Raw genomic sequence first — 124,203 nt, forward strand, 5'->3', positions numbered from 1 at the left:
GTAGGTTTTATGTAACGTTACAGTGTCACTGGGCCTAGTAAGCACAAAAGGCAGCCGGGTTTCCTGTTGCGGAGATTAGTTCAGAGATATATGGAGGAGACAGTTTATAAGATGGCTTTGTAGGTCAATGTTAATACTTTAAGCTGGGGAAATGGTTGCTAAGGAAGAGATTTGCAGAGGGGAGAAGCGGAGGAATAGCAAGGCGAGAGATGGATTAGTTGTGCAGCAGAGTTATGGACGGACTGGAGAGGTGCAAGATTGTTAGCTGGTAGGGCACAGAGAAGGACATTGCAGTAGTCAAGAAGAGAGAGGATGAGGGCATGCACTAACATTTTTGTAGAATAATGGTTGAGGAAAGTATGGATTCTGGAAATATTTTTGAATTGGAAGTGGCAGGAGCTGACAAGAGCTTTGATGTGTGGTTTGAAGGACAGGGCAGAGTCGAGGGTAAGGCCGGGGTCACACTAACCTGCGCAAAATACGGTCCGTAGTTAACAGGCGTAATACGGATGAATGACCTCTAAATAGTGGTCCGTAGGTCATCCGTAAGCAAGGTGCGGTCGCGTATTTTGCGCATGTGAGCATCCGTATGTAATCCGTATGGCATCCGTATGCAATCCGTATGGCGAGATTTTCTCGCAGCCTTGCAAAATGGACATTTAACGGTTTTGAGGCCTGCTAACAATTTAAATCATTAGCCTCCACCCTATTTATTGGCTCAGGAACAGGTGGCTGCCTCCATTCTGTCCATTTGTCACCTTGCCTTCACTAGGTGTGTTGGTGTTGTATGTGCAACATGGCAGAGGGTCTGAGTTTCAATACAACTGAGCAGGTTCTCTTCAACTGACTTTTGTCACGGCGCTTTGGGCAACCATACCCAGTGATAGTGGATCCACGGAGGACGAGACGCATGTGGGTACATCCACTTTTGAGGCAATGACTCACAAGAGGTCATTTTCACCGCCTCTATTCTTCTCTGCGGGAGCATCCACTGAAATTTTACCAATACTGTCGCATGAGCATTTCCACATTTGATCGACTCTTGGAGACAGTGCGCCCTGGGATAACCTTTCAGGACACAAGGATGTGCAAAGCTATATCTGCAGAGGAGCGACTTCTACTCACAATACTGTATGTACTACACAACCACATTCTCTATGTTCATAATGTGTGGGCTAAAGTATGTTTTTTTGCCTTCTTGGACTAAGTTTAATGCCCTCATCTTACTCAAAATATGGTTCCACTTACACACCAGAATGTTAGCTCTAATATGTACTGCATATCACTTAGTCATTGTGCAACCAAATATGTGTGTGTTATTCTATCTCAATTCCTACCAAGTTTGGTCGGCATGTAACTGATGTTTTTGGACTTTATGCATTCTAAAATTATTAATTTCTGTTGTTCTACAGCTTCCTGTCCACTGGCCTGTCTTATGCCGCCCTCCACCATGAGTTTCTCATTGGAAGATCAACCATTTCAGGCATAGTGAGGTCTACATGTACAGAAATCTGGACAAGACTCCATCAAGTGGTCATGCCCGAGCCCAGGATGGAAGACTGGTTGAGGATATCAAGGGACTTTGAGGAGGACTGCCAGTTTCCTAATTGTATTGGGGCCCTGGATGGCAAACATATCCGGGTGCGTAAGCCGCCGAACTCTGGCTTCCAATTCTTCAATTATAAACAATACTTTTCTGTTGTATTATTGGCTCTGGTTGACCCTCAATACAAGTTTATAATTGTTGACATTGGGGTCTATGGAAGGACGGGAGACTCTAGAGTCTTCAATACTTCCATAATGGCTCGGCGGCTACGCACCAACCAGTTGGATCTACCACCACCACGCCAGCTACCAGGCTCCACTGAAGAATCAGTCTCTTATGTCCTTGTGGCAGATGAGGCGTTTCAGTTATCGCACAATGTCATGAGGCCATATCCCCGGCGCAACCTTGACCACAGGCGCAGAATTTTTAACTTGCGCCTATCACGTGCTAGGCGACTGGTGGAGTGTTCCTTTGGCATTCTTTGTGCCAAATGGCGGGTACTCCAGTCTGCCATTCAGTTGAGTGAACAGAATGTTAATGAAGTTGTGAAAGCCTGTGTGGTTCTTCATAACTTCACCAGGACACATGATTGTTCCTCCTCTGCTGGTGTTGTGCGTAGGCCAGACAATGTGCGCAGGGTGAGACCACCTATGAACCCTCAACATAGACCGCTCTCTGGCCTCAAAATGCATGATATTTTCACTAATTACTTTATCTCACCTGAGGGGGCAACTTCTGGGCAAGACCATGCTGTGTCTATGTTATAATTTGTTTCTTTAAGTGTGTCTAAATATATATTACTCAACCCCTTATGATTCTATGACTGTTTCATTGCATTGGTTAGTGTATGTTAGTATATTGACAGGGTTTTTGAGAAATCACACAGAGACGTTAACTGTAGTAGACAAATTTTTAGTTTTGCCTTTTTGCTTTTTTTTTATCTTAAAGGCAAACATAATATTGCCATATGAAAATGTTGGCAATGGGCAAAATTACCCTTTTTGCATTATTAAACTTTTTTGAAAAGTAACATTATATAACATAACCCAAAAAAACATTAGGCACTAACAACATTGCTGCATGAGAATATTTAAATACAAAGGAAAAAAATAGGTGATCTCCATAAACAAAATTAATGCTAAAAGATAACACTCACATTTCTTCAGAATGTTTTCCAATCATATAAATATTCCACCATGACAGGCAAGGCTACCTCACATCTTTCACACAGATATTACCTGTCTGTAGAACAGAGAATATTTAACCATGCTATACTGGAAAGGATGAAAAAACAAAAATCACTTGTTAAGACATAGAGAGAGCGTGATATTCTGAAGGCTGGTCGCCTTGATTTGTTACTATAGATTGCTAGCAAAAAAGGTGACTACTTCACTAAGGCCAGCACACCTTTCCTAGGCATTAGCAATTGAGTAGTGTATTTTAATCCTTTGACTTTACAGTATAGCGCGTTTAAATATTCTCTTTTGTACAGACATGTAATATCTGTCTGAAAGGCGTGAGGTATCCTTGCCTGTCATGATGGATTCTTAATATGATTGGAAAACATTGTTCAAAAATTTGAATGTTAAATTTTTAAACAAAGTTTGGAGAGGGAGACCACCTGTTTTTTCCTTTGTATTTGGAGCACCAGTGAAACCGCACTGGACATCTACGGCCATCAGACTTATAAATCCTCATAGGTTGGGGAAGGGGAACGTGGAAGAGCAGCCTGTGGGTGCTGCTGGACACTGTGGCCAACATCGCCCTGTGTGGGGCCATACTGTTGCCCATGAGGTGGGAATTGTCCTGCCTCCTGGGAATGTTGGGGGTACTGGCCAGAGTAATGATGGGGAGGGGCATCTTGTTGGCTGTGGTAGGCACGTGGCTCATACCCACCAAGATAGCCATATCATCCCCAACCAGGTTGGGACCAGCCTCCAACACTGGGTGGGTACAAGTGGCCATATTGGTGGGGTTGGCTAGAGGCTGACATTTGTGGCTGCTGAATAGAAGGTTGGGTAGTGGGAGGAAGGGGGTGAGGTGTAGGCCCACGTATTTGAGGATCCTCAGATCCTGCTTGAGCTTGCATTTGTGGGGGGTGCCTAAGGCGCATGAGATTTCGTGGTGAAAGCTGCCACCTCTCAATGTATTCAAATAGTTCGTAGGGCGTATTGGGGTATGTGCAGGCATCAAGCAGGATCTGAAAGCATCCTCTAATACGGAGTCTGAGCTCACGGGAAAGGGCACGGACATAATTGGCCAGGTTGCGAGAGTATGCCTCCTCCCCATCATCAGTGTTAACTCTGGCTAAATAATTCAGGACCCCAGTGTCCACATTAGTGCGGGTATCAGGGGCAGGTATTTGCCGTCTTCGGCTTCTTCCTCACCGGGATGTGGCAGCAGGCTGAGGGGAGCCCCGGATGTGGCCAGTTGGGCTGCTGCTGATATTGCCCTGATCCTCTGCTGGTGCTGATGCAGCAGCAGCACCAGATGATCCTGGTGGTGGGCATTGGGGCGCAGGCAATTGCACATCCTGACTTGAGTCTTCACCCCTGCTCCTAGTAGGGGGAGAAGATGGGCCAGCCACCTCTTCCCCTGCAGAACCAGGATCAATGATGGGCTCTGTATCCGAGCAAGCGCCTCTGTCCGTAAGGTTGGACTGAGTTCTGTGAAGAAATAGAACAGAGCCAAAAATAAATACCTATTTTTGGCCCTGTAAAGTATCTGTGTAATGTGGTGTGAGGTATCTACTTACGGTCTCAGATCCAGAATTGGGGCGAGGAAGGAGAGGCAGTCGTAATAGATATATTTTCTTTTAACGTAGCCAGCATCCCCACTCCTGGACCGCTGCTGGCGTTCCCGGCGGTATTGGTCCCGGATGCTTCGCCAGCGTCTCATCACATCTTCCACTGCAATGTGACAGGAAATATTGTCAAAATCACATATTTGATAGGTCACGTTTGCTACCAGTAGTCTAGGCATGGGGCCTTCTGGGGTGTGCTTTCTACCCATGGTGGCATATCTAATTGGGCAGATACACAGGGTCTCTTTAGTTGATGTATCAAATAGCTACACTTAATAATTGGTTTGTCTAGGAGGATGAGGAGCTTGTGGCCTAAACCCAAATTATGGCTGTGTGAATCCACGTGTAACATCCAAATCTAACGGCCTCATGAGGAAAAAAGTACAAGCACAGGAAGGAGGGTGCTGATTCTATATTCCTTTTTTGTTGTGCGCTAAGGTTACTCATGTTTTGGCTTGTACTTACGAATTTTATGCTGCTCCTCATGTGGCCGATCACCAAAGTCATGGTACATCTGGCGACAGATGCGCCTCCATGACGCCTCCTTTCTTGCCCGGTTGGAATAATGGGCATCACGTTGGTCCCAGATTTCGGGACGCTCCTGCACCAGGACTATTAACATTTCCACATTAATGTAAGTGGACGCCATGATGCTGCTGTACTCCGTGGAGGCGTACTTCCTGGATGTCTGGAGCGCTTTTTGTGCTCATTTGCATGTCTAGGCTTCCTGATGATGGATTGGCCCATTTCCTGTCACCAGCCAAAAGACCTGCGTATTGCTCGCAGGTCACACGTCTGGTCCGTGTGTAATCCGCATTTTTTGCGCACCCATAGACTTGCATTGGCGTACTACGGCCGTAGTACGCTGACAATCGCAGCATGCAGCGATTGGCACGGACCATAGAATACGGATGAGAAATATACGGCTGGTGCGAGGGACCCCATAGAGAATCATTGGTCCGTGTCTAATGTGTGCTTTTTGCGCCTCTCACTCGGCCGTATTCCTCGCCAGTGTGACCCCGGCCTTACTTTGAGGCAGGGAATTTGCGTGATATTATTTATTGTGATAGATAGATCAGGTAGGGGAGTTAGGTAAAATGGAGAAAAGAAGATGAGTTCAGTTTTGTCCACATTGAGCTTTAGGAAGCGTTATCAGAAGGAGGAGGATATGGATGATACATACTCAGGGATTTTGAATAGCAGAGAGTTGAGATCTGGGCCTGAGTATCATCATCATATAGATCAGAGGTCTCAAACTTGGCTGTCTATATATGGGCCGCATGTAAGAAAAAATGTGAATTTGAAGGGCCACATTCTTTGCTGGACAAGATGACATTGTTAGCAATACCATAATATTTTTTCTATACACCTTTTGATTATTTTTGGCTTGTTTTTTATTTTATTCCTTTAAATGTCATTCATCATATAGGGTTATGGAACAGTTTCATAGCTTGGGTTATTACGAGTGTAGCAATAGCATATGTGCAATTTTTTTGCTTACTTTAGTTTATACATAGAACAGCATTTTTAGTGACATTTTTTTCATACTTTTTTTATTTACATTTTGACAGTTTTTATTTACATTTTGTGTCCCCTGATTGGCCTCATACAGTAATTTCATCTTAGAATTAGCACCATAAAGTAATTCTGACAAACATCTTATTACTATAAGAAGCCCATTCCCATCTTGGTCCCCATCTTATAATAATGTCCCCATCTTATAGTAATGTGCCTATCCTGGTCACCATCTTGTAGTAATGTTCCCATCCTGGTCAGCATCTTATAGTAATGTCCACATCCTGGTCCCCATCTAATAATAATATCTCCATCTTACAGTAATATCCCTATCTAATAATATTGTCGCTATCTTATAGTAATGTGCCCATCCTGGTCAGCATTTTGTAGTAATGTCCACATCCTGGTCCCCATTTTTCAATGTTGTCCCATCCAGGTCTCCATTTATTTTGTAGTAATGGTTAGCATCTTACACTAATCTTTTGGTAATGTACCCATTCTGGTCTGCATACACATTAAAAAAATTCTCCTCACCTGACCTCTGCTCCCTCAGGAACAGTGCCCTCTTCTCCTCCGTAACCTCCATAACCTGGGTTTACGCATGGCAGTGACGTCACACACTGCTCATGCCGCCATGCTGATGACAGCTGATGGTCTTTGATTGGCCAGTGGCTCGCATTCAGATTGTGACCCATAGAGCAGGTGTTGGTGCCTAGATATATTTGAGTTGAGTTTGCGTCCAAGGACATATATTCAACTGAGAAGAATTGCTGACCTCTGCAGCCTCTGTGACCGTGCTGGGATCATCACGGGAGCTCAGGTGTCTGTGGTGCATGTGTATAAGACCCCTGGTATGGATGGTACTGGAAGCCAGGGGACTTCATAGATTGAGAAGTGTAAGGTTCCCAGAACAGAGCCTTGAGGAACACCAACAGAGAGAGGGAAGAATGAGGACGTAGTGTGGGAATGGCAGGTTCTAAATGTGTGGTTGTAGACAAATGAGTAGATCCTGGGAGAGGGCGAGGTCTTTGATGCCAAGGCAAGTGAGGATTTGTAGTAGGAGAGAATGGTCGAGTGGGTCAATGGCAGAGGACAGATCTAGAAGGAATTGTCTATTAGCTTTGGCAGTAAGTTGTTAGCAATTTTGGTCAGGAAAGCTTTGTTGAAGTAATGGGGACAGAAGCCGGAATTTAGGTTGTCAAAGAGTGAGTTAGATGAGAGATGGGAAGAAAGTGCAGCATGGACATGCTATTTAAGGAGTTTGGAGGTGAACGGGAGCAACGATATGGGGCGATAGCTGGACATAGAGATCTGGTCAAGGGATGGCTTCTTTAGGATAAGTGTGATAGTGGCATGTGTAAAAGCAGAAGGGAAGGTACCAGAGGTTAGCAATAGGTTGATAAGTGATAAGGGATGGGATAAGGGATGGGATAAGTGTGGTGGTGAGATTGCAGAAGAGGTGGGATGGAATACACAAGTTGTGAGGTGCAATTTGGAGATGAGTTAACTTTTGTTCGGTGATGGTGGGGAGGAAGGTTATAGGGGAGAAGCAATGGACTTTTCTATATACGGGTTGTAGTGGTTGGGCATAGAGTTGAGCGACTTTGGTCGGATAGGGTTTCATGAAACAAAATTTGTTTCAGATGAAACTGGTCCGACTAGGGCAAAAAACGGCGAAGTTTCATCCGAAACCCAACCCCAATGCAAGTCAATGGGAAATAAAAGTCGGCATTGAGCGGATGACATTCATCCACTCAATGCTGACTTTTATTCCTCATTGACTTGCGTTGGGGTCGGGTTTCGGACGAAACTCCGACTTTTTTTGCCCTAGTCGGACCAGTTTCGTCTGAAACAAATTTTGTTTCATGAAACCCGATGCGACCAAAGTCGCTCAACTCTAGATCATGGGCAGTAAAGACTGGGCTTAGGGTCTCATGCAAAAGAGGTTTCCTTGTCACTGATAGGTTCACACACTCTTATCAAAATGTGGGCAAAACCCCACACATGTATGTGATTAGTAATTATAGTTAGAAGGTAATTTAAAACGCACATTTTCGATGTTTTTAGAGTATAGTTGTATTGTCATAGTGTTTGTATTGGAGCCATTGTGCATTTGCACTTATGTATTATTATATTACAATATTTTGCTTGTTTGCTAATAGAAGGAAATGACGCAACATCAGAGTTTATAACTGTGTAATCTATCAATAGTTACTCCCTTCTCTGAAATCATCTAAAAATAAGACTTTAAATTTGTATTTAACGCCAGTAGGGTGAGGAGCAAACTGTTAATGGTAACTTGTAGGTGTTGAGTCGAAAGAACAATGTACAGTCAGCTTGCTCCTGCTTATGTCATATACAGTTGAAACCAGGTGAGTTCTTCATACAGGTTTTTCCTGCGTCATCTATTTCCTTGTTCTACATGAGAAAATGTGTCGGCACTTAGTATAGCTGCAGGAAATCACCTTCATCTGTCAATGTTGATCTACGTTGTAAGCAGGATCCATATGATTGTGTAATAAAATAAATTATAAAATATGCTGTGTAATAAATTTCTATCAGTACCAACAACAAACATGAAGTATACCTGCAGCACCAAAAGTGTATCGATTTTCTTCTAATCCAAGGTTCCATTTGGTAGGACAACATAGGATGACGGCACCTGCATGAAGCAGGCTCTGTCTACACCTCATACAAACATATTGCTGGCGTGGTGGCCATCATTAGCGTAAATGATAAAGGTGAGCAATTCTGCCTTTTCATCTACCTTCCACTCCATACCTACTCACTGCTAAACTCAGGTGACGCACCTTTTTCTTTTTACCACCTACTTGTTGGGGGAACATCCCCAGCTGTTCAGCTCAAATTTGAACTTGGCAACATACCTGGTATATTTAGCTTTGTTTTACTGAATATGTACAGTTTAATAGTGTTGTCTGCATTATTTTGATATTGTTTATACCACCTGTCCATGTGTCCAGCCAGGAAGAGATATATATATATTATATAGTAGGGATTGTACTCGCTCAGGTGCAACGGGTGGCAATCAGGAGGCATGTTCCTTATAAAGTTCATGGGGTTTTACTGCTTCACAAACCCACAAAACTGAACCAATAAATAGCCTTTAGCTCAGGCAAAACAAAGTACAAGTGTCCAGTACTTCAGGCTCGGTCCTGGAGCCTCAACACACACAGGAGGCTTATCCCTCCCCACATACAGCCCTGTGTTAAGCAGTAGCCCACATTATATAGGTATAAGCACACCCAGGAACCCATCACCTGACTAGTCACGTGACTGTGACATCACCGCTGGTCTTGAAACACATATAGAGGTACGGTGACGTCCCTTAGTGCTTACATGCACTAAAGACAACACTCCAGGCTACATTACAGAGCCAAGCCATCTCTGTGACACATATCTCTCATCGACTAAACTACATAGACCAATATGTTACCAAATACAAATTTGACCTGAATAGCTGGGGATGACCCCCAACAGGGAGATGTGATAATGAAAAACATGCTATATATGGCCATAGGAGTGACTAGGAGTGAGTAGGGTTGGAATGGAAAGTATATGAAAAAGCAGAACTGCTTATGTTTCTCCGCTGTGCTAATGCTACACGTTTCGTCAGTGAACCAGTGTCTCTCTCAGGCTTTGACGCAGTGACAAGCAAGAGGTCTTTATATACAGGGTAAAACAGGGAAATTCCATCATACATGTGTGTCAAACATCACAACACCAAAAAGGAACCTCTGGTTGCATTTGAACTCAGTCGAGGGGCTCAAGAGAGTCCTGGATGTCTTCCTGAAGCGTAACAATATTGTATCTTACAGTTAGATTTCTTAGAAGGACGTAGACCTGGGGATTTATTCTGACAGAACTGCAGAACCACATACAAGACTTCTCCTGTGCTTCCCCCATACTCTGGAATTCTCTACCCCAACACATCAGACTCTTGCCTACCATGGAAACCTTCAAAAAGAACCTGAAGACCCACCTCTTCCAACAAGCCTATAACCTGCGGTGATCCTCAGTCTACTGAACTGCCGCACGACCAGCTCTACCCTCTCCTAGTGTATCCCCACCCATCCCCTGTAGACTGAGCCCTTGCAGGCAGGGTCCTCTCTCCTTCTGAACTTGTGTGTGTCTTGTTTTGCTCATGTTTATTGTACTTTTCTATATTTGCCCCTTTTCACATGAGATAAATGGCTCTATAAAAATGTATAATAATAATATAGGCTGAACTGGATGGACAGATTCCTTTTTTCGGCCTTGCTATCTATGTCACTATGTTAGATTGATTTTCAACACTACATAAAAATGTTTAAAATGCTTGACTGCAGAAAAACAGAATCAAAAACCTAATGAGGCTGGACTGAGCGCCACACAAAAAAAAGGAAGGTATGGAATGGCTAATGGATACACAATAATTATGGATAAATAATTGGAATGTTTATGTTATAGAAATGTACAGAGAAATGAAATAAATAATAAAGCACATATGCTACATAAAACATAAAGGAGCAATAGTCACAATAAACAACTGAATCATAAAAGAAGTAAACTGTACGGTAGTATTATTACCTCTGTTATGATGCCAGTATATCTGTCACAGTAGGTGCTAAAACTGAAAAAAAAGGATCAACCATACGAAAAATATGTGGCGAAATATGGACAAACTTGAGATTTAAAATGAAAAGACTTAAAAGTAATTTTATCTCAGATTCAATAGCATTTAAACCACCTGAATATACACTTTCCTTTCCAGTAGGATTTTCATTAGTTTACAGTAGCTAGCTTGTCGTGGGTTTTACACAGGAATGTGCTCAACCAGGTTACCCAACGCGGCATCGATGTTACCACTACGTTTAATGTAAAGATGACATTTGTTGTAAGAATTCATTTTGCATTTGTGTCTTTGACCATTCATGTGGAGGTGAAATGTTTGGCTGGTATGGCAATCCTATTAGAGGCCGCAAATTGCAGTTGTTACATAATCACAAAATCTGAACTACAAGACAGACCCTGGTGGATCCCAAAGGTTTCACCCGAGCTATAGTAGATATTTCTGGTATTATAATTAATAATTCTACATGTGCAGCATTTTTTCACATCCCATTTGTAAACCCTCCTGTATATCTAGTGGAGATCATTCACAATCAGCATAGTGTCTAGATCACGTGAAGTCATTATTTCCCTCTACTCCTCTTTGGTCAGACCTCATCTGGAATATTGTGTCCAGTTTTGGGCGCCACATTTTAAAAAAGACGTCAACAAACTGGAGCAAATTCAGAGAAGAGCGACCAGAATGGTGACCGGTCTGCAAACCCTGTCCTATTTAAAACCACACTTTCCGTGCTGGTCAGTATATAGACTTCCTATTAGTTCTGAGCTATCAATTTAATTGCATTTTCACTGTCCCTTTGTGGGTTATTGTTCCAAATAGTGTTGTTTTTTAATAACAATAAGTTGGTCTACTAGAAAACGTCTCCTCCAGGTGCGACAATATTTCAATTTTATTATATACAAACACTTCAATCAACACCCACCGAGTGATGTAGGACTAACCGATCTACTGACTAAATATTAGCGCTCACACTAATTGCCAGTCCGATAATAGTTGCTGTGTTCTCACATCAATAGTTAATAAATCCCATTATACTGTATGGTGTGGAGTTAACTGATCTAATTGCCTCCACTACCTAAATTTCTTTTTATACGGCGACTGTAAGATAGCCCTCAGAACTATTATTGATTATTGATTTATTCTAATATCTCTTTGCGTATATGAACTAACTACAGACAACTGCCTTTAAAATCTGTAACCAGCTGCCTCCCCAACATGTTTCACCATAAGGCCGGGGTCACACTAGCGATTAAAACGGTCGAATGCAATGCGATAAAAAATCGCATTGCATTCGAACCCATGTTATTCTATGGGGAAGCTCACATCATGCGATTTTTTATCGCATCCGATCCTCGGACCGAGACAATCGCAGCATGCTGCGATTGTCACCGATTTTCGGATCGGATTCCCCAATGCAAGTCTATGGATGCGATAAAAAAACACATGGAAAACGCACCAAACGTGTGACTTGCGATTAAATCGCACAACTTCTCCAGGTCTACAGGATAGGGCATCAGGCATTGGCATTGGATGTCAATTTGATGCTTAGATGCGATTAAAATTGGTTCCTTGCCGGAAAATGGGATGACAGACGGATATCTGGCCAAGAATTCTTTGTGCGATTTCGTACCGTTAAAATGGGACCAATTTTTTAATGGTTGTGTGTGACTCCAGCCTTACTGGCGTCTTCAGGGGAATGAGGCTGCTAAGGTCTTATCTGTCTGCGGTTGCTACTCAGTGCACCTGGAAGTAGCGAGCAGCTTCAGTGAAGAGGGGGGACAAGGCGTTCTGACGTGCTGTTTGCTCACTTTCATGTCCTCCTCATTGAATCTGCAGCAAAAAGCAGGCGGCAACGAGGCGTCAGAACGCGCCTGCAGTCATCCTGTGCACGCATTCACACTGACATTGCAAAGTTATTTTATACAGCGCTTACTCTTAGCAAAGGACTTCTGTCAATCATAACAAGGGAATGACTTTAATATGCAAATAGGAGGGTGTAACGGTGCACCAAGGCATCGGTCGAGCCAAGGGTGCACAGAAGCCCTCACTTGCATATAAAAAATAAAATATTAAATAGGTTGTTCAGTCAAAACAGATAAGTCTGCCTACTTGCATTTTAATGCTGACTGTATGCATCTGGCTTGTCTCAATGCACTTCTATTGAGAGAAGCCAAGCATGTCTAGTATGCATGTGATTGCCCGCTCGTCCTGGGAATCCTGGTGAATCCTGGCAGCATACACAACGCACGCTGTCACAATTCAGCAGAATTCAGTCACATAGAGTAACTGAGTGCAGAATTTGGTATCAAACTTGGACAAACACTTTAATGCCTCTGCTTCCCCCCATTTATGGCCCCCATTGTGTCTCCACAGTACTCTACTACTATTTTAAAAAAAAAAACAGTCTCTCACCTGTCCCCTGTTCCATGGGTCTATCCAATCATATGTTTGAAATATGTTTGAGTCCCCGTGCCTGCATGTCTCGTAGCTGTGCCACAACACATGCAGGGATTGCCCAACAAACAGGCAATCCCTGCATGTGTTACGGCGGTGGAATAGTCGCGAGACATGCAGGCGCGGGGACTCGAACATATTATTTGAGCACGCGGAAGACACACGGTTAGCACCCAAGCATGCTCAGGTAACACCTTATCCAAGCACGTTCACTCACCTCTACACATTATACGTGACACATAAAGATTGCACATAATTAGTGATGAGCGAGTATACTTGTTGCTCGGGTTTTCCCCCGAGAATTTTGGCGTGCTCGGAGATTTAGTTTCTGTCTCCCCAGCTGCATGATTTGCGGCTGCTGGACAGGCTGAATACAAGTGGGGATTCCCTAACAAACAGGCATTCCTCACATGTATTCAGACTGTCCAACAGCCACAAATCTTGCAGCTGAGGCGATGAAAACTAAATCTCTGCGCACACCAAAATACTCGGAGGACACGAGTTGCTTGCTTGGAGAACACATGAGTTGCTTGCTCGGCGGACACATGCGTATACTTGCTCATCACTACACATAATGCACTAAAAATAACACACGCTACATATTATGTACAGCACAATATACTCACCTATGTAGAAGCCTTTTTTCTTCCTGGGCCTCCAAGAGGGCACTGGTTGCTTGCCATCAGATTCTCCAACCAAAGCAATGCAGGTGCCCCTCTCCCTGGTGCACATGGCAGAGCACAGAGGGAGGGTACGTCGCCCCCTGTGGTCTGCCTGTTGAAGCAGCATATGAAGTTGATATGAGGTCTCCCTACGACGCCTCCTCTGCTCTTCAGTTCCTCCAACTCACACAAAGTGCAATATCTTTGTTGACATCATGGTCACGTGATAATGATGTCACCAAAGACCCTGAAGTCCCGCAGAGTGCAAAAGCTGTGGTGAAATCATGACTGACATGTAACCAAATGTCCTGAAGCAGTCTCCACATTGCAAGCTTCATTGATAATGCTATTATCAGTGTACCTTCTGCTGTGGACGCAGGGGGCGCTGAGGGAGTGGTGGAACCGGGCAATTGTCCAGTGTAACCCCCTAACACTGGCCCTGGATATCACTGCTAGTTTTGGATGCTGCCACTTATGGAAACAACCTCCGATAGTATAAAAAACACACCAGTGTTTGTTAAAGAGGTTTCTTGTACAATTTACCAAAATCACAAGATTTTCTTAAAACTAAAACCTCCAGCTGAAACTGTCAAAACATGCTTGGAGTTGAAGTTTTAACTTTTTACAAAATATCCATTGATGGAGGGCCAGAAAGATTTATTTCCATACTCCTGAATAGAGTTAGGTCCAGACATATTTGGACAGTCACCGAATCATTGTGATTTGAGCTCTGCATCTCACTATTTTTGGTTTAAAATGAAACAACTGAGGTTGAATTAAATGGGTTAAAGATAGTGAAAAAAACCCTTTAAGGCTTTATTTTAAATTTGCATCAGAGTCAACATACACAAATCTGTCACAAGAACGTGAAATGTCATAAATCTCTGATTGATGTTGTTGGCAACTACTTTGGGACCTGTATTTATCCCCGGTATTAGGGTTTCCACCTGGAACGACAGGCTTCAGCCTCTACATCAGGTGCAGAACTAATGGAAAGGTAGCCACATTTGTGACTCTCAGAGAAGCGAAAGGGGACTACTGCAAACATGCGCAGTCACCATTCTCCATTTTGAGTAGATAGAGCAGGTTATAGAGGTGGGACGTGTATCTGTTAGACATGTGTAATACATTTAATAAATATGCCATCGTTTTCTAAGATGGGAAAACCCCTTTAATGGCTTATCCTTAGTGTAGCTGTCCTGTACTGTAGCATAACCTCACTTACCCTAACATGGTTACAACCTTACCTAGTTCAACAATAAAGAGAAAACAGAGCTGACTGATTTATAAATGAAGAAATAGAGATTGCTGCCTTAAAGGGATTATCCAGGACTTTGCTTATTTTTCAATATGGAGCTAAGATTTTACAGCCTGGTAGTTGCTAACTACCTGCCTGTTCTATGCAGCGCTGATCCCTGCCAGCTCAGAACGGCCATGGACTGCTCCTGCTGGCGATTCTGCAGCTTCTGGAGACATCACGTTGACAGAGCAGCTTCTTTTCTGTTCTGTTGACGAGATGTAAGGAGGTTGCGGAGAACCTCATTACTTCCCCTCTCTCCTAGGTGCTGATCCTGTGCACTTTATGCGGTACCCGGATGGTGTACCTGTGGTACTAGCAGGTACGCAGGATGCAGTGTCGAGACGCGAGACGGTTTTGTGTTTTTGGTAACAACTTTTATAGGTTTATAGATAACTATCCGCAGGGATAGTCTAAGCAACCGAACAAAATAACAGGAATTGTCCTCGCAGGGACTCAATACAAGCCAACACGGAAATCTAAGAACACGACTAAAGGTACTGTCACACTTAGCGATGCACCAGCGATCCTGACCAGTGATATGACGCTGTCAGGATCGCTGGTGCATCGCTAAGTGGTCGCTAGTGAGCTGCCACACAGGCAGATCTCACCAGCGACATAGCAGGGGTCGGGGGTCACTACTTACCTGTCAGACCAGGCGATCCTGACGTCCTCCCGCTCACGTCCACGCATCGCTCGTCTCCACAGCAGGAAGCCCCAGCAGGAAGCTGACGACGAGAAACGGTCCCGGATGTTCTTGCGCGATCAGTGATAACCTGCGGGGGAGCGGTCAGAGGTAAGTATCAGACATAGCGATATCGCTAGCAATATCGCTATAACATCACAAAAGCCAGTGACGTTATAGCAATATTGCTAGCGATATCGCTTAGTGTGACAGGCCCTTAAGTCCGGCAAAGCCGGTCACTATAGGGCCGCGGTATGGCCGACGATGAGTCCTTAACTATATAGTGTCACTTAACCGGCTCGACGTCCCTCGGCGTCCCAGACGATGGTTCTTCGGCGTAGCAGCCGCTGAAGATCTGTCGTAGTCTTCGAGCATTCCAACGCTCCAGTGAAGCAGGGCACAACAGGCCCTGGAGGTGTCCTTGGACAGATGGGCCGCAGCCCCCGGATAGGGGCAAACAGCGGCAATGCGGGGTGGCGGCTGGCAGGCCACCTGCGCAGCCAGCAGCTGCAACGGAGGACCCGCAGCGAGCAACGACCCTTGCCGTGGACGGCACAGAACTAGCCACGGCCACGGGTAGAAGCGAGGCGGCTGCGGGCGGCGGGAGACAGGCCGCAGCCGTGGGCTGAAGTGAGGCGGCAGCGGCCGCTGGTGTCCGCGGGAAGGCTGCAGCCACGGGCAGGAGCGAGGCGGCAACGGCCACGAGTGACCGCGGGCAGGCCGCAGCCGCTGGCTGGAGGAAGGCGGCAGCGGCTGCTGGTGACCGCGGGGCAGCGGTTCTCGGACGGTCATCTCGCCGCCATCCCACTGATGTCCAGGGGGAGTATCTCTCCTGTCTCTGGCCTCCTTCCTGGCTCCGGTGAGTCGCTCTTGCTCTCAGTCGCTCCCACGGTCTCCTGCTCATTCTGTTCCGTTCTGCTGACTCACTGTGACTCCCATTCCCCACCCCTTTTATACTGGCTCCTCCCCCAGCCCATCTGTCAGTCTTAACGGTCCATCCCTGAACTCTGTCCCCCGGAAACAGTTTCCCCCGGAACCTAGGTGACGGTCCACTTGGTTCCGACCGGGACACTCGGCGGGGACCCTCTCTCCCACATACCTGTGTATTTATGTTTTACTCTGATGTATTGCATTGTATTATTGTGTGAAGTTCCCTTTAAGTTGTAGCTTAGGGACAGCAAGGAGTTAAGATGTGGGTTGGACTAGCAGCCAGAAAAGGTGGCAGGAAGCTCCTGCTTCCAGTCAGTGCCCCAGGCAGGCTTGCCCAGGGCAGCCGCTCAGAATCGACCGGGAACTTGCCGGACCCCTGCAGGGGACAGAGACTACTGCCCCGGATCCACAGGCAGTGAAGTGGGCACAGGACTGTGTGGTGCCCCGCCGAGGACAATAAGCGTCCAGAAATTGGTCTGGGGACTGTCACTGTTGCTGCCACCATTGCTGCTGCTGATATGGTGGAGAAGAGTAATAGGGAAAGAGCAGAAAGTTTTATCAGATTTGCTGCAACTACTTTTTCTACCTTTTTTTACCTCGTTCATACTAAAATAAATAGTTTCCCTGTTAGATTATAACTGTGTCCTTGGATCCTGATTGCCCATGCTGCAGTGACTGGGGAGAAGAGGTAAATCATCTGGGGTTGCATCTGTCCTGTTTGTGCTTCATGTGCAAGGGGCCGGTGTGTTTGTGAACTGTTGCTTTAAGTAGACTCGCCCACAACTACCACCCTGTGCCACCTTGTTACAGAGGCATGCCGAGAGCTGGCTGTCAATCAGTATGATGCTAAGATGTCAGCAGGGACACCCCATCAACAAAGCAGCCTGGAAGAAGGAGAACTGCTCTGTTGATGTCAGGTCAAATGAAGCAGCAGAATTGCCATCAGGAGTTGTCTATGACCGCTAACATGGTGCAGCATTCGACAGGCAGGTAGTTAGCATATGGAAAAATAAGCAAAGTCCTAGTTTAACCCCTTTAAAGTTAGTACAACTTTTACAACTTTTTAACTTAAGCTAACCATTACCATGTAAAAAATAATGTCATCATTGTTGTGTCATCAAATAACTGCACGACAAGTAATTATCCTAACTCAACCGTATATTTCTGAGCTATGTAAATAACAGTGATAACAATACAAATTCTGCAATGTTAAAGTAGCAGTGTAGTGATTTTTTTTATTCTCATTTCCTTATTCATGTACTGTAATACCGGCACCTCTTCACCCACCCGTCACCTAGCCCACTTCACTGCTACTTAAGGTTATATTCCCGTGATGAACTTTTGAAGAGTTTTTGAACCTAGTAAGCAAATTAGGTTTGTGAGGGATGACACCGGAGAAATCACACATATCCCACCGCTGCCACCAATATGTGAAGGAGTGCACCTCTCAGTCCCACCTAACGTCACAAATACGTCGAGGGGTACGTTCTCCTCACTTTCACCAATGTGATGTTCTGCTCCCACCTGGGGATACGTAATGTCAGCTCGGCTCAGTTTAATACAGACATCCCCTGTCCACATGGGCCCAGGAAGGCACGAGGAGTAAGAGATGGTGGTCCATGCAGTCGCTGGCGTGGCACAGTATTCTCTCACAACCCTGACAGGTTAAGAGACCCCATGCACTAGAACCAGTGAAACAGAGCTTTATCAGCCCAGTAAGACTGCCACGAGTTCCTTGGTAGATATAATCTCGGTCCGTTAACAGGATTATATCGGGCCAGAAACCAGCTTCGGTAACATATGACGTTAAATCGAAAACATGGATATGTGTATTCGCGGATAGAGATAAAAGAGCAGCCAAAGGTTAAATTAGATAATTAATCGCTTTAAGGACACACTAGACAAAACACTATGTGCAGAATGGATACAGTCTCAGGTAAAAGTTTGGGCACCCCTGGTCAAAATTACTGTTAATGTGAACAGTTAAGCAAGTTGAAGATGAAATGATCTCCAAAAGGCCTAAAGATAAAGATGACACATTTCCATTGTATTTTAGGTATATCTGGCAAAAATTAAGAGACCACCACATCAAAACCCTGTCATGGCCAGCCCAATCTCCAGACCTGAACCCTACTGAAAACCTCTGGAATGTAATCAAGAGGATGATGGATAGTCACAAGCCATTAAACAAAGAAGAACTGCTTTAATTTGTGCGCCAGGAACAGTGTGAAAGACTGGTGGAAAGCATGTCAAGACGCATGAAAGCTGTGATTAAAAATTATGGTTATTCCACAAAATATTGATTTCTGAACTCTTCCTGAGTTAAAACATTAGTATTGTTGTTTCTAAATGATGTGATCGCACAACAGACGAGAGAGAAATAGAGTCCCCCGATCCCCCCAACGATACCTCTGGTGTCCCTGCAACCCCCCCGTGAAGACCCCTGGGCCGCCAGCTTCTTCTTCCAGGAGAAAATGGCGGGTGTATGCACAGTGCACCCGCCGAGATCTGCCGGCCGGCACCCAGCAACAGTAGGAAATTTTTCCTATTGGTTCATTTTGATCACTGTGATAGACCCTATCTCAGTGATCAAAATAAAAAAAAATAGTAAATCAAACCCCACTTTATCACCACCTTATTTAGGTAAAAATAATAAAATAAAAAAATGTATTTATTTCCATTTTTCCATTAGGGTTTGAGTTGGGTTAAAGTTAGGGTTGGGGCTAGGGTTAGGGTTGGGATTATGGTTAGAGTGGGATTAGGGATAGGGTTGTTTGGTTTGGATAAAGTTAGATTTGTGGTTATGGTTAGGGTTATGGTTAGGATTGGTATTAGGGGTATGTTGGGGTTAGGGTTGTGGTTAGGATTATGGTTTGGATTACGGTTAGGGGTGTGTTAAGGTTAGGTTTGTGGTTAGGGTTATGGATAGGGTTGGGATTAGGGTTAGGGGTGTGTTGGGGTTAGGGTTGTGGTTAGGGTTATGGTTAGGGCTGGGATTAGGCTTAGGGGTATGTTGGGTTTAGGGTTGGAATTAGAATGGGGGGTTCCACTGTTTAGGTACATCATAGTTCTCCAAGCACGACATGGCGCCCCCATTGATTCCAGACAATTTTGCGTTCAAAAAGTCAAATGATGCTCCCTTCCTTCTGAGCCCTGACATGCTCCCAAACAGTGGCTTTTCCCTACACATGGTGTTTCTGTGTACTCAGGAGAAATTCCGCAACAAATTTTGTGGTCCATTTTCTCCTGATAACCTTGTGAAAATAAAAAAAATTGGTTCCAAAGTAATTTTTTTGTGAAAAAAGTAAAATGTTCATTTTTTTCTTCCACATTGCTTTATTTCTCGAGAAGCACCTGAAGGGTTAATAAACTTCTTGAATGTGGTTTTGCACACCTTGAGGGGTGCAGTTTTTAGAATGGTGTCACTTTTGGGCATTTTTTGTTTTATTGACCCCCCAAACTCACTTCAAATGTGATGTGGTCCCTAAAAAAATGGTTTTGTAAATTTTGTTGGAAAAATGAGAAGTCGATGGTCAACTTTTAATTGTGTTGATGTAAAGCTGACATGTGGGAAATGTTATTTATTAACTATTTTGTGTGACATATCTCTGATTTAAGTGTACAAAAATTAAAAGTTTGAAAATTGCTAAATTTTCAAAATATTTGGCCAAATTTCAGTATTATTCATAAATAAGCGTAAGTCATGTCGAAGAAATTTTACCACTAACATGAAGTACAAAATGTCATGAAAAAAACATTCTCAGAATCAGTGGGATACGTTGAAGCGTTCCAGAGCTATAAAGGGACAGTGGTCAGAATTGTAAAAATTGGCTTGGTCATTAAGTACCAAATTGGATCTGTCACTAAGGGGTTAATATGCAAATTATTTTATGCATGCAAATCCTGGACAGGAATGTCAACTCTGAGCTGGTGGGTCTCTCTATTTACATCATGTAAGCTAGTGACATCTAGTGGTGAAGTTGTGCATTTACCAGTTGTATAGTGAATAACGCTGCAAGGGAACACTGAATCTCTATTCTCACAAAGTAAGATTTCTTATGCCTGGTTATCAGATTGTTATTAAGTGACGCTTTATTTGTCGATAATTAGCTAATCATAGCCATGCCTTTACAGGTTCTGGATAAGAAGTTTTAATATTATGGCAGCTCTTCTGACTCATGTTTATTACCAATTCCTGAAATAACTTTCTTTTTTATTTCCGTCTCATGAGCTAATAATATTGAGAGATACTGTAGGATTTTCCCAGACGTAATATAGCAGAAGAGTTCTGCCCCTTCCACACCTTCCACTGTCCTATAGGGTAATCCCTCTGACATGATAAAGATTAGTAGACAGTGACACTATATAAGTTTTGACTTTATTGCTTTTTTACACTCTGTGAAAAGATAATCCAACAGTCAGGTAAGAAAATGTCTCCCCCACACTAACTGACTTGCTTTTCTCACATTTCTTTCCTTTGACTTGACCCTATCAATGTTGTGTATTTGGCGTCTTGTACTTTTTTTCACATACCTGTTAACTGACCTGTTTTGACTGTTGACTTATTTTTGTGACAGGTTCCCACTGTCCCATCCCTTACAGGTTCACCCAATTATTTATTTTTTATTTTATTTTTTATCGAAATTCCTAGGTTAAAAAATATATACAAAAATGCCTAAAAGCTATAAAATGATTTATTTTTTTTAGAAAACCCCAACATCATCATCTTTTGATATTTTCCCACTGTCCTTTACGTTTCACCCATTTTTTTTTTACTTTATTTTATTTTTACCAAAATGCAGTTTGCCATAGGTAAAGTAAAAAAAAAAAAAAAGACGTAAAAAAAAATTCCACTTGAAATTTATAGTGTATTTTACAAAGTAAAACCGTGGAGCAAAAATACATGGAAGTTTTAATTTTTTTTTCTAGCAAACCATATCATAACTTTGTGACATTTTCCCACCTTCCCATCCTGTATGGTTTCACCGATTTTATATCAAATCACAACTTGCAATAGATATGGGATTTTTTTTCCCCAAAAACAATTTCCTATAGTCTGCTCCATAAGATATGAAAACACACAAAAAAAGAAAAAAACAAATTGTAAAAAAAAAATACATATTAAATTCATGATGTTTTAAGCAATAAAAAAATACAGAAAAAGCTTTAAAATAGTTTTTAGGAAATTAGTAATTCAAGGCTATTATTACACAAAGAGATGAAAAATGTTTACCTTATTCCTGTTGTGGCCTCCAGTGTCCTACATAGTGGCCACCAAGGTCCTGCACAGCTACACAATCTCCATGATTTGCGGCTGCTAGGGTCATACATCACCATAATTGTCATGTCACTGCTGAATACCAAGCACCAGATAAAGGACACGGTTGGGGGATGCAGTTGTGGTAAGCGACACGGTCTATATAAGACAAGGTTCACATGTCGCTTATTTGGTGCAGATTTTAATTTCAGGTTTGTAAATTGAAAGAAGCAGCATTTCTGTATCTAAAACCCAGACAAAAATGACAGTAATTGTTTTTTATGTTTTGTGCGTCAAGGCAACAACATCTGACAAATCCAGCTATGCTGTATGTTTGTCATCCTTACATACCTATGACGTATGGCCATTGTTTTTATGTCTGGTGCACTTCTACAGCAGAAGCGGAGCATCGCAGAGCTACCTGTTCCTCACTGTTAAGAGTCTGGACAAAGGGACGTGAATATTTTCATATTTGTCTTTCTGAGGGCTGGAATAAGGAAAAGTCCCACTTTTAAAAGAACACAGCCTTATATTAAACAGGTAGGACATAGTTGTAGGCGCTAAGTCAATTAGGACTAATGTCGTCATATAATACCTCTCTGTACCTTATAAAGGACAGTTCTTGTTTAATTTACACAACTAGGGAAACATGGGGAACAAGAATGTGTAATATTGTATCAGAGCTCTGATTTCTGCACTTCAAGGGCATAATCAGACGGCCGTATAAATCAGACCAAGATCAGAACGCAATGCATGGACTGACTGGCGTCTCTCTCTCCTGACCTGAGCGTGAAAGCGTCACATATATCTATGGAGCTGTCACACTTAGGCACAGGCTTGAACTGGCCCACTGGCGGATAGGAGAATCCTCCGGTGGGCCCCTGTGCAGGAACGGGCCACCACCCTCTTATATGAGCAGTACTTGGCACTATACAGTATACTTGAATCACTATGTACAGATACAGGCAGATTCTTAGTAATTTAATAATCTACCCATTTGATTGCTATGTAAATGTGTGATTGAGGATAATGTCAGATTTGCATGAAGCTGAAAAGTGGAGTTGGTTACTGGTGAGTCCTTGGCACCCCAATCTGACTACTCGGGTGAACCACCGGCCAGTCAGAGCACTGCGGTCCGACTTATGCGACTGTCTGACTGCGCCCTAATTGTAACAAGCCCTGTATTTGTGTGTTCATCTCCATGTCCAGGACAAATACTTCTCCACTGGAGGTAAACAATAAGGCTACGTGAAGGTTTTTTCAAGGAGTTTTATGAGTCAATCCACTCCAAAATCCTCCTTCATAAAAATGTTTGAAAACTCTCTTTTCATTTTTAAGGAGAATCCTGTTCATATGAGTTTTGTTTATTGGATTTTCTCCTGTAAAAGTTCTGAAAAAAAAACTTGGACGCGTCTCGCATCTTAATGCCTGGCACTGCCGCCGGCACTTGGGAGTGGAGCGTGCGGCTGCATAGAAATACATGGAGCTGCACGCTCCGCTCCCGAGTGCCGCTGGGAGATTTGTCCTCAGTTGCTAATCCAAAAACTTCCCAAAAAACCTCAGATTTTTGGCACTTTTTTATTTTTTAATCTTATTTAAGCAGAAATGCCTTAATAATTGACACATTGCTTCTTTTTAGGGCGCAGTCAGACGACGGTATAAATCGGACCGAGTTTGTACTGTAGTGCACGGACTGGCCGGAAGGTCTCCCGGCCTGAGCGTGGCAAAATCATATATTTTTTGCAGCCATCAAGCTCAGGTTGGGGGGCCACCAACCAGTCTGTGCATTGCGGTCCAGACTTGGTCCTGTTTATACGGCCGTCTAACGGTGTCCTACATGTGGAAAAAATGTAAGTAGAAAAAAACAACACCATGTGCACTATAGGCATGGTTTCCCATTGGAATAAATATGAAACTTTTTCAAGGAGTATTTGAAGAGTTTTTTTCATGTGGATTTTGGAACAAAAGTATCTCCAAAGTCCACATAAAAAAAGCTTAATGCTATTTTCGAAGTGAAAACTTGCCAAATCCTCCTTCAAATCTTAAAACTCCTCAAAAACTTTGATTTTTCTGCTCAGTTTCTGCTCAGAAAACTCAGCAAAAACACTCCATGTGTGCATAGGTTGTTACTGCACAACAGCAAGGAGAGCGCTTGAAAACGGCGAAGACCTGAAAAATGAAAACGAACCATTCACCAAGACATTGATTTGGAAATATTTATTTTGTAATCGGTTTCCTTTCTTTCCAAGAATAAAGGAAATATGCAAAGGAGAACAGATCCCTCTGACGCCGGTGACATCTGACTAAATTGCAATGGTTGAAAGTAATGAAGTTTCAATATTGCAATAGTAGTCACCACTATGTCTTCTGGGTGTAGCCTACACATGTGAACCTAGACGTTACTATGCAAATATCTTGTGGCTTCATATACTTTGTGGGCAAATTTATATCTAGCAGAAAAAAATATCAGTCATAATTATTTGATATTTGTCCTTAGAAATATAAATACCCGATGTGTTAGGGTATGTTCCCACGATGAGCTTTTGGAGGGTTTTTGATGTTGCAGATTTTCTGCACCAATTAAAAAGGTTGTCCACTACTTTTACATTGATGACCTATCCAATGCTTGATCGACCGGAGTCCACACCCCCGCCGATCAGCTGTTATTGGTGTTGGTGGCAGCTGTCTGGAAATGCTCACTTCCAGAGCTGGCAGTGTTCTGGAAGTAGTCGCCGCAGGGTACTACACATCCGACTCCTATTGACTTGAATAGGAGGCGGATGTGCAGTACCCAGCCGCAACCACTCTCAGTAGATGGAGCAACTCGGCAAATGAACACTTCTGACTGGTGGCTGCCACCGCCGACAACGATAACAGCTGATCAGCGGGGGTGCCGGGTGTTGGACCCCGACTGATCAGACAATGATTACCTATCATAAGGATAGCTCATTAATGAAAAAGTAATGGATAACCTCTTTAATTAAAATAGGTAAAACACACCAAAAACTCATTGTGGGAACATGGGGCTTATGATGACATCCACAGATGCAGCAGAGACGAGTTTGATATTTTTAAAATGTACTTTGATAGAAAAATGTTTTATCTTTTTTGTCTATTGGGAAAAATGTAAGTCATATCAGGAACAATGTGGTTTTTTGGTAGAACTACAAGTTCCAGCAAATTATGGTAATTTATACTTAATACCCTAGGACCTGAACTTCTACTAGGTCTCTCCCAATCCAATTGTGTGTCAAATAACCAGAATTACCATCCTATTCTTTTTGTATTCACAATTTACCCTAGATAACCTATTTTCATAGCTAACAGACAAAAAAATAAAAAAGTTACACGTAGGAAACCCTGGAACTGATAGTGATCTTTTTAGTAGAATATGCTTTTTACAACAGCCTCATTAGCCTTGAAGGTCGTGTATTTAGAGTGCAGAGGATGTCACCCTGTATTACTGTGAGAAAAAAAAATATTTCCTGAACTAATAGCAGCAACTTTTTTTTTTCCTTCTGAAACTTGGTCCTATTTGTTTATCCAGAAGACCAGCCCTCTAGGGAGATTTTTTTTTTTTTTGCACCTTCTGTTAAGATCTGTCTTATCGCTGAGACTTGAACAATGATGTGCCCATGGAAGAAGCTGAATCTAATATCTGGAAACTTCAAGAAAAAAAAGCAATGTGATGTAATAGATCTGAACAACAACCTGACCAAGAATGAGAAACATCCCAGGTAAGAAGAACGTCCCTGACGTAGCTATTTATTCAGTTTTATCCAGTTTTATTGAAGTTAACAGTTTAATTGTTTCCATTTCTTCTATATACAGTAATGAACTTTAATATTTTAGAATGAAAATTTACATGGAGAATTTAGCATTTTTAGCAACATTTATTATTTTCATTATCAATGGCTTTTAGAGGCTGCCATAATGTTAACTGAGCATATAATAAAAGAAAAAAATACAAGAGAAATATTAGTAGATGTATGATGACATACAGCAGAGCTAAATTTGGTATTTGGTACAATTTAATACAAAATATTAATTATTAATAATACCTTATAATAATTTTTGTTCTTTTTCGGTTTGCTTATTTAACTTAATAGACGTACATTATTGTAATGATTTGTTATATGTGGATTGATAATATTTACTGCTGTCACATACATTATATTAGCTGGTGAGTAGAGTTGAGCGACTTTGGTCGGATCGGGTTTCGTGAAACCCGAATGAAACAAAATTTGAGTCGGATAAAAGTCGGCATTGAGCGGATGACATTCATCCACTCAATGCCGAATTTTATTCCCCATTGACTTGCATTGGAGTCGGGTTTCGGACGAATCTCCAACTTTTTTTGCCCTAATCGGACCAGTTTCATTCAACTCAAATTTTGTTTCATTCGGGTTTCACGAAACCCGATCCGACCAAAGTCGCTCAACTCTACTGGTGAGACCTATGATGTATCAAGTGCAATAAATATTTAATTATTATAACCCAAGTTCATGTAGGTTGTAATGGCACTGGTACACTTAAAGAGACACTTAGATATGTCACTATGTTTGATCGTTAGGCTTCAAAGCGTCCTAATCTTCATGTTTGTAGATGTAGGATGAGATACAAGTTATTGTAACATATCAACATTATTGTGATTTATGTAAGGACTACAATATCCCCATGGGGAATTTTAGGGTGTGTGCACACGTTGCGGATTCTGCTGAGGATCCGCAGCGGATTTGCCTCTGCGGATCCGCTGCAGATCCGCAAGCAAGGTAGAGTACAATGTTAATCTATGGGTTTTAAAAACCGCAGTGCACATGCTGCAGATTTTTCCGTGTGGATTTGCTGCGGTTTTAAATCCGCAGCATGTTAATTCTTTCTGCGGATTCCGCAGCGGTTTTACACCTGCTCCATTGTACAGGTGTCAAAACGCAGGGGAAAACCGCAGGCAAAACGCAGGTCATTTTACCTGCGGATTTACCTGGAAATCCGGGCGGAAAAATCCGCAGCACAATCCGCACCGTGTGCACACACCCTTAATGTCCCAATGGGGAATACAATCAGTGAAAGATATCCAATGTGGTTGTGTTGGTAGGAAAAAGGCTGCATGTTTTTTGCATACTGTTTTTATGTATTTTCCCCCGTTCATTTGAATGGGTGAAGAATGCTGCAAAAACACAGAATTGAATGAAATAAATAGGTATAATAATGTGGAGGCCGGGTAATCAATGATTAAGCGACCATAAAAAATGATCAATAATATATATTGTATATCATGATCCACATATTAAGACTAACCAATAGGGAAAACTGCACATTTAATAGAAACTACCCAAGGAAAAAGCAGTCAAACTTCCATAAAATACAAATTTTATTAGATGATATTAAAAATAATTGTAAGGACATACAGTGCATGGTTGGGGAAAACAGAAAATATGACAACATCATGGTCAAAGGACCAGCCAAACTGCAAGCATAGCACCAGGAAATAGAATATGTAGGATGTGAGCAAATAACCGGTAGTTAGTTAGGGAAAGGTGGCAACCATTATTATGGCAAGGAGTGTACAAAGACATCACCATGTAGCCAGAGGCTACTGCCCTTTTAAATAAAAGGATTCCCTGCACGTGGAGTGCGCACAACATACATAACTGATGCTATATAAAGCATCAGAGATAGAAGCAAATAGCTATATACATATACCTGGAAGCAGTGGTGGCAGTGAGGTCAATCAAGTCCCCGACGCGCGTTTCGGAGCCAAAGGACTCCTTCCTCAGAATTGACATGCTGCCGATGTGAAAAAAAAACAACAAAAACACTTTGATGGTTCAAATCCGCAAGGAAAAAACAATCTGCATGTGCATGAGATTCCAGAAACCTCATTCATTTTGCTGGTACTGTAACATGTTGAGTTATTTCCGCTGCAAATATTCAGCCCTAATGCCGCAACTCATAGGTGAGACCCCCTCAGTTGATGTGCCCCCCCAGTTATAATATATTCTATTCTGTCCTCAAAGATTGTTTTTAACTTTCATTGATTGGAATCTGAAATTCATGAGTGAAAAACAGAGGTGTCTACTTGTGAAACTGCACCGAAGGGTGGTACAGGAAATCTGATGGGAACCCTCCTTAGAAATGTTCTCAAATAGAAACTGATGTCAGATAAAGTGGTGTTTATAGATGAATCGCTTAGAATTCATGATATCTTTAGATAACAACAGACAAGACAACGTAGCACTGAACATACCGTTACTTTGTAGCAAGCAGCGTGCCTCTGTGTACATGTTCTGCATGTGACATCCATGATTTAGGGAAATAGTGATGATTATAGCAATCAATTATGATAGAAAGCAGTTTCTCGATTCTGCAGTGGCTTTATTTCAGTTTAATAAGACATTTTCCCAGTTATTTAGCTATTTTTTTCCAACTCTAGACTAGAGTTTCTTAGGTCTTCAGCATTAGAGACAATGTAACCACTTTAGTATTCCTGAACCTAACAACAGTAACATTTTTATTTATAGAGCTATAGGCAAGATTTTTGCAACATTTCTTTCAGGATCAATACTGCTTCATTTTCTTTATTATTTTTTTATATACTGATTTTTTTTCCATTTTTATTTTAATTAGTAGACTTATTACTGTATTCTGTTGTAGTCAGTTTTTCAGAAAACATTCAGGTCTCGATACATCAAAGTGTTTATACCAGTAATCTGATGTAAAAAAAAAACTTCTACATCAAAGTGTTTATACCAGTAATCTGATGTAAAAAAAAAACTTCACGAGAAGCAACATTTTTGCCTAATATGGAGTTGAGCAACATTTTTTTGTTATTGCAAATTTGGTGTTTTCATGCTGATTTCAAACATCTCAGCCAAAATGGGCAGAGCTAGGGTGCACTTGGACAGGGCGTCGATATGCCTGCCTGTCAAATTCACCAAAAGAGTCGGCGTTCCATACTGCAAAAATGCTTCTCCAAGACTGGAGTAACATTTCTGGTAAGGTGCTCAGAGACCCACAGCACTGAGAGGAAGCACCAAATCCCTTAAGTGGCATGCACCTCCTAATGAATTCAGCACATTGTATTCCTGCATGCCTATAATGAACACCGGCGTATGAAACACCTATCTTTATGAATTAGGGCCAAAGGTCGGGGTCACACTTGTGAGAGCAATATGAGAAACTCACGCAAGTCTCTTGCCTCAATACCCGCCACTGCCACCGGTGGTTCGGACTGGAGCGCTCAGCTGCATAGAAAGACATGCAGCCGTACACTCCGATCTCGAGTGCCGGCAGCAGTGCCGGGAATTGAGGCGAGAGACTCGTGCGAGTTTCTCGCATTGCACTCACAAGTGTGATCCCGGCCTAAGACTTTTTATTTGTATTTGTGATACTCTTCAGCATTGGGATCTTCTGCCTGGTTTCGTTTTAAGTTGTCCACATTTAACAAAGTAAAACTAAATATTCCTTACTGAGCACAGTGAAGACAGATGGGGTGAAGGTCTACTACATCTGAGTGTCCACCTCCTGTAGGCACATACTCCCGATAATGATGCACGTCAGAGCACACGTTCACTCTGCCATCACCATTAAAGTCTATGGTCCTGTCGGCGCATACATTCAGATCCTGTTTTGTGGAGGGCTTGGACGTAAACTCCGATGGGGGAAGAGACCGCATGTGAAAGTACCCTTACCTCAAATGGCACGGCTAGCAAGCCTAAACCCATAATGTATATATATGTGATGGTACAGGATTGGAGGACTTGGGCCACCCTCCGTATACATTTAGTGTTAGTATTTCTTAAATGATTTCAGGATATTGTGTCTCTTGCCAGTCTTCTGCATCAACATACAGTGGAGGAGAGAGAGAGAAAAAAATGGAAGTATAACAAAGGATATCAAAGTATTATAAGGAATTTGCATACAACAGCAAAATTCAAAATAAAAACTATCGATAATGTACGGTGTCTTTATAATTCATGATATAGGATAAAAAAGAGACCCACAAACTGCAGCGGCAACTAACACTAAGGCCGGGGTCACACTTGCGAGAAACTTGCACGAGTCTCACGTCTCAATACCCGGCAGTGCCGCCGACACTCGGACCAGAGTGTGCGGCTGCAAGTATTTCTAGGCAGCTGAGCGCTCCGGTCCAAGTTCCGGGTATTGAGACGCGAGACTCGTGCGAGTTTCTCGCAAGTGTGACCGCAGCCTTAGGCCGGGGTCACACTGGCGAGGAATACGGGAGAGTGAGAGGCGCAAAAAGCACGCATTAGACACGGACCAATGATTCTCTATGGGGTCCCTCGCACCAGCCGTATATTTCTCATCCGTATTCTACGCTCCGTGCCACTCGCAGCATGCTGCGATTGTCAGCGTACTACGGCCGTAATACGCCAATGCAAGTCTATGGGTGCGCAAAAAATACGGATTACACACGGACCACACATGTGACTTGCGAGAAATACGCACCCGGTGTCTTTTAGCAAAGCCGGCAATTCAGTGCGCTGTACAGTAAACTCACACTGACAGTTTTAATAAAGAAATGAAAGAATAGATATATACACATAGAATACATATATATATATATGCATTCTATGTGTGTATATCTATTCTTTCTTTTCTTTATTAAAACTGTCATAGGGCTCCATTATATGTCCATTTTGCAAGCCTGCGAGAAAATCTCACCATACGGATGCCATACGGATTACATACGGATGCTGACATGCGCAAAATACGCGACCACACCTTGCTTACGGATGACATACGGAGCACTGTTTAGGGGTCTGTCATCCGTATTACGCATGTAAAATACTGACTGTATTTTGCGCAGGTTAGTGTGACCCCGGCCTAAGCGTTATTACATGATCAGTTTATTCGACCTGTCACATCCCATTAAGAAGAGAAATGTTGTGTCTAGAACTTAGTTACAACAAAGGGAAAGCAAATATCATATATAAAATCCCCCAAGCTAAAATAAAATAATTTGAATAAAAGACAGAAACATGAATGTGTCTAAATCTTAAATGATTACTGCTCATTACTAACCACCCCGGGGTCCTATTATTTTTTTTAGCTCATTGAAACAAGAGGATGTCAAATCCAATGGCACAAAAAGTGATATGGCCGAAATTAAAGCAGGGTTAGAGGTAAGTGATAAATGATCACCCAGTTTCATCTGCAATAATTAATGTAGCTGGCGCCACTGATGTATCCTATAAAACAGTATAAAATAATTAAGAAAGAACAAATTTGTGTTTGCAATTTGATTATTATAATCATAAAATTATATAGCTTAAATCAGGGTTCATTATAAATATACTCTATACAGGACGATAGCAGCACACTACACAAAGATAAGGCTCGGTATGCAGCTCTCTGATCACTTCATGGTGACCTGCAGAGGAGGAGAGAGGAGGCGGTAATCCATCGCTTCCTGGTGACTGTAATAATCTATGGTGTTTCTATTGACTCCCATTAATTTTAGTTGCCATAAACCCACACTCTGTTCCAACGCTGCCAGTGTTGGAAAAGTAGGGTAGATGGATTGGTAATATATGAAAAATCATTCAGCCTGCTTTTAAAAAACAAAAATAATGTATACCTTTGTATAGATTATTTCAAATATTTTTTTAAATGGTGGACAGTCCTTGTAAACCGGTCATTTTTATTATATAATTGGCAGCAGATCCGGCAAATTTAATTGAAAAGACCTCTCTGCTTCTATTCCAGGCGTAATAATGCCCTGAGAACTGGCACAGATCCAGAGTAATATGACACGACACAGCTCTCATTTCACAGCACTGTTTGTTCTGCTTTCCTCCCCCCCTACACACTGACAGTGCTGTGAAATGAGAGCTGAAGCATGTCACATAAACCGCTCTTTATCTGTGCCAGCTGTCAGGGCAGTATACCCTGATACCTGAGATAGTTAAAGAGCGGTGTTTGCTGTTAGGAATGGCAGAACACACTAAATAAAAATGATAAAGTGCGTTCGCTGCTCGGGGTCCACCGTGCAGTAGGTGATATAACCACTGCTAAATGGTGGCAGGAGCAATATGGCGGTAATGCGCACAGGGTTAAACATCACACAGGGTTAAACATCACCCAGGTGCACAGAGCAATCTCTGTTAAGTCACAGAGGTGCCAAATAAACACAAATACAAAGACTGAGCCTGTTGAGGTCACAGTACTCAGTATAAATACACACACGGTATCAGGTCACAGGAGTAGCCCAAGATGGCGGCACTACGTCCATCTAGACCTACCGTGTGTGCGGCGTCGCAGCTGCAGACGCTAAGGAAGGCTGCTACTGCAGCGCGGCGTGGACACTGCCGCTAAACGACAAAGCTATGACGCAAGCGCAATGTCGGACGCTAGCAGCTGTGGATGTTGCAGCAGAGGAGCGCTGGCGCTGATTCTAAACTCAGTCCCTAACCACATAAGTAATATCAGAGGGAAGGGGTTTTATAATGAGTCATTCACCAGAATCATACATCCGTCCTCATACATACAGCAGCAAGTAAGTCTATACTAGCGCATGGCGGAACAGCCATGCGCGCCTTTTATAGCAGCCGGGACCTTCCGCAAGCTTCCAGATCTTTAAGATGGACCAATGAGATCTGGGGCGGGACCTGAGCACATGACTCACGATCTCCAATGGGAGATCGTCCCATGAGCATGCTCAGTAGGAGGACAGAAGGACTTAGCCTCAGGAGAGATTTGCTGCAAGGCAATCTCCTCTGCAATCTCCTCTGCAGTAGATAAATAGCAGGAGACTGCAGAATGTGAGGGTCTGGATCCCTGCAGAGTAAACGCAGAAATCGACGCCTAACAGTTTGCAATGACACATAGTTCAGCTCTCTTCCCCCTGATTATAATCACAGTAGATAAAAGCTTTGAGATCTGTGTGACCTGAGGAGAAAGGAGAGCTGCATGTCATACATGTCTTAGCAACTCACATAGTGAAGGCCTGTCCTGGACTTAAAGCATAACAGTCATTCTAATTTTGATTTAATAAATCAATAGTACACATGAAAATAAGCAACTTTGTAATATATCTTATCAGAAAAAATTTGCTTCTCTACCAAAATTGTTCAATTATTTTCAAAAATCTTAATTCTGAGGTAAAATCTTTATTCAGTGAAGACAGACGTTCCCATTACTGAGATAGGAGATGATGGTTGCTATGGATACAGTTCTATGTAGATGGCAGGAGGGAGGAGCTAGAGGCAGAGCTCCTCCTTCTCCTTCTATCTAGATAGAATCTTATCCATAGCAACTGTCATTTCCTATCTCAGCAAATTTTTCTGATAAGCTTTATTACACGTGTACTATTGATTTATAAAATAAAAGTAAAGTTAAAACGATGATTACACTTTAATTGGGTAAGTTCTTTTTCTCCCCTGCATGATGTCTCCTGCTTATGATTGGTCAATGCCACTCAGGGGTAAAAGAACATGCCCTCAGAGAGAAATCTCTACTAACACCCATTGGTTGAATGGGAAATTAGCATATAAACTTTACAAGCTAAAGGGCCCGTTACACATAACGATATCGCTAGCAATATCGCTGTAACGTCACTGGTTTTGTGACGTAGCAGCCATATTGCTAGTGATATCGCTACATGTGACACTTACCTCTGACCGGCTCCCCACTTGTTATCGCTGATCGCGCGAGAACATCCTGGATCATTTCTCGTCGGGCGCTTCCTGCTGGGCTTCCTGTGGCGCCGACGAGCGACGCGTGGACGCGGGCGGGAGGACGTCAGGATCGCCGCGTCTGACAGGTAAGTAGCGACCCCCGATCGCTGCTATGTCGCTGGTGAGATCTGCCTGTGTGGCAGCTCACTAGCGACCACTTAGCGATGCACCAGCGATCCATATCGTTGTCGGGATCGCTGGTGCATCGCTTAGTGTAACGGTATCCTAAAATCTCCACCACAGAGATAAGAAACTGAAAAAAAACCCAAACAAACAAAAAACAGCCCAATATTTTATTCAGCTTTGCAGCCACTATTCCACTATTTAACATGCTCATACTGGTGAAAGGCCCTTTTTAAACAATAGGTCATTTTCTGATAATAGATTCCATTTATGGGAATATAGGCTGCTATCACCGTTTTTGTCGTCACTGTAACTCGGCCCTGATTTTATCACTCAAAAAAAACAGCTTAGCAAGTTACATATCATCATGAGCATAAAATGAATATCTTTATATTCCCAGCACATATTATTTTGAGACCTAGCCCTCCCTAAGATCAAACTACATCCTGATCCGCCCTCATTCCACTCTTATCCGTTTGACCACCTGAAAATTCAAATAGTGCTAATCTTACTCTTCAAAGGCTATGTTCCTGCCCTGATTTGCAAATTGTGAAAGTATCACAGCAGGGGAGGATATTCATCTTTTATCTACCATTTTTCTCATAACTATATATATATATTTTTTTTCATTTTAGAAGAGTGCTCCGGAATATCATGGACATCCATGCAAAAAAATGGTTTGTCCCAAATATTTAAAACTAAGAAACTATGAGAATGGAAAGATTTTACAAGACACATTACATCTCAATGCAAAACAGGTATGCTGTATTGTACCAAACCATCATTCTAATCCATCACAGATATTAATTTCGGCAATATTATTAAATGCAGCAAATTGTTTGGTTGACCCGGCTTACGCAAATCAATACAAGAAGAATTGTATAGGAACCTTTGGGATTACTATTTCAGTGCCACCATGGACATTACTGAACAATACATGTAGTAATATATGGCTGTGATCAGGTACTCGTTTAAGCGACTGTCCATTCTGGCTTGGAGATCCTGAGAAGAGGACTCATTAAGGCTCAGTTCACATGTCCAGTAGTGATCAGTGGATCCAGCAGAAATACGTTGGCAAAAAAGTTGTGCAGACACAATTGTTTAGTCCGTTTTTAAATGACTCTGAGGGATCCGTTTTTTTTAACATTGAAGTCTATGGAAAACAGATCAATTAATTAGCTGTTTTTCTTTCATTTGTAACAAATTTGTTTTTTGTTTATACTGGATCAAGTAAGTTGCACACAGGCCCTGGAGCTTAACTGGGCCCCAAAATGTGCCTATGGCCCGTTTGAGAAGCAGAATACTATTAAATACCCATGCTAGTTAGGGGCCCAGTTGAAGATTTTGCATTGGGGCTTACAGGCTTCCACTGTATATGACCATAGACCACTGGATGTGAACCACTAAACAGCACTGAAAAAATAGTCCAATTTCTCCTGCATGAAATACAGAACGTGCATCCACGTCAGTGGTCAGTGAACTGAAAAAGCTACGCCTGCAAAAATGCAGAGAGCCAAAAACAAAAAAAATTTAAAAAAAGCTTAGTCATTAGAGAGAACCTGTCAGGAGGACTTAGCACTATAAAGTGATGGAATCCAATCAATTGTTGAATAATCATCCTCTAAAGTTTGGTTGTAATGATGTCTTCTGTGCATTAGGGCGGGCCTAGGGGGTAGGGTCTTTTCTGCTCCTCCGCCCCGCCACCAGCTTCCTTTGATAATTTTACAAGTCACTGATTGTTCAGTGACCTGTCTCCTTTTTTTACTAAATATTTGAGGTGGGCAGCGCATGTGCAGTGTTATTCTATGGATGGCCTTCAGGTCTTCAATAAAATGACAATGGAGACGGCGCATGCGCAGATTGCAATTTTGACTTAATGAAGAAGTCATTGAACTGAAATCTTGATCTGTGTGCATGTGCCGCTGCTGGCTCCATTTGATTAAAGATCGGCTGTAGAATTACATTGCGCACGTGCCACCCACCCCAATGATGGCGGCTGCGTTGAATTATGCAAAGGAGGCAGCTCACTGAATAATCAATGACCTGAAAGAAAAAGAGGAACATGACGGAGGGGCAGAGAAGCAGAAGACCCTTTCACCTATGCCCTCCCGATGCACAGAAGATATCATTAGAACAAAAATTTAGAGGATATTTATTCAACAACAACTGATTGGATTCCTTCACTGCAGGTATCACGTTAATAGGCATCACAGCGCTATTATGGAAATGGTTTTACTTTATAGTGATAAATCTTACAGTCAGGTTCCCTTTAAGACCCTTTTCAGGCATGGTTATAATAGGTTTATTTACCCTTTTATCTCCTACGGTGCTAAAATGATGATAATTGAATAAAACACAATTTTCTTTGCAGAACCTCACCTGCCAGTCTACTATTTGTCATGGATCTGTAATGAATCCTAATTGCTACACGAGAGGTCCAAGGGATAAGCCAATACCACAGGATGTTCTTCTACCTCAAGCCGTAGAGTTCATTAATCAATATTACAAGTCTTTCAAAGAGTAAGTTATTCGTATAGGTGATTTAGCTCCAGAAAAAGTTAGTACAGAGTTGTCTCTTCAAGCTCTAGGGCCCCAAAAGCAAAATGTGTAACATTGCCCCCCAATGTGCCATGTGCCAGTATTCTTGAGGCCCCATCACGCACCAGTTCCTGAGTGCCGCTGCTGCCTCGTCTATCTCTTCTGACAAGTGATATTCCTGGAAACTTCAGCACATAATATTTAGAACAGACTAAAACTGCTGAGAATAAATTGGGAGTCTATCACCACAATCAGTAATTAGGGTGTCTAGCTCTATTTCATTTTTTTAACTTGAATGTAGAAATCTTTAAATCCATTATTATCTTTAATTAATTTCAGGCCGCAAATCGAAAACTACCTTAATAGACTGGAAACTATTACCAAAGAAATTGAACTTACAGGAACCTACCAGCTAACGTATGAGGAGTTGGTATTTGCAGCTAAACAGGCGTGGAGAAATGCCCCCCGATGCATAGGGCGGATTCAGTGGAATAATTTGCAGGTAAATTCAGCTTCAGTACTCTTTCAGCTGCTGGTGTCCGAAGCCAGTCTCCTGGCTTACTTTTCTAGCAAGGGTCATCATCAGAAGACTACTGCAGCCAATCGGTGGACACTGATTGGCTGCAGCAGTAAAGTTCTGTCTAAGTCCAGAGAATGAGTCTTGTAGCTCTTTCCTCCAGCTCGAACAACATATTATCAGTACAGTCAACCAGTCACTTCACCTTCTATCAAAAGGTGAAGCCAGGCGAGCTGAAGTGGAAACTGGCAGCAGTGATAGCTAGTTGAGTATGTTTTTTTATTTTAACACTGCTAAAGTTACCAACCCATTTATGAAAAAGCGTGTTATTTGACATGTGCCATTTTGAAGCAGAGGCACATGTAGAATGGTACATGTAAAAGCACCTTATTAAGGCCATGTTCACACATTCAGTATTTGGTCAGTATCCAGGAGTGGGTGATAAATGCAGAAGTGGTGATGTGTTTCTATTATAATTTTCCTCTGATTTTTCCACTCCTGATTTTGGCTTACAAATACTGATGTAAAATACAGACCAAATACTGAAGGTGTGAATGTGGCCTAAGGCTGTGTGCACACGCTGCGGATTAGGTGCGGATTCATCCGCGCGGATTTTGTAAAATCCGCAGGTGAAACCGCAGGTCAAAATACCTGCGGTTTTACCTGCGGATTGCTCTGCGGTTTTGCCCTGCGGTTTTTCATCTCCTCAATGGAGGAGATGGCAAACCGCAGGAGAATCCGCAGAAAGAATTGACATGTCAATTCTTTCTGCGGATTGAAAACCGCAGATAATCCGCGCGGAAAATTCCGCACCATCTGCATTGCAGTTTTTGATTCCCATAGGGAATCATGGTACTGTACACCGCAGTAGAAACTGCTGCAGGTCCGCAGCGGCCAAAACCGCTGCGGAACCGCAGCAAAATCCGCAGCGTGTGCACACAGCCTAAGGAACAGAACATTATTATTATTATTATTATTATTATTATTATTATTTATTTATGTAGCACCCTTGATTCCATGGTGCTGTACATGAGAAGGGGTTACATACAAATTACAGATATCACTTACAGTAAACAAACTAACAATCACAGACTGATACAAAGGGGAGAGGACCCTGCCCTTGCGGGCTTACATTCTTCAGGACGGTGGGAAAGGAGACAGTAGGTCGGAGGGTTGCAGCAGCTCCTGCATTGGTTGAGGTGGTAGCTCCAGTAGTGTTGAAGAGGCAGTGGGGTCATTGCAAGCTGTAAGCTTTCCTGAAGAGGTGGGTTTTCAGGTTCTGTCTGAAGGATCCGAATGTGGTTGATAGTCGGACGTGTTGGGGCAAAGAATTCCAGAGGTTGGGGGATATACGAGAGAAGTCTTGGAGGCAGTTGGTTGAGGAGTGAATAAGTTTGGAGGAGAGAAGGATGTCTTGGGAGGACCGGAGATTACATGAGGGGAGATATTGGGAGATTAGTTCAGAGACATATGGAGGAGAAAGGTTATAGATGGTCTTGTAGGTCAGTATTAGTAATTTGAACTGGATACGCTGAGGGAATAAGAGCCAGTGAAGAGATTTGCAGAGGGTAGAAGTGGGGGAGTAGCGAGGAGAGAGATGAATTAGTCGGGCAGCAGAGTTAAGGATGGACTGGAGAGGTGCGAGGGTGTTAGCAGGGAGGCCACAGAAAAGGATGTTGCAGTACTCTAGGCGGGAGATGACGAGGGAATGCTCAAGCATTTTAGCCAATTGAGGGTTGAGAAAAGGACAGATTCTAAAAATATTTTTGAGCTGGAGGCGACAGGAGGTGGAAAGAGCTTGGATATGTGGTTTGAAGTACAGGGCAGAGTCAAGGGTTGCTCCGAGGCAGCGGACTTCCAGTACGGGGGAAAGCATGATGTCGTTAATTGTGATAGATAGGTCAGGTAAGGAAGATCTATGAAATGGAGAAAAGATGAGTTCAGATTTGTCCACATTGAGTTTGAGGAAGCGAGAGGAGAAGAAGGAGGATATGGCTGATGGACACTCCGAGATTCTGGAGAGCAGAGAGGTAGATCTGAGTGTCATCAGTATAAAGGTGGTACTGGAATCCATGAGACTTTATGAGTTGTCCCGGGCCAAGTTTATAGATTGAGAAGAGTAGGGGTCATAGAACAGAGCCTTGGGGGACTCCAACAGAGAGAGGGTAGGATGAGGAGGTAGTGTGGGAGACACTGAATGTGCAGTTGGAAAGGTATGAGGAGATCCAGGATAGGGTGAGGTCTTTGATACCAAAGGAGGAGAGGATCTGTAGTAGGAGGCAGTGGTTAACTGTGTCGACAGCAGAGGACAGGTCTAAAAGCAGGAGTATAGAGTATTGTCCATTAGCTTTGGCTGTAAGTAGGTCGTTATTAATTTTGGTCAGGGCCGTCTCATAGGAGTGATGGGCGTGGAAACCAGATTGTAGATTGTCAAAGAGCAAGTTAGAACATCACCAGTTTTCTCGATAATATCATAAAAATGCATTTATTGAAAAGCAGCATCAGTTATAGGATAGACACTTTTTTTTTTCTTTTTCCTACATCTGCATATCTGCATACATTTGTAAATGTATCAGAGCCACACTTATTAAAGTACCCACGATTGGTTAATGACGCGCCCCAGAGGCCGTGGGATACTCGGTACCGAGACTATTAACTTCAATGGGAAATGTCACAGTGGCAGTGACCCGGTCCGTGGCCTCAGGCTGTCGTGTAAAAGGGGTAGAATTGGATGGGGATAAAATTTATGTAGTGATTCGTGACGCCAGTTGGAGTGTTCGACTGTAATATAGCCAGGACTGCAGATGATCTTTGGGGGAGTAGATGGTGATGGCAGTGCAGATGTAAAACCCTCTCCAACCAGGGCAGACCCCCAGAGATTGTGATGCAAGTAGAAGGCATGGAGTAATAAGGCAGGAGACAAGAAAAGTCACTTTATCATTTACTGAAGTTCAGGTGCATTTGTGGCGCCCCTGAGGCTCAGTCGCCACAGAGGTACTGCACCTCCTCCTGAGGTGTGGTGCCCCATCATCAAGGTAAGGTGGAGTCTCCTGGCCACGCTCGAACACCTGCACCCCACACCACAAAGTAGTGTAGCAAAGCACCTTCGGCGGCTCCCTGCTTGGAGTGTAGCAAAGTACCCATTGGAGGCTCCCTGCTTGGAACACGAAATGTGCTGGGAAGTGGGTGGAGTTAGTTTACATTACAAGAAGCTGGAAGAGTTTAGGATTATAGATCATTTGGTTAGGGAGTTGGAGAGAAGAAGATCCCCGGAGAGAGGATAGATGGATGGTAGTGCTGCAGCAGATCCCAGTGACCTGGGTCTGCTGGCACAGGAAGGTAAGAGTGAGAGCAACATAGACTGAAAGCCTGATTCTCCATAGAAAGCAAGATTAGTACGGAACGTGAGGAGTAAGAGAACAGAGGACGTGGGTTAGAAGAGAACCCTTCCAAGAAGTTCTAAGCGCAAGGCCGGGGCCCGGTCCCCGAGGTTGTATGGATACTAATGGTCCTGCAACAGACACCGGAGGAATAGAAGTAGTGACCACTTTATTCCCACACAAGACTTGGGGGCACAACAGCAACTGGATAGTGAGCCGGGACTTAGTAGCAAGGGGTCCCCGAAGCAGGCTACAGCTGTCTGTCGTACAAGTAGAGTTCATAAGAACATCGGACAGGAGGAACTCCAGTGTAACTCAGTACTAGGAGTACTTCATTTAAAGGTGCTATAAGAGGAGATGTTCAGAAAGGCACATGTTGGCGGAGTGTTGGACAGGAGTATTCCATCCGGCCTGGAGGTTGATTGAGTCCCTGACCCGGAGGACACGGCACGGAGGCAGGCACCTGTTTGTACAACAGACTGTGAGTAAAGCTTTGGAACTACATGCCCTGGTGTCCTCCACTCATTCCTGCGCCAACCCTCCCCGCACTGCTACATCCCTTGCGCCTGACACTACACCATCCGAGTGTCACTTCACCTACACTGCCCTGGGACTACAGCCCTGCCTGTGGAGGGCTATAACATCCTTGCTGCACCACACCATCTGTCCCAGAGAATCTGTGTGCAGCGTTGGCTTACATCTCCATTGCCAAACACCACAGGTGGCGTCACGAATCACTTATAAACTTTCATCACCATACACACACTGTGACAACCCCTTTTACAATGGGTGCCCAGGGCCACGGGCCGGGTCCCTGCTTTTGTGACATCTATTATTATTATTATTATTATTTATTGTTATAGGGCCATTTATTCCATGGCGCTTTACATGTAAGGAGGGGTATACATAGTAAAAGCAAGAACAATAAGGTTAAACAATACAAGTCATAACTGGTACAGGAGGAGAGAGGACCCTGCCCGCGAAGGCTCACAATCTACAAGGGATGGGTGAGAATACAGTAGGCGAGGGTAGAGCTGGTCATGCAGCGGTTTGGTCGATCGGTGGTTACTGCAGGTTATAGGCTTGTCGGAAGAGGTGGGTCTTCAGGCTCTTTTTGAAGGTTTCGATGGTAGGTGATCTCCCATTGAAGCTCATCGGGCCCGGTACTGAGTAACCCCCCCACAGCCCTGGGTGGGCGACCCACATTTCAAAGGATATATTACAACTCTCACCAGGTTCCAGTCAGCTCTGCAGAATGGGAGTTATCTTTCCCTGCTGTGACTCAGTGTAACATCCTGCTATTCTAATCCCTCCTGGGACCAAGGCTTCCTGGAGTTTAGAACTTCCCAGTATTGCCTCTACTCACTGTGAATTTCTCCTTTGGCAACTTGCAGCATGAATCCTTTGTGAAGCAGCTCAAGTTTCCACTTGCACTATCCTTCACTGTTCCTAGGTTCTTGAAGTATTTCTGAGGGAAAACACTTTTCTGCTGGTCGTATTATCCCACGCAGTCTCTCAGCTTACCACCCTGCTCTGAAATCATGGATGGTCTAGGGGTTGGTCCCTGATGCTTCTTAGCTCTCACTCCTGGATCGAGCACATGTCTATACATGACCTCCAAGACATCCTTCCTCCTTCTTGTTCACTGAAACAACAGCTCCGCCTTTCCCCCTCTCAGTTAGGGCATGTCTGCAAAGCTCTCAGCTTCAGACAAGTGAGGGAGTGAGGCAAATTGTGTGTGAGTTGTGTGGTCTCTAGCAGAGAAAGCATAACTCTCGTTGCTCACAAAACACATACAAAACAGTACATATTTACCCCTTTTGTGGCGATAAAGACGCAGGGCGCCACATTAGCACTTTGCATTTTTGCTGCCTTTATAATAACACATATTTCTGGGATTTCAGGTGATGATCTCAAAACGATGAAATCTCACTGTTTTTTTAGGCATTAGCATGTTAAGCTCAACAAATCACACATTCCATATTTCTATTAAAGGTGTTTGATGCTCGACAGTGCAAGACAGCTCAAGATATGTTCCAGCTCATCTGTCGCCATATAAAGTATGCCTCAAATGGTGGCAACCTTAGGTAAGGTTTATGGAAAGGATTTTCTTTTTTTTAATTCTAAATGTTATATACAACTTTATTCTACATCTGTAATGAGAGGTGCAATATTTGTATATGTGTCGAGTACTTGGTAAATATGAACTTACATTTCTGTGTATCTACTGCAAAAATAAGAAATTGACCTATTAAAATATCCTAAAACTATCATTAAAGCACCATTCAAGTGTTTTTTTAAATTTCAGCACTGGAGTGTTGCCACTAATCTTAGTTCCCTGACCCTAGTTTTATACTTACCAGCGGCCATCTTCAGCTCTTCCCGTCACCGCTCCGGTCCCGCACCCCCATCTTGTTACTGTAACTTAAGATTGACCGGAAGTCAGAGGTAAGATCATAATCTCAATGTTAGTCTATGAGATCCTCGTTCTGGCTTCGCTCTGCCTCTTATAGACTTACATTGAGTAGTGACTTCCAGCATGGTAGCAACCACTGGAGTGATCCAACAGGCCACAACCTGCAGAAGATGACTGGATTGGCGGCAATAGAAGGTGAAGATATTGGCTGGTAAGTGTAAGACCAGGGTCAGGGACACTAGATTAGAAGCTTCATTCCAGCGCTACAATAAAAACAGAGGAGTGACGCTTCAAACAAACTGCAAAGATGACACAATTCTCAAAACTTTTATAAATAAGAACTTTTTCAAAGACTTGTAGTTAAAACTATTATCTTTATCCAGTGACTAGGCTAAATTCATACGAACGTGTGAAAAATTGTCCAATCTTCATTAAAAACAAAAAAATGTATTTGATTTTTCATCTTTATTGTCATTTGTATACATTTCGTATAACATCTGCTTTTTATACATCAGTAGTTATTAAAATTTTACAAGAACAAATACAGTTTACAATGTCAAAAAATTGCAGTGTATCTGTAAAAATTGGATGCTATTTGGATGAATAGTATGGATCCGATTTTTTTGTACATCCATTCCTTTGAATAGGTGAGCCTCATCTAAAATACCAAAAAAATAAGTGCATGCTGCCATTTTTGTCACTTAAGAATTCAGTCCGTGAAAAAGTGGTCATCTGAACAGCCCTATTTAATAACATTGGTCCGAGTGCTGTCGGGCCGAAGATACGGCCATGTAAGCAAAACCTAAAAAGTCGTTTGATATCCAGTTATCTTCAATTATCTGTGGTCGTTGTTCTTCATTTATATTTAAACCTGAATTTAAACTTCGCTGGGTGAAGTTGAACCCTCAAAATGCAATGGACTGTGATGTGATATGTAGTGCTTCCTACATCACCCAGTGGCCCATGCCTTCTGAGAGTCAACTGGAAACCATCATGCTTCTTGGACTTTGATGTGAGGAGATAATGATTTCATGAGAAAGTTTCCAAGCACTGATGATGATTACACTTTTTTTTGGTGAAATTCAAAGGAATAGCTAATTTATTTTCCTTTGAAATCCCACATTTTCTTCTTTCAGATCTGCGATTACTGTATTTCCTCAACGTACTGATGGGAAACATGATTTTCGAGTTTGGAATAGTCAGCTAATAAAATATGCAGGGTATGAATTGGAAGATGGAGCCATACTTGGAGATCCTGGCAGTATAGAGTTTACAGAGGTATGTGATTCCAAGGGACTGTGAAAATGTGAGATACATGACCATTCATCATAGTCATCCTCCACATCATAGAATTGTACAAGTAGATTTATGACATTGGTTACAGCCTTATTCAATCTCACAAAGACAAGGAAAAGCTAGTTCTACCTTTAGCTTCCTGATCCAACCTGGGACATTCATACTGAGTATCTGAGATGGGGAGAATTTGCTTGAAGTAATAAGAATGGAAGGGCTCTGTAGATGGCAACAATGGGATTAGGTGCCCTTATAGGATGATTTCCTTTCTATTTATCTAGTGGGAGGGTTGATCCCACCCGATCTCACCCTGAACTCCAGTCCTTTTCTAGAGGAGCCACACTTAGGCACTAGTGGTAAGCTTTGCAAGAATAGGTAGACAACAGAACACATGTGGGTCACCATAGGATCAGTAAGGGGTGCTCACCCACTGAAATTTGAGACTTACTGTACTTGTCCTCTTGTTCCCAAGGTTTGGGGAATAGGTGGAGGCCCTTTGTAGTGGGTTTATGTTAGGTTTACATGTTAGGTTCTTTGTTTTGTAAACTGTGTCACTGATTTTATGCACTTGAATGAAGAAAAACATAATTTCTGGGTTTTAGAAAATAAAAATTGTTAATGGATTACATAAAACGTTTTAGTTGGATTTTTGTCCAGGTTTATTAAAGTTGTCTAAGATTACAAAAAAGGGTCTGATATTTTTGCGATAGGCCGTGTCAGGTATTTCAACTGAGGCTCATAAACTTTTATGGCAGACAAATGTGGCATTATTTCAGGAAATACCTTCTTGAACAACCTCATGCTCTGTAAACAAGGATTAAACTTGATCCTATCTAATGTGCCTCCCGACTCTCCCAAAACAAATGATGTGGAGGGAGTGAAGAACTGATCTGTTTAAATTTAGATGCCCACTCTATTTATTTTTCTGAGAGATAAACTGCTGCCCGCGGCTTCTGTTCCTCGCTCCACAGGAAACCCATGAACACTTGGTTGATTTGATCGTTCATCTGTATGGAGGAGTCAGGAGAGATTGTTTTAGGCCAAAATACCATTAGGTATATGGCTCCTTTACAATCGAAGAGATAGATTTTCAGATAACTGCATTTAGTGTTTCTGAGCCAATTATATAAAAATTCGATAATTGGATTGAATCATAGAATCATAGAATCGTAGAGTTGGAAGGGACCTCCTGGGCCATCTGGTCCAACCCCCTGCTCAAAGCAGGATTCGCTAAATCATCCCAGTCAGATGTCTGTCCAGCCTCTGTTTGAAGACTTCCATTGAAGGAGAACTCACCACTTCTCGTGGCAGCCTGTTCCACTCATTGATCACTCTAACTGTCAAAAAGTTTTTTCTAATATCTAATCTGTGTCTCCTCCCATTCAGTTTCATCCCATTGCTTCTAGTCTTTCCTTGTGCAAATGAGAATAAAGTTGATCCTTCTACAATGTGACAGCCCTTTAGATATTTGTAGACAGCTATTAAGTCTCCTCTCAGTCTTCTCTTTTGCAAACTAAACATTCCCAAATCCTGCAACCTTTCCTCATAAGACAGGGTTTGCAGACCAGTCACCATTCTGGTCGCTCTTTTCTGAACTTGCTCCAGTTTGTTGATGTCTTTTTTAAAATGTGGTGCCCAAAACTGGACACAATATTCCAGATGAGGTCTGACCAAAGAGGAGTAGAGGGAAACAATGACTTCACGTGATCTAGACTGTATGCTTCTGTTAATACATCCTAGAATTGCATTTGTCTTTTTTGCTGCTGCATCACACTGTTGACTCATATTCAGTCTGTGATCTATTAGTATACCCAAGTCTTTTTCACATGTGCTGTCACTTAGCCCTATTCCTCCCATTCTATATATGTTTTTTCCATTTTTATTGCCCAGATGTAGTACTTTGCATTTCTCCCTGTTAAAAACCATTCTGTTAGTTGCTGCCCACTTCTCCAGTTTATTTAAATCTTTTTGAATCCTCCTTTGATAGTATTAGCTATCCCTCCTAGCTTTGTGTCATCAGCAAATTTAATCAGTTTACCCTCAATTCCTTCATCTAAATCGTTGATAAAGATGTTGAACAATACAGGGCCCAGGACAGAGCCCTGTGGTACCCCACTTGAGACATTCTTCCAACTGGATGTGCAGCCATTTACGACCACTCTTTGGGTCCGATCACTAAGCCAGTTATGAATCCACCTAACAGTTGCCTTGTCCATTCCATACTTAATCATTTTTTCAATAAGGATTGTATGAGAGACTTTGTCAAATGCTTTGCTGAAGTCAAGATATACTATATCTACAGCATTTCCTTGATCCACCCAATCAGTGATACCGTCATAGAAGGAAATTAAGTTAGTCTGACATGACTTATTAGTTACAAACCCATGCTGACTCTGTTTAATCACTTCATTCTTATCCAGGTATTGACATACATGTTGTTTAATAATTTGTTCAAAGATCTTTCCTGGTATAGAAGTCAGACTCACCGGCCTATAGTTACCTGGGTCCACCTTCTTCCCCTTTTTGAAGATAGGAACAACATTTGCTCTTCTCCAGTCTTCTGGCACTTCTCCTGTTCTCCAAGAATTTTCAAAGATTATAGAGAGGGGTTCAAAAATTTCTTCTGCTATCTCCTTCAGTACTCTGGGGTGTAATTCATCTGGACCTGGAGACTTGAATTCATTTAGGCTAGCTAAGTGTTTCCTCACTATCTTTCTGTTTATAGATATCCTGGATTCTTCTATTCCCTTAATAGGACAGTGAATAACAGTTGATGTTACATTTCCTTTCTGAGAGAAAACAGATGCAAAATAGGAATTTAAAAGTTCAGCCTTCTCAACATCCTGTCTTACCAATTCATCATTTTCATCCTGTAAAAATCCTATAGCATCTTTGACTTTTCTTTTACTTTTGACATATCCCCAAAATCCTTTATTATTGCTTTTGACATCTCTTGCAAGCCTCAATTCATTTTCAGCTTTAGCTAATCTGATTTGTGCCCTGCAGGTTCTGCAGACAGCATTATATTCTTCTTTAGATATGCCTCCCTCTTTCCATTTTATAAACATTTTTTTCTTCCTTTTTAGCATGTGCTTAAGTTCTGTGTTCATCCATCCTGGTTTCCTTAACTGCTTCCTATTCTTCCCTCTTTTCGGAATTGTTAACAACTGTGCTTTGAGAATTTCATTTTTCAAGATTTCCCATCCTTCCTGGACATTTTTGTCTTTAAGGATATCCAGCCATTGGATCCCTCCAATTCTCTTTCTGAATCCCTTAAAATCTGCCTTTCTGAAATCTAACCTTGACGTCTGAGTCTTCACAGGTCTTCCGCCTCTAGTTATCCAAAATTCTAAAATAGCATGGTCGCTACCTCCTAGGGTCCCAGCCACTTTTACCTCCTCAACCATTTCCTTCCTGTTTATAAGGATTAGATCCAAGGTAGCAGTTCCCCTTGTTTTCTCCCTTACCTTTTGGAAGATAAAGTTGTCAGCAAGAGAGGATAAGAATTTCCTTGACCTGTTAGTTTTGCCTGAGAGAGATTCCCAACAAATGTCTGGATAGTTGAAATCTCCCATGACAACTATGTCATATTTTTTTGGAGAACTTGGCCATTTGATGCATAAAGAGTTCATCCATAGCTTCAGCTTGCACAGGCGGCCTGTAGTAAATGCCTACAATGGTGTCCTTTCCATTGTTCTGTCCTTGTATTCTTACCCAAACAGTTTCCACAGAACTCCCAGTCTCTGAAGCTTCAATCTCTGTGCAGATATATGCGTTTCTAACATACAATGCGACACCCCCTCCTCGTTTATCAAGTCTGTTTCTTGCAAATAAGTTGTATCCTTCTAGTCTTGTATTCCAATCATGTGTATTGTCCCACCAAGTTTCAGTGATTCCAATGACATCATATTTCTTTTCCTGTGTTAGTAGTTCCAATTCTCCTTGTTTGTTGCCCATGCTTTGTGCATTAGTATAGAAACATTTGAGCGTAAAGAAGTTGTCCAGGACTAATATATTTGATGATAGCACGGTGGCTCAGTGGTTAGCCTTGCATCGCTGGGGTCCTGGGTTCAAATCTCTCCAAAAACAACATCTGCAAGGAGTTTGCATGTTCTCCCCGTTCCAAAGACATACTGATAGGGAACTTAGGGTACCGTTACACCTAGCGATGCACCAGCGATCCCGACCAGCGATATGACGCGGTCAGGATCGCTGGTGCATTGCTAGGTGGTCGCTAGTGAGCTGCCACACAGGCAGATCTCAGTAGCGACATCGCTGGGGTCGGGGGGTCGCTACTTACCTGGCAGACGCGGCGATCCTGACGTCCTCCCACCCGGCTGCACGCCTCGCTCGTCGGCGCCACAGGAAGCGCAGCAGGAAGCTGCCGATGAGAAATGATCCAGGAGCTTCTCACGCGATCAGCGATAACAAAATCGGTGACTTTACAGCGATATTGCTAGCGATATCGCAGTGTGTAACGGGGGCTTTAGATTGTGAACCCCATCGGGGACAGCGATAATAATGTCTGTAAAGTGCTGTGGAACTAATGGCGCTATATAAGTGAGTAAAAATAAATAAATCTATCATTCAAGTGAATAGGAGATAAAAGGCAGTATTTGGCAGCAGCCATTAAATAGTGTAAAGAGCTGCATGGTTGTGCCCCTTACATTGCTTACAAAGGCCGCTGCTGGTTGAGATATCAGCTCATATATTGAGGTACTGGGTGTTGGATTTATACTACTTTTAAGGAAATACTGAAGGCTGATAAAGAATCTTTAACATTTTGTAATGAAAGATATACTATTTTTCTAGTTATGTATACAGCTTGGATGGAAGGCAAAATATGAGCGGTTTGAGGTTCTTCCTCTGGTCCTGCAAGCAAATGGTGAGGACCCAGAATTATTTGAGCTGCCAAAAGATCTAGTATCTGAAGTCGTAATGGAACACCCAAAGTAAGAAAATCAGATCATTTCAAAAATACTTACAATTTTCTGAACTTTTGTATTTGGATATGTACTGTATCTATCAATATATATACATTGAATGAATGTAAAGATGGATGGCTAGGATGGGTTTGTTTTTTTAAAAAAAGTCTTTATAGAGGCAAATCCTCATATATCAAGTTTTATAAACTTCTGCTAGCTTATGTTGGAAGATGGATTTGAAGGTCTCCACGTTTTGCTCTACATAAAGATGTCTATCAGCGATTCTAGCAGCACCCACTGTTTAGGCCCCTGATCTAAAGATTAAGCCTCCTACAACTGGTTAAAGAGAGACTGTCAGCCCAAAATGACTGTTCAAACCAAGCACCGGAGATCGATGCATCCTAGGCATGGTCAAACAGTTCAGGACACCTTCTCACCTACTGCACTTGTTATCCATCTACTTCCTTTCTTCTCAGGCTCCTAAAAAGCCAGAACTGTGAAACAAGGAAAAAAGGGGACGAAAATTAGAACTGAACAGTTTGGCCATGCCAAGTGGTTGGTTTGGACAGTCATTTTGTGCTAGCAGATTCCCTTTAATTTTGCGCTTTGTTGCTCTGTGTAACATGTATTGGATATAAAAAATAGAGCAATGTAGTAGTATTCTTCAGCTGACTAATAGTTTGTCTTGTTTGTACAGATTCGAATGGTTTAAGGACCTTAACCTGCGGTGGTACATATTACCTGCAGTTTCTAGCATGCTGCTTGAGGCTGGAGGCATTGAATTTACAGCATGCCCCTTTAATGGTTGGTACATGGGGACAGAAATTGGTGTTCGAGACTTCTGTGATGTTCAGCGGTACAACGTGCTGGAGGTAATGGACTCACACAATGGTTAGCTGTGCTGAGGTTAAGGGTTAACGGCTTCATTATTAGGATTAGAAAATACTGTAAGTGAAACCTTAGCAGCGAGTGCAGCGATGACGGAGCACAGGCATGGGAAAGTAGTGCCACAGGAACTGACACGTAGCCCACCCATTTCTCGTGTGCTCTAAAACCCATTCTAAAAGGAATAGGCGACTGTCATTTTCATCTGAATTAGGAGCCACAAAAAAAACCCAGGGCAGATTCTTGTCATTACTTATTTTAATCGGCCTGATTAATTCTGCAGAAGGCACGCAGACTGCCAAATAACACAGAAATTACGGAAATACTACAAATGTCAAATACAAATCAATAGGAATACTAAACTAAAAGTATTCAAAAAGAAAATAATATAATATATCACTATTAACCACTTCATGACATGGCAATTTTCTATAGCTTTTTATCCTCCCCTTCATCCAAGAGTAATAACTTTTTATTTTCCCATCAATATAGCCGCATGAGGGCTTGCTTTATGCGGGAAGAGTTGTACTTTTGTATGACACCATTCGTTTTACCACATATTGTACTGGAAAACAAGGGGGAAAAAACAAGTGCGTTGAAATTGCAAAAAAAGTGCATTTTTGCAATTTTTTTTATTTTTATTTACCACGTTCACTATATGGTAAAACTAACCTGACAATGTGATTCCTCAGGTCAGTACGAGTACAAAGATACCAACATGTATAGTTTTATTTTTATTTAATTGGTGAAAAATAATTTGGAAATTTGTAAAAAAAAAAAAAAAAAAAAGTATTTTTTTTTCACCATTTTCCGTGACCAGTAACGTTTTCATTTTTCGGGATATGTATCTGTGTCAGAGCTTATTTTTTGCACCCTGAGCTGTCCTTTTTACTGATACCATTCTGGGGTACATATGATGTTTTGATTACCATACCTCTTATTGCATTTTATTGCTATAATATTTCTAAAACTGTAATTTTGTGTTTTTAAAAACTTTTTTCCACGTTTTACTATATTTAATAGTCTCCTTATGTGACTTGAAGTTGCGATCATCTGATCGCTAGTGCTATGCATAGCAGGGCTTCAGCAGTGGTTTTTAAATGGAAAATCACACCCTCCTATGAACGCCAGCTACTGGCTGACTTTCACAAAAGAATCGTCCTGACAGGCACAACAGTTATCATCCGAACCCTGTCCGTCATGACAACGCATTTTCACCCCGCAATCGGGCTAAGTGCCGGAATTGGCGCATCTTAGAGTTGTGCCATTTCTGGGGTTGCTGGGGGAAGATTTTTGTAGCCAGGGGGGCCAATAACCATTGTCCCTTCCTAGGCTATGAATATCTGCCCCCAGTCACTGGCCTTCCCTCCCTGGCGCAGAAATTGTGCACGAGCCCATACCATTTTTTTCCCTCAAAAAAATCATTTATTAATTACATACATGTCCCATAATTTGCACACACTATACTAATTATATTGGTCACTGACATCTATACATCTAACTATTCTGCATGTGTACTGTATGTAAACCATGTCTTCTATCCTGTTGGCTCCTGCATTGATTTTACAGAAGCCAACAAATTAATTACTGGCTATTCTTCTATGTATCTCTCTATGAAATATTAATACATAGGTATATATATATGAATACATATGGGATAAATCGAATTGCCATAAACATGTTCCTATTCCAAGGATACTCTCAATATATGATGTGAAACATGAAAAGAACAGAGTTTTTTTTTATATCCTATTTACAAAATAGTCAAAGCAAGTCCAAATGACTATATTTCAAGACTACTTTCTAGATGCATATAAATTGTCTTTATTACAAATTGACATACATGTGAATACATATACAAAATCAGTGATTAAAAAGTATACACAAGAACAGACGGGCAGCGTATAACCTATAAGCACCGGAGGGTTTCACACATGAGACAAAACATATCCCTAAAATCATTACCTAGTAAAGTGCATAGTGCCAGTATTGGTAGCCAGTATGTCATACAGAACTGAAGTCTCATGAAACGATTTTTGGGAAATGTGGGGGTGAAGTAAAGGGTTAAATGCCCATATTATATAAGGTATCTAGCATGTACAGGGTATGGCAACCAGAACATAAGTAACCAGTCACCTGGACAATAATGGCGATAGTAGCTATAGTAAAGAGCCAAAAAACCCAGCAATCAAAGAACTCCCCATAGCCTTACCCATATTCAGACCGGGTAAGAGATGGAAGACCGCAGGGAACGGGGAGCGGTGAAGCAGCAGGTAAGAGACAGGAGCCGACTGGGGGGAGGGGGAGCAGCAGAGCTGCGGGTCACAGAGCCAGCCCCGGCTTCCAGCACACATACTCACCTGCCTGCGCGCCCTCGGTGAGTCGGTGACACTGCATCTCGTTCCGGGCGCTGGGGCCAGCAGCTCTTCCAGCTGAGCAGTCACGTGGCCCCGCTCATTAAGGTAATGAATATGCACTGCTCTCCACTCCCAGAGGTGTGGAGCGCATATTCATTACCTTAATGAGCGGTACCATGTGACCCCTCAGCTGGAAGAGAGCTGCTGGAAGTCAGAACAAGATGCAGTGCCACCGAGGAAGCGCAGGCAGTTAAATAGGATGTTTGTTTTTTTTAACAGGAATCATACATATGGATAACGGGATAAGGAGCCATGCATACCAGGAGAGGAAGGACTGGAGAGCTATACATACAGGATAGGGACTGGAGAGCTATACATACAGGATAGGGACTGGAGAGCCATGCATACAGGATAGTTACTGGAGAGCCATGCATACAGGATAGGGATCGGGGGTTCCATGCATACAGGATAGGGACCAAGGAGGCCATGCATACAGGATAGGGACCGGGGGAGCCATGCATACAGGATAGGGACCGGGGAGTCATGCATACAGGATAGGGACTGGAGAGCCATGAATACAGGATAGGGACTAGAGAGCCATGCATACCAGGAGAGAGACTGGGGAGCCATACATCCATACATACAATGACAGTGACTGGGGACAAGGGAGCCATACATACAACCACAGGGGACAATGCATACCCGGATTATACTCGAGTCAATAAGCTGACCCAGTTTTTCATGGCAAAAGTAGGTGCCTCGGCTTATTCTTGAGTCAGCTTATATTCGAGTATATACGGTATATACACCTATTCTATGTGTAAATATATATATTCTATCTGTTCTATTCTAACCTGTCAGTGTGATTGTACACTAGCCGCATATGAATTGCCAGCTTTTCAAAGGACACCGGTGAGTAAAAATCAGACAGCACTCACATGGTGCGAGTGCTGTGCGATTTTTTTTTTTTTCTCACACCCATTGACTTGCATTGGTGAGTCTCGTCTGAGATACGCAGCATGCTGCGATTTTTTTTCTCAGTCCGATTTCAGCTGAGAAAAAAATCACAGATGAGATGTCACCCAGTGAAAAACATTGGACCGAGTGCAATCTGTTTTTTTATCAGATTGCACTCGTCAGTATTTCTCGCAAGTGAGTACAAGTCCTTAATAACATTTTTGTTTCTTATCGGAAAAATGTATCAGATTTCTTATTAGAATCTGTGATTGTTTCATACATTTCCATGCACATGCTGCAGAAATAATCCCATCTATGGAACCATTACATGTTGTTTTGATCTTATATTTGTATCTCTATATGAGTACAATATCTAATGTGTCACAATGTGAATTTTCAGGAAGTGGGAAAGAGGATGGGCCTAGAAACTCACAAGCTGGCTTCACTGTGGAAAGACCATGCCATTGTCGAAATTAATGTAGCCGTCCTATACAGCTTCCAGGTAAGTGCTACCATAATGGAAAATGTCAAATCAATGTATATATTGTAGGGAAATCCTATATTTTCCCATGAAATGAAACTTAATTGTCATTTTATGGTGTATACTTAAGGCCCTTTTACATTTAGCGATCCGACCAGCGATCCGACCCGGTCAGGATCGCTGGTGCATCGCTAAATGATCGCTAGTGAGCTTTCACACAGAAAGATCTCACAGCGATGCAGCAGCGACGCAGCGGACGATACTTACCTTTCACACACAGCGATCCAGACGTCCTCCCGCCCGCGTCCAGCGTCGCTCGTCATCACAGCAGGAAGCCCCAGCAGGAAGCGCCCGACGAGAAATGGAGCCGCCCGATCTCGCGCGATCAGTCGGAGGTAAGTATTACACATAGCGATATCGCTAGCAATATCGCTATAACGTCACAAAATCGGTGATATTTTAGTGATATTGCTAGCAATATCGCTATGTGTAAAACCCCCTTTAGGGTTTATGTAACATGACGAATAAACTTTGACCCTTTTAGCCTACAGCAACCAGTGAGAATTCAAGCTGCATGTCATTAATTGGACAAGAAAAATTACATATGAATAATAATATGCTCAAATGGGCAGAAAAGCAGTGCCCATAAAGAAAACAATCTGATTCAAGCTTTTATTTCTCACAAAAGTCTTTGGAAATAACAGTTACAACCCGATTTGGAATTCCAATACCAATTTGCCATCTCGTGTTAGTGTGAGCCCACTTTTCCCAAAAGCCATCTTTAGATCTCATGGGCACTGGGTTACCACAAATATTCCTTTGTCTTTTCAATGTATTCTTCTGAGTTTTGAAGAAACCACAAAGAGGATCTTGGCAAAATGACACAAGATTAGCTCAGAACCTGTTTGATTCAAACTCTGCCAAGTTGAGTTGAATCAAGAAAAAGATAAAAAATTAGACATTTCACCACTGTATGTGATTTATCAGCGAGGTAGAAACAAACTAGATGTTCAGAAGCCAACATAAGACTCACATTATTTCAGCGTATCTGTGTCCAAGTCTAGCTGATTCAGTCATTAATTCTGATTAAACTAATTGACTTGCCTAGAAAATGTTTGTAATGTTTGTCTAAATTTTCAAATGCATATGCCACAAAATTCAGGGAGGAGTTGTAATCCAGCTAATATCCAAATTAATAGAACATATATCCTAATATTCTAATGTGCACTCTTTATGTTTAGAAACATAGTCTACAAAGAATTGAATAACTGTTAATGATAAAGGACATATTCTTGAAATTGATCTGTATGGCGTAAGAGTGCTGGTGCGCTACCCGATGAAGAAAAGTGAGCAGACTGCAAATAGTTAATAACCTTTACTAGCAGTCACCTGATGAAGGTTTCTTCTGGACCCAAAAACTATTTAAGTGAATTGAGTACTTCTAATAAAGGTAATTAATTATTCACACTGTACTCGGGTAGCGCACCAACACTGCGCAGCTGTACAATCACTTTCATCCCGCTCAGTCCATGAATGGGTACACTTTTAGTACTCTCTCTCCGTTCTTCAGTTGAAATGGGTTCATCACGCAAACCACCATTCTTCTACCATCAGAGCACCGTCACAACCTCTTCTCCTAAATTCTTGATATTATCAAGCAGATGCTAACTTCTAGTATAACATTTCTATATTCAGAAACACAATGTGACTATCATGGACCATCATTCTGCATCTGAGTCTTTCATGAAGCATATGGACAATGAATACCGGTTGAGGGGAGGATGTCCAGCAGATTGGGTTTGGCTTGTTCCCCCAATGTCAGGAAGCATCACTAAGGTGTTTCACCAAGAAATGCTTAATTACATTCTGAGTCCTTTCTACTTCTATCAGGTAGGAGAAAAGTCTACAAAAGACATGATATCGTAGTTGTACTTGAAGCCACTGATTCTGTTCCATCCACAGGCATAGGTGTCATCTCATTGCTATAAAATATTTCACTGGGTCCCGAGGGTGGCAAGGTGTCTCAGTGGTTAGCATGCAGCCTTGCAGTGCTGGGGTCAAATCCCATCCAGGACAACATCTGCAAGGAGTTTGTATGTTCTCCCCGTGTTTGCATGGGTTTCCCCTGGGTTCTACGGTTTCCTCTCACATTCCAAAGACATACTGATAGGGAACTTAGATTGTGAGCTCCAATGGGGACAGAGATGATAGTGTATGTAAAGCACTGTGGAATTAATGGCGCTATAAGTGAGTAAAATAAATACCTAATTCCTAATGTTATCATATACCTGTGTATAAAATAAATTCATTATAATGTGACTTAATTGTAATATTATTCTACAATGTTTCTAAAGGAATATTTCAGCCAGAAGAAATTATCACCAACGTGTTTGACTGTTTTAGCGAGGGCCATACACCTTGAATGGTGTAATATGGCACACACTTGACCACTATTCTATTCCAATCCTCTAGTGCCCATTTCTGGTGACATTCAGGCATTGAAGTGGTCAGACTCTCCCACAGTTTAGTATTTTTAAACTAAATACTGTAGGTATAAAATATGTTAGGCTGAAACACCATTTTAACAATAATTTTTTGTCTAGAGTAATTTTATACATTGCACCCCAATAAGCAGTCTTCTGGCCCCTCTGAAGAAGGTAATTTTGCATCTGCTTCAGCTCATATACCTAGGTCATTGACTGAACTCTGCAAAGGAATACATGGATTTCGTCCGCGCTGCCCAAATGATGAAATTCCAGAAGGTTAATAAAGTTTGACAGTGTCACGTATTCCATTGCAGAGTTCTGTTTCAGATAGTCGGTGACTGACTTGTGGGTCTGCGGTAGCCCTTATCTATACATGCTTTGAATACCTACTACCAGGTGAGCCGTTTTTTGTCAAACCGCTTTCTTTATTTGTGGGATAAGACCCTATATTGCACTTGTGTCTCCCTCTTTCCTCACAATATGTCATTGACTGACATGCTATTAAAGAGGTTGCTTGGTTTAGAAACCCAATTTTCAGGTTCTCTATCAGGGAATTTTAAGTTAGTAGAGAGATTAACGAGACACTTACATAAAGCTGAGAATGACTACCAAGAGGGTCTCTTGCTCTGGATGACCCAGCACCTTCATGTGTCAGGCTTTATGTGACACAGCTAATGGATTTTCATGGGATTCCAAAATGCTTAATTTCCTGAGCGTTGGCATTGACCAGTGTGGACAACCCCTTGGATCTTCATACACATACCGCCATTTATCACTCCTTAAATAAAACTATTTTTGGAATTATTACAAGACAGTTAAACCTCATTTACATGAATATAAAAATGAAAGAAATGTTTAGTTTCCCTAACTAACTGGTTCTTTTGATAATATATAAACATTTTGTTACATAATTTTCAATTTTTGTATTTCCCATTGTGATAAAGATGAACAAGTGCACACATGCCATAAAGTCACACCGGCATCACTGGGCAGTGTGTCCCTGCTTGATCCATAGTTTGGACCAGCGGCATCGCTCTGCTTTTTCTGGAGCTGCACTAAGCAACTTTGCCTCTGCAGTTTCGGAGGAGTACAAGGACACTGTAGTTGGCTGGATTGGTAGCTACCAGTACTCTCCAGAGATCCAACCCGCTTCAGGGCAGTGTTTACAAGCTCTATTGGAAAGCACGCATGAGCCAGACACTGTTCGACTTGTTTAGATACACAGCAGCGGTGGTCTGTAACCTAGGATACGAGTCATAACCAATAAAATATGAGTCCATCCACGAGACCAGAGGGCAATTTTATTAACAAGAAATTAGCAAAGTTGCTTGTTTTTACAAGAACTTTGTAATTTATCCAATTGTAGATGATGGTACTAACCCGTTATTACTCAATTTAAACTTCAGAATGTTAATTGTTCACCATGATAGTGCATTTTGGTGGATGGCCTCTTTTAATAGCATGCTTGAATTTTTTTTTTATACCCACCTTTTTCTAAAATTCAAATGTTTCTAGATTTTATATTTATGTGAGTACTGAAGCACTGAGACTTTTGTGTGTCTTCAGACCAATTTAGAAAATGTCATTTTTGGCCTGGTGAGCCAATCTTCCAAAAACATTACTTACTTTGGGTTCCATGACAATCCTTAAGTTTATGATGCATAAATATGATACCTAAATCCATGTCTATCTTCTCTAGGTAACTCCATGTACTTGGATAAATGTTTACAAAGCTATGTCATTTTTGTTTATTTCAGATCGATGCTTGGAAAACTCACAAGTGGCAAAACGAGAGGAGTAAACCAAAGAAGAAAGAGTTCAAACTCAGTGTTATCTCCAAGTAAGAAGATTGTCAAGTTAGATATCTGAATGGGAACCAAGTCTTTCCACTTGTAGTAACATAAAACGGTTCTGATCACATTCATCCTTTCTGACAAGTCAATGGGTTTTAAGGGAGTTTTCAACATTGTAAAATGGAGTAAGCAGGCTGCCGAAATCAGATAACTCTCAGAACTAGAGTTGAGCGATACCGTCCGATACTTCAAAGTATCGTATCGGATGGTATCGGCCGATCTTTAAAAAAAGTATCGGTATCGCCGATTCCGATACCGGAAGTCCCATTCAAGTCTATGGGACTTCCGGTATCGGAATAAGAAAAACCCTTTCCTGCCCTTGTACAGCCTCTCTGGGGTCTGTACGGGCCTTTCGGGGGGCTGTGCCGGCCTGCCAGGGGGTCTGTGCAGGCTCCGGTGGTCTGTGCCGGCCTGCCGGTGGTCTGTGCCGGCCTGCCGGGGGGCTGTGCAGGCTCCGGGGGGCTGTGCCGGCCTGCCGGGGGGCTGTGCCGGCCTGCCGGGGGGCTGTGCCGGCCTGCCGGTGGTCTGTGCAGGCTCCGGGGGTCTGTGCAGGCATCGTCCGATGGGACTACAAGTCCCATCGGGCGATGCCTGCTACCATGACAGTGATTGACACATTAGCCAATGATGGGACAGTAGTAGTCCCATCATCCGGCTAATGTGTTAAATGTAAAAAAAAAAAAAAAAATTACATGCTACATACATACAACATGCATACTACATACATGCTACATTCATACTACATACTACATACATGCTACATTCATACTACATAAATACTACATGCAACATACATACTACATATATACTACATGCATGCTACATACATACTGCATGCTACATACATACCACATATATACTACATACATACTACATGCATGCTACATGCATGCTACATGCTACATACATAACACATATATACTACATGCATGCTACATACATACTACATGCTACATACTACATGCATGCTACATACATACTACATGCTACATACTACATATATACTACATGCATGCTACATACATACTACATGCTACATACATACTACATATATACTACATGCATGCTACATACATACTACATGCTACATACTACATGCATGCTACATACATACTACATGCTACATACTACATATATACTACATGCATGCTACATACATACTACATGCTACATACTACATGCATGCTACATACATACTACATGCTACATACTACATATATACTACATGCATGCTACATACATACTACATGCTACATACATACTACATATATACTACATGCATGCTACATACATACTACATGCTACATACATACTACATATATACTACATGCATGCTACATACTACATGCTACATACATACTACATATATACTACATTCATACTACATACTACATATATACTACATACATACTACATACATACTACATGCATGCTACATACATACTACATGCATGCTACATACATACTACATGCATGCTACATACATACCACATACATACTACATGCTACATACATACCACATATATACTACATACATACAATACATTCATACAATACATACATAGACATACAGTACATATAACATAGAGTAACATACTTACCAATACTTGTCACATTGTTCCCCGAAGCCATTGTCTTTTCCGGGATAAATATTAACATAACAAACCACAAAAATACTCACCCACGATCCGAAGCAGTCCACGAGTGTGTCCCACGACGATCTTGGGTAGAGAACTGCAGCATCAGATGATGCTGCCGTTCTCTACGGGCTGCAGGAATCCAATGACGGAAGGTAGGTATCCTTCCGCACTGTATTCCTCCGCCACTTAAAAAAAAAAAAGTCCCTAGTCTCACTTTATGCCATTGCTGTGTGGGAAATTCCCACACAGCAATGGCATAAAGTGAGACTAGGGACTTTTTTTTTTTAAGTGGCGGAGGAATACAGTGCGGAAGGATACCTACCTTCCGTCATTGGATTCCTGCAGCCCGTAGAGAACGGCAGCATCATCTGATGCTGCAGTTCTCTACCCAAGATCGTCGTGGGACACACTCGTGGACTGCTTCGGATCGTGGGTGAGTATTTTTGTGGTTTGTTATGTTAATATTTATCCCGGAAAAGACAATGGCTTCGGGGAACAATGTGACAAGTATTGGTAAGTATGTTACTCTATGTTATATGTACTGTATGTCTATGTATGTATTGTATGAATGTATTGTATGTATGTAGTATATATGTGGTATGTATGTAGCATGTAGTATGTATGTGGTATGTATGTAGCATGCATGTAGTATGTATGTAGCATGCATGTAGTATGTATGTGGTATGTATGTAGCATGCATGTAGTATGTATGTAGCATGCATGTAGTATGTATGTAGCATGCATGTAGTATGTATGTAGTATATATGTAGTATGTATGTAGCATGCATGTAGTATGTATGTAGTATGTATGTAGCATGCAGTATGTATGTAGCATGTATGTAGTATGTATGTAGTATATATGTAGTATGTATGTAGCATGCATGTAGTATGTATGTAGTATGTATGTAGCATGCAGTATGTATGTAGCATGTATGTAGTATGTATGTAGTATATATGTAGTATGTATGTAGCATGTAGTATGTATGTAGCATGCATGTAGTATATATGTAGTATGTATGTAGCATGCATGTAGTATGTATGTAGTATATATGTAGTATGTATGTAGCATGCATGTAGTATGTATGTAGTATGTATGTAGCATGCAGTATGTATGTAGCATGTATGTAGTATGTATGTAGTATATATGTAGTATGTATGTAGCATGCATGTAGTATGTATGTAGTATGTATGTAGCATGCAGTATGTATGTAGCATGTATGTAGTATGTATGTAGTATATATGTAGTATGTATGTAGCATGTAGTATGTATGTAGTATGTATGTAGCATGCAGTATGTATGTAGCATGTATGTAGTATGTATGTAGTATATATGTAGTATGTATGTAGCATGCATGTAGTATGTATGTAGTATGCATGTAGTATGTATGTAGTATTTTTTTTTTTTTTTTTTTTTTTTAACATTTAACACATTAGCCGGATGATGGGACTACTACAGTCCCATCATTGGCTAATGTGTCAATCACTGTCATGGTAGCAGGCATCGCCCGATGGGACTTGTAGTCCCATCGGACGATGCTTGCACAGACCCCCGGACATCAGCACAGCCCCCCGGCAGGCCGGCACAGCCCCCCGGCAGGCCGGTACAGACCCCCACAGGGTGCACAGACCACCGGCAGGCCGGCACAGCCCCCCGGCAGGCCGGCAGAGACCCCGGGCAGTCCACACAGCCCCCCGGCAGGCCGGCACAGCCCCCCGGCAGGCCGGCAGAGACCCCCGGAAGGCCCGAAATGACGGCGCATCATGATGCGCACACACCGCGCATCATGATGACGTCAGGCCGTCAATCAACTGAACTTCCGATTCCGATGCCGAATTCCGATATTGAAAAAATATCGGAAGTCGGTATCGGAATTCCGATACAGCAAGTATCGGCCGATACCCGATACTTGCGGTATCGGAATGCTCAACACTACTCAGAACCCATTTAGTTGGCGGACATGTATTGTAGAAGAAAACAGCGCTGGCCTCGTAGGAAACCATGTGCTAATCCTGTTACAGAAATAGATGATGTGTTGATCTGAGATGTTTTGCTGGTTGTATACATTACATGCTTAATGCACATTATGTCCTTTTTCAGGGCAGTGCTTTTTGCTTCAATACTTATGCGGAAATCTATGAAGGCCAGGACAAAAGCAACGATCCTCTTTGCCACTGAAACTGGAAAGTCTGAGACATTTGCTAAAAAACTACAAACGCTATTTAGTTATGCATTTAACACTAAGGTAAGAAAAAGTGTATTATCGTAAAACACTTAAAGGTATGCAAAGTTCTATTTTCTTTTTTTCTATAAATCAACAGTTCAAATAAAGATAGGAAATTTTGTCATATAAAGTGCCTTTTTAGAGAAAATGCCTCTTTCCCCACTTATCAGGCCTAATTTTCTCCTGCACTAATTATTTACTCTCCAAAAATGCTCAAACGTCTACAAATCAGAATGCAGTGAGGGATCAAATTACACCCCTCACCCATTGCCTAGTAAACTCTACAGAGAAGGGAAACTGGAGGGAAACAAAAGTAGAAAGACACAAGCTGAAACTGTAACTTGTATTTTTCATTTTTAACTTCACACAAAGCCTTAGCAGTTTCAGCTTGTGTCTTTCTACTTTTGTTTCCCTTCAGTTTCTCCCTTCTCTATATAGTTTACAAGGCAATGGGTGAGGGGTGTAATTTGATCCCTCACTGCATTCTGATTTGTAGATGATTTGAGCATTTTGGTGAGATGGTCTAAAATAGTGTTTTTACTTATGTACACATGATGGCTTTTTGTGAAAAGTCACCTGAAAATACAGTTACACAGTGCAAATACAGATCCTGTGATATTTAAATGACCTGTGCTGCAAGTTTTTATCATGCCGTTCTTGTGTTCTCAACTTGGGAATAAAAAGTTGCAACCATTACGGCTAGCTTAGGAAATGTAAAGATTATAATCAACTGATTTTATTATTTTATGTTCTGTCTTCTGTGACTTTTTCTCACGTTCTTTGATTTTTCTTGAAGTATCTTTCTATTTTTTCATTTTTTTCCATAATGATCCACATTGAACTTTAACTGCAACCTCACTTTTGAGTACGGATGAGTCCCTAGTGTTTGGAGAAAGCAAAAAACTAATTTAAAAGTTCTTAGCTGGGATCCTACTTAGAATTATAGAATAATAGAGTTGAACGGGACCTCCTAGGTCATCTAGTCCAACCCCGCTCATTGCAGGATTTACTTCATTTGTCAGAATGGCTCTCACTGTGAAAAGTCCAGTTCACCCATATAATACGGGGTCAATCATTTTTTTTAACAGCTAGTATGTAATATTACTTTTATGGCAATGTGCGACTGATTCTGATTATATTAGTTGTTACCTGGGGTTTTCGATCTATTGTGATCGACCCAAACGCTGGGTCAATTTCAGAGTCACAGCAAGCTGGGTTGATGAGCTGAGTGTTTCAATAACCACTAAAGAATGTTTTAGTGATGTATTCCCCATAAGGTAAAAGACTGTATATTGTGCTTTTACGATTCGTGCACTTTGAGGTCCAAGGTTACATTGCCTCATGGGCTGTGGAAAGTGCCACTAAATTCTGCCATGAATTTTTTTTTCAGTAGAGACTCGGAAGAGCTTGTTGCTGTAGTTAGTGTGTACATTCTGGCTTTGGAGTGCTGCAAAATATTGCTTTCAGAAGTAAGGAGAGTGAATAAAAGTGGGGTTTGCCACCAAAGGGCACAGTGTGAGTGGACCGTGTGCTGTGTTTGGAGAAACTGCCAATGGCCTATATGTTAGACATTGGATCGTCTACCATGCAAATGTCAGTAGGCTGAAGTAGGAGAGGATTTTCCCTCACCGAGAGGAAGAGAAACAGTGGGTTGGAGGTCGGAACAAGATTCTTATGGAAATTCAGCGCAGGGGGAATTCCTGGAACTCTGTATAGGTCCAGAGAATTAAGGTGCCAGCTATTGGTACAACAAGCATGGTGGGCTGAGAGGATCTTCATCCCTTGGGGAGGTGAGCTCCAAGAGAGAGGTTTTTTGTTTGCTGCAAGTAATGTCAGTCATCAATGGACCGAGGAAATATTAGTTGTAGGAGGCATTGCTGCTTAGTTCATAGGGCCATATGCATGGAGAGTGACCCTCCTACTGTAAAGTCTGTAGAAGTAATAGTCATAGATTAACAAGTTTATTTGTGCTAAGTCAATGGGAAAATAATTCCAACCTGCGGTGTCTGTGAAGTAGCATTAACCAGTCCGGGATGGATGTGGGGCCGTGTGTAAGACTGTGAAAATGATTACTAACAGTAGATTTGTTTTATCAATATGTTCCTCAAGTGTTTCTTTGGAAGCGAACCCTCGACCACCTCTTATCCTTATGCTCAGATCAGAGCATTTTTGTAATGAAATGATTTACATTATAGGTTTTCTGTATGGAAGATTACAACCTTGATAACTTGGATAAAGAATCTCTTCTCTTGGTGGTAACAAGTACGTTCGGAAATGGTGACTGCCCCAGCAATGGAGAGGTGGGTCTAATAAATCTAATTTCATCTTGTCCAATTTTCCATAATTCCATGATTTTTCCATCTTGGTGTTGGAGTTTCCATGCTGAGAAGTGTATATTTAATATGTTTTAATTTTACAGAAATTCAAGAAATCAATTTTCAACTTGGAGAAACTGAAAAACAAATTGAGGTATGAAAGTATATAATAATACAGTACAGAGTAAGCTCCTGGACTCTATAGTGATGTACTACATGCGGAAAGATATTAGCAGTATTTGGTACAGCTAGGGGGAATATATCAGGACATTTTCCAGATTTTTGTCTTTAAAAAGTTGCAAAAAATGATGCATGCCTTATTAGCGCAGAAAATAGTGCCACTCTTTACACTATTAAAAAGTAGGTGTGATATGTGTGTAGTTAGTGATCCAAATAAAGTTTAAAGATAGTCTTTCAGCACAGGATGAATGTTTAAATAGGCGCATGATGCACCCTTGACACGGCCAATTATATGCACCGTTCCACCTACTTGTTTCCCATCTATCGCTGCTCTTCTCTGGATCTATAAAGCCAGAGCTGTGAATCAAAGAAGAAAGGGGGTGGTGGGAATGGAGAGAGAAAACAAGAAGGTTGACAGCTGCAATGTTTGGCCACACCAAGGGAGCACCGAGCACCTATCCATGGTTTAAACAGTCATTCTGTGCTGACACTCTTTTTAAGGCCACATTCACACGATCAGTATTTGGTCAGTATTTTACATCAGTATTTGTAAGCCTAAACTAGGAATGGATGAAAAATGTGGAAGTGGCGATGTTTTTCTATTATACTTTTCTTCTGATTGTTCCACCCTTGATTTTGGCTTGCAAATACTGATGCAACCACTGATCAAATACTGAACGTGTGAATGTGGCCTAAGCCAGATTTATATATGAAACGTTTTAAAAAGTCTCATAAAAAGTGGCAAACTCACTCCAAGTCATTGTTGGGTAGATTAAAAAGTGGAATGTCATCTCTAGGAAGAATTGTTTTAACTAAAGATTCATCAATTTTATCCACAATCGTGCATCACTGGTGAATTTCCATGAAAGATATTTTATATCACCGTTTGATGGCTCTAGGCACAATAAGACGCCATAGGACAAGCACAATGTGCCCAGTATATGAGCTAACAAATGTGACACCTGCCATCTTCCGTTTGAAAGTGCCTTATTTTCAGATCTAACTTACGGTAACCTGTGCAGGCATTACAGCAGTGGAACAGGCCGTGTGGATGATATCGTAGAAATCTTCCACGTCAATTACTATTAGAGATGGGGTAATTGTGGACACAGAGGAAGCGTTGGGCACGGCCATCAGACAACTCTTCGCCCATTAACATACAATGCTGTGCAACTATAAAAGCATTTTCAGAGATATTTGTTAAACTGGGATCATATCAAGAGTTTGGAGGAAAGCTTTTTTAGGATATGTTCACACTAAGTTTTTTCAGAAGTTCTTGGAGCCAACATTTTCCAAAATCATCTTCAAAAAGTCTTGGAAAACTCTTCCAAAGCGCTTCTATGACAAATCTATACTTCTGCTAATATTAGGGTTTTTTTTAGTATTTTTGTTCTAGAAGATGTTTTAAAAATCAGCATGAAGGGGCAAAGAAAGTGCATGTCATTTCTTTGATGGAGATCCTGAAAGAAACCTTTCCAAAGTTGGCACTGTCTAATCAATAGGCTGCAAAGACTGCGTCAGGAAAAAAAATCCTGCCAAAGCTCTTCAAAACCATTCTAAGAAAAAAAAAAACTTTTCCAGAACCAACCCCCAAAACGGAGAGTTTCCTGAAGTTGTTTCTACTTCAAAACTCATGGTTTTTGAACTTTGAAAGAAACTGGGTGTGAACATACCCAAAGACGGACAAAAAGTTGTGGACATGGAGAGAGAGAAAGCGAATATATAGGGTATATATTTTTTATTTTACAGGTACGCTGTTTTTGGACTTGGCTCCAGCATGTATCCACAATTTTGTGCATTTGCCCATACCTTAGATGATAGACTGGCAGACCTTGGTGCCTCCCAAATTAGCCTTACGGGTGAAGGAGATGAACTTAGTGGGCAAGAGGAGGCCTTCTTGTCATGGGCTGTCCACACATTTAAGGTATGCATAGCTGTTAAAAGGTTCCGTCCGTATTTTTCGGATTATAAGACGCTCCGGATTATAAGATGCACCCCAAATTTTGAGGAGAAAAATAGGAATTTTTTTTTTAAATAAAATGGTGTTGCTTCTTATAACCCATGCATCTTATTGCTTACCAGGGGTGGTGGCTGCGGTGAAGCGGGGTCCCAGGGCTGCTGCTGGAGGAGGCAGGTGTGGGGTGATGTTGCAGGCTGCGATGAGGGGGTGTTCCGATGTGTGTCAGGCCGCTGCAGGTGTCTGGTGCTGTTAAGGTGTCTGGTGCTACTGCCCAGTGCTGCTGCCGGGTGTCTCCGCTGCTGCCCGACGATGCTGCGGGTGCCTGGTGGTGCTATGAAGATGTCTGGCAGTGTTGCCTGCTGCTGTGGTTGTTTCCAGTGCCCAGCGGTGCTATGGGGGTGTCCGGTGCTGCCGAGGCTCTGCCGACATTTTGTGAGAGGCCAGAGTCCCAGCAGTTCCATGGTTTCCTGTGCGGTGGACTCCGGTAAAATGGCCGACGGGAGCGGCATTGTGCAGATGGAGATCTCGGCACCAAGATCTCGAGAGATGAGATTTCAGAGCTGAAATCTCATCGCTCAAGATCTTGGTCCCAAGATCTGCACATGCGCCGCCCCTGGCCATTTTCCCGGAGTCCACCACACAGGAAACCATGGAACTGCCAGGGCTCTGGCCTTTCACAAAATGTCGGCAGAGCCCCTGCCGGGCACCCGCAACACTGCCATACGCCCCCTCATCCCAGCCTGTGGCCTGCAGCAACGGTACCAGTAAGGTATATACTGTACGCATTATAAGATGCACCCCCATTTTCCCCCCAAATTTGGTGGAAAAAAGTGAGTCTTATAATCCGTAAAATACAGTAAGTCTCCAACGTTTATGTATTCATGTATTTATTGTGTAAGTACATTTATGCACTGGAAAAAAGTTATAATTATAGTTATAATCAGCGTCGGACTGGCCCACCGGAGAACCGGAGGATTCTCCGGTGGGCCCTGGCATCTGGTGGGCCCTGGCACCTGCTGGCATACAGGGCCAGCAGTTGCCTAGGGCCCCCGCTGCTCCAGGGGCCCCCAGCCAGTGGTGTGTCGCACACCATGCAGCTGCTATGGGGGCCCCTGCCAGCGGAGCAGCAGCGGGTGTCAGGAGGCAGGAGCCCCTGTCCCCGCTGCTAAAGAGAAATGAATATTCACTGCGAAGCAGTGAATATCATTTCAGGTCTCCACCCCCAGAGGCCCCGCCCCCAGCCCAGTAAGCTGCTCTGCATCAGGGCCGGCGCCGCCCTCAGTCCTCTCTGCTCCTGGCTCACAGCCAGTGCGCGATGACGTCACTACATCGCGCACCCGCTGTGTGTCTGGCAGAGGGGGCAGCTCCTGACACTGAAGCCGGGATCAGCGTGGGAGCGAGGAGGAGAGGTGAGTATTGTGTTTTGTTTTGTTTTGTTTTTTATATCTCTCGCTCTCTCTATCTGTCTCTCTCTCTATCTATCTATCTCTATATCTCTATATATCTCTCTCTATCTCTCTTATATCTATCTATCTATCTATCTTTCTATCTCTATCTATTATCTATATCTATCTATCTCTATATCTATCTCTATCTATTATCTATATCTATCTATTTCTATATCTATATCTATCTCTATCTATCTCTCTATCTTTATATCTATCTTTCTATCTCTACATCTATCTCTATATCTATCTATCTCTATATCTTTCTATATATATCTCTATATCTATCTATTATGTCTATCTATCTATCTCTATATCTATTTACTCTATCTCTATATCTATTATCTCTATATTTATTATCTATCTAGCTACCATCTATATCTATCTATCTTTATCTATATATATCTCTATCTAATATCTATATCTATCTATCTCTATACCTATCTATCTATTTATCTATCCGTTATCTATCTCTATATCTTTTCTCTGTATCTATCTATCTCTATATCTATATCTCTCGCTATCTATCGCTCTATCTCTATATCTATATCTATCTCTATATCTATCTTTATATCTATATCTATATATCTATCTCTATCTATCTCTATATCTATTTCTCTCTATATCTATCTCTATATCTCTATAGCTATCTATCTATATATCTCTATCTATCTCTATATCTATCTCTCTGTATATCTATCGCTCTATCTCTATATCTATCTTTCTATCTCTATATCTATATATCTATCTTTCTCTATCTATTTATCTCTATATCTTTTCTCTGTATCTATCTCTCTCTATATCTATCTATCTCTATATATATCTATTATCGCTATATCTATTTCTCTATATATCTCTCTATATCTATCTATCTCTATATCTATCTCTCTGTATATCTATCTATCTTTCTATCTCTATATCTATCTATATTTATCTATCTATTTATCTCAATCTATTATCTATATCTATCTCTATCTATCTATCGCGCTATCTCTATATCTATCTTTATATCTCTACATCTATCTCTATATCTATCTTTCTATCTATCTCTATATCTATCTATATCTATATCTATCTATTATGTCTATCTAGCTATCTCTATTATCTATATCTACCTATCTCTATATCTTTCTATCTTACTCTATCTCTATATCTATCTGTTATCTCTATATTTATTATCTATCTTTATCTATCTATTTCTATCTATTATCTATATCTATATCTATCTCTCTATCTATTTATCGATCTCTTTATCTATCTCTCTCCATATCTATCTCTCTCTCTATCTACCGCTCTCTCTATCTATCTTTATATCTATATCTATCTATCTCTATATCTATCTATTATCTCTATATCTATCTACCTATCTCTATATCTCTATCTGTTTCTCTCTATATCTATCTCTATATCTCTCTCTATAGCTATCTATATATTATCTCTATATCTATCTATCTCTATATCTATCTATCTCTATATCTATCTGTTATCTCTATATCTATCTGTTATCTCTATATCCATATCTATCTCTATATCTATCTATCTATCTCTATCTCTATATCTCTATATCTATCTTTCTATCTAACACTATATCTCTATATCTATCTCTATATCTCATTATCTATCTATATCTCTCTCTTTATCTATCTATCTATTGATCTATCCATCTATCTCTATATCTATCTATTATCTATATCTATCTATCTATCTATCTATCTCTATCTATCTCTATATCTCTCTATATCTTTCTATCTTTCTAACTCTATATCTATCTATCTCTATACATATCTCTATATCTAGCTATTATCTCTATATCTATCTCTATATCTATCTTTCTATATCTATCTGTCTCTATATCTATCTATCTATCTCTATATCTATTATCTCTATATCTATCTATCTATCTCTATATATATCTCTATATCTATTTTTATTTATAGCCATCTATCTATATATATTTATCTATATATCTATCTATATATGTCTATATTATTATTATTATTATTATTATTATTATTATTATTATTATATCTGTATATCTCTATCTATTATCTATCTCTATTATCTATCTCTATCTATATATCTATCTATCTCTATATCTTTCTATCTATAGCTATCTATCTCTATATCTATCTATCCATTATCTATTTTCTATCTATCTCTATATCTATCTACCTATCGATCTATCTATCTATCTATATTTCTTTCTATATCTATCTTTATATCTATCTCTATCTCTATCTATCTCTATGAATCTTTCTATCTATATCTATCCATTATCTACTTTCTATCCATTATCTACTATCTATCTCTATATCTATCTATTTCTACATCTATCTTTCTATCTATATCTATCTAACTCTATATCTATATATCTATATAGCATTATACCCTATGAGGGGGGCAGTATTATACCCTATGAGGGGGCAGCATTATACCCTATGAGGAGGCAGCATTATACCCTATGAGGAGGCAGCATTATACCCTATGAGGAGGGCAGCATTATTCCCTATGAGGGGGTGCATTATTCCCTATGAGAGGGGCAGTATTATACCCTATGAGGGGGGCAGTATTATACCCTATGAGGGGGCAGCATTATACCCTATGAGGGGGTGCATTATACCCTATGAGGGGGGCAGTATTATACCCTATGAGGGGGGCAGTATTATACCCTATGAGGGGGGCAGTATTATACCCTATGAGGGGGGCAGTATTATACCCTATGAGGGGGCAGCATTATACCCTATGAGGGGGTGCATTATACCCTATGAGGGGGGCAGTATTATACCCTATGAGGGGGGCAGTATTATACCCTATGAGGGGGTGCATTATTCCCTATGAGGGGGGCAGTATTATACCCTATGAGGGGGCAGTATTATACCCTATGAGGAGGGCAGTATTATACCCTATGAGGAGGGCAGTATTATATTCTATGAGATGGCTGCATTATATTCTATGAGATGGCTGCATTATACTATGTGAGGGGGCTGCTTTATATTCTATGAGGGGGCTACCCCAACTCCTGCTACATAATTAAGATATGTACAACCTTATACCAGGATATTAGCGTGTTTTACCGCACAATTGGTGGTCTGGTATTTAACTCTATGCAGCTACATAGTGGGCCCCAAGAATGATTTTCTCTGGTGGGCCCAAGGTGTTCCAGTCCGACGCTGGTTATAATTATCTATTATTTGGGTATTCATGTATTACTAAACCAATGCAATCAACAAAGTAAATATATACATTAGGAATTCCAGGTCCATCAACAGCTTCTTGTTTCCCAGTAATTTCCCAGTAAAGACAGGAGATGTTTTTATATACTTCACAGAATAAAAATGAACTGACAACATGTGAAAACGACAAAAAAAAGATAAAAGATTAACTGAGCGATACATGACAAATGAGCAGAGACAATTTGTGTAAATCATCGCCCTTATTGATTTTCTCACACTCAACAATATGAATTTATCTCATACTCTACCAGTTGTGTATGTTTTGTCTATATTACTATTAGCCTAAAACAACTACAAAATAACAAAACGAACATTACTCACCTCCTCTTAAACTTGGCGATCGAGGTCTCGCACTCTGAAAGTTCTCACAGTCATTAGTTACACTGTACTGTAGACTATCAGTGATGACAGCAGTCACACGGCTTCAACACTCAGAGATGGCAGCGGTTATGTGCCGGCTGCTTGTAAACAATGTCTAGGTGGACCGCCAGACCAATAGTGCTGGATTGCCAGGGGAAAAATAGAGGGGAGGACTATTTAGTTTGATTTTTTAGAAAGTTTGCAACTGTTTTAATAATTTTTTAAAAGTTGTGAAACTCCTAATTTATTACTCAACACCCATGAGCACTGACTGTATTTATACTTCTTTAATATAATAGTAAAAATCACACCCAACTAATGACGTTTGCATCGTTCTCAGGCTGCCTGTGAAGAGTTCAAGATTCCTGAAAGTCAAAAAATTGTGCTACCAAAATGTTATACCTCAACAGAAGGCTGGTCCCCAGAAAATTATCGTCTTGTAAACGAAACTCAGCCTTTCGATCACATCAAAGGTATTTGTATATGGAAAATGCTATTTGCAACTAATTCTAAAAAAACCCCCCGAATATCTAAAAAAATCCAATTGCCTACAGAATAAAAAAATGTATCAAAGTATTTATTACAATAGTAATAGTTAAAAAATCCAGTTAAAAAATTGGACACCGGCTGAAGGGAGAGCAAAAGGGGTTCAAAGTTTTATATTTTGGACTCCTTGGACATAATCGGACTGAGTAGCTCCATTAAGGTCAAGTCTGAATCCTGGTTTTCATGAGTTCAAATTCATGATCGGGGGCACAGATGTGAAAAATTCAAATTATGATGATTATTATTGTAGTCACCATCTTTAGATGGATGTTCTAATAAAAACCTGCAGGAAATTTGCATTCCCACATGCTTGCCCAAGATACGTGTGTAGACATTGGCCGAACGGAAAATAGAGTGATGTAAATGAAGGCTAAAGTGAGCAGGTCGGACCATAACAATATATTAGGTAATTGCTGAGTGACCCCACATATTTACTGCCAGGAAGAACAAGGGTATTATTCTGCTAGCCAGCTTTTATGTTTTCAATTACTATAGAGTTTCCAGTTATCCTATTCTTTCAGTGCTCAGCTCATTGTTACCCAACATCTGGCTAATAGCTGAAGCCCGGAAAAAGGTGTGGGTGCTCGGTACGGAGGAAACTGGGCTGCAAAATGATGTGCACATTAACTGCTGAGTAAAGGGACCATTTGTTCTTCACCTGTGAAACAGTATCACTATATTACTTAATATGATATTACATTAATTAATTTAGTGACAAAATACACACTTGGTGGAGAAAGATTGAATTTGATGGACCTAGGTCTTTTTTCAACCTATGTACATAACTCTGTAACATAGATAGGTAAATGCTGCCGATAATACATATTATGTAGAATAATTTATTAATGATAGTGTTATAATAAGATGCTCGGCTTTCCTTCACTTCAGGAAAAGATTCAATTAGCAACCCTCCTGTATCTGAATTCTTTGGCCAAGTGAGATTGGCTTTTTGGTGCCTAATTGGCAACCAGGAACCAGAGTACATATCCAGCCAATAGCTGGATAAACATAATGGGGAGCATGAAGTTATGAAGTTCTCTACACCCAATTAATTTTTTTTTGCTTCCAATTTTTAGTGTTTTTTTATGCCTGACAGTTTTGGTAACACAATCTGAAGACTTGCAAAATCAGGCATAGTAGAATAATGAAAAAGGGCAAAATTATCATTTTTAAATTATTATGTTCAATATATAAAAATATATGAGAGCGTGGTGTAATGCTTGTAGGCACTATTACAGGATGCTTAGGCGAATACTACATACAGTTTCTACATTTGACTTAATGATAGATTGTTATACAGCAAGATCCTAAGCTCCTCTTAGTTAGGGCTCAGACTGCTAGAATTTTATAATCTGTCTCTATGTCTATGCGGAGGGATTAAGGAAGTCTGGATGGGACTGAAGCGCACAGATAGAGCAGTGCTGTAAGGCGCAAGATGGGGATGAGGGTGATGGCAGCGCTCACCTGTGGCCGTTGTGGGAGGACACAACACATATAGAAGCCAAGTATGCCGTAGCAGGAGGAAAACAATTCTTTTGGGTAGCAGTTCACTAATTTGGAGGTGATCATGATGTGTGGACTTGTTTAATGAGCTTCGGGAAGTATAAACAGGGTTTTTTATTCACACCGACGCGTTTTACCGCCAGACTAGCGCCTTTGTCAAGGTTTAAAAAGAATGCTAGGGGATTAGCTCTTCTTTTCCAGAAAAAAATGACACTCTGATAAAGCAGGGAATTCACCTGCACATTACACAAACATAAAAGCGCAATCGTATTCAAAAGACAGAACCGGAAGGGAAATTGTATATCGTATATTCAATACAGCAAAATGTTATTACGGTAGCTCATTTTTCCTCTGATCTGGCAATAGTCAAATGTTTTCGAATACAATTACCACCAAATTCTCTGTTTTTCTTTCTCATTCAGCACTCTCAAAAGTACATTCAAGAAATATCCAGAAAATGACCCTAAAGTCAAGGCAAAATTTGCACAGCTCTAAATCTAGGTAAGAAGCATGAAAACAGTGCATTATCTTAATGCTGCCTGACTTTAGATTATATGCACCCTTAGGCTTTATCAAACACTTTTACATTTTTTCCTATGTTTAGACATCTGTACATGGCTCTATTGCCTGACAAGAGGACAAAAGAGCCTCCTTTAGGCATTTGTCTAGCCACTTTTTTTTTGATCCTTCCGGTTATTTAGCGTTCACAAAACTTTATTGACATTTCTAAGTGAGGATTAAATGCATTTTTAATGAGTTTCTGCTGCGTAAACGCACTAAAAACGCATGACAAGTTGTGGATCTGAATAACACACCACAGGTCAGTTTACACTGTGTAAAATAAAAAAGCACAGAGGGCCAGTGATTTCTATAAATCAGTCCTGCCCTATCAACAAGAAGAGAAGCTACTGGTCTGTAGTCAGGGAGCAGCTGAATCTCTGGCAGGAGCGGTCAATGACCAGCGAAAGGGGACCACAGGTAGGCAGTTGCCTCTGTTAGCAACTACATGCCTTTTTTAAGTCCTGGATATCCCCTTTAAAGAGTGACCGTTGTTCAATTTTTATTCATAAATCAATAGTACATGTAATAAGAAATTTTGTAAGATATGTTATCAGAGAAATGGGCTTCTTTATCCTCCAGGACTGATCTTTCCCTGTGTAAACTCTGTACTTAGTGATCAACTATGTATGCAGTGAAGACAGATTGCCCCATTACAGAGATAGGAGTTGGTGCTCATAAGATTCTATGGAGAGGGGAGTGTCTGGAGAGGAGGGATGAGCTTACAGGAGACCTTGGAGAAGAATGTCTATGTCTGCCTCTGGCTCCACCCCATCCCCACTCCATAGAATGCTGAGTAGCAGTTGTCATTGGAAAGTCTGTATTCACTGAAGTAATATTTTGCATTATTTGTTCATGAATTGAGAATGAAACATCAGCGCAAGAAGTGGATTCCTCTGATCAGATATGTTACCAAGTTGCTTCTCTTGATGTGCACTAATGATTTATAAAATACAGATTAAAACAACAGTTACCTTTTAAGGGATCCACCCACTGGACTCTTCCCTTGGTCTCAGACTCTTCAAATCATATTTACTCAAAAATATCACAAGAGGCTTTCTGCAGTATCCAGCAGGCGTGGTGAGACGTAATTGCTCTCGTGCCATTTACTGCAGCCATCCCTCAAATAAAACGCTTGCTTTTGGGATAAATTTGCACAATTTTCACTGCACTTATTAATACACCTAGCCATCATCTCCTACGAGGCTTGAAATTGTTGATTCAGAGAGAGGAAATCCTGTATTCTGTACGTACTCGGTCCTATTATGAGTTGCCGCTTGTTGTTTTCAGCCGTGCCACCATCCTAGTGAAACTTTCCAGTGAGAATAACCAGGAAGTTCAGTATCTGCCAGGAGAACATGTTGGGGTGTTTTCTGGCAACCAGCCAGAGTTGGTTACAAGCATAACTAAACTTCTGAAGGATGCTCCCCCCATCAATCAGGACATCCGGCTGGAGACGCGCAGTGATCAGGGTAAGGATCTGTTGTGTTTTGGTGAACGCCTTGACTTCCTTCTTGGTATGTTCAGATGCGTCATTATTATACTAGACAATTGTGCCGTCTCTTTGAAATAACAACTTCCCGACTCCAATCCTCAAAGACGTGTGATATTTGGGCAGCTCGCTGATAAAAAGACATTTTTTTGCTCTGTGCTATTTTTTATAGTTCCATCCCTCCCACAACTATTAAAGGGGACCTGTCACATTCAACATGCAGTCCGATCAGTGGGCAGCATGGTAAAGGGAAGGAGACGATGAGCTGAATTATATGTATTGGTGTATTGGAAAAAAGTTATGCATAACTATATGCAGGAGTCCAGTGGGTGGTCCTATTCAGTGATTGACAGCTATCTCTGCATACACAGACATACAAGGGAGACCGTTAATTACTGAATAGCATCGCCCACTGGACTCATACCTATAAACCCCAGGGATTTCACTGAATAACATCTTAGGCTACTTTCACACATCAGGTTTTCGGCGTCAGGCGCGATCCGGCGTCGTGCCGGAATGCCGGATCCGGCAAATGTTTTGTAAAACCTGAAGTGCCGGATCCGGTTTTCTGCCGGATCCGTCTTGTTCTTGACAGACAAAACCGGATCCGTCTCATCCGGTTCATCCGTTTTTCTATCCGTTTTTCTATCCGTTTTTCGACGGATTACGCCGGATCCGGTTTTTAAAATTGACCCTTGTGGCCTTCCGAACCGGATTGGCTACTGGAAAACTAGATATAGCATGTTCCTACAGCCCTTCTTTGACAGGTTGTAGAGAAGAAAGTGCAGGTTGGAGAGAAGAGCAAGTTACTGGCGAAGATGGATGTTGTCATTGGAAATATTACCACTAGAAGTTCTGTGACGGTTTCAGGGACAATTTTCCACTATACTTTATGTCACCTCAAGGCAGAGTACACTGGGATGACAGAGTGTGAAAGATTTGTGCCCTAAACTTGTGTACCTTCTGGACCAACAGTATATACCTTTGCCAACCAAAGTTGGCTATCTTGTCATGGTCTTACTATTTTTACCTTTAGGCCACAGGTGTGTACCTGGTTGTGTTTTATGCAAAGTATTTCACCTTTTAACAAAAGTTGTGTACATTGTTAGGAAATCACCAACAATAAACACAACTTTTTAGGTGAAATACTTTGCTTCAAACACAACCAGGAACACAACTGTGGCAAAAAGCTAAAATTTACCCACAGTTATATACCTGGTTTTGAATACCTTTTTACCTTTGAAATACCCTGTATTTAACCTTTTTTTAAAACATAGTTCGCCGCAGAAAGAAATGACAGACAACCATTGTGAAACGATAATTTAACTTTTATTTAAATTTTTTTTTTTTTGTAAAATGTTTTTAAAGTGCAAAAAACTTTTTTAATAAAGGTTTTAAACCCAATGGGCATTTTTATTACAAAAAACACACATTACAAATCTGTGTACTGTGGGGTGGAAATACTGCTGGAGGGGCTGCGGGACACTTCGACACTGGGTGTGTGGAGAGAGGACTGGGATCGTGGTGGGGAAGGAACAGTTAGAGGTGAAGGTGTGGAAAAAGCTACAGAATGGGTGGACATGTGGGAGGCAGAAAAGGTGGTGGGCGGTGGAGTGGAGGGTTGGGCAGGGACTGTAGGAGCAGATGATGTTGATGGAAAGTTGTATGGGGAAGGAGTTTGGTACGGGGAAGGAGTTTGGTACGGGGAAGGAGTTTGGTACGGGGCAGGTTGCTGGAAGTGGGGAGATGTCTGGTACTGGTGAGGTTGCTGGTATGTAATAGGAGGGGGAGGATGGAAAGTGGCTGGAGGGGGTGCAGATGTAATAGGAGGGGGAGGATGGAAAGTGGCTGGAGGGGGTGCAGATGTAATAGGAGGGGGAGGATGGAAAGTGGCTGGAGGGGGTGCAGGTGGAGGAACTACAGTGGTGGGAGGTGGAGGTTGGGAGGTAACCTGCTGTAGAGCACCATGGCACGAATGCATTACATGCATCTGCTGGGTAGGAGATAGTGTTGCCATGCGCTCCACAACAGACCTGAAAAAGGTGTGGTTTGGCGAAGATCTTGCTTCTGAATGCATGGTTTGCAGAAGTGTCTTCACCTCCAGAATGCTGGAGTTGATCTGCTGATAGCCTGCGGAGATTTGCTCTGACAAGACTTTGAGACAGTTCTGGAAAGATGCATTCAGATGCAAGAACTCTTGCGCATAACTCTTTTCCTGACCCCTCTGCCGCTGCCGCCCAGTACCCGCAGGTGTACTAGAGGTGGCAGGGGCAGAAGGGTGGGGTAAAGGGAAAGCGATCTCACCAGCAGCTTCATGTAATGTAGGCAGCCACGATGCTCCTGTGCTGGTGGATGGGACAGATGGGTCGAATGTGTGGGAAGGCTGGGAAGGTGCAGATGTACCGGGGCGGTCGAAGTGTCCCTCGGTGCCGGTCTCCTCAGGGATCGCCTCAGAAGGGTCCAATCGTGCAGGCTCCCGAGTGCTGCTCACCGTGCTGTGTAATAAAGAGAAAAAAAAACAATTAAAATAGTGACATGGTATGGCCCTGGCTGAAAAAAAAAAGTTACATCTAACATTTTTTTCACATGTGGTGTGTAATATTTACCTTCTGGTGAGCATTGTTTCCCGGAGGAACGACAGGGCTTGTGCGTACTTGTACTTGCTCCTGCGTCCTCCAGATCCACTCGGGGCCCGCATCTCTTTATTGAACTCCTTCTTGAAACGATCCCTCACAGACCGCCACCGATTCACAATTCTGTTCCCTGAAACGAGAAAGGAGTGGTTAGTATACAACATCAGTGTTTCACAAACTCCAGTCCTCATGGTCCCCAGGGGTCATGTTTTCAGGATTTCCATAGTAAATAGAAATCCTGAACACATGATCCGTGGGGACCACGAGGACTGGAGTTCGGGAAACACTGGTTTACATCAAGCAACCGGTACTGTATATACTTACGCTCTTTAATCTGGGCCCGAGCTTCGAGGTCCTCCCAGCGGCCCACAAGGAGAGAACAGATTTCCTCCCAGAGTCATCGGGTAACGATCAGGTCAGCGTGGCGGCGGTCAGCCATATTCCAGAGCGGCTCCCTTTCTCTGACGAGATCGATGAGGCGGTCCACATCAATCCCTCCATCCTCACCGTCAGAGTCGGGAGCACGCTGTGAAGGCTGTTAAAGAAAAAGACAAAAATAACATAATTAGCCTCCACAAAAGAAATGAAATAAAAAGTGCAAAAAAACAAAGCAAAAATATTTATACTTACACGCTGGTGACCGCCGCGTTGCTGTCGCCGACGACCCTGGGAGGCACTGCGAGGACCTCTTGGCCGAGCACCAGATTGGGAAGACTAGAGAAGAAAACAAAAAATATTATGTCTTTGGATGTAGGCATTTGTTTGCTGTGTGTGGTCTGCAGAACATTGTTTTCTATGTGTTGTGTGTAGTGTGATGTTGTGTTTCTGCGTTTGATGCAAAAAACTTACCAATTGTGAGCCCACTCCAGGTGTCTGTCCACCCCTTCCTTCTTCTTCTGGGAGCTCCTCTTCATCTTGTGATTCCTGTTTTGAAATAAAAGGCAATGAATAGACATATATACAGAGATGATGGATTTTGGAAATAAAAACTTACCGTCAAACGCTGACGATGCGAGGGAGGGCTCCCAGAAGAAGATGTGCTGTCCTGTTGATGGCCAGACTCCATGGCTGTGGGTATTGCTGCTGCTGTTGCTGCTGCCAGTGATGCCATTTCTGCTGCTGCTGCTGCATCTCTTTGGCGGCTGTTGAATAAAGAGAAACAAAGGGCCAATGAATATCTTGATATTCCATGGCCCTAGTTTGGAGGAATGGGGGATTTGATAATTACCGTCTCTCATCTGCTGCTGGACTCCCCTCCTCAGCATGTTCCATTTGCTGCTCCATTTGGGGTGGTGCTGATGGTGCTGCTGCTGCAGATGTCTGCTGCCTTCTCCTGCTCCTGGTTCTTGGCTTGGGTGGCATGTTGGGTGTGGCTGAGGGTCCCATTGTCTTGCTTTTATATATCTCCTGTGGGCAGAGCTACTGAGCATGCTCAGACAAAAAAAACGGATCCGGCCGCCGGATCCGGCTTTCGCCGGATCCGGCGCATTGCGGCGCTCATAGGCTTTCATTGTGTGAAAAAGCCGGACGCGCCGGATCCGGCGTGTCCGGCTTTTTCGCCGTAGACAAAAAACGTTACAGTAGACGTTTTTTCCAGACGCCGGATCGCGACACATTGCCGGATCCGGCGAAAACCGGATGAAACGCATGGCCATCCGGCGCGATCCGGCGCAAATGCAAGTCAATGGGGGGGAACCGGATCCGGCATTGCATTTCGCCGGATCCGGTTTCTGTCAAAAGCGCCGGATCGCGCCTGACGGCGAAAACCTGATGTGTGAAAGAGGCCTTATTGAAACTGTTCCTACAAAAATGTATATGAATCTGAGCAGCTTTTCCTTCTCTATAACATCCCGCCTGCCAATCATGACTGATTCCCTACAAACATGTACTACAATATACTGTAATTAGCAGCATTTCATTGAATAGAAGTATGGTTATGGCCATATCACCATGAGTGGTAGAATCCTTTTAAGAGGATCTGTCAGCAGACAATGGTACCCGGCTAATGGGGGAAAATAATATGGCAAAAGTTTATTCTTGTAGAACACAAAACATTGAACTATAAGTCCCCTGTATTATTTGATAGCATTTCTTAAAGAAATGTTGAAAGATAATTTTTGCTATTTGGGCTAATGTTACAGCCAACTAGTCCCCATACTATGCTGTCCTATAACTTTTACACAACTGTATTAGCCATAATGAGACTTTGACCATGACATACTGTAACTACCAAGGTGCAACATCTGCAGCCGCTTTATTTGCCTCCATGACATATCGTACAAGGATTAATGATCAACCATTGGACCTGAACAAGTACCGGTGTAACAGGCCAAATTTACCCCTGTCAAGATTAAACCTGGGTATAGTTTGGCCCAGGCCAGTGTATACCCCTTGGGATAAACTGTCCTAGGCCAAACCATACCCAGGGGTGTAAAATAGCCTAAGCCAAACTATACCCCTCCAGGCGACAATATACTCCTCTATTTTAGAAGCCCTTGTAATTCAGAGAGATTTTTTATGCCATTTTTTAATAACTTAAAACTGACTTCCCCGTAGAAGGTATTTGTGTTAATCACATGGTAAAGATCGATCTTTCAATACAATGTGACTGGTAAAGGACAGCAGTCAGCAGTCATTACATCTGAGATTACATCGGTGTCCTGAAAGATAAGGGCTTTACCCTTAGGGCCCCGTCACACATAGCAACACACCAGCGATCCCGACAACGAAATTACCTTGTCAGGATCGCTGGTGTGTCGCTACATGATCACTGGTGAGCTATCAAACAGGCAGCTTCACCAGCGATCAGCACCAGCGACACGGGGGTAACAAGAGACGCACGTCGCTTAGTTACCCACTGTATACCTTAGTTACCAGTGTGCTGGTGCAGGGAGCTGGTAACCAAGGTACACATCGGGTTTCTAAGCGGCGCGCGGCACTTAGAGACCCGATGTGTACCTTGGTTACCAGCTCCCTGCACCAGCGCACTGGTAACTAAGGTATACATCGGGTTTCTAAGCGCTGCGCGCCACTTAGAAACCCTGCATTTACCTTAGTTACCAGCGCGCTGATCTCTGCTCTCCCGCCTGTCACACGCAGTGATGTGTGCTGGCCGCAGGAGACCAGCGATCAAAAAAATATCCTGGCCATACCAGGACGATCAGCAATAACCGGCAGGTGGGCCAGTCGCTGGTAAGTGTCACACACAGCGATCTCGCTGGTGAGATCGCTGTTGCATCACAAAACTTGTGACTCAGCAGCGATCTCACTAGCAAGATCGCTGTGTGTGACGGGGGCTTTAGAATACAATTGTAACTTTCACTGTATCTCTGATTGGTTGGGAAGTGTGCAGATCTTTCTATCATCCTCAGACACACAGCTGCTTTTAATGTGTAACTACTGAGAAGTGCGGTAAGATTCGGGTAGAGGGACCCTAGGAGCTTAACTATAGCCATTACCGCTGCTCTGGGACCCAGAGGTCTAATTTTAAAAGTATACATATCCGTTTATATTTTTACAGTCTAAATAGGTCTAAAATTTTGGCCTTCTTATTTTTCAGTATATGCTTGCAAAGTCTAGAGCTTGTTTGTTCTTCTATACATAGGCCCAAGCTGCTTGTTTTCTGTTACAAAGTCACAATCTTCACTGACAACACTGCCTGAACCTCCCATTACGTGGCGCTATTGAGCTCATTGCATTCTGACTGCTGTAAAGCATATTTTTGAACGCTATTAGCAGAAGGAAGCTCAGGCAAGATGGCAATCTCCATAATCTTGTTCAAAAATTAAAAATCTACAACAATAAAGCAGATTATAATAAAAGGAATATATTTCGCAATCTGGTTTTAGTTACAAAATTAAATGTAGATCATACAATCCCTTTTCAAAAGGCCAAGGCAGCGATCACATCCATAAGACGGGATATGTAAGATGTATAGTTGGCCTGAGCCATCTGAATGATGAAGATGAATGAGACATATCAGAAGATCGGTTCCGGTTCAGGTGCTGAGACCCGGGATTTGGATGCCTACTTGTAGCCGCGGAGTATATATTCTTGTAGGCTCAGTAAAGAGTAACCCGTGTCCTAAAAAGAATGAGTCACAAGTCGTCTCCGCTACTAAATAAGATCCGGGAACTATTGAAAATAAATGACTCCATGCTGGACATTAAACCACCTGCCGAGGATATAGAGGAAGGATGTGTGAAGCTGGCCAAGGTCATGTCTTTATCTGGACTTTCTGGGATTTCAAACATTATTTTTTTACTTAAAAATTCCCTACACTTCGCAAGTATGGGAAAAGTTAGAAACTGTCAGGAACACTTTGGATCCTATATTAATAAATTTCCGCTCCTTCCTGTGTTTTCAGGTAACTTCTGGACGACCAGCGAGAAAGTCCCCCCCTGTTCAGTATCCCAGGCATTGACCTACTTCCTAGACATAACTACTCCACCTTCGCAGCTGCTTCTGAAAAAGCTGTCTCTTCTGGCTGCTGACGTGGAAGACAAACGGAGACTGGATGACTTGAGCAAAGTATGAACAAGGCCCACTCACTCTACACCTACGCTTGTCCATTAGTGTTAATGTTCTGTGTTTATTTTGGGTAACTTATTTGTGGCAGAAATTACAAATCATCTATAAAACTCACCAAAGAAACAACTGAATTATAAACATAGCTGTCTGAGCACTGACGCATTTCATATGGCCATTGTTCGATATAAATAAGAATACGCATCTGACAGTTCAACTGGACGGCAATTATAACTATATACAATACAAAAACAAAGGCGCATGTAAGGGTCCCGTTACACTAAGGGACGCACCTGCGATCCCGACAATGATACGACCTGGTAAGGATCGCTGGTGCGTTGTTTAATGGTCGCTCGTAAGCTGTCAAACAGGCAGATCTCTTCAACGATGCAGCAACGATCCAGCAATCCGTATAACGACCTCGACTGTTGTTGGGACCTTGTCACACAGCAGCTTTTCTGACGACTCCCGCCTGCGTCCCTGAGTTCTGCGTCGCCAACGAGGTCGGTCGTCGGCGTCAAACACAGCGATGCATGCTGGCCAGCGGGATGCCAACGATCAGAAAATGGCCCAGGACATTCGAGCACGGTCAGCGATATCCAGCGGGGGGGGCGGTCGCCGCTATTTGTCACACATAGCGAGATCGCTGGTGAGGTCGCTGTTGCGTCACAAAATTTGTGACGTTTCAGCGATCTCGCTAACGATCCCATTATGTGAGATGGGGCCTTTAGAGTACAACTACATGACGCCGTCTTTCTCTATGCTCTGCTGAGACACATCGTATTCTTGGGATAATGACTGTTGCATAATACCAAGTTTTCAGTCCCAACTTTCACAAGTTGTGCAGCTTCATGTGTTCCTATGGTAGTTCTCAGCGTGGTGCGATTGTCGCGGTTTCATCAGTCCCATGGAGTTAGAGTTGCTTGGTAGCATGACGTTTCATGAACCATCATAAATTCTGCAGGTCAATGTATTTCAGTGGTGCTATTGCTCAGACTCAGCCATCAGTCCCACAGAAGTAAATGGAGAGGTGTTTATATACATGCACCAGGTAGTAATTGTATGTGTCAGTACAACCCCTTTAAGTGACTTTATAGCCTCAGCCTAAGTCCCAGCAAGAGCCCTGTCTCAGATATGTGGCTTTGTGCTACTTTTCAATTCTTATATTAAAATAGCACTCTTCCTCCCATCAAATTTTATATTCTCTTAATATACTGCAGTCATCATATTATACCGCACTGTGCACTTACAATTGCTCATTTTGCCTTTCTACCCAGTAAATTCATGCAACCATGCTGCTATTGTGCAAAATTTCTCACCTTCAGTTGAACTTCATTATAGGTGTTACATAGTCATGTAGGTTGAAAAAAAAAAAAACCTAGGTCCATAAAAACAATAAAGGAATTACCAGTGGTTGTTCCCTTTCAGTAAATGAATGTCCCCAGTCAATATAAAGAAACAAACCGCGCTGTAGTCACCATCCCCGGAACCACCGGTGAGTTTCCGCCACTGCTGCCGGTGTCAGAGCCACTGAGCGCATTGATTGGCTGCCGCTCTGATGATGTGACTTTTGCGCCACAGCCAATTCAAGAGACAATCATTTACGGAAAAGGAGTATCCACTTTAAACTACTGACTCAACATTTCACTCTCGGGAAAATATTTTAGCCATCTGGTCCGTTAATTTCGTTTCTAGTGCTGTTCTTGATTTATTCAGGCCGTACATAATGTAGCATAACATTTATTTTCAAGTGTCTATAGTTGGTCTTGAGTTAATAAACTTCCTCTTGTATCATTTTACACTTGCAGGATACAAAACGGTACAACGCTTGGAAGTCTTACAATTACCCATCATTCCTTGATGTACTGGAGGAGTTTACATCCCTTAATGTACCTACTACATTTATTTTGACTCAGTTACCACCTCTTAAGGCAAGGTACTACTCTATAAGCTCCTCCAATGACCTGACACCCGGGGAGATCCATCTCACCGTTGCTGTTGTAAACTACAGAACTAAAGGTTAGTATCTTAGTAGATGAGATGACGGAACCATGAATGACCTCAGAAATAAGTTGGGCAATGTGCTTGACAATTTACCAATATTCTAACAGAGGATCAAAATCTGTCCTGGTCATGTGTCCTGGTCATGTGTCTTACATACTAGTGCATCACTCCTCATAAGGTCTCGCTCACACTGGCGTATAACATGACCGAGAGCTCTCCGATGCTCAATGTTATATGATTCGTCATGATAAAAGAATCAAAGCATGCAGCGAGGGCATCTGATATATATATAATCAGATCCGTGCACCCATACAAGTCTATGAGGGCGTGTGAAACATCGGACTGCACTCGGATGACATCTGAGTGCAGTCCGAAGTAAGCGCACAGTGACAATGGAGGAGATGGAGAAATTAAGTTTTCCATCTTCTTCACACCTGTGCTCCGATTCCCTCACGAGTGAGGATCGGGTCACCCTCAGATGACACTCGGGTCACACTATGACAGAGTTTGAGCCGTGTATCATTAGAATAATCAGCCCAATTCTCTATCCAGTGTGAGCGAGCCCTTCGAGGCAGATCTGACAACTGTACTGTAGTGAGACAGGCACCATGTAATCCAAATGTGAACAGCAACAATGAATCAATGGCTTGAAGATATAAAAAATATATAAACCGCTCCATTTTTTCCGAGAGCAGGCACAATAAGCTTAGAATGGCAACTCAAACAATGAATGAACTTCAGTTGTTTAGCATAAAAAACAAAGAAAAAACAAAAAACATAAAAAAAAAAAAAAAAAAGATGAGTACTCCTGAAGATGAGTGTCATAATGGTGAACCTCTTATTTTTTTCTTATTATTAATAAGTGCAATATACAGCTAATAGCTGTAACAAAGATCTACTGAATCAGCTGATGTGATGAGTCTTAAAAAAAACCTTTCATTCATGTATGTTTCTATTATCACAAGAATAAGTTGCTCTCTTTAAATTAAAAACATAAAAAAATGTATTGCATTACAAGACTTTCAAAACTTAATGGAAATCTTTCACCAGGTTTTTGCTTCCCCATCTGAGACCAGCATTATGTAGGGGTAGAGACCCTGATTGCAGCGATGTATCACTTTCTTGGACAGCTTGCTGTATTTTTAATTAAATAAAATATCTCTGTTTTATCTGCTGCAGATCTAGCAGATCTCTGTATAACCCCGCCCACACCACTGATTGGTAGCTTTATGTTTACATAAACGGGCAGCACGGTGGCTCAGTGGTTAGCGCTGCAGCCTTGCAGCGCTGGGGTCCTGGGTTCGAATCCCACCAAGGACAACATCTGCAAGGAGTTTGTATGTTCTCCCCGTGTTTGCGTGGGTTTCCTCTGGGCACTCCGGTTTCCTCCCACACTCCAAAGACATACTGATAGGGAATTTAGATTGTGAGCCCCATTGGGGACAGTGATGAAATGTGTGCAAACTGTAAAGCGCTGCGGAATATGTTAGCGCTATATAAAAATAAAGATTATTATTATTACACTGTTCATAGGCAGAAAGCTGACAATCAGTGGTGGGGATGGAGTTAAACAAAGGGTAGAGGTTTCATGACAGCATATTTACTAGTGATAAACCCCCGCTGTAAGACAATGATTTCATGAAAAAAATTCAGAAAGCAGCACAGTAAGTGACACATTGCTGGAGTCAGGGTTTCTCTCTTTACCTTATTATGCTCTCAGATTAGGTTAGATTAACCAGGTGATAGATTCTCTTCAAAAACAGTTTGGTAAACAAAATGTAAAGATTTGGCATGTCATTGTTCTCTTGCTTAAGGTATAATTTCTCTATTTTTAGGAGGTCATGGTCCAGTTCACCATGGGGTATGCAGTACATGGTTAAACACTATGAGCCTGAATGATATGGTTCCTTGTTTCATACGGAGGTATGTAAAGATTAGGGTAAAGTATAAGCTTCAACAGTAATTTTTTTGTATTCAATATTTTTTATAGGAGCATGATTCTGGTATTGTGGAAATTCATACATTGGTACCCAACAGCCCTAACATATATTCTAATGTCCAAGATCCTTCACTTATTCCCCAAAACTTACCTATCAAATAAGACAAGGAGATATTTCATCAGGTTGGATTAGCTACATCAGTTCATTCATGAGTAATGTTCTACATGTTAACGTAAAATACCTTTGACATGACGTTGCAGACATGTACACCATAACACAGACGGAATGCTTAGAGTTGCAAAATCTCGGTCCAATCCGCATTCATAGAACCCAACTCATTAAGACCAGTGTTTTTCATGCCGGTTTTCATGAGGTGTACTGCAGTGAGACAATCCTGATTCATTAAGAGACGCACGCATCTTAGTGAATACGACGCACTTGAAAAGTGCCGTGTGCCTCTATGTGCTCCTTGCCACAAATCTTACTCCAATCGGGGACTGGAGTAAGATTTGTGGCTTAAGGAATGCCGCCACTTCGCAGGAAGTTGACAAGCAGGGGTTGAGATCCCACGCCCTGTCCAAGCTCCACTTACTTTGTTGGTCCTGGGCAAAAATGGCATACCTATGGTAAAAGTGGCAAAAATGTAGCAATTTTAGCACAGCCTCACGTTTCGCCAAAATGTGGTGACTTTTTAAAGCTTTCAGGCCGGAATTCTGGCTTTAAAGCTTTGATGAATCGGGGCCATAATTTTCCCGACTTCCAATGGCTAGCTGCTTTGATTTTCTGATAGAGTGGGAGTAGAAATCGCCTTCTCCTTTACTCCTCTCCTTCTCCTCCCAGCTTTTTCCCTTCCTACAAGTCCCCATCACGCTTGTTTTAATCCAATAGTATTAACCCTTGGTTCACCCACCGTGTATTGTATTTGTGTTTGACATTTACATTTTTCTATGTTTTCCAGTACAAACACATTCCATCTCCCTGCAAACCCCTTATCACCGTGCATCATGATCGGGCCCGGCACTGGGATTTCTCCTTACAGATCTTTCTGGCACCAGAGATTGTATGACATGGAGAAAGGTAAGGCCAACATACTACGTATACCACCCTGGTCATTTTCTTAATTCGAAGGCGCTTCTCAGGCTGGACAACCCTGATTATCAGATAACCAAATTCAAAAAGAAAATATTTGTAAAATGTGAGTCAGCCGGCCATAGTTCAGACAATTGAGTGGGAACCTCCACTCGTATCTGTGCCAAAACGACACACCAGATTCGGTGATAGTGACTTGTCAATAATGGAGATCCATGATTGGTCCATGAATGTTTTTGGCAGGAGACAGCTAATCTAAAGAGGTTATCCCATGAAGAGTATTTATCACTTATTCTTTGGCCCTGAGAAAGTGGCAGATTTGCCACGAAACGCTTCGGCACAATAAAGCTTTCAAGAATATTTCTGTACTTGTGTGGTCAGCGCAGATACATTGAAAAACCCCGTCTTTTTCTTCCTCCTTTGTGTCACTTATCCCCAAGACAGATGATAAATGTATGATTGGAGTCCAACCATTAATTACTGGGGTCCCCAAGTCCCGGTAAAATAGAGTCCACTGTATTGCCTTGTCATGACCACCACTCTATCTATTTCTACGGTAGCAATGGAGCTGATCACTTTCTCAGTCAATTTCATGGAAATGAAGAGTGGTGGTAAGTGGAGATGTGAGAACCCGAACTGTAAATTTCGGGGTTCATACCGGAACGCTGCTGAATTCCGAAGACGAACATCTCCCGGAAGTCCATTTTAGTGTTCGGAGAGAGACCCCTAGCCCTTACTATGACCATTATACAGGACAAAAGTTCAAGTCCCCATTGACTTCTATGAGGTTTGGGTTCAGTTTTCCTAACCGAATCAAACCTTGGACTAAAAGTTCGGTCGCACCCAAACATGTACGGATCCGCTCATCCCTAATGGTAAGGCATGCGCACTGCTGCTCCATTCCCGCAAGGTGAAAACGTTTCTCACGGGATAACCCCATTTAGTGTTCTGTTGCTGTAGAAATGTAGGGATTACATGCTTCCACTGATCATCAGTGTAATGCTACATAATATCATGACATTGCTCTTTGAGCTACTCTGTGTTATTATCTTAAAAAAAAAATATTTTTTACTTGTAATATCATATAATAATAACTATATTCCAAAATAAATCTTACGTGTTGTAAACTTGCAATTTCAGGAAAGACATTTGGCTCTATGATATTGCTAAGTGGTTGCCAGCAAATGGAAGTTGATGAAATCTTTAAAAAAGAGAAGGAAGACATGAAAAGAAAAGGTGTTATACAAGATGTGTTCACTGCTTACTCCCGTCAGCCAGGACAAGCAAAGGTGAGATATATTATACGTAACCGTCATTTTAATTTTTACATCATTAATAAATTGTGCTTATGAAAGTAAGCAACTTTATTATATTTTTTAATAGATAAATCTGCTTCTTTCACTCTTAATTCATGGATAAAATCTGTATTCAGTGAAGACAGATTTCCCCAACATTGAGATAGGAGATGACAGTGCTTTTAAAATTCTTTGGAGAATGGAGGATGAGGAGCTGAAGGCAAGACACAGACAATCTGCTGCAAGTTCTCCTGAGCTACATAGAACTCTATAAGCACCAACTGTCATCTCCTATCTCAGTAATGGGAAAATCTCTATTCACTCAAGACAGACTTTGCACATGAATTCAGTATTTGAGAAGTAATGAGTAGTAAAGATTTAATGTCAATACCATGCAGAGCTGTACAGTCTTGGAGTTCTATAATCAGCTTATATTCCAAAGACATACTGATAGGGAATTTAGATTGTGAGCCCCATTGGGGACAGCGATGCTAATGTGTGCAAAACTGTAAAGCGCAGCGGAATATGTTAGCGCTATATAAAAATAAAAAGATAATTATTCTTTGATTAAAAAAAATTAGGTTTGTGACCCTAAGACTGGCGTACTCAATGGTAGTCTTGTGAAACTGCTCCATTGTCATTTTGAATACCCAAACGGTAAATTTGGATTCTGATTGTGTTTTCACTAGCAGGGTATATTGGGTTCATAGAGAAGGGGACTAAATCAGGACTCCTCTTTATTAACTACAGTGAGTTCTTATTCATATGTCTGACTTTCACATATGTCATAATTCCTGTTATTTAGAACATGTGCCCATTTTGGTCTATGTGCCTTTTGACGTTTCCATTTTCTTTTGCGGGCCAATTGTCTTCAAAGGCCACGTTCACACGTTCAGTATTTGGTCAGTTTTTCACATCAGTATTTGTAAGCCAAAACCAGGAGTGGGTGATAAATACAGAAGTGGTGACGTGTTTCTATTATACTTTTCCTCTGATTGTTCCACTCCTAATATTGGCTTACAGCTACTGATGTAAAATACTGACCAAATACTGAACGCATGAACGTCGCCAAGAAGAAGGAAAAGTCATCCATGGTCTGTGAAAAAAAACAGCACACAGATGTCATCTGTACAAGAAAACAATGACGTGAATTTGGTCTTAGGCCGTATTACACATGAGAGCTTGTCATCCATGTGTTGTCGGTGTTTTTCACTTATAACATATTGATACATTGTATTCTATGGGGCTCTTCAAATGTCAGGGTTTTTTTGACTGATGGTCTGCAGAAAAAAACAGGAGCATTGGCTTCCTCTGGACAGTTTTGTGGACAGAATTTTGGATAGTAAAATGGACACGGATGAAAAGTGGATGAAACATGGACCAGCACAGTGATGAAAAACTGACAATTTTTTGGTAAAAAAAAATCACCAATGTGTGAGCAAAGCCTTAGGGCTCATCCAGGTGTTAGTTATTTTCTCGTATAAGATAACTGGTCCAAGTTTCATCAGCGCCTTTGATCAGAGTTTCATCAGATTTCCACCAGAGTGTCACTCGAGTTTCATCAGTTTTTCTCGAATGGTACAAAAAAAAGTTTCTCCAACTTCTCCCATCAAGCATGGATGGCATTCACGATTTTTTCACTGACCCACAGACTTTTATTTTTGAGTTTGATTTGATACTCGGACCAATAATTGACAAGTATCTGTGCTTTTGTGTGGGCTTCTCAGTCCAAGAAAAAAAAAATTCGGACATGTGAACTACCCCATAATAGGTAGTAGCGCAAGAAAAACTGATGTCTCAATGAGGCCTTCATTACATGAATAGATTCTAAGGGAATTACTTGCCATAACAGCTGATGTTTTGAGCACCACACACATCCCTTACCCCATAACCGGCACATCATCATAGGATAATCAAATGAAAGGAGTTTGTTCACAAAGGACAACCATTTAATAAGCGTATACTCATAGCGTATTTATAAGTATTTCACCACAGGCTGACATTATTGTTGTGTTTTTATACTATTATTATAGTAATGTTATAAAAGTGTCATAAATGTAAGTCAATAGTCATAGTTTGTATTTTAGACGCTTTATACAACTACAGTAAGTGAAAAACTATTTGTACAATTTCGATTTTGAACATGAGAGATCCCTCTGCTCATTATCCACAGACGTACGTTCAACACATTCTGGAAAAGAATCTGGAAGACGAAGTGATCAGGACTTTATTCGGAGAAGAAGGCCACGTGTATGTGTGTGGGCAGATTGAGATGGCCAGAGATGTGGCTGCGACTATTAAACTCATTATTGCCAGGAAGAAGGGCCTGAGTGACCAGGAAGCGGAGACATGTCTGACCCAGATAAAGGTATGTCACGCAATAATGCGGGATCTGCTCTTCACTTTATTATTATTATTTTATTATTATTATTATGCATTTATATAGCGCCATTTATTCCATGGCGCTTTACATGTGAAAAGGGGAAATATAGACAAGTATAATAAACATGTGTAAGACAAGGGACACACAAGTACATAAGGAGATGGGACCCTGCCCGCGAGGGCTCACAGTCTACAGGGATGGGAGAGGATACAGTAGGAGAGGGTAGAGCAGGTCATGCGGTGGTTCAGTAGACCGAGGATCATTGCAGGCTGTAGGCTTGTCGGAACAGGTGGGTCTTCAGGTTCTTCTTGAAGGTTTCTGTTGATGGTGAGAGTCTGATGTGTTGCGGCAGAGAGTTCCAGAGTATGGGGGGGAGCACAGGAGAAGTCTTGTATGCGGGTTTGGGAAGAAGAGATAAGGGGGAGTAGAGAAGGAGATCTTGAGATGATCGAAGGTTGCGTGCAGGTAGGTACCGAGAGACCATGTCATAGATGTATGGAGGAGACAGGTTGTGGATGGCTTTGTATGTCATGGTTAGAGGTTTGAATAGGAGCCTCTGGGCAATAGGAAGCCAGTGAAGGGCCTGGTATAGGGGGGAGGCTAGGGAATAGCAGGGAGACAGGTGGATTAGCCGGGCAGCAGAGTGTAGGATGGACTGGAGCGGAGCCAGAGCGTTAGAGGGGAGGCCAGAGAGTAGGAGGTTGCAGTAGTCGAGGCGGGTGATGATAAGAGCATGCACTAGTGTTTTTGTGGTTTCGTGGTTGAGGAATGAGCGGATCCGGGAAATATTTTTGAGTTTGAGGCGGCAGGAGGAGGCGAGGGCTTGGATATGTGGTTTGAAAGAGAGCGCAGAGTCAAGGATCACCCCAAGGCACCAAGCGTGCGGGACTGGGGAAAGAGAGAAGCCATTGACATTGATGGATAGGTCTGGTGGAGGGGAAGAGTGTTCACTTGTACGTGAACGAGCATCAAGCACAGAACGTAACACGCAAAAAATTGACATTTACATCTCAGAAATAGGAACTGTCAAAATCGTCTTGCAGGATAAATGACTTTGTGCACCGAGACAGTTTTTAAATATGAAGTATTATTGGAAACATTTAATAAAACTGTCTTAACCCTTCATATATTCATAATATGTCCAAGAGCAAAATTCGGAACTTTGTAAAAAAAAAAAAATGTTGACTTCAAGTCACCATTTTCCGGGAGCCGTTTTTTTTTTTGCATGCCGAGCTCTATTTTTTTTCTTTGTAAATACAATGCATTGATCACTTTTTATTGCATATTTTGGCGGTATGAGATGCAGCAAGGACATTTATATTTTTTATAATAGGCTGTCTTATTTATTTATTTTTAAAGCCACAGCAGGAAAAAAAATTATAAAAAGGCATGTAAATAAAACGCAATAAAAAATGCAATGGAAAAAAATGCAAGCAACCTAATTTAGCTTAAGACATTTTTGAAATATGAAGCCCATATGGATGATCCCATTGAACCCCTGTGAACAGAAACTTGGAAATAACTCACCCCGTCTTTCTCAGGCTTCAGTATTTATACTGCAAGTACAATTTGCAGGAAATATATGTATATTCCATTTATTAGAATCTTTACAGGTAGCAAAATATCAGTAATATCCAACCATACAGAACATTGTATTTCTGAATTAGTGGATGAAAAACCACCGGACTAGAGATACCTCCAAGTACTGAGTTTTAAAATGTCAGAATAGAAGAACATGACTCCCCAACATACAGAAACCGTGTGTCAATCACCATCCAACATTGTGTGCTATACAATATCTAATAATGAAACTTATCTTATATTACAGAATGAAATGCGTTATCATGAAGATATCTTTGGGGCGGCATACAAGCCACAGAATGGAATCTAATCCCTGACACGTCATATTACTGCCATGAATATTCATCTGCAATGCAGAACATGTATCACAGTAATATTTCTTTCACACACTGGGCATTAAAACATTTTCGAATATAAAGAAACCAAAGTCTAATCCTTCAAGATTTGTATTAAGACACTGCATCTCCTCCACGGACAGTAAATGGCATGGGAAGCAAGAAAGAAGCAAACAATTAATTAAGAAAGACTTGTTTTTTTAATACTATTGGCCTTTGTGGAAGATTGTGTACTTGTAATATACTAAAATTTCCTAAAAAAAAAAAAATAGAAGTAATAGAATTCTAAAACATCCAGACACGTACGCGCCTTAACAGTTATGGATGACTGGTTTCCAAAGGATTTTAACCAAACATGAAGACTTTTGTAAAGATACTGCCGCAATATGCTGAAGATCAAACTTGACAATACAATACCATAGCAGGAGAAGATTTGGAAAAATTCTGATTTTGCAATTATAATCAAATACACGCAATCGTACAATTAAGTTACACTTTTGGACCAGTAGAAACTCAGAACGCTCATTTATTTCCCAGTCAGATCAACAGGTCTTGTGTTCTCAAGGAAATGATACATTCAATTTCTATAGGTTTTCTATTTGGCAACACTATTTCTTATCATATTTAAATTAATGTTTTTTGATATTATTGTTTTGTGATTATGTCAGGCTTTTAACCTGTTACTGCTTTTGCTCTCATAACTTTAAAGATTCAAAACTGTTTTAAGATGCAAAACTAAGTCTGGCTTCTCCTCATTCAGCTCGGATTAATTGATACGATTTTTTCTATTTCGGGGAGAAGTATTTGGAAGCCTTTTACCGGACAATATTTCCTCTTCTTCAATCAAATTTTATTTGAACGTTTACAGCGTTTTATATTAAATCATAGGGGGCGATTCTTCAAGACTGATGTGTGAACACTCAAGTGACGCCAGTCTTTACGTAGTACAGGAGAAGCCAAATTCATAACGACGCACACTCTTTGCTGTGCCTCCGTGCACCGCAACAGAAATGCTACTCCACTCAAGAGACTGGAGTAGCATTTCTGGAGTACAAAATGCCAGCATTTTTGATGAATTTGATGGGATGGGGAGGGTACTGACACACTTCGTCACATGCCGACTCTGCCTCAGCTCTGCCCATTTTGGCGGAGACAAGTTAAAGTGGTGATAAAACGGCAAGAGTAGTAACATTTTTTTGCAACACCCCGTTGCACAAAAAAATTGAGACATTTCCAAGGATTCTACAACAGTTTTCTGGCATTAAAGATTTGATGAATCGTCTTGACAAGTTGCCTTTAAATTACTTCTACGACAGTTAGGCTTTTATAGTCACGCTTCTTTGGGTCTGGCCACTGGTTACTCCACTTATAAGTTATAACGTCTCGAACAGCAATAAAAAAAACAGGATAACCTGAGTTAAAAATTAAATTAATTTTTACGGCAATACATTCAGTATTCCTACTTAGTAATTGACGGCAATACACATATGGACAATACTATCAGTTGTCAACAGCCTGAACTAAACTCATAAGTCCAGATATTATGTTGAAAGTGACTGGTTTGTTTTAGAGAATCAGTACTACCAATGCCAGATCTTATAGGGTAACTTGTAGGAGACATGGCAAAACCAATTGACAATTTATGAATCAACAATATTTATAATTTGGGCAAGAGAAGTATTTACTAAAGTAGGCATGTCGGGAACGGTGATGGCTCCCCTTTAAATTTTCCCAAACTTGATTTTGTTCATTACGGTAGAATTAAAGAATGAGAGATATTCTTTGGGATCGTGCCAATGGTCATATTATTGATTTATGTGGCGTTCATTTCAAATATGGCAACCATAAAACGATATGGGTTCACACTGTACCCTTGTATGCCTGAAGGTTCCATGATTAATTTTTCAGGAAAATCAACAAAACAATTATAAACTAACACATCCCATTCTGTATTATAGTAGAAACTACACTATTAGGAGAGAATATGGTGCGTGATGGAAGCAACATACAGCACTTCACGCAGTGTTAATGTGTATGCACAAGGCCTTATGGGAATATCCAATAGTGATAAATCCCCAAAAGTTATACGCCTATAGTAAATATTAATGTACGGTATCTTGCTTTTCTTGCTTGCCTAATAAAAGCCTACTGAATACATCTGCGGACCACCCTGCCCTCTGTGACTAGAATAACAATCTATGGTTGGCATTGCCTGGCTGGACCAGGGGTTTGAATAACAACAATATTCTGTAGTTTGCAACCAAACATAATTTTGCCTAATTGTATTTTTACAGTATCTGAATTTTATCAGAGTCTATAATATTATATTTAAACAAGTATATTTTTTTATCAATCATTAGTGTGCAAATCTGTCTTACACATCTGTATAGAGTATTCTTGTGTAAATAAGTTTGAACTGTATGATAAATGTAAAACTAAATAAAGATCTATATATATAAAATTGAATGTATGTGTATGCATATGTTCCGTATATACTCATGTATAAGCCGACCCCCCCTAATTTTGCCACAAAAAATTGGGAAAACTTATTGACTCGCGTATAAGCTTAGGGTGGAAAATGCAGCAGCTACTGGTAAATTTCAAAAATAAAAATAGATACCAATAAAAGTAAAATTAATTGAGACATCAGTAGGTTAAATGTTTTTGAATATCCACATTGAATCAGGAGCCGCATATAATGCTCCATACAGTTCATGATGGGCCCAATAAGATGCTCCATATAAAATACACCCTGTTGTGAGTTCATTTTCCCCTTCTCCACTGAGGTATGGTGAACTCCCTCTTCTGGTTAAGGAAGGTAGTGAGCCTGATTATCAAGCACCTGAGTCTAATGATGATGACTGGCTGAGTGGAGTTACTGACTGGATATAAGGCTGCCAACGCCCTTCTACCTTGTGGGTGATTTCTCTGAGGGATTCTTGGAGACCAGTCTGAATTCCTGCTCCTCTAAAGCTAAGTTTTCTGCTCTGCTTTTTGCATTTGTGTTTTGTTTTTGTTTTGCTTTGTTTTTCTGGATTTCTGCCATTCCCTGCTGGGGTGAGCTGAATTCCTTTTTGCTCTGTCTTCAGAAAAGACCTGAGTACTGATATAGTATTTTTTGAAGCCTAGCGTCTTCAGGGTCTTTTTCCATATCAGTCTGTTGGCTTTTGTCTTTGATAGGGTTTTGGCAGATTGCAGACAGCAACCTTCCTTTCCTGTCCTATTTAGTTAGCTTGGGCCCCATCGTTTGCTCAGCCTATCTTTCTATCTTTGTTAGTGTCTTTTCATCTTGCTTCACCGTCATTATATGTTGGGGGCTGCCTATTGCTTTGGGTTCTGCTCTGGGGCAGTTTAGATTTCCCTTTCTGTCTTTAGGCTATTTAGCTCTCCGGCTGTGATCGAGGGGTCTAGGGCACCGTGGGAACCCCCCACGGCTACTGCTAGTTGTGTTGATAGGTTCAGGGGTCTGCAATCTGATAGTGGCCAACTTCTCTGGTTTTCTGGACGTAGCTACTATTTTTGTGTTTGCCTCCTACGGTGACTCAGTCATAACAACACCCCATATAATGATGCACAAAAGTTAATAATGGCCCCATAAGATGCTCCATAGAATAATATGCCCCATATGCTGCTCCATAAAGGTTATGGCCCTATAAGATGCTCCATAGATTATGCCCCCATAAGATGCTCATTAAAATGCTCCATAGATTATGCCCAATAAAATGCTCCACAAGGTGCTCCATAGATTATGTCCCATAAGATGCTCCATAGATTATGCCCCATAAGATGCTCCATAGATTATGCCCCATAAGATGCTACATAGATTATGCCCCCATAAGATGCTCCATAGATTATGCCCCATATGCTGCTCCATAGATTATGGCCCACAAGATGCTCCATAGATTATGCCCCCATAAAATGCCCCATATGCTGCTCCATAGGTTATGCCCCCATAAGATGCTCCATAGATTATGCCCCCATATGCTGCCCCCATAAGATGCTCCATAGATTATGCCCCATATGCTGCCCCTATAAAATGTTCCATAGATTATGCCCCATATGCTGCCACTGCTGCTACAAGTAAAAAAAAATGACATACTCACCTCTCTGTCACTGGGGGCTAGATGCTGGGGCCCTGAGCAGGCGGGGACAGGTGCCGGTGTCGCCGCTGGCGATATTCACCTGTCCCCTGTCCATCGCTGCTGCTCTGTCTCTTCTGGGTCCCTCTGTCAGTGATGTTCAGACAGAGGGCTCGGCGCGCACTAACTGCGTCACCGCGCCCTCTGACCTGAACATCACAGACAGAGGACGCGGAGGACAGAGTAGCGCGCAGTGATGGACCAGAGACAGGTGAATATTGAATATATTTACCCCCTGGCACATCTCTGCAGCCCGCTTCTCCTGGTCTCAGGCTCCTTCCTGCAGCATGCATATTCATGTCTTTAATGAGCGGTACCACGTGAACGCTGAAGGAAGGAGCCTGAGACTGGGAGAATCGGGGGGGGCTGCAGAGACATGCCAGGGGGGTAAGCATGATGTCTGACACCAACGCTCCCCTTCCCCCGCCGACCCCGATATGTGTCGCGTATAAGCCGAGAGGGGTACTTTCAGCCCATAAAAATGGGCTGAAAATCTCAGCTTATACGCCAGTATATACGGTATGTGTGTGTGTCACCAACCAATCATTAAGCATCTTTCATTTCACCAGAGCTGTTTAAAAGAAGCTGAGCTGTGATTGGTTGCTATGAGCAACAGTTTTCCCACTCCACAACACCTCAGCAGACACTGACCAGGTGAGAGAAATCTAGCATCCCCGGGAACATAAGCTCCTTGCCATTGTCTGCCCCCCAGAAAGGAGCAGAGATCACATGACAGAACTAAAATCACCCCCTCCCGTGCCCATATCCCCATCATACATCCTCCATCCCATAGGCACATCTTCCCTCTTAAAGGGATCTCCGGTATGGAAGGTAGGTCAAATCACTCAGCGCTCTGATACTGACCCCAGGCCTCTCTTAAAGGGATCATTGGTATGGAATTAGGACTGTTCCACTCAGCTCTCGGGTTCTGACCCCAGCGTCTCTTAATGGGATCCCCGGTATGGAAGTGAGGGCAAATCCACTCTGCGCTTTGGTTCTGACCCCAAGCCTCTCTTAAAAGGGATCTCCAGTATGGAAGTTAGGACGGTTCCACTCAACGCTGTGGATCTGACCCCAGGATTCTATTAAAGGGATCATTGGTATGGAAGTTAGGGTAATTCCACTCAGTGCTCTGGTTCTGACCCCAGGCCCCTCTTAAAGGGATCCCCGGTATGGAAGTGAGGGCAAATCCACTCTGCGCTTTGGTACTGAACTCAGGCCTCTCTTAAAGGGATCTCCGGTATAGAAGTTAGGGCAAATCCCTCAGCACTCTGATTCTGACCCCAGGATTCTATTAAAGGGATCATTGGTATTGGAAGTCAGGGCAAATCCACTCAGCGCTCTGGTTCTGACGCCAGGCCTCTCTTAAAGGGATCCATGGTATGGAAGTTAGGACATTTCCACTTAGCGCTCTGGTTCTGACCCCAGGCTGATGGAATGATGTGGGATATTAGGGTTAGTAGTCCGGTGGCTCTGACGGAATGATGTGGGACATTAGGGGTAGTAGTCCGGTGGCTCTGACCGGATGATGTGGAATATTAGTGGTAGTAGTCCAGCAGCTGTGACAGGATGATGTGGGATATTAGTGGTAGTTGTCCGGTGGCTCTGGCTGACGAGATGATGTGGATATTAGGGGTAGTAGTCCAGTGGCTCTGGCTGATGGGATGATGTGGGATATTAGGGGTAGTTGTCCATTCGCTCTGGCTGACGGGATGATGTGGGACATTAGTGGTAGTAGTCTGGTGGCTCTGGCTGATGGGATGATGTGGGATATTAGTAGTCCGGTGGCTCTGGCTGATGGGATGATGTGGGATATTAGGGGTAGTAGTCCGGTAGCTCTGGCTGACAGGATGATGTGGGATATTATAGTGAACGTGGCTATGCAGAGTGGGCGGGGCTCTACACTCAGCTTTATATATATATATATATATATAGATATGATCATTATAATTTGTCATAACTAACTGCAGTTAGTTACTATGCCCGGGCAGCCCCGGGCTCTTCAGCTAGTAATGTATAATTACCTTCTGAAATTACATTAATTCCCTATTTATGTGTAATGCAGTGGAAATGTGCAACCCGATTGCATTTCCAGTGTAAAATAAGACCTAAAATATGTATTTCGTACAAGTCATATTCAGGTTTAAGAGAATCTGTCAGAAGGTTGTTGCAATGTAATCTGAAGACAGCATGCTGTAAGAGTTAAAACACAGATTTCAGGGATGCCTCTCTTATCAAGTGCTGTGGTTTTGTTTCCTTATAATGATTGTTTCAGCACCAGGAGCTTATCATTGCTGGACACAGCAGTGTGTGCAAGCTAGTCTGACACGCTCCCGATAGGCAGCTCACTGTCTATGGACTTTTCTACGTGTCCGATGTGGGCGGAGTTAGCTTCCTCAGCTCCTCTTCCTTTGTAAATCTAAAACTTCTGATTGTGTCAGAACGGTTGCACCCAGCAATTTAACCCCTTAACCCCCAAGGGTGGTTTGCACGTTCATGACCGGGCCAATTTTTACAATTCTGACCACTGGCTCTTAATGAGGTAATAACTCTGAAATGCTTCCATGGATCCCGGTTATTCTGACATTGTTTTCTCATGACATATTGTACTTCATGTTAGTGGTAAAATTTAATTCATATAACTTGTGTTTACTTGTGGAAAAAAATTGGAAATTTGGCGAAAATTTTGAAAATGTTGCAATTTTCCAACTCTGAATTTTTATGCCCTTAAATCACAGAGATACGGCACACAGAAAACTTAATAAGTAACCTTTCACATATGTTTACTTTACATCAGCACAATTTTGGAACCAAAATTTTTTTTTGTTAGGAAGTTATAAGGGTTAAAAGTTGACCAGAGATTTCTCATATTTACAACACCATTTTATTTTTACGGACCACATCACATTTGAAGTCACTTTGAGGGGTCTATATGATAGAAAATACCCAAAAGTGACACCATTCTAAAAACTGCACCCCTCAAGGTGCTCAAAACCATATTCAAGAAGTTTATTAACCCTTCAGGTGCTTCACAGGAATTTTTTGAATGTTTAAAAAAAAATGAACATTTAACTTTTTTCACAAAAAAATTATTTCAGGTCCAATTTTTTTTTTATTTTACCAAGAGCTCCGGGGGGGGGAGGGGCTCAGGGAAGCACAGAGGGAGCCCCCTCCCTGCCGATGCTTCCCTAAACTCCCGGTACACTGCGATCGTGTTTGATCGCAGTGTGCCAGGGATTAACGTGTCAGGGGCAGTCCGTGACCGTCCCTGACACATAGTGCCGGGTGTCAGCTGTGATAATCAGCTGACACCTGGCCGCTATCAGCGTGTGCGCCGTTGATCGCTATGACGTACTATCCCGTCCTTGGCAATTAAGTCCCAGGGCACATGGACGGGATAGTGCGTCATATGGCAGAAAGGGGTTAAGTAACACATTGTTGGATTCAGCTTCTCTTTGCCTATATCTTGTTCTGACCCCAGGGTCTCTTAAAGTGATCCCCGGTATGGAAGTGAGGGCAAATCCATTCTGAGAGGCACATTGTTGGATACAGCTTCTCTTTGCCTATAGCAGTCTGCTCTCAGATGAGGCAGAAAACACCTGTTGACTCCTTTAAAGGGAGTCTGTCATCTCACAAGAGTCAAATATGGAACGATAGCTCATATATATGCCTGATAGATCCAGGACCCACATCAATCTCTAGAATTGGAGCCCCCTGATCCTCGATTCCGGCTTGTGCCCCTCCACCAGTGAGTGGAGAGATGGTGTTGCATCTGCCATCTCTGTACTGTCATTGCTATGGGATTTCTGAATACAGCTGAATGCACCTACATCTGACACTTATAGGATATCCTATGGACATAACTCCAAATTAGGGATGAGCGAGTATACTCGTTAGGATTCGGTACTCGGCGAGTAATGTGGTACTCGTGGTAATCGAATCCTGGCGAGTATTTCACTACTCTCTTCGCAATATTTGGCACAGCCCCTGCACAGCCCAGCACAGTTCCCGCACAGTCCCACACAGTCCACGCACAGTCCACGCACAGTCCCCGCACAGCCCAGCACAGTCCCTGCACAGTCCAGCACAGTCCCGCACAGCCCGGCACAGTCCCCGCACAGTACCTGCACAGCCCAGCACAGTCCCGCACAGCCCAGTACTGTCCCACACAGTACCTGCAAAGCCCAGCACAGTCCCGCACAGTACCTGCACAGTCCCGCACAGCTCGGCATAGTCCCTGCACAGTACCTGTAAATCCCAGCACATTCCCGCACAGCCCAGCACAGTCCCACACAGCCCGGCATAGTCCCTGCACAGTACCTGCAAATCCCAGCACAGTCCTGCACAACCCAGCACAGTCCCACACAGCCCGGCATAGTCCCTGCACAGTAACTGCAAATTCCAGCACAGTCCCGCACAGTCCCGCACAGCCCGGCATAGTCACAGCACAGTACCTGCAAATTCCAGCAAAGTCCCGTACAGCCCGACACAGTCTTCGCACTGGCCAGCACAGTCCCGCACAGCCCGGCACAGTCTTCGCACAAGCCAGCACAGTCCCGCACAGCCCGGCACAGTCTTCGCACAGGCCAGCACAGTCCTGCACAGCCTGGCACAGTCTTCGCACAGGCCAGCAAAGTCCCACACAGCCCGGCACAGTCTTCCCACAGGCCAGCACAGTGCTACATATCTGTGCCTGACACTGCACCATCTACGTCTCTCACCTACACTGCCCTGGGACTACTGCCCTACCTGTGGAGGGCCACAACATCATTGCTGCACTACACCATCTGTCCCAGAGGATCTGTCTGCAGCGTCGGCTTAACACCTTTCTTGCCGAACACCACAGGTGGCGTCATGAATCATTCAATGAACATTTCTGCTATTTACAATGGGCGCCCAGGGCCACGGACTGGGTCACAGCTGCCGTGACAACAACCCCACTCGTGGAGATCCGCGGGCTCGGTACCGAGTACCCCACAGCCCTGGGTGTGAGGGCGACCCATAACCTTCTCCCATGCCTCCTCTGGATCATCCAAATAGTCATTGCTGACCTTCAGACAACCTGGACATGGGCTGGCGAGAGCAGGGGGAGGGGGACCATGCATGCTCTGCAGGGTTTTAATCCATGATGGTGTAGTGTGTTACTAACAGTAATGTTTGAGACTGTGCTCCCAGCTCTCTTTAGGTCCTTGACCAGGTCCTCCTGTGTAGTTCTGGGATGATTCCTGACCTTTCTCAGAATCATCATTACCCTACAAGGCAAGATCTTGCATGGAGCCCCAGACCGAGGAAGATAGACAGTCATCTTGTGTTTCTTACATTTTCTAATAATTGTACAAACAGTTGTTGCCCATGTACCATGTTGCATTTTGGCGCGCTCGGCGCACCTTCAAAAGTGCACAGCGCACGCTAAAATCCTACTAGCGCACGGCCAGCGCAGGGTCTGCGCACCCTATGCTAAAGATAGGGTGCGCAGATCGCAGGCAGCTATGTGCGATAGTAGGCGGCGATGACCGGATGGGGTGGGCAGAGAGCCGGCAGTGAGCGGGGCCGAGCGCTGCGTGGAAAATAAGCTAGTGTGAAACTAGCCTAAGCACTGTTCCCCAGCCCCGCCGGGGGCTGAACACAGCTCTCATCATTCTCCCCTGCTCTGCCGGCAATCGGCACAAGCAGGGGAGAATGATGAGAGCCGTGTTCAGCACCTGGCACGGAGAACAGCGCCGATGCATGTCATATGGATGACATCCATGTGTGTTATGTGTATGCACGTGTACTGGATGTTTTGTGTCCCGTGCTGACATTAAAAAATGGACATGTCAGAGGGTTTTGCACACAGCCACACAGTCTATGGAAACAAACTGTCATGTGCACAGACCCAGTCACTTGAATAGGCAAATAGCGCTCTGTTACTCCCGAGTCTCTCCGCATGGCTAAGGCTGGTTTCACATTAGCGTTTTTGAGAGCAGCGCATCGTGCGCTATCGGTTGCATGCGCCATGCACCCCTATGTTTAACATGGCCGGCGCATGGTCTAGCGCTTGCATGTGTTCATCAGCGTTTTCGTGCGCATGCGCTTTTCCAGGTGTGCGTCTAGACGTGCTAGACGCTACATGTTGCATTTTTTGTTCCGCCCAACCTCGTAAAAAAACACGTGATCACGTGCGCACGGAATGCTCCAAAATAACACATTACAGTCTATTGGGTCGCTGGTGTGCGCTTGGTTATGCGCACTCTGGCACTTTTGAGCGCATGCGATTTTTGAGTAAACAATGTCTATACACTGGTTTAAACCACCTCCTACACAAAGCAACATTGTTTGGGGGGTAGTGTAGATAAAAGAAGGTGTTTGCACTGGCAGACCACTACTCTACAGACAGCCTGCAAGAGACCAGAGCCCTTTCTGCATTTGGAGCAAAGCTGCAACTTCAAGAATGTGAGTATTCTAAAACCTAATGTCTGCCTGTCCTTTTCAATGTATTATGTACTAATGCCTTTTATTTTTCTCATTGCAGCATGTCTTCTGGGGATGAATATCGGCCGTCCCGTGGTGAACTGGCCCAAGCAGAGTGTGATGCGAGTATCTTCCTGCCCTACAATCTGGGTAAGTATTCGCTGCTGCATGTACACATGTTGAAAATTAATTTTTGTTCTTTTCCAGACATCATCGCACACGGTTTCAGAGTCCGAAGTGCAGGAGCAGCCAAGTCAAGTGCCGGCGGTGAGACGGCGTGTAAGTGTAGACTGACTGTGAATGTCCATTTTTTTTTTTAATAAATGAAAAAACATGGTTTCCCGTAATACTGTTTGATAATTGTTTTTTTTGCCGCCTACACACACTGCGCCGTGCACATACTGTGCCGTACACTTTGTGTTATTGCCACCGCATAGCTCCTTTAATGACACGTTTCTTGTGTCACTCCTGGAGATATGTGTATTCAAAAACACAAATATATGACTTGTATTTTCACCACCAATCTCTTCAGTCTGCTAATATTGCACAGACTGAATAGAGGATGGTGTTGAGTGCAAGGCATACAGTGGGGCAAAAAAGTATTTAGTCAGTCAGCAATAGTGCAAGTTCCACCACTTAAAAAGATGAGAGGCGTCTGTAATTTACATCATAGGTAGACCTCAACTATGGGAGACAAACTGAGAAATAAAAATCCAGAAAATCACATTGTCTGTTTTTTTTCATTTTATTTGCATATTATGGTGGAAAATAAGTATTTGGTCAGAAACAAGCAATCAAGATTTCTGGCTCTCACAGACCTGTAACTTCTTCTTTAAGAATCTCCTATTTCCTCCACTCATTACCTGTAGTAATGGCACCTGTTTAAACTTGTTATCAGTATAAAAAGACACCTGTGCACACACTCAAACAGTCTGACTCCAAACTCCACTATGGTGAAGACCAAAGAGCTGTCAAAGGACACCAGAAACAAAATTGTAGCCCTGCACCAGGCTGGGAAGACTGAATCTGCAATAGCCAACCAGCTTGGAGTGAAGAAATCAACTGTGGGAGCAATAATTAGAAAATGGAAGACATACAAGACCACTGATAATCTCCCTCGATCTGGTGCTTCACGCAAAATCCCACCCCGTGGGGTCAGAATGATCACAAGAACGGTGAGCAAAAATCCCAGAACCACGCGGGGGGACCTAGTGAATGAACTGCAGAGAGCTGGGACCAATGTAACAAGGCCTACCATAAGTAACACACTACGCCACCATGGACTCAGATCCTGCAGTGCCAGACGTGTCCCACTGCTTAAGCCTGTACATGTCCGGGCCCGTCTGAAGTTTGCTAGAGAGCATTTGGATGATCCAGAGGAGTTTTGGGAGAATGTCCTATGGTCTGATGAAACCAAACTGGAACTGTTTGGTAGAAACACAACTTGTCGTGTTTGGAGGAAAAAGAATACTGAGTTGCATCCATCAAACACCATACCTACTGTAAAGCATGGTGGTGGAAACATCATGCTTTGGGGCTGTTTCTCTGCAAAGGGGCCAGGACGACTGATCTGGGTACATGAAAGAATGAATGGGGCCATGTATCGTGAGATTTTGAGTGCAAACCTCCTTCCATCAGCAAGGGCATTGATGATGAAACGTGGCTGGGTCTTTCAACATGACAATGATCCAAAGCACACCGCCAGGGCAATGAAGGAGTGGCTTCGTAAGAAGCATTTCAAGGTCCTGGAGTGGCCTAGCCAGTCTCCAGATCTCAACCCTATAGAAAACCTTTGGAGGGAGTTGAAAGTCCGTGTTGCCAAGCGAAAAGCCAAAAACATCACTGCTCTAGAGGAGATCTGCATGGAGGAATGGGCCAACATACCAACAACAGTGTGTGGCAACCTTGTGAAGACTTACAGAAAACGTTTGACCTCTGTCATTGCCAACAAAGGATATATCACAAAGTATTGAGATGAAATTTTGTTTCTGACCAAATACTTATTTTCCACCATAATATGCAAATAAAATGAAAAAAAAACAGACAATGTGATTTTCTGGATTTTTTTTTCTCAGTTTGTCTCCCATAGTTGAGGTCTACCTATGATGTAAATTACAGACGCCTCTCATCTTTTTAAGTGGTGGAACTTGCACTATTGCTGACTGACTAAATACTTTTTTGCCCCACTGTATCTATTGTTACCTTGCCAGGTATCATAAAAAGTAAATTGAGGATGGTGTGTTTTTACCATCATCATTTCACTCTTTGTGACACAAGGCCAGGGGATTCTAGATATACCCTGTAATTAACCACATCCTCTATTCAGTGTGCGGTGTATAAACTGAGATGATGGAGAAAATACACATCATATGCACAATACCCTGGACTCGTATCATAACTATTTATCACACTTGACCAGGTGAATACACATATGAGTTAACCTGCTGCGTCGCTTCAGTCTACATTATCTATTGCACGCAGACTGGAGCGATGCTGCAGTTTAACTCATATGTGTATTCACCTGCCCAGGTGTGATAACATTCTGAAATCAGGATGCGTTATTTTGGGCGTCCTCACTTCAGCATGACACCAGGCCTGGGGAATGTAGAAGTTGTATAAACTTTATCATCTCTCCAGTCTGCATTCATACTCAAGCCACAGTGGTGATCCTACAAATAATATTTATACTCACATGGTCAGGTGTCATAAAGAGTGAAGGATGCTAGTGCATCCCAAAATCACTATTTGTAACATCAGGCCAGGTGATACAAATATTAGTTGTATTATCTCCACCGTCGCTGCAAATTGAACACAAACTGTGGAGATGATAAAGGTCATACAACTTGTGTGTATGTAGTCACCTGGCCAGGAGTCCAAGTAAATTCATGATGCACAAAACACAGCATCATGAATTCACAGGTACACCTGGGCAGGTGATTATTGTATTGGAGTGTATAAAAACAGAGTGCACTCGGTACAGGTATCAAAACAGGTTTTTTATTAACATACACACAAGAAAACATTTTTACACCATTTGATCTTGCCATTCCACACGTCCTACATCTGAGATAAAGTAGGCTGCAAATTGGTCCCTCATTTGGCCAACTTCAATGGATGACCAAAGAGGGTGCTAACTGAATTCAGGCAATGGGTTTGGAGTTGCATCATCGAGTTCAAAGTTTGGGTGCTTTTTAGCCATCACAAAATTATGAAGAGCCACATACGCCTTCACCACCTCATCCACTGTTCCCAGTTTCAGATTAATGGCTGTGCCGAGAATGTGCCATCTGGAGACAAGAATACCAAAGGCACACTCTACAGTTATTCGTGCCCTGATCAGTCTGTAATTAAAGATTTTTTTGTTGTGGTCCAAGTCCCGGCTGGAGTAGGGTTTCAGCAGGTTTTGGCACATTTGAAAGGCCTCATCCCCAACCTTTACAAATGTCTGTGGCGGACCTTCGGTGTGGGGAAGAGGTCGTGGCATGGAGAAATTGAAATGGTTGCCATACAACCTCCGGCCCATGTCCGAGATTTTAAAAGCCTGGGAGTCATTCCCATGGCCAACTGACCCAATGTCCACTGCAACAAACACACAGTCTGCATCCACAATGGCCATGAGTACTGTAGAAAAGTACTTTTTGTAGTTATAGTACTCAGAGCCTGTTCTTTTGGGTTTGATTATCCGGATGTGTTTCCCATCCACCGTTCCCAAACAGTTGGGGAAATTGCAGACTGTCCAGAATTTGTCAGCAATATCTAGCCACTTTTCTACGGTGGGCAGGGGCATAAATTCTGGACAGAGAACGTCCCACAAAGCCCGGCAGGTGTCCGCAACTATTCCCGACAAGGTGGATATTCCAATCTGGTACTGGAAGTGGAGTGAAGAGAGGTTCTCTCCAGTAGCCATGAATCTGCAAAACCGAGAAAGAACAAAAATTAATATTTATGTATATGGTTTTTTTAAAACAATAAAATAAAAAATTAGTACATGGCATAACAATAATTCTGAAGGCTTTTGTTTACTACATGGCATAACAATAATTCTGCAGGCTTGAGAATAGTAAATGACAGAACAAAGAAAATTATGCAGGCATTGGTTTGTAAATATTACGTACCGTAATGTGACCAGGAGCCGTTCCTCAGGAGGAATCGCACGACAGAGCTGTGTATCCTGTCTCCGGAAGGATTCTTGAACATTAGCAAGCAAATCCCTGAAACTTTCTTGGGACATCCGGATATAATCTGTAAATTTCTCCGGGTTTGCCTGTAGCTCGCTGTAGAGGGTGTGGTACGCTCCACGGCTCTCCCGGAGTTCAATAATCGGATGTATCCACAAACGCCGCCGCTGCAGTCTTCGCTGTCTCTCTCTCTCCCTTTGTTGCTGGCAAGCAAATGCAAAAGCCTGAGCCAGAGCGATGTCCAGATCCAAGTTGAAGTGAATACTCTTCCAGCGAAGATCCATGTTGACAATTGAAAAAGCAAGCAAATCAGAAGAATTCAGCTGTAAGCAGGGTATATATAAAGAATTCCCATGACACACGCCCACTGATGTCCCATTGGTGGAGTCTGTTTCAAGAATCTTGCAAGGATTTTCCTCCTGTGAAATGTGACACCTAGACAACGCATGCGCATAAAAAATGCAAATGCATGCAAAAACGCATGAAAACACATAAAAACGCTGCTTTTTTTGTCGTCATGCGCACGCTGATGTGTTAAAAAATCACAGCGTTTACAAGTGTTTTTGGCATGCGTTTTATGTGCGCATGAAACGCTGCGCAAAACGGCGCAAATGTGAAACTAGCCTAAGTAGTGCTGTACAGCCATATATGGGGTATTGCCACGTTCAGTAGAAATTGTGGGACAAATTTTGTTGCCATTTTTACCCACTTCTTCTGTGAAAATGTAAAATCACAATTTTGGTGGTAAAAATGTAGCTATTTTGTAATCACTGCCCAATGATATAAAATTCTGTGACACACACATGGTGTCAATATGATCACTTGCACCCCTAGATGAATTCATTGAGAGGTGTAGTTCGTAAAATGGGGTAACTTATGGGGGGTTCTGCTGTTTTGGCACCTCATGGACTCTCCCAGGTCATGGCACCTGCAAACCATAACAGTAAAATCTGGTGCTTCTTCCCTTCTGAGCTCTGCCATGTGCCCAAACAGTGGTTTACCCCCACATATGGGGTATCAGCATACTCAGGACAAATTGCACAATAACTCTTGGGGTCTAATGTCTTCTGTTCCCTTGGGAAAATAAAAAAATTGGGGGCAAGAATATAATTTTTGTGGAAAAAATATGATTTTTTTAATTTTATGGCCCTACGTTATAAACTTCTATGAAGCACTTGGGGGTTCAAAGTGCTAACCACACATTTAGATAAGTTCCTTAGGGGGTCTAGTTTCCAAAATGGTGTCACTTGTGAGGGGTTTCCACTGTGTATGCACATCAGTGGCTCTCCAAATGCGACATGGCGTCCGATCTTAATTCCAGCCAATCTTGCATTGAAAAGCCTTCCCTTCCGAGCTCTGCCAAGCGCCCAAACAGTGGTTTACCTGCACATATGGGGTATGGTCTGAATAGCTATGACTAGAGTTGAGCGAAACGGGTCGAAAAAATTCAAAAGTCGCCGACTTTTGGCAAAGTCGGGTTTCATGAAACGAAACCCGACCCTAGGATGAGGTCGGCCACGAGGTCGGCAACTTATGCGCCAAAGTCGCGTTTCAAAAGTTTGTTTTGCGCTCTTTTTCAGCCAATCAGGATCCACGGACACTGTGGGCAACGTGATGACATAGGCACGGGTCACCACCATCTTTCAGAAGGGCATGCAAGTGATTGGCTTGCTTTGGTGGGCGTCACAGGGGGTATAAAAGGGCGTGCACGCCGACCGCCATCTTACTTCTGCCGATCTTAGTATAGGGAGAGGTTGCTGCTGATTCTGTAGGGAGAGCGTTAGGCAGGGAAGAAGACAAAAAAACTGCTTCTGCTGCTAGCGATTTGGCCTGCACAACACACCAGTCACTGTGTGTGCAGTGCAAGGGGAGGCTATATAGTGGTGTATCAGTGGTGTTGGTTGTTGGGCTGCCTTTTAAGGCTTCCTGACAGGCTGGCATTGCTGTTTACCCACTGCTCCGCAAACTGCTTTTTTAAAAGCAATCCCAATTTTTTTTTTTGTCCTGCTGAGAAGAAAAAAAAACTGCTTCTGCTGCTAGCAATTTGGCCTGCACAACACACCAGTCACTGTGTGTGCAGTGCAAGGGGAGGCTATATAGTGGTGTATCAGTGGTGTTGGTTGTTGGGCTGCCTTTTAAGGCTTCCTGACAGGCTGGCATTGCTGTTTACCCACTGCTCCGCAAACTGCTTTTTTAAAAGCAATCCAATCTCCCTTATCCTCTAGTCACTTTTGTCACAGCTGTGCCATCGAGCCTGTCACATAGCGCTCAGATATTCATTGGGCCTCACACAATCCAAAAGTGTCCAGTGTCCAAAAGTGTGTGCAGAGATTCAAAATCTCCCTTATCCTCTAGTCACTTTTGTCACAGCTGTGCCATCGAGCCTGTCACATAGCGCTCAGATATCAGTGGGCCTCACACAATCCAAAAGTGTCCACTGTCCACAAGTGTGTGCAGAAATTCAAAATCTCCCTTATCCTCTAGTCACTTTTGTCACAGCTGCGCCATCGAGCCTGTCACATAGCGCTCAGATATCAGTGGGCCTCACACAATCCAAAAGTGTCCAGTGTCCAAAAGTGTGTGCAGAGATTCAAAATCTCCCTTATCCTCTAGTCACTTTTGTCACAGCTGTGCCATCGAGCCTGTCACATAGCGCTCAGATATCAGTGGGCCTCACACAATCCAAAAGTGTCCACTGTCCACAAGTGTGTGCAGAAATTCAAAATCTCCCTTATCCTCTAGTCACTTTTGTCACAGCTGTGCCATCGAGCCTGTCACATAGCGCTCAGATATCAGTGGGCCTCACACAATCCAAAAGTGTCCACTGTCCACAAGTGTGTGCAGAAATTCAAAATCTCCCTTATCCTCTAGTCACTTTTGTCACAGCAGTGCCATCGAGCCTGTCACATAGCGCTCAGATATCAGTGGGCCTCACACAATCCAAAAGTGTCCAGTGTCCAAAAGTGTGTGCAGAGATTCAAAATCTCCCTTATCCTCTAGTCACTTTTGTCACAGCTGTGCCATCGAGCCTGTCACATAGCGCTCAGATATTCATTGGGCCTCACACAATCCAAAAGTGTCCAGTGTCCAAAAGTGTGTGCAGAAATTCAAAATCTCCCTTATCCTCTAGTCACTTTTGTCACAGCTGTGCCATCGAGCCTGTCACATAGCGCTCAGATATCAGTGGGCCTCACACAATCCAAAAGTGTCCACTGTCCACAAGTGTGTGCAGAAATTCAAAATCTCCCTTATCCTCTAGTCACTTTTGTCACAGCTGTGCCATCGAGCCTGTCACATAGCGCTCAGATATCAGTGGGCCTCACACAATCCAAAAGTGTCCACTGTCCACAAGTGTGTGCAGAAATTCAAAATCTCCCTTATCCTCTAGTCACTTTTGTCACAGCTGTGCCATCGAGCCTGTCACATAGCACTCAGATATCAGTGGGCCTCACACAATCCAAAAGTGTCCAGTGTCCAAAAGTGTGTGCAGAGATTCAAAATCTCCCTTATCCTCTAGTCACTTTTGTCACAGCTGTGCCATCGAGCCTGTCACATAGCGCTCAGATATCAGTGGGCCTCACACAATCCAAAAGTGTCCACTGTCCACAAGTGTGTGCAGAAATTCAAAATCTCCCTTATCCTCTAGTCACTTTTGTCACAGCTGTGCCATCGAGCCTGTCACATAGCGCTCAGATATCAGTGGGCCTCACACAATCCAAAAGTGTCCAGTGTCCAAAAGTGTGTGCAGAAATTCAAAATCTCCCCTGTCCTATAGACACCTTGTACCTTGTTTTACATTACTATATAGTTTGTTGGATTTTGTCTACATTTCTACCAAAAATGAGGAAGGCTGGTGGAAGAGGCCGTGGAATTGGGCGGGGGTTGGCAGCTGGTAATGATGGTGTTGGTGGTGGATCTGATGGTAGTGGCAAGAGCAAAATAGGACCGAATGCAGGAGGTGCTGACCCTGCGTCATCGTCTGGCTACATAAGGCCTCGAACGCTTAGTTTTCTAGGAGTTGGCAAACCGCTTTTAAAGCCAGAGCATCAGGAAAAAGTTTTGTCTTACATTGCTGACTCAGCCTCCAGCTCTATCGCCTCCTCTTCTTCAGTTGTAAAAAGTAAAAGCACTGAGTCGTCATTGGAGGCTCATGTTCATGAACCACACCTTTCCTTGTGTCCTTCACCCCAACCAAGATTGAAGGATGACGCAGGCCATACTACTGATTACTCCATGGAGCTGTTTTCACATACCATGCCTGGATTATCAAGTGAAATGGTGAATTACCCAGGCCAAGATGAATCTGACATGGAGTGCACTGATGCACAGCCGCTGATGGATGATTCTGCTGGTACATTCACTCAGAGCACTACATTGTCCTCGCAGTGTACAGAGCCAGATTCTGACCCTGATGAGACTCAGGTGCCCCTTCCCGCACACTATACCACCATACACGGTGACACAGAGGAAGGTGCACATGACATAGAAGAGGAGGTGATGGATGACCCAGTTGTTGACCCAGATTGGCATCCATTGGGGGAAGAGGGTGCTGCTTCCAATAGCTCAGATGAGGAGCATCCACAGCAGACATCGACATCGCAACAGCTGTTATCTGGCAGGCCCGGAGCACTCCAAAGACAGGTTCCAAACATCAAAAGAGTTGCTGGACAGCTTGTCCAGAGGGTCAAAAGATCACAGCGTGCTAGGCCGCAAAATGTCTGCCAAAGTAGGAAGAGTGCAGTGTGGCACTTTTTTGAACAAAATCCTCATGATCAGGCCAAGGTTATCTGTAAGAAGTGCGCAAAGACCTTTAGCCGAGGGAAAAATCTGAAAAATTTGAATACCAGTTGCATGCTTAGACATTTAACCAGCATGCACTTGCAAGCGTGGACACAACACCAAACCTCAAGTGCCACATGTGCAACTGATCACAACGAAGGTAGTCAGCAACGCTACATTGTTTCCCCCACTGTAAGCCCACCGGTTAGCACAGCAGCAAATGTTGAGGTGTCATTGCAAGGCCACAGCAGTCAGGGAATCCCACTGTTATATCAACGAAAGACTGATTCTAGGCCATCAGAAAGAACACCAACTCCATCACCATCATCAACCCTCTCTCAGTCCGCCCTGTCCACCGCTACTTCCACCATATGCAGCTCTCAAGTCCAGCTCACCCTCCCAGACACTATGAGTAGGTCAAGAAAGTACTCAGTCTCTCATCCGCGTACACTGGGTTTGAACGCCCACATTGCCAAACTAATCTCGTTTGAGATGATGCCCTTTCAGTTGGTGGAAAGCACAGCTTTCCGCGAACTCATGGCCTATGCAGTACCACGCTATGACCTACCCAGTCGCCACTTCTTCTCTAGCAAAGCCATCCCAGCCCTCCACCATCATGTGAAAGACCGCATTGTCCATGCACTCAAGCAGTCAGTGAGCGGAAAGGTGCACCTCACAACTGATGCATGGTCCAGTCGGCATGGCCAGGGCCGTTACGTGTCCATCACTGCGCACTGGGTTAATGTGGTGGATGCAGGGTCCACAGGGGACAGCGGTGGTGGGACAGTGCTGCCTAGCCCACGGTATAGGAAACAGTTGGCTGTAGGCGTTCGACCCTCCTCCTCCAGAAGCGAAAGCTCGTCAACAGAGCGCAGTCGTACGAGCACTCCATCTGCAGCTGCCACTGTTGCACATGATGTGTCCCCCTATCGAGCAGCTAGTGGAAAGCGTCAGCAGGCTGTGTTGCAGATGATGTGTTTGGGCGACAGACACACCGCCGAGGTGCTGGCCGAGTACTTGAAGCGACAAACTGAGTCATGGCTGGGCAGTGTACATCTTGAGGCAGGCAAGGTAGTTAGTGATAACGGCCGTAATTTTGTGGCAGCCATAGCCCTTTCAAAACTCAGCCACATACCTTGCTTGGCTCACACCTTGAACCTGGTGGTGCAGTGCTTCCTCAAAAATTATCCGGAGTTAACAGCCCTGCTCCAGAAGGTGCGAAGACTGTGCGCGCACATCCGCCGGTCGCCTGTACACTCCATTCGTATGCAGAAGCTGCAGCGATTGCTCCACCTTCCCAACCACCGCCTCATTATCGACATTGCAACAAGGTGGAACTCCACCCTGCACATGGTGGAGCGGCTGTGCGAGCAGAGGCAGGCCATAATGCATTTGTGGGAGGATACACGGCCAGGCACTTTGAGAGCAGACATGGAGTTGACAGGTGTGCAGTGGTCGAAGCTGAAAGACCTTTGTAAAGTCCTTCAGTGTTTTGAGGAATGCACACGGCTGGTAAGCGCAGACGACGCCATCCTAAGCATGAGCATCCCACTTATGCGTCTGCTCATGCAAACTTTGACGCACCTTAAGGAGCAGGCGTCTGCAGCCAATGTTGATGAGGAGGAAAAGGAGGAGGGAATCCTTGATGACATTCAGCCATTGTCTGCTCAGGGACCTCTCCTGGACGAGGTGGAGGAAGAAGAGGAGGAGGAGGAGGATGATGGGGATGATTACTTAGGGGAGGAGGATGCATCTCGTGGGGCAAGTGAAAATGTTGGCGTGGCAAGGTCTGGTACAGGGTTTGTGCGTGACTGGAGGGATGTGGATTTGCCAGAAAGTGCTGCTCCACCCAGCACTCGCAGTGCATCATTGACACCGGGAACATTGGCCCACATGTCAGATTATGCCTTTCGGATCCTAAAAAGGGACCCCCGCATTGCCAAAATGATGAACGATGACGACTACTGGTTGGCCAGCATCCTGGATCCACGCTATAAAGGCAGATTACAAAACATCATGCCACAGGAGAACCTTGACCTAATATTGGCTAATAAACAAGTAACTCTGCTAAATCGGTTGCTTGAGGCATTCCCAGCACACAGCAGCGGTGATGGTTCTCACACGAGCCGTACGGGCCGGGGGCAGCTTGGCAGAGGTGTTCGTGGTGCACACAGCAGAAGTGGCGTTGGAGACAGGGGTTTCATGACAATGTTGTGGACTGATTTTTCAAATACCGCTCACACAACTGGTAATACTGCATCGATGGAAAGTGACAGGAGACAGCAGTTGTCAACTATGGTTACAAACTACTTTTCCTCCCATATCGATGTTCTCCCACACAGGTCATTCCCCTTTGACTATTGGGCCGCTAAACTGGACACCTGGCCTGAATTGGCCCAATATGCCTTACAGGAGCTCGCTTGCCCAGCTGCAAGTGTGCTATCGGAAAGAGTCTTCAGTGCAGCTGGATCAATCCTGACAGAAAAAAGGACCCGTCTGTCAACCCAAAATGTGGATGATCTAACCTTCATTAAAATGAACCACGCATGGGTTTCCAAGGATTTTGTCCCACCTTCCCCTGATGACACATAGGGTGACAGAAAAATGGCTTGCTTTGGTCCACCTCTTCCTGGTACTTCACCTATTTCGCCTTTTGCATCAGCTGAATGTCCAACATCAACATATGCCACTTTCTAAAACTCCCTAACTGTGCTGCCTCCCCCCCCCATGGCCGGGGTCACCACCTAGCGCACGACACCGTGCGAGTGCCGTTGCCCTGGACAGGTGGGTAGGCCGACTCTTGGGCGCGGGCACTGGCACAGGGTCCCTCATAGTGCAATCAAGTGTCTCTGACGGTGGTGGTGCACACCCGCCGTCAGACACACCGCTGTACTATGAGGGGCCCAGTGCCAGTACCGACGCCCACGAGTGGGCCCCCCTTGCTTGGGCAGGGCCCCAGCATTTGCAATCTTTACCTCTCCCTGCTCCTCCGCTGTGTAATCTGGGCCGTCAAATCCATACTGTGCCTGACACCGTCTGAGCCTGCCTCCTGAGACATATATTTTGAATGTGTACGCTATCCATACATGTTATCCAGGGATACGGTACCCTTTCTAACCTTTGTGCAATCACGTGCAATCCATACTGGGCCTAACACCGTCTGAGCCTGCCTCCTGAGACATATATTTTGAATGTGTACGCTATCCATACATGTTATCCAGGGATACGGTACCCTTTCTAACCTTTGTGCAATCACGTGCAATCCATACTGGGCCTAACACCGTCTGAGCCTGCCTCCTGAGACATATATTTTGAATGTGTACGCTATCCATACATGTTATCCAGGGATACGGTACCCTTTCTAACCTTTGTGCAATCACGTGCAATCCATACTGGGCCTAACACCGTCTGAGCCTGCCTCCTGAGACATATATTTTGAATGTGTACGCTATCCATACATGTTATCCAGGGATACGGTACCCTTTCTAACCTTTGTGCAATCACGTGCAATCCATACTGGGCCTAACACCGTCTGAGCCTGCCTCTTGAGACATATATTTTGAATGTGTACGCTATCCATACATGTTATCCAGGGATACGGTACCCTTTCTAACCTTTGTGCAATCACGTGCAATCCATACTGGGCCTAACACCGTCTGAGCCTGCCTCATGCTGTATAGACATATATTTTGAATGTGTACGCTATCTATACATGTTATCCGGGGATACGGTACCCTTTCTAACCTTTGTGCAATCACGTGCAATCCATACTGGGCCTAACACCGTCTGAGCCTGCCTCCTGAGACATATATTTTGAATGTGTACGCTATCCATACATGTTATCCAGGGATACGGTACCCTTTCTAACCTTTGTGCAATCACGTGCAATCCATACTGGGCCTAACACCGTCTGAGCCTGCCTCCTGAGACATATATTTTGAATTTGTACGCTATCCATACATGTTATCCAGGGATACGGTACCCTTTCTAACCTTTGTGCAATCACGTGCAATCCATACTGGGCCTAACACTGTCTGAGCCTGCCTCCTGAGACATATATTTTGAATGTGTACGCTATCCATACATGTTATCCAGGGATACGGTACCCTTTCTAACCTTTGTGCAATCACGTGCAATCCATACTGGGCCTAACACCGTCTGAGCCTGCCTCATGCTGTATAGACATATATTTTGAATGTGTATGCTATCCATACATGTTATCCAGAGATACGGTACCCTTTCTAACCTTTGTGCAATCACGTGCAATCCATACTGGGCCTAACACCGTCTGAGCCTGCCTCCTGAGACATATATTTTGAATGTGTACGCTATCCATACGTTATCCAGGGATACGGTACCCTTTCTAACCTTTGTGCAATCACGTGCAATCCATACTGGGCCTAACACCGTCTGAGCCTGCCTCCTGAGACATATATTTTGAATGTGTACGCTATCCATACATGTTATCCAGGGATACGGTACCCTTTCTAACCTTTGTGCAATCACGTGCAATCCATACTGGGCCTAACACCGTCTGAGCCTGCCTCCTGAGACATATATTTTGAATGTGTACGCTATCCATACATGTTATCCAGGGATACGGTACCCTTTCTAACCTTTGTGCAATCACGTGCAATCCATACTGGGCCTAACACCGTCTGAGCCTGCCTCATGCTGTATAGACATATATTTTGAATGTGTACGCTATCCATACATGTTATCCAGGGATACGGTACCCTTTCTAACCTTTGTGCAATCACGTGCAATCCATACTGGGCCTAACACCGTCTGAGCCTGCCTCATGCTGTATAGACATATATTTTGAATGTGTACGCTATCCATACATGTTATCCGGGGATACAGTACCCTTTCTAACCTTTGTGCAATCACGTGCAATCCATACTGGGCCTAACACCGTCTGAGCCTGCCTCCTGAGACATATATTTTGAATGTGTACGCTATCCATACATGTTATCTGGGGATACGGTACCCTTTCTCACCTTTGTACAATCACGTGTAATCCATACTGGGCGTGAGAACGGCTGGCGAGCTGTTAAGCAAGCTACAGCACCTGTCCAGACAAGTACAGGGATTCCCTAGCGAGGAGACTTATTTGATTGTTTTCAATGTTGGGACAGCAATTTTTGGGGAGCACTATACTCTGGAGAATGATAGATGGGGCCCACCATACACTGGAACATTCCAAAGGTGGACATCAGACACTGGAGCAGCATTTACAGGGCTCATTATACACTAGAGCATTAGAAATGGGGCCCATTATGTTTGGAGCATTATTTGGGCCCATAAGACAGTGGAGCTTCATCCATGGGGACCAACATATACTGTAGCATTATGTGGAGCTCATCATATACTGTTTCAAACATTATATGGGACCAATGATTCTGTATGGAGAAATAGATGGGCCTCGTCATGAGATGTAAAAAGTGAGGTATTTTTCATTGTACTATACCGCTATTTCTCTGCCGTATCGGAGCATGATGAGTTGTGGTATGTGTTAAAGGGGCGCTCTTTCGCCCAGGGCACATGAAAACCTGGAGCCAGCCCTCCCCCCCCACAGTTTGTAGCCAAATAACCCCCATTTTTCAGTGCATAACTTGTATTATGAAGTTAATTAAGGTTGACAAGCTTAAGAAAGAAGAATTGATGCTTTTGGCAGTCAAATGGGCACTGTGTGTTTCCTGTCCTCCTCTCACTGCCGACTTTTATTCCCCATTGACTTACATTGGGTTTCGTGTTTCGGGACGACCCCGACTTTTCCCTATAATCGGACGATCTTGCTCGACCCGACTTTTGGAAAAGTCGAGTTTCACGAAACGAAACGCGACCCTAAAAAACCAAAAGTCGCTCAACTCTAGCTATGACCATGTGATTTCAGTTTTTTTTAAAAATAAATTTGCAAAAATGTCTACATTTCTGTTTATTTTTCAGTCAAGATGGGGTGCAGCGTGTACATTAATGAGAAAAAAATGAACTTTTTTGAATTTACCAAATGGTTGCAATAAGCAAAGAGTGAAAAATTTAAAGGGATCTGAATATTTTCCGTACCCACTGTAAGTTAATAATTGCGCAAAAAACAGATCACATACAGGTTACCATCCGTTTGTAAAGCATTTTTCATGGATCCATTACAATTAGTGATGGGAGAATCCCTGGATGTCCGGGTCTGGTTGAACAGTTAAAAAAAAGTACCCAAACCCGGACCCCATTCACATGAATAGGAGGCCTGAACATCCAGTGTTTGCCATGCTGTCATGTGCATGACAGCGCAGCAAACACTTCCTCTGATTGGCGGCAAGATTAAGAACGCTGGTCAGAGAGCTGCGGTTCCCACGCTGTCAGATGACAGCGTGAGCCCAAAGCTGTGACCAGAGGTAAAATATTTTGACTGGCTGGTTATAAAAAATACAGGGAAACTCATGCCATTTAAAAAATATATATATTTATTTATAGTGCAGGCCGATGAATAATCTCATCAGCTGCTCCTGCTCTCAATGTTATCACTGACAGCAGGCATAGGCTGATGGGAGTTGTATTCCCATCAGCTCATGCCTGTGACTGGAGGTAAACTTTTTGCCTCCAGTCACAGCTGCGGGCTCATGCTATCATCTGACAGCGTTTGAACCACAGCGTTCTGACCTGTGGTAATGATCTTACTGCCATTTAGAGCCACTGGTGCTTCTCACACTGTCATGCAGATGACAGCGTGAGAAATACCCGGTATTCGGGGTGCCGAACCCAAGTAGCAACTTTCTGGTGAATTTCATGTTAGGGGTCCATGCCGGAGCAGTAGGTGTTCCTTACGGACTTCGATTGTAAAAAATTGCCATTCGAATGTACGAAACGGATACAGGGATTGTATACAGATGAAAAATTGTCTGGTTTTTTTCTGATTGAAAAATGGACAGTTTGTCCATTGCTCATCTGGACCTGGCTTTGTAAGGCTGGGTTCACATTGCGTTAGGGTCAATCCACTAGCGAGATCCGTTAGATAGCGGCGCTAACGCTATCTAACGGATCCGTTAGCGCACCCATTGACCGCAATGTTAATAACGCATACTAACGGTTAGCAAGTATGCGTTATTTCCTGACGCACCCTCGAACGCTGGTTGCAGCATTTTTGGGTGCGTTGGCATTAACGCACAGCGAACGGACCCGTTCGCTGTGCATAGGAGTGTATGGGCTAACGCATGGTAGCGCTAGGTACCGGAGCACTACCATGCATTAACGCATACCGTTAGCACTATGGCGCTAAAGATACCTAAAATGACATTAGCGTTAGCGCATCCGTTCAATGGATCCGTTAAACGAATGCTCTAACGCAATGTGAACCTAGCCTAAGAAGGACTTTTGATTAAAGATTTTAAAAAATTCTGGGAGATTAATTTTAGGAAATAACAACTTTGATAAATTTGCCACTGAATGTTGTTTTAGGTCACGGTGCAACTCAGAGTTAGGACCATAATATGCAGAAGTGCAAAAAGCGCTAGAATTGCTATTTTATACAACCCATTGACATTCTTAATTGAACTTTACACATACATATAATATTTGGTAAAATGAGCTGTTTTCATCGAAGATATCACAGTACCAATCATTTATTCCAGAATATGGCTGTAGGTGCAGTCTGTCTTGCTCAGATAGGAAATAGTTGACATACCATCTATCTAATGAGAAATGGACATAGATACAGAGCAGTATATTGGAGCCCTCTGATCTCCAGACGGCTGAATATTTGCACCTGGTCACATAGCGCACCTGTGAGCTGGGCTGTAAACACATCTTTCTTGAAAGCAAGTTTTGTGTATCTCTTTTTCAGATTTCTCTTGTCTTCCACATCAAAAATGAATCTATTGGTGTCATAAGTTCACCAACAATTAAATTTGTATGAAGGCAAAAAAAGAAAAAAATTAGTTATACAACTTAAATGGGTTCTTCAGGAAAATAAAAATAAAAAATGTCATCACAAATAAACTCCTAAATGTCAATAATTAGCAAATGACATTTATTTTGTCTAGGGAAGTAATCACTAAAGAATTAAAATCACCACCATCTTGTTACACTGACAGAAACCAGTCCTAGAATGCTAAGAAAGAGTGACATTCATGTCTTAGAATATGTGCTCCCAGTTGATATTCTGATCTAATATTGGATAAACTTAGAGAGCTGAGGAAAGAAGAGGCTGCACACACTGCTGTCAACCATCTTTCTGATCTAATACTGAAGATACCAGGGGTACTAAGGTACGAACAGGATACTCACACTGATGGCCAAACGGTCTATCTGAGCAGGAGGGCTGAGGTAAGAGTCTGCTCACACTGCTGTCATGATGGATCCCACAGCCGCCCGTGCAGTATGATGTCCTCCACAGAGTGTGACCTTCCACAGCACACGTTAGACTCCAGTCCACGGGCCAAATTTGGTCCTTACCATGATTATATTTGGCCCACGACACCACATGGAGGACAATTTGAGGCCATTATTCTGTATGGAGGACTATGTGGGGCTATTATTGTGAATGGAGGACTATTATTTGAGGACCATTATACGTTGTGGCTGGCTACATGGGGTGTAGTGCGGCGGTGTTCACACCTTGTGGTAATGAGGCAGTGACCCAGTAAATTTAAACGCAAAAGTATTTATTGTGAAAAAACTCAAATGAAAAGCAAACTGTATCCTCCGGCTCACAGCCTGGGCATCAAACAGTCCATATCCAAGACCAGTTGAGTTGGGTGACTGTACCACCGTGTTACGCTGAGTGGGCGCCAGGCGCGTTGCTTCCTCTGGCTGTGTTGACTTCACACAAGCGGATGTTGCAGAGCCACCTGCTCTTCAGCTTGCAAACAATGACACACCCAACACTTTGCTGCAGGGTTTTTAACCCCTTAACAACCAGAGGTATTTTTGGTTTTGCATTTTCATTTTTTGCTCCCCTTCTTCCGAGAGCCATAACTTATTTTTTGGTCAAAATGGCCATGTGAGGGCTTGTTTTTTGTTGTACTTTTGAACAACACCATTGGCTTTAACATATTGTGTACTTGAAATTGGTTTCATTCTTTTTTTATATTGACAGATCGGACAATTCTGAACGCAGAGATACCAAATATGTATACGTATGATTTTTTAAAATTTATTTTAAATGGGGCGAAAGGGGGATGACTTGAACTTTTATATTTTTTTTAATATACCTAAAGACCTTTTTTTTAACTTTTGGCATGCTTCAATAGTCTTCATGGAAGACGAGAAGCTGCCATAATCCAATTGGCTCTGCTGCATACAGGTGATGATCAGATCGCCTGTGTGTAGCAGAAATGCTCACTTGCTATAAGCACCGACCACTGGGGAAAAGTGACGGAAAAGATGAGGACTCAGCGCCGGAGCCCACATCAAAGGGAGGGAGTCTGACATCGGCGTACTATTACACCCGATGTCTGAAAGGGGTTAAATGGGATCTGTGGCCATGGGCCTCTTGTAAGACCCAGTTGGATGGAGTGAACCACACCACTGGAATCCTGTAGTTCACTTCAAAAATAAAAGCCAATGCCAAGTTTTCTTAGGTCTGCCTTGGCCAAATAGCTTGACCAAGTCCACTCTTACTTTTATTCTGCCCTGCAGCCACAGCTGTGTCTGTGACTGCAATGCACTCCAGCAGCCTCAATATGCTTCCTGGGGGATACATACCATCTCTCGCATATAATTCCCTTCACTGCTTCACAGGGGATCACAGTTGGTGCATCATACTGTGTTGAGGTCACCATACTTTGCCAGTGGGGTTGAGGGGGGTGTACAGTAGGGTCATCATTCCATACGTGTGGAGAGTAATGTGGAGGAATTCTTTCTGTAGTTATCATACTGCATTTGGGGGGCACTTTTGTTGGCATACTCTATGGAGGCAATGAAAGGGTAATCTAGAGGGTTCAATAGGAGTAAAATTACTCTGCAAGGGATGCAAAGTTGTGAGATATGCTCCTCTGTGATCCTACTTAATATTAAGGGTTTATTTTTTTATAAAAATCAAGGTTAGCCTGCGACTTTGTCCATGTTTTTAATTTTGGCACTCTGTGTATTTGAAATCGACATCCCTGTTCTAGAGCCTCCCACGGATTATGATGGCCCACACAGTTTGATGGTCCCTACAGCACCCAACCCATTATGACTTTATAGCCCTCTCACACACAGTATGATGGTCCCCTACAGCTCAACACGCACAGTATGATGGACCACACACAGTATATTGCCTACAAAATATGATCCCCAAAAGCCATCCGACACAGTATGAACCCCTAGGTGAAATCGAGACATCAGGTGAGGAGGGCAGCCGCGGGGGCTGCACTTTGCCCAGATCTGCTTCATAGTGATTACCTTCTTAAGAGAAAACAATGGTGATTAACTGCTTAGTGATATTTAGGAACGTGTGTGTTTATAACTTTCTGTTAATTATTTAGTTTTCTTCCTGAAGGAACCACTTTAAAGGTAACATGTCAGTAGCTACAAGTATTACCATGCATGCTTATTTTGTCGAATCTTACCTGCATATATTTGAAAACAGTGAGAAGTGTTATCATCACCATAAAATTGGTAGAGCATATTATTATACCTAGATGTGTGCCCAATGCTATCGCATCGGGAGGACAGTAACATCACTATCTGGGCAGCTTTGTGGTGCTGGGGGTGGCAGCCCACCCACTTCCGTGCAGTCACAACCGGCAGGAAAGACGGTGTTTTGCGGCCTGTGCTGGAGATGGTGTGTGGCGCCACCAGAGGGTGGCCGCACTCAATCTCCAGCACAGGCCTCAAGCCGCAGTCTTTCCTGCCAGCTGTGACTGCACGAAGGTGGGTGGGCAGGCAGCGGCGGGATCCGGCGCGTGTAGTCAGGCAGTGGGTCCTGGCGGCTGTCCAGCGGCAGCATCCCTCTCATTATACCCCCTTCATTACACCCCTCTCGTTATATCCCCTCGTTACACCCCTTTCACAGCCTCGTGATCGCAGTGGCGGCCTGGATCCGAGCGGCATCACCTGGGTGTTCCAAAATGGCGGTTGGCGTACTTCCGGTGCGGCGCAGTGGATTGTGGGATTCGGGGACATCCAGACGGAAGTGGATGACAGGCAATTATATATATATATATATATATATATATATATATATATATATATAGATACTTCCGGCAAAACTGCAGAGATAAGTCACATTGATTATCATGAGTCTGTTTCAAATATCCTGTTTTTGGAGAACATATGTCATCAAAATACGGTAAATGCAGACATGTCCTACTTTTAACTTTGTTGCGTATTTAATGTGTCATTGCAAGTCAATGGCCCAGTGAACATAAAAACAATGGAACACAGATGTATTTTTACTTGCTGGCCATAGTTTGTATAATGGCTAGCACAAGCTAATAAAATTTCTTTACATTTTTTTATTATGAGAAAAACGGATGCAATAAGTATTTAAAAACCAGAAACATGGACCAAGAAATGGGTCCAGCACACTGTATAAAACACTGTTTTTCATGTATGAGAAAATACTTTTTTGTCCCCCCCACCTATTATTCCAAGAGTCATTACTTTTACTATTTGTCAATTTTTCTTTTTTTGTGGGACAAGAAGTACTCTTCTACACATTTTATAGCAGGTACTATGGATCCCGGTGCTTAGTATATTCCAGACATCTGCCACACCCAATGCCAAAACTTGAAACTCAATAATTAG

At 42.7% G+C, this 124,203-nt stretch overlaps 1 protein-coding gene across 1 annotated transcript; it reads left to right on the forward strand.

The window, feature by feature from the left end:
* The first annotated feature begins 20,926 nt into the window (after positions 1-20,926).
* Positions 20,927-95,367, forward strand: NOS2 (nitric oxide synthase 2). The gene is made up of 28 exons (XM_073565615.1): positions 20,927-20,944; positions 22,176-22,319; positions 25,327-25,516; positions 30,853-30,925; positions 34,237-34,359; positions 35,973-36,121; positions 36,479-36,641; positions 42,032-42,123; positions 43,589-43,730; positions 48,558-48,697; positions 49,368-49,542; positions 53,270-53,371; positions 55,046-55,240; positions 57,594-57,676; positions 61,428-61,572; positions 63,747-63,851; positions 63,971-64,020; positions 65,796-65,970; positions 71,385-71,517; positions 73,516-73,594; positions 74,942-75,123; positions 82,143-82,306; positions 84,112-84,322; positions 86,143-86,230; positions 87,206-87,324; positions 88,477-88,625; positions 90,805-90,999; positions 92,843-95,367. Exons 3-28 carry the CDS (start codon positions 25,404-25,406, stop codon positions 92,903-92,905), a joined length of 3,408 nt encoding a protein of 1,135 aa, XP_073421716.1. The 5' UTR covers positions 20,927-20,944; positions 22,176-22,319; positions 25,327-25,403; the 3' UTR covers positions 92,906-95,367.
* The last annotated feature ends 28,836 nt before the right edge of the window (positions 95,368-124,203 follow it).

This window comes from Dendrobates tinctorius, unplaced genomic scaffold (assembly GCF_039654945.1).
Source record: "Dendrobates tinctorius isolate UK_male_01 unplaced genomic scaffold, ASM3965494v1 ptg000016l, whole genome shotgun sequence".
NCBI lineage: Eukaryota > Metazoa > Chordata > Amphibia > Anura > Dendrobatidae > Dendrobates > Dendrobates tinctorius.

Excerpts from the sequence above, each read along its gene's own strand:
- NOS2 (XM_073565615.1), top strand. The coding sequence starts at position 25,404 with ATGATGTGCCCATGGAAGAAGCTGAATCTAATATCTGGAAACTTCAAG. Across the intron at positions 55,241-57,593 it reads GTCCTTTCTACTTCTATCAG|ATCGATGCTTGGAAAACTCA; the intron begins GTAGGAGAAAAG and ends TGTTTATTTCAG. Across the intron at positions 91,000-92,842 it reads CATGTCTGACCCAGATAAAG|AATGAAATGCGTTATCATGA; the intron begins GTATGTCACGCA and ends CTTATATTACAG.